The following is a 121,896-nucleotide window of genomic DNA, read 5'->3' as shown; positions in this document are numbered from 1 at the left end:
CTTTTCAAAAACTATCCAGCAAAACAGTGTAGTTTTGGACTAGACTAGGCCAAATAGGGTTTGGGGGATAAATCAGAAGCCAAAGACTTTTCCCCAGGGGAAGAATTATAAAGGCCTGGACACTGAGGAGGGCTCAGTGGGACTGCAAGGCTCAGCCAAACTCTCATATCGCCCTAAGCTCTATCACATGTGGTGACAGCATCGGCCCATTCTGCTGACAAAACATTTTCTGAAGTCAGCAAGGACATGGGGAAATGTCCAGTCCAGCATGCAACCCCTGCTGAAGAAGAGAGAGCTCTACCCAGGGAAAAGCAGCCCAAACTGCATCAAAAGCATGACAGAACTTTGTTTTGAGTGTGGAATAAATGGATTAGGAATTCATGAAGCAAATGGAAAAATAGAACTTTTATAATATATAAACAAGGATAAAAATATTGTAATTCCCCAACATTTATGCAGTTGTGGGGATTCATCGAATTGTGCAATTCATCAGCTGTTGTGGATATTACAGCAAGAGTGTTTTTTTTGTTTGTTTGTTTGTTTGTTTGTTTGTTTTTCCTAGTGTCTTTCACTGCTGTATCTCTCTCTAATCATGACCAAGATCTAAGCAGAACTTCAGAAGGCTATATCACTTGCTGTCTCCCACACAGGTGTGTTTTCTTGTGCTGCATTAAACAAGTGGTTTGCATTTGTTCCTTTTCACAGGAAGCCAAGATAGATCTGCAACTTCTGAATAGTCCTAAATTGAAATTATAGTGGAGAAAAGAAACCTAGACCCTCATGGCCAAAAAATAATTGAACAGTTGTATACGCTATTCAGTCACAGACTAAAATACTTATTTCTAATGATTAAGTAATAAATAATTAAAATATTTTAATAATTAAAATACTTTTACATATTTTAATTAAGTCCATGATGCAGAATACTACTAAATTCATTAAGATAAATGTGATAGGTTGGGATGAACATAGGCATCTTAAACAGCGGTTCACTTTGCTCACTTTGTGGTGCCAGCAGGCTTTATCCTGAGATTTGCTCAGAACGTATTTCATAGTCACTGGGAAGCTGCACACTTCAGTCCATCACGGGCAGTTTTTCTCTCCCCAGTCCCTCCCTAAATATGGTATCAGGATAGCTATACAGATTAAGATTTTGTCTTTAGTTTGAGGCAAATCTCCAAAAACTCATGATTACTAAACACCCTATAGAACTTTTCCACAAAGATAAGCATTTTTTAGCTATTGCTTTCCTACAGACCTCAATTCAAGTAATTTTCTTTTTATTATTATTTATTTACAGTTTCCCCTTCTCCTGATCCTAATCTATCACACAACATTGATACTATCTGTGTTTAACCAGATGTTGTGATTCATTCCAGAGGTGGAATGAATTAAATATTCTATTTAAATGTAAATTACTATTATTTTTATTATCATCCTCATCATCTAATGCTAGGAATGGATAATAAGGATTTATTTGTCCACATTTGGAATAGAAAGAAGCTCACAGAGGAATAGAGGAAAGGTATTTGTCTACCTAATGCTTAATGTGAACGGACTTGTAGCTTATTATCAGTGTTGTATTTTTTGTCTCGGCTTAGCTAGCACTAAATGTAATGAAAACAGTTTGGAGGTATTTGTCTGAATTCAGTAAACAAATTGTTTTAAACACCTTTGAACATGAATTTCACATTATGGCTTAATTTTCCTGGCAGGCTTTATCATTCAGTTGTAGGACATCCTCCTGTTGAAGCACTGAGAGAAATGGTTTACAGGTGCATCTCACCTGTTGCTCATTGTGAAAAGATTTATACCATTTAAAAATAGCTGCAAAATTATATACATGGAACTCTGCTGCCTGTTTATCAAAACATGGTGTATACAATTTATTCCTACTAAAATCTGGAGGAGTCTTCAGTAGCAGAGCCTCTTCCCCTGCAGTGGGGGAAAATGTGTCCTTCGTTCCTTTGAGCTGTACTGGCTGATGGCAGAAAAACATTCGGAAGCTCGCAAATACAAAACCCCAGATTTTAAGAAGATTCAAGTCCAGTGAAATTTTCGTCTATCGCCACAGTCTAGCATTTTACTATTCAATATATCAGTTCCCTGATCCTTGGTTGGTTGCCCACGCTCCATGAACAGCACATAGGGAATGTCAGATGCACAAGGACAGGGCATGGTGCCTCACTTCAAAGGACGTGGAGAAGTGGAAGCCAGGAGCCTGTCTGAAATCACATGCCTTCCCCTTCCCCAACATGGCTTTTAAATTTCTATGCCATCATGAGGATTTGTCCTTTTCCCTACCATCTGGACACTCTCTTGACGGTAGGTGCCTAAACCTTTTCTGTCAAAGGTGGAGTGGCTGTCAAGTCTCTGAAATCACAGTCCTGATGCAAATTACCATGGCTTTTCTCTGAAAAGGGATGGGAAAATCTCACACCAGCTTCCAGAGAAATGAAGCCTCCTGGCTAGAGTGTATTGCAAGAGGAATGAGCTCTGACCAGACAGAGTAATGCATTGAAGGTCTCTCTCATATCCTGTTCAAATATTGCAGTATTTGACTCCAGCATATTTCAAAGGAAATTTATAGCTGTCATTGTGTTTTATGTAAAATCCAATTTCAGAGCTGTTTGGTAGGAATTTTCAGAGGACTTGAAGCAGTCCTGAGGGAAGATAAGTGGAGGAACATATTTTTGGGGTCCCAACTAATCTGGTGCATGAACGGGATGTTGGGCAATTTGACCTTTTTAAGGTTGAGGAGCTTTTGGGTATCAGCAGGAATCAAGATGTCTAGGGATCTTCTGTACTGGCAGCTGAAGTGGGGGGGAGTTCAGAAACCTCCTGGATTAAACAACAAAATCTCTGTTTTGGATGTAGGCACATAAATTCAACCTCTGCGAGATTTTGAGTGCCGAAGTCATTTTCTGGGTGTGAAGACGTGACAGCTATATGGCCACCCTTTAATATGAATTCCAAGTGGCTTTTTCCTTTTTTATTCCACAAGTTAGGAAACTGTTATAACTTAATTTGTGCTCAAGGTATGTTGAACAGCACTTTTATCCTGAGTTTTCCTTCCAGCATTTCTTGCTAAACTAACAAGCAATGAGCATGAAAATGTGTAAGGGGTTTCTATAACAACACTGTGAAATAATAAATACCACAAAGAAACTCTGCAATCTCAAAAATAATGTAAATGTTTTTTACATTTAATTACTATCTGCATTTCTGACCAGCTTCAGAATAATACAGCCGCAAAAGTAATTAATTAATATAGGAATATAGTTTAATATCGGCACAAGGTTTCTGTGCTCACCCATTGGTTATGGGCACTAGCTAGCATGCAGATAACAGGTTGTTGCCATTGTTGTCACCTCATTAGAAAATTAGCATTTAATTAACTTAGGAAGATATGGAACAATTTCGATATGGGAAATATTTGTACACATTGTCTATTGGAATTAAAAGCTCCCATCCAGCAAAAAGCACAGCAGCCTCTACAGCTGGTGGCTGTTGGCCCACAGAAACTAAACAGACCCGCCGGGCTGTGCAGCTGCAGTCGCTGCCTTTGATTTGGAGGGGAAAGGGAAGCTGTGAGATGCACTCTTATCTGAGGCATCAGATGAAAGGAGTGATCCAGCAGCGGCATCAGAGCTCTCCTTGCAGGCAGAGGAGTAGCACGTTTTTCCCCCAAAAGTCTTCATGCACCACCAGTGCCAGCCTATGAGCTACCAAGTGAAAGTTTGGAAGGGATGGCTCTGCCTCAGCCAGGGTCTGATGAAACCTTCCCGGAAATCAGTGGGAGCCTTTCCACTGACGTCAGTGGGTTTTGGATGGGCCCGCTGGGGTGTCATGGCCTGACAGCCCCAGTGCTGCAGTGAGTCAGATGCAAGGAGAGGTGCGTCAGGCTGCCCAGGTGTCAAACACGGCCTGCCTGTGACAGAGGGGAACAGGACAGCGAGAGAGGGAAGGGGCTGCTAGAAGGCAGCTGGATTTGCCTGCTGTTGGTTTCTTGTGTTGATGCTGGCTGAATGGTCTGAGGTTTGATTTAAATGATCTTTGTGGCTAGAATGATCCTCTTTAAATTGCAATGTGGAAAAAGTTGCTTTCAGTCTCCTGCTAGCAAACACACACATACACACACACACACAAAATCCCTGATTCCCAGGGAAGATTGTTATTCTGACCGGATACTCTTATTTAGGTTGATGCAAAACCAGAGGCATAGTCAGATGGCGTTCAAGCTCGCTCCTACGGGGTGAGGAATTCACACCTGCGTGTGCCAGCGCAGCCACGTGCACACACAAGGGACTCCCCCAGGCAGGGGTGAACGGTTGTGTCACCTCTGTCATCCCACGGCTCGGGGGCAGACACTGCAAACCCTCTGCACGTGTTCAACGTTGCACATGCACGGCTGTGGAGCCGTGCCAGCATCCCACAAGTTTCTCTCACTGACGTCCCTGCAGCTGTGGCTGAATCCGTCCTAACCCCGGGCTGAACCAGCCCTCGGCAGCAGCCAGTGCTCCTCCAGTGTCTCCAGGTACTTCTGAGAGATATATCACTGCCCTTGCCAGCAAAAACAGGGTTTAAAGCTCTTTGCTCAACCCTCCCCAGCCTGAGGAGGAGATCGCCACCTGTGAGGAGCACTGCAGCAGGACATTAGGGTCTCACTGCAAAGGACGGGTGGGCTGCACAATGTAAGTCTGTCTCCCAGGGGTGTAGCTCACCCCTGTCAGTGCAATGAGGTGACAGGTAGGGACCGACAGCACCCATCAATCACACCTTTAGCAGCCTGCCACGCTGCCACTTCCCTTGCAGGGAGCAGCAGCCAAGCCGACAGGTTGCGCGGTGCTGTCAGAGCGGGGAAGGCCTGTCATGACAGAGCTTCTCCTGAGGGCATCTCCCACGGTCGTTCCTGTTTATCCAAAGCAACTGCCCCCTATTCTTCCTCCTGGCATGAGGCGAACAAATATCAGGGCCGGAGGGATTAAGAGTAATAGCGTTGTGATCAGCACAGATGCTTTTTCATGCGCACACTGAACTGCGTGACACTGCCGTTTGCTGTGTGTCAGGGAGATAAATAGAGTGGTATTCCTTCAAGCTGCAGCTGAAATGGAGGCCAAGCCCAGCACCACAGGGATGAAGTGTGTATGCCTGTGTTACATGTTTTTAATTGGCAGCAGCAATTAAAGGCTGCTTGTGTGTGTGAAACAACTGATGTAGATGAACATGAGCACTGAGGTTTTGCTGTTGCTTAAGACGGAAATGATCCTTTGCATGGGAACCAGAGCAGTGTTTTATTTTTCAAAAAACAAATTTGGAGTAAGACCAGCTCTGAAGGTCAAAGGTGGAAATAATGTAGCTGAAAGTCATTTTAGTAGCCAGTGGCAATGGTTAAATACCTGAATGAAGAGACAAAAGAAATGAGGAAGCAAAGAAAAAAAAAAAAAGGCAGCAAACAAACAATCAAACAAACAAAACCCCTCATTAAAATCTCACTCATTATGCTGGTCTTATATTTTCCTGCAACCGGTTCAGAAAGGCTGGGTGCTTCTAGCATCTGAATAATCCCACAAGCCCATTGAAACAAGCATGTTTTGGGCCCACATTAACAAATTACTCTCTTCTTGTGTTTGCAGTTCCACAGGAAGATGGAAGGACAGACATCTGTCTGACAGTGCCTGATGAGCAGCTGTATGACAGATTGACTTAGGCAAGGGCCTCCAGAAGAAAATGCCATGCACTCATACAGTTTTACACTGGCCTTTACATTTTCCTATGTTTATGCTTTGCTTTCACTGCCAGTAATTTATCTTTAGTGAGATTCAGACCACCTACTTTGGTGCTAAAGTCCAAGAATCAAATTTAGAAACCTACAGTCCATCACTGCTTAACCCTAGAAGCACCTATATCCATATTAGACCCCAGAGCTCACAGGAGCAAACATTTCCTGCTCTCAGAATCATTTGGGCATATAAAGGAGCAACAATCAGGTCACAAAGCCATCACCTTGTGCTTGTACACAGCAGCCAGGGGTCAACTGACTTGTGAATGACCCATGAGCCTGTGTTGGCTCGGGGCCCAGCACCAGCAGTAAGGTTGTTGTGTCCCTGCTCCTTGTACTGATCTCCCCCCAGGTTTTCCCTGGATGGGGACTTGTAGGCCGCCATGTCTGTGCTAACAAGTGAGACCAGGGCAGAACATGGTAGAACCTCACACAGTTGTCTGGACTGATTCCTCGGCAGGATCCTAAACCTCTGCAAGGTTTAGGCCCAAGCCCACCAGTTATGGCAGAACAAGGTCTGGTCAAGGCCTGGGAATGGCACAAGTCACATGCTATGTCCAGCGGATGCTGTGAGTGAAGCTGCTCTTTTGGTATAGGAAGAGGGCTGAGTTGAAATGGGCACAAGCTACACGGCAGTACTTGCTCTTAGGCCAAAACCCAAACCAAACCAAAAATGGCTTGATTCATTTAAGTAATCTTATGTAATCTTAAGTAATGCATCCTGATGTAAGCTTTCAGAGGAGGCTGAAAGTGCAGAGACATTCCTTCAACCTGCCCTCCCCATGGTTCAGGTGCATCCATCCCTTTTGCTGCCCATTGTCTGCTTTGGGGCTGCTTTCTGCTGTCTGTGGTGGTACTGTGGTGGGTTGGCCCTGGCTGGCAGACAAGCACCTACTCAGCTGCTCACCTACTCCTGCTTTCCCCATGGGACAGAGGAGAAAATAGGGACAATGAGAGTAAAAGAACTCATGAGCCAAAACAAAAACAAGGAAATTACCAATTACTGCTACAGGGAAAACAGACTTGACTTGGAGAATTTAATTTAATTCTAATATTCAATTACTGATTCAGACACTGGGAACCAGAGAAGAAAATATCTAAATACTTAGGGAAAACAGCTTTCCTCCTCTTTTCCAAGCTCAGCTAAACTCCAGACAGCTCTCCTCACCCCTTCCTACCCTCTATCCAACTTGTTACCACTGCAGGTTACACTCAGGCCCTCTGGTAAGGCAACAAGTAGTGCAAGAGGGGACCAGGGCATAGAGGACTCTTTCTGTTGGTCCTTATTTAGCATTCTTTTCTTCTGCTGCTCCTTCCTTCTTAGTTGTTTTCTCTTCTCCATCATGGGTCCATGCGTCACAGTCTCTTTTGGGATGTACCTACTCCATCATGGAGCATACAACCTACATACAACCTCTGCCTTGTTCCTTTTCTCTCTATGAATTTTACTTTTCTTTCAAATGGTTTCACAGAGGTATCACAAACTCCTCTGATGGACTCATCTGTGGAGGATCTATTGCAGAGCTGCCTAGAACTGGCTGTGTCTGTCACAAGGTAGCCCCTGGCCTCCTCTCACAGGGGTTCCCCATATAGCTCCCCCCCCGCCAATTAAAAATAATAATAATAACAGCAACAACAACAAAAAGAAAAACTTGCCATCTATACTGATTACAGGTGCTTATATGGGCCTGTTCAGGCCCAACTCTTGCTATTGGGCCTGAACAGCAGATTTGGGGATAGCAAGGAGAAGGCAGCTGCTTTTTAGATGCTATAACACCTAAATCAGGTGTCCAAAGTTGATCTGGAGATTTGGTCAGTTTGAACTTCTGCTCATCCTTTACATAGCAGCCACTTCCTTCCATCAGGCTTTGTACAGACATTTAGTAATTGAATCCTTACAGCTCATCCAGTCTCTGTTCTCAGAAAATGTTAGGAGAGTTACACTGTTGAATGCTGATGAAATTTCGGGTAGCGCTAAATTCCCCCCCACCTCCATGCTACCTACATTCTGGCATTTCACTAATTTGAATTGTTCATCTATTTAAAATGTAAATTGCTGATCTATTTAAAAGGCTACAGCAGGAGCACAGTTTACATGGAGATCCAGCTGGGATGGAGGGTCAACATTCAAGTTCAGTGTTTTCTTTCTAAATAACTTGGCTGCTAGAACAACACCTCAAGGATTTGAATTTAGTAGATCAAATTTTCTTCTCAGTACATCCCCACTGACACCACTTAGGTCAATGGACCAGCTTGTGATCTCAGTTAAATCAGCATGTATTGGGAGTAACATTACAGAGACTAGTGGAACTATTCCAGATTTATATTGGTGCTAATGAGACCAAAATCTGGTCCAATATACTGGCAGAGATAGAACTGAGAGCAAAGGCTTCATTTCATTCCTCGAGTAAAACATAACACCCTGCAGCCTTTTTTAAATCTTTGAACTTTGTCTGTGCATAACAATAAGAATAAACAAAAAGTACATTAAAAGAATTACAGATTAAAATTTATCCTCTAACCTATTCCAAAACTAGTAAATCCTGTGAATATTCCTAGGCAGATGCAAAAAATACTGATTATTTCAGATGAGCTACATGAATGCTCAAGTGATGAGTTAACAATTGTTTTTAAAATGTTATAGTTTAACACAATAATTTCAGATGAGAAGGATCATTCAAGGTCAGAGCCTTGCAAAAACTGGGGTATATTAACTTTTTTTTAGTGGTAGTGACACCCCATTTACTTTATTTGTGTTTCTAATCACCCATAAGAGTCTTTGTACTTGTATTCCCAAATACTTACCAATTCCTTTCTTTTTACTGTTTCAATCTTAGCTTCTTCATGGTTTGTCATTTTTTAAGATAATATTTCAGAAAGCTTTTTTTTCATTATATTTGTGAAAACATTATTGAAAGATATTATAGTTATGAGAATGATTACCAAAGTCAGAAAAGATTGGTTTGAGTTCTTGAATTCTTTTTATGATAGAAGAGCCCCCCCCCAACTTCCTGTTCATTGGAAACATTTGAATTGTTCCTGTTTGGATGGTGAAAAGTGGTAACTACCACTCTGATGGCCAACTCCTATTGCTAATTAATACATTTGCAATGTAGTTGTAGAAATGGACCATCAAAAACAGAAATACGAACTGAAGAACAACCAGAATAGCTCCAGCGTTAGCAAAACCTGGCAGTTTATAGCTCAAAATACTCTGCCCATTGGGGCAGGGGAACAGAAACCTCTATAAATTGCCCTCCACCAACTTAGCTCCTTTTTCCAGGTGTGCAGAATGCTAGTCTGGAAGTGTGGGAGAAGAAAGCAGCAGGATTTTTTTTTCATTAAATTAATAACAGAAGGAGAGCTGTAGTAAACATGTATACATGTAAGCTGTCCTGTCTCTTTCCTTTCAAATTAGATAGGAAAAGAAAAAAAAAAAAAAGAAAAAAGGTAGAAAGAGAAAGAGTAGGGCAGGGGAATAAGGAAAGGATATAAGTAAAGGAAGGCTTTAAACCCTTGGGGATACCTGCTGGGGGGGTGGGGAGGTTGTTCCAGTCTTCCTAACCGGGGAGTCACACTGGGGGGGATTGATTTATTTTTCTTCTTTTTTTTTTTTTTTATTTATTTATTATGTTTATGTTTATATCTACATGGACTGGGATTAAGTACAGCAGAATGTATATGCACACATGCTGGAGGGTTTGCTGGGTAAACCACTACAGCTTCATGCGATTCAGTGGAGCTGTGCTGGTTTGCATGACAAGAGGATCACACCTTCCTACCTAGTAGTTAAACTGAAATAGCAAGCTACTGGTGGCATAATTTGCACAGGGTTTTTATTCCTGTTTTAGCCCATGCCTGATATGGACAACGGAAAAAAGAAAAAAAAAAAGCAAAAAAAAAAGCATGCAGAGATCTTTATTATCATCTCTAATGAGAATCTGAGCTCCAAACTTCATAGTATGTGACTGTGCATAAAATTAACTAGATGTGTCTGTTAGCAGATCTGGCTGAAATTGTGCGTGATTATATTCTGCATGCATATTTGTTTTCAGTCATATTTACAGGGGTGCCTCTATCCTGATGCTTCAGTTAACTGTTACTTTGAGGAAATAAACAGAGGTGAGGGTCCAGTCACCTTCAGCTGTTGGAAGCTAATAAGGTGTTAATGAAACATTGGCAAATAGCAGCAGTTTAGCACTCGGTTGACACTTGATTTTTAAAAGAGACAGAGTGTAAATAAGCTGTGTTTGCAGTGAAAATTAAAAAAGTGGGAGGTGGGGGAACAAATAACACTCTCACAGCTCATTGGTTTTAAGCAGGAGACACTTGATAGACCACATCAGGGAGACTAACTCGCAAGTACAGTCACTGGCTGTCAATAAAATGTAGGATGGCAAAGGGCTCTGTTTTCATACATGTTTTCTAAGATACTCTTCTAATGCAAGACCAGCTGATGCACATACCCAGTGTAAGAGGAAACTTGGCACGCCCGCCTCCAACCCCTGGAAATGCTCTGTGTGAACATCTGGCCTGTTTCAGACCACAAGCCCTATGAGGTATGTGCAGTTCCTGACTGTAGGGCACCTAAAGCTATCAAGGAGCACTAGCTCTGTCATTCCTGTGGCATTATGGACAGCAAACCGCACCTTGAGAAATGGTAGGACTCTGAAGATTTATCAACTTGTGTCCCATGGCAGGGCTGTAGAGGTGATCTATGTGGTGCAGGGAACAAGTAATTTAGGTTTAATGCATATCAGGCAGCTCTGCATAAGGTAGAACAGCGTCATCCACAGTGAATTCTTTTTTTCATCACTCAGTATAGAAGTGTGTCTTGAAGATGGCACAGCCAAGCTATACCTGGGTGTCCCACTTCTAGCTGAAGGAAAAGGAGGATGGTAGCAGAGTAGGGGCTTCCTTGGTGAGAGAGTGGAATTACACAAAGGTAGCCTGGCAGGTCAGCACTTCTGAGATACCTGGGAAGACCATTTGCAGCTTTGTTTTGGGGTGGCTTCTTGGAACAGATAGCATTGACATTGACACCTAGAATAGACTTAGTCTGAGTAGGAAGGTGCACGTTTGTAACTAATGCACTGAGGATTTCGTTATGCAATATATCCCCAAAGAGTCCTAGATACAACAACCTACAACACAAGAGCTACAGCAAAGGCAATAAAAAAGGAGAGATACTATGTGAGCATGGCTTTTTCTGCATAGATGCAAAGGCATTGTTTGTTTTGCAAGCGAGTGGTGCGTGTGTGAGGTTTCCTTGCCAGGCTGGGGAGATTAGTGGGTTCTAGCAGATTATCAGCCACATCTGAAATTACTTTAGCAGCATGGAGTTGTTAAGAGTTAGTAACCTGAGTTACTTGTTTTATTTTATTTTTTTTCTTGTTCTCATGTGTCACATTCATTCACAGCAGCCCTTGCTATAGTGTACCTTACTAGCATAAGGCAGCTCCTTTGGCACACATACTGTATAATAATCTCTTACTGTACATTACAATTGCAAATTAGAGTTAGCTTTAATTTAAAATATAAAAATTTCATTTTCCTGAGGTAAGGATTGTCAGAGGAATAAACCTGTGGGTGTAATATACCCGTGGGTATTGGCAATTCTGAAGTGTTGAATAAACGAAAGACACAAAACCTATATTTTTGTGTAGGGTAAATAATGCTACACATAAATATTGAATTATTGAACATAAAACACTCTATGCAAAAATATAGACTTTGTTTGCTTGATTCTCCCCAATGTGTTGGAAAAGCTTTAACCCAAGGGGACTGTAAGTGCAGTCTTTAAAATGAATTCAAGTGTATGCTGTCTATAAATTTCTCTATTGAATTACTGTCTTATTTTCAGTTTGAGGCAATATATTGTTTTGTTTACGAAAACTATAGTGCAGTGGGTATCTTTTGGTATCAACACACTGTAAGATAAACATCTTGAAAAATGTTTGCTGAGATTTTGTAAATTCTCACTTCTCAAACAAGACAGAATCCCACATTCTTGAACACGCTTCCCGGCACTGCTGGAGTTTGGCAGCAGTCAGAGTCAGGATGTTGGGCTGGGCACAGGAGGTACCCAGCTGCTCACACGCTCAGGACTTGGGGTCAGGGTTTCCCTTGGTCAGGCTGGCAAAAAACATTGAGAGCCCTTTTTCTGCCTTTGTAGTATATGGTCAATTTCCTAGGATAATCCATTTCTTCACTAGCTGCTATTATGAGGACATAAGACACCAGGAGGTGCACTTTGACCTCTCCTGTTCTCTTCTGTCATACACAGAGTATTTGAAGCTTCTGGCCTTTTGTACTAAAGGTCCAGTTTTGTTGTAGGATGTCAAGGCTCCTTTTGTAAGGGGCACAGAGCATAATTCCTATGATGCTTTTGTCACAACAGTGTATTTGTTTTAATGACAACTAAGCCACCTTTAGCAAAAGCAATTGACCCTTAGTGATGGACTGACTTTCTTGCCATCAGAGCATGGAACATTTGTTTTGACATTAATGTGATATTGCTAGTACTACTATTTTAGTATTTTTCTCTTACTCCCATCCCTATGTAGCCAAAGGCCGTGCATTTAAAAAAATGTGAATGCATGTTCGGTAGTTAGAATACAGAAATCTGACTAAGGAATCTTCCTTAGAATTGGAATAGAAATAGAATTTTCTTCCTTAGAAATAGAATTTTCATCCTTTTTTTTTTTTTTTCATCCTTTCCTTGCTTAGCCTTTAAAATCAAGAGTGCAGTCTGTTTTCTTCACATCCAGGGCAATGTAGCAGGAGATTGTGTAACCACTCATAAAAGGAGTTATTTGAGGCTGTGAAACTAGGAGAGAAGATAAAGAAAAATGATATCATTTTCAGTATAGCAGAAAGTAAAGAGGGGACTGAAAAGAATGGAAAGAATGAAGGAAATAGCATTAATACTGCCAGAAATAAATTATTTCCTCTGGAAAAAACAAAACATATTAGGAGTTTAACACCTGAGGAAGATATATTACTGCACAGACTTCTGCTTGGTTGCAGATCTTGTGGAAGATTCTTCCCAGTGTAGCTTATCCTCAGCCCATGAAGACAATATTTTCCTAGGTGAGGCCAGAAGTTCAGGGCAGGATTCAGTCTGAGATATATACATGCACATTTAGGTGCCTAAATGCAAGTGTCTTAATCTAAAACAAGTCTAAAAGAGTCAGCCACTCCATGGCTGTTCCAAACTAATGTTTAATTTCCATTTATGCTCATTGAACAGCAAGTCATCTCCAGAGGAACTGCCATCCCAGCCTGTGGTCAGGACTCCAAACTATGGGATAAACATCTTTGATACGTCCAGAAGACTAATTTGGATTAGATACCTAATTAAAATCCTGCCTATAGCCATTAAACTTCATTTTTCAGGTATTCCAGACTCCTGTTAGTCTTTGGATGAGCACTTGTTAAAAGAGGTCGCCCTTTATTGGTGTACATGTTTCTCATACCACAAAGACACTGATGGTTTACAGCACTATTTGATAGCACATTGTCCTGTGGACAGATTTGGCTTGTGCCAAATGTGAACGATAGTATGCTGGATATGCCAGAATTGCAGCTTCTGGTCTGCACAGCTCTGGAAGAGGTTATTGCCTCACCTTGCCGAACTGCTACCAGATGGTTTGCAGGATGCGATGGAGAATGGCTATTTTATACGCTTTGAGGCAGGATTCTTTTAGAAACAGTATCCAGAAGGCGCTGCATATTTTCCTGCCCTTCTACACTCTTTGCAGAACTAACTTTTGAGCATTGTTATGGATGAGGTGTTTGTACATCAGCATCCCGTTTAGCTGTGGTACGTTGATTGCAAATATAGCTTGCATACAGGTTTCAAAGTGCCAAGTATTAACTGTAGGCTACTGGTCTCTTTGGGTAGCTTGCTTTAGGTTTATAAATGTCTCACACAGGTTCAGCATGCCCATGCCTCATCACAAACAAGGAGAGGAAGGAAGGCCAATATGGACAACTGGTACAAGTCTCTCATCTGTCAGTAAAGCAAATGATGTTGAGAACTTTCTACAACGTGTAAAAATACTTTGTCATTTCTCTCACCGTAGTCACTTTGAAGTTTATACAGGTTAAATCCTGATGGATAACTGATCAGGTGCTCCAATCCCAAGCAGCTGGACCACTGAATTTGGAAGCGCTGTTTAACTCTGCATTCTCCGTGGTCAGATCAGTAGTCAGTCTGTTATGAGGCAAGCAGCATGACCACATACAAAGAATCGAGTCCTTTTTAATTAGGTCTTCCCATGATGATTATTTTCCTGGCTTACAAAAAGGGAAAATTAACCTATGCATAGTTTGTCTCCAAGCATTGTTCAGGGAGTTCATTTAATTTGTCAGTGATAGAGAAAGAGGAGTATTTTCTTAGTAGATATTTATCTGAAGAGAAGAAGGTGGTAAACAGTTAGCCAGGCCTGTGAAGTGCAGGTGTTCATTAAGTCTATCCTGACATAAATCTCTTACTTTTTTTCTTTCGTTTCTTCTGTTTGTTTGCTCTCTCCTGTCTTATTCAGGAGCAGCCGAGTGTTACCCAGCAGAGATATCCACCTGTGGTCACTGGGGTAGATATGTCATAAATGTTCCTGGAAGCTCATTAAAATAAATCCAACTTCCAAGCAACTTTTGTTTGGTTTTGAGCATTCTCTTAAGAACCCTGCAGCCATCATTTTATTACATCAAAATATTTTTTTTTCATGGACTTGTCTTTTATATCACTTTAAAAAGAACTAATTGTGCACTTTTTTAGATGAAACAGTTAGAATTTCATCTATAATTACAGCAAGCCTATGCTTCCTGAATAGGCTGCAACTGGAGCCTTAAAAAAATGTTTCAGAAAGCTGGAAACTTTGTTTTACAGTTTGCATTACCAACTGTTTGTTAGCTTGAAATACTGGTCATATAAAGCACCTGTTTTTCACTTTTTTTTTTCACCATTAGCCTGACAGTCTGTTTTTTTTTTGGGGGGGGGACAAATTCTGCACGTAGATACCTCTGAAATCATTAAGAAAGGGTCGAGAATAAACAGGCTCAAGTCAAAAATGCCTTGAATATGTAGTCATATTCAAAAATGGTTACACTTTACATTTTTTATAACCTGTTTCTAAAATTCGGTTCCACAACTTCCTCCTCCTCACTTTGAATACATTTCACCTCCAAATTTCACAAGCCTTCATTATGGCAACATCCATTTACAGTGAGCTTTAACACGTGGAAGTGCAGCTACTTTGGTAGCAATTATCAGTATGGCAATGACTTATCTGTTGTCTTCTTTGAAGGTTAGAATCAAGGCACTGACTTCATGAAGTTTGATTGGGAATTAGATATAAGTTTGGAGCACAGAAAGCTCCTCCCTCTTTCCCTTCCAGCATTTATATTACCCTTCTCTTGGTCAAAGCTACAATTTCTGCATTTTATATGTAACTCAAAGTATATGTTAGGATTTCTGATAGATGTATGATGATTAACCAATGAGGATTAGATTTGTTAAAAATCAAAGATATTATGTAATGAAAAATTGTTTTCCTATTTCATTCAGATTGTTGTCATATATAGCAGAGTAATAAAACCCTAGCAATTCAAACTGAAAGCTCGAAGTGTTTCTTTGGCACATTCAAGTTTGCAGAAAGGTGTTATCTGAAAGGTGTGACTGAATGCCATTAATTTTACAGCTTTGTGGAACTTGTTCAGAAGAGAATAATGATGATGTTATTTAAACGTAGAAGGTCGTGTCTGTATTTCATTGGAAAATAATACCAAACAGAAGAATAAAAGTAGTAGGCACTAAAACTCAGGGCATAGTTGTGACCAGCACGGAGAGAAATTGCTCAAGGTGGCTCTCAAAGGTAAGAAAAGAAGTCCACAGAGACCTAAAGGGTGGTAGCAGTTAAGGCTTGAGCATGACAGACATTATCAAACACTCCTTGGAGGTAGGATCCTGAAAGGTCCAATGATGGACATTGCCTTTCCAGCTGGAGAACCCCAGGCATTGATGTCAAGTGGAAATCAGCTGCTGTTGCACATGTATAGTCTGAAGGGTTTTTGTACCCAAGCCATGCCATAGTAAGCAACATGCAGTGCAGATCTGTCAGTAGGACCAGTTCATATAAATTAGTTTCATCTGTGCTATGTCATTGCTCTTTTTTTTCTTATAATAGACAACTCTTCTACTCATGCTTAATTCATAATGAAAACTTTGGTCAACAAACAGATATTGGAAAAGAATATTTGTCATTTAGTTTTCAAATAATTAATTTTCAGCATATGTTATATTCCAGTGGGGAATAACAGGCTGGTGTGTTTGGGGATGAATGCATAAACCATTCAGGAACTGTTTGAAAATAATTAAGGAAATAAGATTCCTACTGTATATAAAGTGGGCTTTTAATTGTAATAGAAAAGAAATTCTTCAGAAATCATTTGTAAGATAACTTACTTCTCAAGTGTGTTTTGGCAAGATTTCAAATAATTTATCAGATAGTGATCGCAGGGTGTGTGACAGGATTATAACTAACCCAACGCATTACACAGGCCTAGCTACTGCAGCTCAGCTCCTCCAAATTGAAGGATGTGCTGAGAAGGTATTGGAAAAGTTGAATCTGCATTCAGGTGCTTTCATTTTCAATATGTTCTGATATTGCAGCACAGGTGGAGAAGTGTACAGCCACGCTGAACCAAAAAACTGTCCAAAGCAGGTTGATAAGATGGCCTCCACTGGGAATGTGAGAAATGCCTACTCCCCTCTGCAGTAAAATGGTGGCTGCATGGTAGGTGATCTAATCTGTTAAAACTTGATTTAATCTGGGTAAAAAATGAGGATGTGAACATTTCTGCTAAACTAGACAAAGCTTGCAATACAGAGTTTAGACTTAATGTTTTACGCTGGCTTTATGCTTCCTCTTGCAGGACAAAGAATATGGTGCTGATGTCGTCAGAAATTTTGAGTGATCTTGAACTGGGGAATTAAAATAGTAGCTAGATTATCTCTTTGTAGCGTATGGAGACTGCAGTTTTTGTCCCACCAGGATTTACAGAAAAAGGTTTGTCCAGCTCTGACCTGATGGGAAAGCTAATACTGACACCGATGCTCATGTTTGTGGGGATAGCTGGTGCTGTATTCCTTACTCAGGGTGTCAGCAAGTGGATTTGGGTTTAACTTCCTCCTTGTTCATTTGTGGGGATATGATACTCCACCAGCAAACTCCCAGGAGACAGCTCTAAGTGCCAGGCCATAGGGGATTTGGAAATGCTGCCAGTGACTGGGCTGAAAGAACAAGGATGATCAGTGCTCACAGCATCACTCAGGGAAGAAATACAAAATTCCCTGAGTTCCAAAGCATGTTACAGTGCATATTTTGGTGTTTCATATGATATCATAATTGTAGCAAAGGCTAACATTTCTGTGCCTGTATTTATGTTCTCTCACTTATGAATATTGCATTAATTTTAACAAAGAAGATAGGAGGAATTCAGAAGATGTTGCCTTAGATTGTAATCTGCTGATTAAAATATTTTCTCAGAAAGATGAAGATGAAAGGGAAGATACATTGGATTTAGTGTGTCTGCTACCATTCACATAACTGTGAGAATGTGCATGGTTCTATACCACAGCTGGTTGTATATCATAACTGCATTCCCACTACCTAGATGGCTAACCCTATATATTATAGAATCACAGAACAGCTGAGGTTGGAAGGTGTCTCTGGAGATCATCTTGTCCACCCTGCCCCCAACTCCAGTTTGAGGAATATTTTTACGAAGGTGGGAGTCAGTAGCATAAAGAGTCTTAGCATAAAGAGATTATGCCTTTCAAATCTCCGAACCTACTTTTGACAGTATGACTTCCTCATATAATAAATTGAAAGTAATTACACAAAATTTTTCCTCTTGAAACACTTTTTTTTTTTTTTTTTGCCTAGCTTAGAAACTAATCTAATATTTGGGGTTTCTGCAAAGTGCCCTTTGTAAACAGCTTCTTTTCTTCAACTGTGAATCCTAAACTGTATACAAAGCCAAGGGTATAGCCCACAGTTTGCATTAAGTAGCATTTGATTAGGTGGTAATAACATTAATTGACACCCAGAATCAGTTGGCTGTAGGTGATCTGAAGCGATAATGCACTAGAGCTAAACATTCTGTTTTAAGTCAAAATGCTCCCTCAGCCTGGGGAAAGATGCAGGTGTTTGGGATAAAAGAGTGTTTTGTAAATGAAGGACTTGAACACTGTGATTCCACTTCATTACTCCTCTGCTGTTAATATAAAATGATTACTCTATTGCCACTTTTCTTTCATGTTTTATAAGTATTATAAAATTAAACAGCAAACTGTAAAGAAAAAATATGAGCCAAATATTTTTAATATTAAAAAAAAAACTCATATCAAAGCAAAGAAGAAGCAAGATATTAAATGGCAATGAAATAATTTAGAATCATTTTGAATTACTAAAAGCTCTGGCTATTAATGACCAGTTCTTGATTTTCTTGCTTGGCTTTGTTACGATGAAACCCTCAAAATATTGGCCTTCCTGGAAAGATTGTTTCTGCTTTGTGGATTAGGGTCTTCACAGAGATAGAATATATGCATGCAGCTGGAAAAGCAAGTGTTTTAGTGAAGAGTAATTGTTCCCCAATTCCCAAAAAATCCTTTCATAAAATACAGGCCTCATTTATTTATTTATTTTAAGTACCTTTCTTACATTTCATTAACAAATGAGCCATTGTAGGGGGCCTACAAGAAAGCAGGAGAGGCACTCTTTGTCAGGGAGTGTAGTGATAAGACAAGGAGTAATGGTTTTAAACTAAAAAAGGGGAGATTTAGATCAGGTATTAGGAAGAAATTCTTTACTTTGAGGGTGGTGAGGCACTGGCACAGGCTGCCCAGAGAAGCTGTGGATGCCCCATCCCTGGAGGTGCTCAAGGCCAGGTTGGATGGGGCTTTGGGCAACCTGGTCTGGTGGGAGGTGTCCCTGGCCATGGCAGGGATTTAGATGATCTTTAAGGTCTCTTCCAACCCAAACCGTGATTCTATGATTCTATAAACTGCACTTGATATGCTCAGGAATAAGGCTTTAGCAAAAATTCTACTCAGCAATGCCAGCTGAGGGAGTATTAGTGTTCTGGTAATTTTGCATTTTGTCCCTGCTCCAGGAGCCTGTCTTTTGTCTTCAGGCAGAGCACAGCATGGGATGGTCAGGCAGTAAAGCAAGGGACTTGACTGTAGTGTCTCGGACCAGCTTGTGCATGAGTGTAGTCTGCAGCTTGTTTTGCACTGAGGGATGATGCTCCTCCATAGGATGGAGGCAGGTTTTATGTTCTATGTGAATAAATGCAGCCCTCCTATTTTATGAAAGCCCTCCTATTTTTACTCCTTTTTATGAAATAAGCCCTGTATTTGTTTATGATCAAAATGACAGTGCATCTTCAGGATAATTCTGAGCAAGCCTTTGGTGTCCATAGTTGTAGTCAAAACCAAAAAAAATATATTTTTTTTCTTTATTTTTTAAATAACAAGGAAGAACAAACATAATTAATGAAGACATATAATGAGCAGAGCTGTGTGCTGAATAAAACAGCATTTAGACATGTAGATCAATATTTCTTATGTCATGCTGTTGGAATGTCCATGTGGTTTCTATGGGCAAATCATTTGTATAAAACATGGAAGAGAAATGTGTAGCATAAACACAACAAAGATCCGATTCTTTTCTTAAAGACTATTATGCAGTTTACATAGCTTGTGATTCCCAAACAAAGAAGGGTTTTGTCAGATAGGGAACAATGTGCATTGCTGCAGGCATGAGAAAGGAGGGCTGCATTTGGAAAGTATTACAATTATAATGGGAGTAGATTACGAAGCAGATAATTAATGGTAGGGATACAGGATCTTCCCTTCCCACTGGGATTCATTCTCACTCTGTTGGTGTAACTTATAGCCCTGAGGAACACTCTTTTTAGTTTCAAGGCTCTCCTTTCTAATCTCTAGGTCTTTTAGTGTTTTATTGCATTGGTCACAAAGGTTCAAGGAGGTCATTCCAGAAGATATTCTCTCCAAGGGATTAAATTGACTCAGAGGAACAAAGTAATTTGGAAGACTTTTCGCAGAAGCCTTCTTCCACCTTCAAACTACAAAAAGTCTCCTCTTCCACTCCTACAAGGCCATTTCTGAAGTGTTTCACTCTTCTGATTTGTATTCTTCCTTCTGGAAGATCAAAAAGGAGTATGTAGACTTCATAGTTATATCTAAACTATGGAAAGAGTATATTAAAAATGTATGTGCTTGGAAGATTATTCTGAATGTTGAAATCATTTCTATTTTTATTGATTAATGTAACGTTATTTATTTTCAATTACATTAAATTATATTATTTATCTTCTGAAGTATTTTTGCTATTGAAAAATAAGATTTTGGATGGGGAAAACTAATCTGCTAAGGATGATGCTTCTGCTAATGCCTTTTTAAGGTTATTCCCATAGAATAAAATAGATTGGAGGTTAGGTGAGTTTTATTCCTGAAACACTTTGAAAGGTTTTTGGGCATAATTATTAAAAAAAAAAAAAAAGTTAGAAAGTAATATGAACAATGTAACTAGAGCAATTAATCTTAAATTTTGAATCACTAAGCTGGCTGGGCAACTAAATGAACAAGAAACATAGGTTAGTACACTTATTAGATTATCTGATACAAAATGTTCACTGAATTTCTGATCTGTAAATAGAAACCCTCCAATCTGTATGCTAAGCACATGTATAAGAACAAGCGATGACTTGTAAGTGGAACACAGCATCACCTTCAAGTGCTTCAAAGTTATCCAGAATCATCAAAACAGTAACTCAAAGCAGCAAGCATCATAGCCTCCATAAAGCAACACGTAAATAATTAGAGGAGAGCCATCTGTAATGCATCATGAACAAGTGTGTTCTGGATATTGATCTATTAACACACACATATATTAACGTATTTAATGTGTTGAGATAAGCAATGATGTACTTGCTGCTAAAATAAAGGAAAACTATTTTTAAAGCATTTTTAATTTGTATTATTGTGTATATGTGTAGATAAAGCATTACTATATTTTGTCTTAAATAATAATACTAATAATACTAAATTCAGCTTTTATTGATTATATTTATGTGAAGAAAAATAAGCTTTTCATTAGAGCAAAAATAGATAAAAAAGGTTTTTATCTAGTCACTCAACCCCTTCCAGTCTAACATAAATGCATATTATCCATCCAATTAAAGTCTTTCAGTGTACAGTAAAAAAATCTGGAAAAGTTTTATAATTGCTGAGGTTGCTAGAAGAAAAGCTATATATATTCATGAAACGGGCCCTGTAGTTTGATGTTTTGCATAATATAAGCCCTAGAACATCACCAAAAGGCAGCTCTGCTTAGAGAAAAATGCTGACTTTATTGTTTAATAGAAAAATAGAAAATATTATTGATTTTATAGTAAAATTATATATGCAGACTTATTTAAGCTTGAATCATGTTTAATTCATATCTGGTTTTATGTATTTTGCGGAAGGTTTTGTGCAGTTAAATATTACTGAAAAAATAGTACTTCTACAAAGTCAACCTTAAGGCTTGTAGTGTGGCAAGGTTGAGTAGTGTTGAAATATATAGTTAATATCTTAATGTGCATACCATTTTATGGTTTTATGATTAGCAGAAAGTTATACTGAGCAGATAGCTTTTATTGAATGTTCAGATAGTGTTTTTCTTTAGCAATCTAGTAGATATTTTGAAACAATATTATTGTAAAATTTTGGGTATTTGTTTTCTTCAATGAATAATGAGATCATTATTTTTCTTTATGAAAATGAAATATAAACCTATTTTGATAATATTAGAGCTAGAAAATCCCCAGTGAGACAGAAATGCTATGTAACAGGCATTTAGGAAATCAGCAGCCTCTGTTCCTGTGCTTTGGTGGATGGTGGTGAGGAAAGAGGCCAGAAGGACGGGAAGAGACATGAGTATTCCTATCATGATATCATGTATGAGAGAATGACATGGAAGAGAATCTGGCTATTAACAAAGTTATTCAGGCAGGCTTTAACATCGTCAAGGAGCAAATCATGTGTTTTGTCCCAACTCCTACCTTAACAGGATCTTAACCACAAGGCTAGTTTTTCTTCTTCAGTTCCAAATTAATAATAGCATTCTGAAATTATAACTTCACTCAGCTTCATTTCCTGTTGTGCTGTCTGGTGGTTTTCAGTGTATCTGGTATCTTACCTCTTATTTTTTATTAATTGGTTAACATTTGATTAGCCACCAGTCTGCTGAACAAGAGGGAAATTTGTGTTTGAGCAAGCTGAGGTGAAAATTGATTCCAATATAAGTCATTTGAGTGCAGCTGAGCTGGAGATTCAAGGTGTTAAGTACTTACTGAAGACTGTTCTTATAAATCAGGCCAGTATGTGCATATACAACTGTGTAATCTGAATTAGTGCACTTATGTATGTTCTATATTTTAATAGAGCTGGACAAAGAAGGTATAGTAAGGAACTAAATGACTCAGTGAACACCTAACTTCTTTAATGTCAATGGGACAAAAATATCTGTATTCTACCTACAGTGTAGCCAGATTGCCTTTTTTTTTTTCCGTTGTATATTTGTCTACACTGAATATGAAAATGGAAAAATGAACTAATATGGGATATTTGGTTTGTTACTGTCCTTGCTTCTGTACAGCAGCTCTTCTGTATTGCTCTTCTTGTCTCAAGCAGCCAAAATAGTGTTGAGGATATCTTGCTAGAAAAGACATTTTAGAAATGCCTGTCCTGTTCCCTAATGAAATGTTTTTGGAAAGATTTTTCTTTATATATAGTAGAGCAGTGCTCCAGTTCAGTTCTGGCTAGTGATGAAAAGGGCTTGTTACAGTCTGTCTCTTTTTTATGTTTTGTACCCTCTGAACCTTTGTACCCTCTGAACCCTTTGTACCTTTTACCACCCGAAAATTTACTGCATGGCAGAGGAACACAAATTCTGCAAAAGTAAAACACAGAGTATGCAATGTTTTGGCATCAAAATACTTTAGCACAAAAGCTTCCTGTTTTTCTAGCATTATAGGAATGAGAAGGGTCCATAAATTTGTAAAGCAAGTCATTAGCTTAAATGTCGTATGTGCCGTACTTGTCATGCAAATTTAAATCCTGATTTACAGACTTAAAATGTTATCAGTTGAGCTAGAGTATTATATAATACCTGAAGTAACTGTTCACCCTGAATTATTCAGAAGCACATATTTATTAAATAAAAACAAATTGTGCTCAAGTTTTGTGTTAAATTTATAAAGGGGAGCAAACTGACAACTAATCAGCCGTAGCTTGTAAAAATGATTTGTGACTATAAAAGGAAAGGAAAGGAAAAAAAGAAGAGGGGGTGAGAGGTAAACATTGTACTGAGCAGATTGGTTGTGCTTCACTCTGGAGCAAATTTGTCCAAATAAATTATAAATGTAGTAGCTCAATAATAAATGGGGAGCAGGAGGGTACAAGCAATAAAATTAGGTGAATGCAGAGAGTGCTCGGTTTTTTAGTTAAGTGGGTGGTGTGATGTGGTAATAGAAATCTGTTACCTATATACTCTGTTTTAATGAGCAGTGCTTCATTATAGTGCTGTAGTGAATGTTTCTCATTTTCAAGAAGATAAGAGGGTATTTTTGTGTATGTTACAATGGGAAAAAGATACACCTATTAAACTGCAAAGTTGCCAACATGCCATTCTTGATATATACTCATACACATGCACGCACAAACACATACATACTATATACGTATATAAAGCATAAAATGATTAAAATGTTCCTGAACCCATGCATGCAATTTCATTTTTGCTATATTCATTTTGTCCTATTGCAGAGAAATGCTGTTTAATTTGAATGAGACTGTGAATTTTGCAAAATGAGGATGTAATAGCATTTTACTTAAACTTATGGCATCTCTGTTCATATTGTGTGGTTCAGGAACAGTTTCTTCATAATTAAAGTGTCAAAAAATACATTTGTATCAAGAATGATGAAATTCATTTAGGATGATTTGCCAGAGAATAATAACTTTAAACTTTCTTCCTTTAAACAGAATTGTTTAGGGCTTCTTCATCAGTTGTCCAGGGTCCTCTTATTTCCTTTGCATGTTACCCACGGAAATGAACACTTTTTCTTACAGCATTTCCTTTATGTTCCTGTGCTGTGATATTTTATATGTTTTATGGGTCAATTATTGGGAACTGCTTTACTGGAGCTTTATATGATTATTGGTCAATAGTTTTTGAAACTTTGCTTCACTGAGTCAGTAAGATTTAACATATCGCAAAGTGAATAATCTGTGGAAATCCAAATTTTTGCAGTAACTTGGAGACTTTGGAGAATCCAAGCAAAGAAATCTGAATTTGCCAGTGTGTAGAACTTGACCCCATAGTATTTGGCTTATTAGTTCACCGTTGAACACAGCATGGTACCTCTGGCCTTGATTCAGCAGAGTCTTTAAATACGTGGATAATTGCTCTCCTGAATCGGGGCCAGATGAGTGCAATACTTGTACAGGACAAGGTGGGTAAAAGAAAATACTGATCACTCAGGTTTAATTTCTTCTTCCTAATAGGGGTGCAAATCTGAAATAAATCAGGAGAATTACCTGCACACAAAAACAATGTCGAGAAAGAAGATGAACCAAAAAGTCTTATCTGAAAGTAATCATAAGTTGCTCATTTAGAATAATAGTGTTTATTCTGTCAGATGGAAAAGATTTGCTTGATCTTGGTAATTTTTCTGTCTCTTTTTTATTTTTAGACTACTCACTGGGGTTACTTATAGTAAGGGTGATTTTTGCTGTATCTTGATGGCTATCTGAAAATTTTCTAGTATGAACTTCTTTATGTGGAAAGAGACAGACCCTCTCTGGGACCTGATTTATGCCATCCTGGGGTATGTGCATTGGTGAGATGCCGCTGTGTTGAGGGAGACTAGAGGACTATCTTTGATCAGTAGGTAGGATGTAAATGATACTACCTGACCAAGTATAATACATGCTTATTATACAGGTGTCTTTCTTGCTTTTTGCCCAGCAGAATTAAGACGCAAGATGAAGAGAAAAAAATGAAGTTTATGGTTTACCCCTGTGTCTGTGTAAAGCAGGTGTCTGAACGCTAGCCAAATAGCCAGCCCTTAGATGCAGTTTAGTTTTTGGAGAATAACTGCTGTAGGAAGAGCTCTCAGTGTTCCCTACACTGACCTAGTTTTCAGTGTTGTCTAGTGACTTTGTGCTAATGTGACCCAGCATTGCTTTGCTGTTAGCTGCCTGCTTCATTCAGAATTTTTCCTTTTTGTTTACCACTGTCAACTATACTCACCAGGCACCTAATCCTGCAAAGTGCCAAGTCCTGTCCGGGAGGTATGGGCTGTTCTCTTTTCCCAGTTAGCAGGAGTCAGGCTGCCCCATTTCTCACAAGATTTAACTGGATAAGAGACAGGTAACCATAAACAGCACTGTAGCTGGTTTTAGGCTTGTACCCCAGCAAAGGTCAAGCATAACAATGCAGTGGAAATAAAGCATTTTGAGTCATTTATTCCTTTAAAAAGGTTTGTATCATCCATGCAGCTGCAAAGCCATAATGCTTTCATTAAAAGTCACATCTGTGCTGAATTAAAACAGGAGCCTTTTCCAGCCAAGGAGTATTTGTCAGGTTGAAATTTTTTCTCTTAGCTCCCGAAGCTTTTTTCCAAAATCCAAGGGCTAAGACAGAGAGCAGACCTTGTCACGAGCTGGTACCGAGGTTTAAGTACATTCCTGCTACGTTATTCACCGTCTGGCTCCAATTTGGAGGTACATCTCCCTTGCGTTCACTTTATTAACCTACATATGACTGGCTCTTTTGTTTAATATGGAAATGAAAAAATAGATGGTGGGCCCAAGAAAAGTAGTCTGAAAACATCTTTTTCCAGATTTTTTGCTCCTTGTGGCATATTAACCGCTTGCATGGAAAATCTGGGGGATAAAAAAAATATATTTTAAAAGCTGTTTTTGAGGGTAGGCATTTTTAACTTTATGTAAAAAGGCTAAGGCGAGTGTGAAATGTTAGTCCTTCTCCTCTTCCCCCCACAACTTTTTGAGCCCACTAACCAATTTCTACCAAAAATGACTTCAGAGATAGGACTGTACCAAGTACATGAAAGTCACAAAGCAGAAGATGGCCAAATTTAATACGTCCCCTGAAAGAGTGCCTGGAACATGAGCCTAGCAGCTGCATACTCTGTAGCTGACCAGCCAAATAACAGATGTGTATTTGTCAACTAATCACTGGATGTATATTTCATAAAAAGCCATCACATAGGCTACTTCTTGTTCATCCATATGATAAGTATGGGAACTGGTAGGAAGTGGGAGGACTTGAACAAGGAACTGGAGTTATTGTGGGAAGGTCTGTGGTGGATATGAATGTAAGTGTGGGCTGCTGGGCATGTATGTTTAGGACAAAAGGCTTTGCATTTTCTGCTGCTCACGAGCCACCTCACTTAGAGAAATGTTTACTTCAGAAGGGGTGGAAAGACTCAACACTTGTGTTTGTCATCTTTTCAGTTTGACCACTTCACTTAGAAAAGGACAGCAAGAAACTGTCTGCATGACAGCCATAAGCAGAGAACCCAGTGGAGCTGGGTTTCTATATCACTGCCATTTGTTTTCATGAGTTGAATGATTTACTTATTTATTTATCTAATTTAATTTAAGTGCAAGAGCAGCAAAGTATTGAGAAGTTACTACGAAGAAAAGGATGGACAGGCCTTTACCAACACAAGTGACCAGAAAAAGTGCAGTGTGACAATAAGAGTAAGCTGCTGTTTATACCAATGTGCTGCCCAGAAGTCTCTGGTATTATTCAGGACTCCTTATGCTAAACTTTGTATGACTGAAGAAGAAAAGTCCCTGCCCTCAAGGATCTTAGCCTATTTTTTGGGGGGTAAAATAAACAATCTTCCACAATTATTTAGTCTTTTAACACCTACCACACATAACGTGTATCTCTATCTGTACATATATACATAAAAAAAAATTTAAAAAACCTGAGTGTTTCTGCAGCTATTTAAAAAAAGGCAAGCAAGCAAAGAGACCAGTTTTTATTTTAGAAACAATGGTATTTCAACTGAGTGTTTCCCTTTCCCACTCTGACATCACACATCACTGATGTCAAGGTCTTTCCCAGTCAATCCCAGTCAAGAGGCATGCTCTCATATTTTTCCCAGTAAGGACTGTCATCTCAGAGGGAAAGTTGTACCAAGGTTTACTCTTTTTTTTTTTTTTTTTGGCTGAGATGTTTCACAAGGGACATGTTTTCTCTGAATAAGATATTTGGATGTATTACAAACAGTGCAAACAGCTTCCTGATGCTTTGGAGGTGATGGGGGTGGGTAGGTCGGGGGAAACCACCTCAATTCTTTACATGAGAAGTGGCGGATTTTCAGGATGTTTTTAGCAGTGCCTTACTGGATCTCATATCCCAGGGAAAAAATCTGGCTCTGCAGAAGCCCACAGCAAAGCTCCTGCCAGCTCCCATGAAGTTGAGCAGAGGCAGGACTCCTTGGTGATCCTCCTCAGAGCTCTGGGGTGAAGTTTGTGTGGGGGTTCCTCCCAGAGCCTGCATTGTGCCAGGTCTCTGAGCTCATGCAGCCCTGGCTCTCCTTTCCTCTGCTGAATCTTGTTCCTGTTATATATTTTTAATGGAAATAAATTTAAGGAAAATATCCCTGAAGGTAAACTTTGATTTAGGCATTCCCTCAGGGTTGATTTCTTAACCTTCTCCTTCCTGCAATTATTTGAAAGGAGAGGAAAATGGAATAAATGTGAGAGAGAGCACTATTTTTCTGAGCAAACCCAAATATATTGGAAAAAATGATGTTGAAAGAGAATTTCGCACACAGCCCAAGCTGTCTCTGCAATTCTGTGTTTTCTCTTACTCTGTCAGGTTTCACTGCCCTGTATAACTGAGGAGCAGGAGAGGAGACGTACAGACCTTGCCTGTGTTTTCCCCAATAGATATTCTTGGGGTTGTGCTGGCGATCAATATTCAAGCACTCTTTGATATTACCAGGTTCCAGACATTGAAAGTTTCTGAATTTCACTGTCAGGTGCAAACAGTGAAGAGGATGAAGGGATTTCGTTATTGCCGTGTTATAATATTGTTCAAAGCCTGCTGTCTCTTGAGGATGCCTCTGGGCTCTTGTTCCTGGTTCCTCGCAAATTAAAGGAAGAGGGTTGCAGCAGTGTTTCCCACTACCTGAATTTCACAAGATAGAAAATTAAAGAGAAGTAACATGGACTAAGCACTCTGACTTATATAAACTCTTGGCAGATGAGATTTCTATTAAATTAATCTGGTTAACTTAGTGTTGGTATTATATTTATGTTTACTTGTCTTATATTAATGTTTTTTAATTTTCAATATATTTAAACTTCTAAGCCCGTTGACCGAGGAAGAGGTCATTATTTCTTTACGAAGAAAATTACTCTGTTTATGGCAATCTTTCACCTTGTGCCTCTTATCACACAAAAGGGTTGTGTGTGAGGCATGGGTGTATCACCATAACCCTTGATTCACTGAAGAGGAAATTCAGATAATCTCCTGGATTTGGAGCTATTCATCATTACTCATTGTCTTGATGTATTTTCCATTCAATATAGATGCAAGGTCCACTGTCAGGCACCTCCTAGTGGACAGGGAAGGGCCAATGCCAGGCTGGGACATGGGCCTGCAGGTGGGCCTAGCTCAGCAGGGCATGCGCCTGGGCAGGGCAGTGCTGGAGCCGGGCCATGCCATGGCCACCACTGGGCCTGAATGACAGCCCCAGGGCTGACATGGGGTCCTGGGACCTGGGAAAGGTTAGGGGAGCCCTGGAGTCGGGCAAGGACAGGCAGGGCTGCTGGTGCCCTAGGGCACTAGCAGTGTGTTTTGGTTAGCTAGCCAGGATGTTGAGCAGAAAGAGGAACCCATGTGCTTGAACCCCAATTTTCCTTCAGGTGGGGATGTTAGTTCAGATCTCTTTCCACTATAAAGTCGTCAACTTAAAGCTAGAACTTCAGATGTTTGAGACTGTTGGCTGCTGGTTAAAACCAGTTGAAATTACTTGGGTTGAAACATTTGGCAGAAAAGGTGGAGAGATGCTTCTGGGCTGGAGGTTAGTTGCCTCTAGGTGCTGCTGATGGGTTTATGGTTTTGCTACTTTGAGTAAAAGTATCTTGACTTATCTAGCTGGTAACTTTGAGGCTTGAATCTGACTAGAAAGGCACTTGTTTTTCAAAATAGTACCTGTTTTCCCTGCATCTCCAAGTACTATCTACAGGCATAGATTCCTCTCCTCACATGGAAATGCAATGATGCAGCCTTGTGCTTTATAGTTTTCTGAGTTGTCATCTTCTAAAAATGGCCCTGGCTGTTTTTAAACCTGTGGGACAGCTGCCTTGCATGATCAGGGTTAACATTTCTAGAGAGTATTCAGGATGCAGAGAGGTGATGTTCCCTGTATGTTTCTCTATCTGTAGGTTGTACTTTTCCACTGGCTTTCTCATAAGAATGTTTTGCCCCCCATTTACCTTTTCTCACAATGAATTTATATCTCAAATTACTGCATAACTAAGAATTTCCGGTAGCATGACTAGGAAAAAAAAAAGAAAAAAAGAAAAAAGGAAAAAAGAAAAAAGAGAAATCCACAAAGTAACGATAATAATAAAATACCCTGTTCTTACCAGGTTGCAATCTCAAACCAATCCACTTTGACTGTAGCCGTGGCAAATTGCTGTCTGAAAACGACTGCCCTATTCATCTGTTAATATTGTTAGAAAGAAAGCTACAACTGTACCTATCAGTGTAACTAAATTAGAGCAGGTTCACATAAGGCAGGCACACATAAAAATGTACTTATGAAACAGATGTATCCCTCAACAGGAAAATGACAGCAATTCTGATAAAATGCTTTTATTATTTACTTTCAACAAGTATCTATAGCTGCAGCTTGACTATTGTTGAATCATTTCAATAACCTTGTTACAGGCCTGGCAATAAAAGGAAAAGCACTTCAGTGGAGTGAAATGGCCCAGCTCCTGACATGTTCAGTGGCATGTCAGTGATACGTTGATATTTTTTTTAAGTCATCAAAACACACAATAGCATTGTTTGTACAAGTGGGGAACTGCTTTGAAACAGAGCACATCCCTTGCATGGAAAGTGGCAGCTGGTGCAGGTTAAGCCCTGCTGGTAGGTGCTGCAGGTTGTGTGGTGCTGATGGCTGCAAGATGGATGGCCCCAGCACAAGGCAAGCCCAGTTCTGCTGGGTGCAGGGGTTGCACTTGTATCTCATTGAGATAAACATGGCAGTGTGAAGGATTACAGTTGGAAATTAAAAAATAATTTTGACCTTAAACTGAGCAAGCACGGGTATCTCCGGACTTATGCTTATTATACACCATAATGTTTACGGTCCACTTATAAGTTCAACTCCAAAACTAGTGCCCAGAGTATCACTTATTTCAGACTTTTTTTTTTTTTTTTTTTTTTTTTTTTTGTCATATAATCACAGAATAACCCGAGTTGGAAGGGACCCAAAAGGACCATTGAGTCCAACTTCCGTCAGACCTAAAGTTTTTTCATCATGGATTGTGAGCATTTTGAAAATGGATGCAAAAGGAAATTTGTAGTTAACACTTCTGCATTCACTGTCTTTTCAGGTTTTCATAGATTTTGGAAGAACTGTGATGATAACTAACTATATGCTCAAAATATTGCAATTGGCTAATATAGGAGTATCTTTTGCCATCTATAGGAACACCAAAAAAATAGTGACTTGAATAGTCACATAGGATGTTTGTGGCAAAGCAAGCAATATCTTTGGAGTATTTAATTTTAATCTGTTACAAAATATCATTGCTTCCACTTCAAAAGTGTGGAATAACTTATTTTTGTTTGTTCTCAGACTTCCATAAATATCCGTATCTGAGCAGGGATTGAAGCTTGGAGCATTTCAGAACAGGAGCTGAAATTGCCTATAAATAGTGGACAGTGTCTATGAAAAGCGTCATGCAATGCAAAATCTGACAAAACTGGACTGATTCTTCTAGTAATTGCTCTAGGTGAATACAAAAATTTATTCTTTAGCAGAAGAAGTTAAATTACAACTTCTGGTAATAAAAGCATTAAGGTTTCTGTAGCAACAGTGCTTTTCTCTTATATCACTTTAAGGATTATTTTACATAGTATATATAGAACACATATTTATGTTTCTGTATAGTAAAAAGTTTATTTTAAAATTTCTGAATGTTCAGTGTAAGAAAGCTAAAGCTGTGACTGAACTGTTAAACTTTTTATTCGTTACCATGTTTTCAGGATCTGTCCATGGAATTGGCTACTTAACTTTTGCTTTTTATAATTGCTTTACATTTATAATATTTTCAATTTTATGTTCATATCTTTACATATATATATATATATATATATACATCTTTTTACACATTGTTTTAGCAACTATTAATTGAAAAGCCAATAACTACACTATCAAAGTATTTCAGTTTAGAGTCCCTAAGTTTCTGAAATTTTCTCCTGTTGCTCTGGAACATGCTGTGATTAGATTCTGCCTGAACGATAATAAGTCTTTTGAAAATTAGAAATAAACCCTGTACTTCTTTTCTTTTTGTTTTCTTTTGATTTGAGACATTGGGAAGTGAAAAAATACCCCATATGTTAAAAATGTAAAATTTTGACCAACACTCTTGCAAGATAAATTGTTGAATTTTGAACTCTTGCCTTAAATGAGGACCACATACCTGGGCAATTTGGGAAGAAGTTAACAATAGCAAACATCTTAGGCAGTTGACTAATCTCTTCCCAAGCATGCTTGATGAGTTTCTGCCAAAATATTTCAGGCAGCAAATGAAATTGCTTCCCTTTTGAAAACTCTCATTGCCTGGTTGCCCTGCACAGCCTGAGAGCCCCAAAGGGGTGGTTTGAATGGGAAGATTATAAATATCTCTGTAGAACAGACATAGCACTTACAGTGAAAAAAGATGGGGGAAGAAGGAAGGTGGGAGACAGGAAATTGGGGATTTTGCAGGGAAAGGTGTTTTTTGTATAGGGAATTTACTTTTAGCAGGTGCCTGACAGATCCTGACTCAGTTTAACTAAGGCTCCATCTAGATCTCTTTTTCCAAAACACATGTAAACTTCATCTTCAATTTTACCTGATTGATAGTTTGAAATACTTTGAGTGCTATAAAGATGTTTTCTTTAAGTGACATGAAAATTGATTTCTGGTCAAGCCAAATACTCTGAAATGCCTGTCCAAGGTCCATAAATGGAGAAGCCGATATTGTATCAGTGAAGGCTGGCAAGTGTGGGGAAAAAAAGGTTTATTCATTCTGCCTAGAAGAGCTATGTAAACAAAAACAAAACATTCTTTCAGGAGAGAACATGAAGAACTGGCAAGAAAACAAAAGTGTAATGGAGATTTCTAGGCCACCCAGCTGCCTAATTACTGGCAGCATCTCTGGATTTTTGCAGCATGTCTCTCTAACACAGTCCTTTGGAAAACAAAATGCCATGTTATTACAAAATAGTTACAAATTTAAAGCATTTTGTATCCTGTAGACTTCAGCTTTTACCTACGGGGGATTTTTTAAAAATTTGTGCTCTATATTGAACTAAGTAGAGCAACCTCCTGCTATCTTTTTGTAACATATTCAAATTTAATTTACCAAGATGAGGGAATTGAATGTCTAGATTCATATTCCAACTTGATCTGGAGGACAGTGGTGGCATTATTCACAGTTTCATTGGGACAGTAATGAAAATGCTAGGTTTTGTATAGTCTTGCTTTTACAGTGTCCATACTGTGTTGTGGAATTAGTTAACCATTCCTGTGAGTATTCCCAGCAATGTTTTGTACCTGATTCTTTAACGATGTTATTAAGACTTGATGGGCTAGAACTAGGCTATTTTTGAGCTTTTTTAGGAAACTCTTTTAAGATGAAATACCAGCATTAAAAAATAATAAAAAAAAAATGCAGAGACAGCAAGTAGATTTTACTCTTTCCTGAAGCTGTAGCCCTGCTTGCTTGTAGATAGAAGACACCTTTGCTTGTTCTAATAATGCATTGCTAATTGTAAACATCTGTATAAAATAATGCAGATGTATGTAATTATAAAAGTATTTAAGGCTTATTTAAAATTTCTGGTTTTGAATCTTTGCAGTCCTTCTGGGTTTAGAAAACAATGTTGAAAATACATTTCTTTATTAGGAAAAGTCTTTTCTTTCCAGATCTGAACAAGAAAACGTGACTTTATTTTTCCTCAAGTTGCAGCTCTCCCATGATGCATCGTTGATGCTGTTAATACTTTTTCTATGTATTAAACTTTGTTATCACAGTATTACTGAGGGAGTAATTGCAATCCATTTAGCACAAGCAGGGAAAAAAAAAAAAAGAGGTGAGTTACTTACTGCTGTCTCCAGTGACTAGTGTTAATTAACTCTGGCTTCATCTGCACTATAAAAATGAGCACTTTTTAAACGGTTATGAAGTAATCTCATGGCTCTACTATATTTATAAAATGTATTTCCATTTTTTAATCCAGGAAACTATCCAGCACTTTGGACGTCCTGCAGATTACTCCAGTAAGTAAAAAAGTCACATTAGTCAGGAATGTTACATGTAATTCTGTTTACAGGAATGTATCAATATCTCATGCTGCAGACACAGGAGGATCAAGTGACTCCAGAACAGGTGGTTTAATTTGTCTTCTCTTGCATCTTTAAACCCATCTCAGACAGCACCTTCTGCCCTAGAGGGGCTTTTCCTCAGAGCTACCCTATAGTCCTAATTCTATCTCTAACTAGAGCTGTCTGCTCTGCCTCTGAGCATTTTCTTTCTCTCATTGTCATCCACTCCTACACACAGGGGTCAGTGAATCCTTGGCATCCGTGTAAGTTAGATTCCTGAGGAGATCTGTATATTTCTGTATTTTGGGCTGGGAAGCTATTTCAGTCATTACCTGTTTACCCAAACAGACTTTTTCCCTTCTCCCAAACATCTGAACATCAGGTTAGTAGTTACATATATCACCCCTAACGATGCATAACCCAAACTTTCTATTATTTTCTCTGATCATTGACAGGTAAGATCACTTTTATTATTGCTTATAAAACCATATTTAAATCCTTTTAGATGCCTAGTTTCTGTGCACAGTAACTATAAATCAGGGTTTGCAAAACGGTTGTCATCTAGTCCCCATCCAATGCAACTCAGTTAGCTCAGCATAGGACACAAAGCAAAAAGGCTCTTATAAAGAAGGAAAAAAAGAATGTAGTCATACTGGTGCAAAATGTCCTACCATGGAGTGTATCCTGCTAGTGTGAACTGTCTTGTTGAATCTAGTTTTTAGATACAAGTGTTAAAAACAAACCTCTACAAATAAGCATACTGTGGCCAATGGCCCAAGATACTCACAAGCTGATCTCTGCTGCTGACAAGTTCTGCTGTCCCCAGAGGATCGGAGAGATCTCAGGACACAAGCTAATTCCAGCAGGAAGAAGTTTGGTATGTTGGCTGATGACACTGTTGTTTTTTTTCTGTGCCCGATTGCTTAAATACATTATTCCAGCGAGATCGTGGCATAGCAATCACTGCATATTTCCAAGAAGGCATTCTGAGCTCTGTCTCAGGTGACTAAAAATGTCATTATACTCCACATGCATGTATTGATTAGTTTTTGTCACCAACTCCAATTACAAATGGAACTGCTGTGGTGGACACTAGATAAACATATCCTAAGGTGATCCTTAGCCTTTAGCCTATTAATCCAAGACCTGACCCAGCTCAGATGTGATAGATACATCATTGTTGCCCAGACTTCTCACATGTATGTCTGATTAGATCAAATGTGAATAAGTGTATGGTGACATACACCAAACCTGTGCACTACACTGCTCTGTGTACCGCTCATACCTTTGCGATGCTGTAACTGTAGCCTTTAGTTATTTTAAACCTTTGGAATGTAATAGAGAAAAATGCTTGCTGGGCAATAAGTAATGTTGGTGTGTTAATTGCTACTCATTGTGTTAAATCTTTGGTATATGTGGATTGCTTACATAGAGTGGGTAGCTGTATTCTGTCTCATTTAAAAACAAAAAACAGAAAATATTACATTGTTGCCCTACAGTACTTGTATTATCCTGGGTTGCTATGACATTGCCACACATAATACAACATAATGGCAACAGCAAGCGAAAACGCATTCTGGTCTGTGAGAGTGTTGATGTAAATAGATAATGAAGCTTTCCATTGTATACCATGATAATAGCCTTGGAACAGAAACAGATAGCAGTTTTGATTTATATATTTACTTGGATTTAAATAAGGCATTCATCGTGATTCTGTACTCCTGCACAAATAATTACATATAAATTCCTCATGCCAAGATATCAGAGCCAGTATCCTCAGCAAGATCTTTTTTCACTTGTCCAACCCATTTAGCCACTGAATAGGATAAAACCTTTTTAACCCCAAGCCTCCTCACCGTATGAGACCTTTTGAAATGCTGACTTTTGGACTTTTTTTTTTTTTTTTTTTAATCAAGCGAGGGGATGATTTCTTTCAGGCTTGTTGCATCACAAGTACTTTCTCTCTTTTCATGTGTAAACAACTGAGGATCAGCATCCTAGAAGTGGCATGCTTTGTGGCAGACTTGCTACCGCAGTGTGACACCAGGAGAGAGCTACTTTCAATTGGGACTCAAGTTTGGGTCAATTTAAGAACATTTTTAGCCCATACCAACCAACCAAACCAACAACAGTCAGTTGGCATGAGCTCTGGTTGCAGCATCAACCACATAGTGGAGGCCCCATGGGTTATATGAGTGTACTGAGAGATAGATTATTTATTTATTTATTTATTTATTTATGTTCTGTAGAATATTCAGAACTGACATGATCCTCTGGTCTCAGAAATGCAAGAGCAATACTGCAAGTATTCCTGACTTCTGGCAGCTCTGCATCTGCCACCTCTGTCTTTCTACTATCTGAGAGTGAGCGACGTGCAGATTGATTCCTAGAAGCTTCCTGTGGCATGAAGGAACCTGAGATATACTTCAGGGTTACCTCTGAGAGTTCAGAATTGCAATGTAGGCAAACTTGCTGAAGGCTATAGGGCATGATATAGATGGAGTTCTATGTTAAGGGAGCTGTAAGGTTAAACCTATATATCGGAGTAGAAACTAAGTCTGCCATCAACTGAAGTCAGAGGGGCTTGACAGCAAGTTAAATCTCCAGGGGGAATAACAGGGTTGAAATAATTTGTATTGGGAACCCTTCCCCTCCCCAACCAGTTGCAATCTGAAATAGTTTGAGGCTCAACAGAGCAATAGCAATGCTTTGCCCTGGCCTCCAAAACAAACTGCAAGCTGGTGCAACCTGAGAACCTCTGCTGGAAGTATATTCCCTGGCTGTTACAGCAAATAGGTACATGCGTGTTCTGCTCCCAAAATGGGAGTTTCAAATTTAGTAAGGGTTACCCACACTACACACACAGACACACACACACTGTAGACAAGGAGAAGAACCCCGCTCAATCATTCTGAAATTATTTTTTCTGCAAACATCCCCTTCTGTTCCACTCAGCTACTGGTCTGAAAATCCATTGTTTGATAAATTTGGGTTAGCAGCAAAGAGAAAGGCATCAATCATATCAGTTGTCTGGTTCATGGGACTTTGGAGGTGCTGTGTTATTGGGAAACAGCTTATTTCTCTCTAGACAAATCTGCAGCTGTACTACACATTTCCATATACATTTTATATGTTAGATTGAGAAAATATAGGAAAGAAAAGAAACTGGTGCTTTAAGAGGTCTTCTTGATTCATTTGACATAGGACATCCAAAAAATAAGGTGACTCAGGAACATGGTATGAAAAAGGGAGGAAAAGAAGGCAATTGCTGGTGATAAAAGTACTCAGGAGCCAAAGCTCTTGGTAATGTACAGCAAGAGCTTGGCAGTGCCCTGGTACTCTCTCTTATGTACTCTGAACTTGATGGGCACCTCTAATCTCCTGCACCACAAAGGGAAAAAAAAAAAAAAAACAAATGGGTTCACCAGGAGCTGCAAGGACAGTTTTACTACATCACTCTTGACAGTCTTTAATTGTATAGACTAAGAAAAAATGCAGAAAGTAAAGGAAATTAGAAAGAACATATATTTTCAGCCCTCATAAGCAGTCCGTATATTATGCATGTTAATATGTATCTTTGAGTGATATTAAAAATAGCATTCTGATCATATGACAGACCAGTTGCTATAGTAACTACATTTTTGCTGTAGAACAGCAAAGTAATAATGTGTAAAATGTGTAAATTATCAGTGTGTAAGAGCAACTGGTGCGTCTTCGCTCTGCTATTCTGCTTTAAAATGAATCTTTCCATGAATATACATATCTCATTCATGTATTCTCATGACACTCCTGTTGCTGGCTCCATCTCTTCAGTTGGCCACCCTTGTAGTGCTTAAGTAAGACGTGACATTTCAGCCAAAAGAAAGAGCAGGAGAGGCAGAGATAATGGACTCAGTCCAAAGTAAAAAGGCTTATACTGATTTCAATGGACTTTGCCTCAGGCCTTATGCAAACAAAGGTGATTTATGAGGGGTAGCGTAAAAAGGCAGAGTTCACTCATTTTTGCGTGCCTGTTACCACATTCTCCTGCTGAAATCTGAAGAGATGTTGCACTTGACATTGGGGAGAGGTAAGATCAAGCAGTAACATGTTGGAGATTTCTATAGCAGCCTGAGAATCTGTGAATGTGGAACTAATTTTCCAGACCTCATCTCCCATCACCCCAAATTCCAAGCTCCTAGATTTACATGCCTGACAAATGTGGTTTATTTTTGCCATTTAAATTTCTTAGGATAGATAAGATAAGTGTTACTAAAATTTAAGAGTGGGTGAAACACATGGAATGAAGTCCTGGCTTAGCTGAAATCAATAGCAAAACTCTCATTGACAGTACTTCACCTTTTCTGTTTAGTGTCACACTGAAGAGGGCAGTGACTTGCTGACCTGCAGGAGATTTTTAACCCCCCAAAAGCAAGAGATATTTGTTTTAAACTCCAGAGAGAGCAACAGTGTTTGTAGCAGTGCTGGCTACAGATCAGACACGTTCCCATCTAGGGGGAATAACACAGTTAACAAGTAAATCGTTTGGCTCGCTCACTTTAATTATACTAGGTGACTGTGATTTATATAATTATTTATTTATTAACCAGGCTTTCTAGTTTTGCTGTAGTCCACATTTTAAAACAAGTTAGTTGAGTCTGAAGTCATTCCTAATCTTAAGGTTTTGAGGTATTGTGTTTTTCTAGTTACAACCTCAATGTAGATGTAATCTGCCTTGTAACAGCACCTGCCTAAGTGGAATACTTAGTTAATTACCAAGATTTCAGGACGAACTCCAGATTGAAGGAGATCAGCTGTGTCTCTGAGCTCATGGGTAGATGAGTACTAAAACATCCATCCAGATTTGCTGTGGCTGAACTTCATGATACAGCCCACCCCCTGTTCTGTATAACAAGCTGAAGACTTTGTTCAAATAAGCCAAAACCAATTTTTGAAGCAAATTCAAATTCCAAAATAGACAGCAAGAGTTTCAAATCAGAAATTATTTATTAAGTCATTATCAAAGAGTAATGGCTTTAAACAAAGAGAGGGTAGATTTAGATTAGATTTAAGGAAGAAATTCTTCACTCAAAGGGTGGTGAGGCACTGGCACAGGTTGTCCAGAGAAGCTGTGGATGCCGCATCTCTGGGAGTGTTCAAAGCCGGGTTGGATGGGCCTGTGAGCAACCTGGTCTGGTGGGAGGTGTCCCTGGACATGGCAGGAACTGGGTGATCTTTAAGGTCTCTTTGAACCCAAACCAGGCTATGATTCTATGAAATAAGAATTCTGCTGGAGATTCTGTTTCCTTCTGGTAGAAAGTTTCAACTTTTGGCATATGTCAGAAACTATTTGGTTGGAAATTATGCTTTGGTACCTTCTGCTTGCTTCTTACTCTATTGACTCAGCATTTCATGGACTCTCATGATGCACACAAGGGGTAGCAAGAGCTATCTGAGGTGTGGTCCATGCTCCAGAAAATGTGGGACTCCATCTGGATAATAGGGCGCCAAACAGCTTCATTCACACATCTGTTAATCTTGTTCATGTATTTTTATGCTGCCCTACAATCTATGCCTGCATTCTTACCCACAGCGTAGTGCAGGCAACTCTAGTGGTAGAGATTCCAGCCCAAACAAAACAGTGGCAGCATGAGGTCTCTGACTTACAGTTCTTGTAATGTGTTGCAATGGTATTTCCAAAGAGAAGACCAGTCACTTTTTAGTTTTAAGAAAAAGCCTCAGGATAGGGGTGGTTGTGTTTACCTACATCACTTTTCCCTTGAAACTTGAGATCTCTAGGTGCAAATATAGGGTTTTCAAATCAAAGAGAAATCCTTCTTTCTCTCTTGCTTTTTAAACAAGAATGACATAAAAATAGACTAACGTAAAGGAAATATTTTATGAGAAGCAGTGTGGGCAAAACAATAATAAATAATCAACAAAATAAATACGTTATAAATGATTTGTGGCAGGAAATAGTTAGGAAAGGTAAACTCTGCAAAATGGTGTCTGAGTGTATCATTGTTCTCATTCCCACATTTTTGTCATTTCCTCAGAGACTTCTTTTCAACTGACAAAAAAAGATTAAATAAAAATTTCTTTGTCTTTTTTAAGCTGAATGGTAAAGTGTATTCTGCTATATGTCTTCCTACACTTCCTTGATATTGAAATTATAACCCTCATTAGCAAGTCACCTTTAACTTGATGGAGTCTTATGGAGTTAGAATTGAGTCATTTAAAACACTTGTCCTTCTAGCAGTATCATCTTTACTGATGGTTATTAAATAAAGCTCGTAATTAGGAGCTGGTCAGGAATTTCCTGACAAAATAATTTTGCTAGAAAACAATTAATTGACCTTGAATGTATGAACTTCCCCATGCTGGAGCAGGCGAAGAGAGTGATCGTGAAGGGTGGCAGAGGCAAAGCACGATAGACTGCAGCCCTCATGCCCCCTTCCCCTGCTCCGCTGTGGTGGTGGTTTTACTCTGTTGGGCAGCTGAGCTCCACCACAGCCACGCTCTTACTGCCCCTTATCAAAGGGAATGGGGAGAAAATATAACAAAAAGGGTTCAAGGGTTGAGACAAGGACAGAGAGACCACTTAACAATTATTGGCACGGGCAAAACAGACAGCATAGGGAGATTAGTAAAATTTATTGCCTATTACTAACAAGCTAGAGAAGTGAGAAACAAAGGAAAGAAACTAAAACCACCTTCCCCCCATCCACCCTCTCCCACCTCCTCCCCCCGAGAGGCTCCTTCACGGTCCCTCTCTGCCCCTGTTCCACGTGGGGTCCATGCCACGGGATGCCATCCTTCCCAAACTGAGCCTGCAGGGGCTGCCCACAGGCAGCAGCTCTTCAAGAACTGCCCCAATATGGGTCCGTACCACAGGATCCATCCAAACTGCTCCAGCACAAGTCCCCCACGGGCGGCAGCTCCCCCCAGACCCCTGCTCCTGCGTGGGCTCCTCTCCACGGGCTGCAGCTCCGGCCCGGGGCCTGCTCCTGCGGGGGCTCTCCATGGGCCGCAGCCTCCTCCAGGCCACATCCACCTGCTCCACCGGGGGCTCCTCCACGGGCTGCAGCGTGGAGATCTGCTCCGTGTGGGACCCATGGGCTGCAGGGGGACAGCCTGCTCCACCAGGGGCCTCTCCACAGGCTGCAGGGGAACTGCTGCTGCGTGCCTGGAGCACCTCCTGCCCTCCTGCTGCACTGACCTGGGGGTCTGCAGGGCTGCTTCTCACTCCTCATTCTCCCAGCTGTTGATACCCACCAGATTTTTTTTCCCCTTCCTTAAATATGCTCTCACAGAGGCACAAAGAACTTAACTTATGGCTCAGCTCTGGCCAGCAGCAGGTCCCTTTGGAGCCAGCTGAAACTCACCCTTATCTAACATGGGGCCAGCTGCAGGTTTCTTCTCACAGAAGCTGCCCCTGCTGCTGCCCCCTGCTACCAAAATCTTGCCATATAAACCCACTACAGCTGCTCGGGGGGAGGAGGTGGAAGAGGGTGGATGGGGGGAAGGTGTTTTTAGTTCATTTTCTTTGTTTCTCACTTCTCTAGTTTGTTTGTAATAGGTAAGAAATTTCTCAAATCTTTCTATGCTGGGTCTGTTTTGCCCATGACGATAATTGTTGAGTGATCTCCCTGTCCTTAATCTCAACCTTTGAGCCCTTTATTGATCATATTTTCTCCCTTGTTCCCTTTAAGGATGGGGAGTGAGAGAGCAGTTGTGGTGGAGCTCAGCTGCCCAGCTGGATAAAACCACCACAGTCCCAACGTGGGGCACAAACCCACAACCATGAGATTAAGAAGAGTCTTATGCTTTACTGACTGAGCTAGCCAGGCAGCAGTGTCCTTTTTCTATGAGGGAATGCAGTTTTACTCAGTGGTTAAGGTTTTCTTTCCCGCTCCTTGGGCTACTTTAAGTACACCAGGATTTTTCTTTTCTTCCCCTTTGCCATTTCTTCCCCAAAGCCACTGATTTTGAGCCATCATGGATTCATACCAGTATAGAATGGATTATTTATTTATTTATTTATTTTATTGGAGACAATCTTTCTATGTTTGGAAGAATAATAAATACCAGCCTGGCTTTGATCCCAGCGTATAACCATCCACATCAGTTTTGCAGCTATGGGACACTTTCTTTTCAAATGGGGAGTAGACACCAGATGCGCCCATTTTGTTATGAAACCCACCATTTTCACAACAGGGTAGCTTAAATTCTGTAAGGTGTAGAAATCTATAGGAATATTCAGAGAATAGTGTACAACTCAATGTAGGTAAAGACAGCAGAATCTAGCTTTCAATTTGCCAGATATTCTGGACAGAAGCCAAAAGTCCATTTACATATAAATATATAATTTATAATGTGGAAATGCTTCAAGGCCTTGAATGCAAATGCTTTGGATTTTTCAGAAAAAAAAAAAAAATCTTTTCATCCTCTTGTCTTTTGTTTCAATTAAATCATGTTTCATTGTTGCATGCATTACAATAAATTAAGAGGGCAACCTCTTCTCTCTTTGCATACAACTGGCATATAAATGACACTTCCTGCATGACATAAAAACTCAGATAATTGTTTTATAATTAATTTACTGGAATTAATTTAAAACAGGAAAAAAATGCATGATTTTAGTATAAATGTGTCCAATTCATTCAGAGAAAAGACAGAATATAGTTTCTAACTCTACTCGCTTTCTTCAAAACGCCATTCCTCCTAAACAGTTGTTGGCTGGATCAAAAGAAATAAATATAAAAATAAACATCTGAGAAAATACTTCTGAAAAGATTTTCTATATTTTAAATGTTTTAACTAAAACTTTGTTTCATGTTTATGTTCAGCTGCTGTTGTAGTGAATTTAGTTGATTTGCCATTAGTAACACCATGAATTAATTTATCCCAGGAAAACAAATTCTGGCTTTGGAGCAAGAGCTTCTGATCACAGGAACTTGTTTTTAGACTATAGAACTGAATATCAAATATGGATAGGTTTTGCAATAAATTGTGTTGCAGTCATTTTTTCAAAACCTAAAGTCATTCATCAAATATCTGATGAATGGATACATGAGAAAATTGTTTTGCTGATGGATTGATCCCAACAAGGAAAAAACCCCAACAGATTCCTTCCATTGCTAAAAATTCCAGAATAAAAGTCCTTCTCATGGGGATATAGGTCTCTTGAATGTACAGATAAAGAAATACCAGAGTTTAGAAGAATGGACACTACAGAGAGAAGGAGGATTAATGTTGATGAATTAGCTGGGGGGCAATACACTGCTGTCTATTTAACTAGGAAAATGCGTGAAGTTTATGAGAAATAAGTATTTGACCATAAATTCAGGTAACTGGGTAGGAACCCTGAAAAATACATTTTCCTGGCATAGACTGTGAAAGCAGACATTAGGGAGATAAAAGAAAGCTGGTCCAAGAGAACCTGGACTTGGAACGTGATAATACACGGAGGTGGAGGGAAAATTGGTCAAGGAAAATTAAAAATAAAAAAAAAAAAGATAAAGGTAGTACAAAGCTTTGGATACTAACAATGTGTTAAACTGTTAGGAAAGACTAGTGTGCAGAAAATAACACATTTGGAATAAATACGTTTTTGAGAAGGCTAATAAACACATTATTTTCCACATGGTAGTAATAGTAGAGGCAGTAATCAACACAATTAGGTTCAGACTGGACAAACATTTATTGAATAGTGCAAATGTTGCCAGGAACCGTAACACTGTGCCATTAAAGGAGATTTCAGCAGCAGCTGAAGGAGCCAGCCTAACAAGCGCAGTTTGCCTGGTGCAGCTCTTTCTGGATGTGGTAGCCACCTGACTGCCACACAGTCACTGGACCGACAAGAAGTTATGAATTGGTGTGAGTAGCAAGAGCATTACTGAAAAAGATAGTTTCAGAGAATAATCTTCTTGATCAGGAATGGTTTCATGTTAAATTAAATGGAAAGCTAAGTAAAAGCAGGTGCTTAAGTAAGGTTTCTTTACTGTTTAAGACATTAAGGAACCCAATTAGTGGAGTCAGATGGATTGAAAAGTTCAGTGTCTTGAATATGGATGAGTTCTGAATATTTTAAAGTCAAAATAGCAAAATCTCTCTAAATTTTTGAAGGGGAGAAATGTAGAAAGGATGTCAGGTCCAAATACACTTAAAGCAAGACAGACGCAAAAAGGACATAAGGAATGGACAGAGAACCCACAGGGAATGGAAAAAAGTATTGATCAAGAAAGAAAGTTACTTGAAAGGAGAAAAGCTGTTGGGTAAGAGAGAGAACTACCTTAAGTCAGACTGAATTAGGCGTTGCAGAGGGTATTAAAACAAATGGCAGGAGGTTTATTCGTAGTAAAGCTATCAAAAGAACAATGAGGAAAGCCATATTCATATGCAGGGGAAGTGAGTTAAGATTTAAGATTTAGATAAGATTTAGCAATATGATCTTTTTCTTTCTTTCTTTCTTTCTTTCTTTCTTTCTTTCTTTCTTTCTTTCTTTTTCTTTCTTTTTCTTTTTCTTTTTTTTTTCTTTCTTGGGTGAAGATGTTCAACAATGAGTCTTGATGAACAGATCAAGATATTCAAGGGAAAAGAAGTGCTTAATCTGAAGTAGAATCACAGAAGAGTTGGAAGGGTCAAGGATAAGGATCATCGAGTCCAACCCCTGGCACCACACAGGTCTACCCAAAAATTCAGACCGTATGACTAAGAGCACAGTCCATGGTTCTTAAACTCTGACAGGCTTGGTGCCATGACTATGTCCCTGGCGAGCCTGTTCCAGTGCACGACTACCCTCTCAGTGAAGAAACTCTTCCTGATATCCAGCCTGAACCTTCCCTGTCGCAGCTTGACACCATTCCCTCGGGTCCTGTCACTGGTCACTAAAGAGAATATCTCCACAGTTGAGATAGAATCAAAATCCAGAAAGTCTATATCATCAAGCATATGGAGAAAACACGTATGTAATCATCAATGACGTATGAAATAATAAGAGTTTATTAGCTATTATTTTAACCCATCAATTTAAAAGGTGAAAAGTGTGACTGGAGAATAAGAAGTATAAACTTATATGACTATGCTAGGAGAAAATGTGTTCTGAACTATTACATGTTCATGAGCTTAAGCTCAACAGTGCATATAGTTTGGAATAAATTTGAAAGGAATGTATAATCAAAGATATGAAGCTCAGTGAGCTAAAAATGCAACTTGTATGTACTAGAACTAACCTGACATCATTATTCAGTAAAATAACTTACTTATTCAACTTGGAAATAAGGTAGGTTAAATCTGCTTGGACTTCAGTAGGGCATCTAATGTAGTGCTCCACTGGATTTTACTAATTGCACTAGAGAGTATGGGGATTAGCAGGGAACTTATAAAATAGGTAAAGAGCTGACTGAGGGCAAGGTAATTACGCAATGGCTTGTGCTTAAAGGGGATCATCAGGCTGGAAGGAGGTTCCCTGAAGTCTTGAGGGATCATTAGGGACCAATTGTGGAGACTTAATCAATTGTCATGACTGTCATGGGCATGAGTTTACAGCTTATGTGGAGTAACTGTTTCTCTGCATATTCTTGCCCCTTAGTACCCCATGATAAATATGAGGCAGCTCCTCCCTTTCACTGAATGTAGGAAGGTGCACATGGGCAGTTACTGCACAGTAAATGATGTGTTCTGGCTTTCCCTCCAGTAACCAGTTCCTCTGCCCATACCTTTACTTAATAGCTCTGGTAATGACAAAGACATAAAAAGTGGCAGTGTGGTAATGAGACAAAATTGGAGGTTTTGTCAATATGGAGAGGATCGAAGTATAACGCAGGAAGATCTGTGTTACCTAAAGGACTGAAATAGTAAAAAAGAGCTGCAACTCGATAGCAGAATGTGCAAGGTCAGTCACTTAGAGGGGCAGCTAGAAATAACTTTGATCAGCTGAGATCACCAGGGCAGGAAATGGCAGAGGAGAAGAGGAATCGGAACACATCAGTCTCAGGATATGTCTGAGCCGTCCAAGGGCTGCTTCCGAGAAGGTGACAAGCAGTCCTCAGATACACCAGCTGATCCTCACCTCTCAGTCTACAGATATTAATAAGAGCTTACCGAAAGTTTTTTGCAGTTCACATAATCAATCTTAACAAACGTGTGTTCAAACTAGAATATTGGTTGTAGAGGAAAGGATTGATTGTTTTTGTGAGAAGAGATTAGAACTTTTTAGTTTGTTTGCCTCATGGGGAAAAAAGGACTGGGAGGTAATATGTTACTGCCTAGCAGGGTAATATAAAAAAAAAAGCATGTGATAGGTCTTTTTGGGAACAGGACAGAACTGATTAAAGGCTAATAGTTATGAGCAGGCCAGGATGTACCTGAGGGTAGAACTGGGAATGAAAAGGTGTCTGATAATTATAGAATAAATTCTTGAAAATCCCTGAAACTTAGGAGTCCTCATAACAGCATAAGCAGTACAGGAGTATATTTGTTTTTATTTAATAATTAAGTTTTAAAGATTTTTTAAATCTTTTGGAGGTTTAAAAAATCACTTAATATCACATTATTCTCTGTCCTAACAGGGACTAGACCTGGTGAGTTGGTAAGATGCCTTACATACTTAAAGGGCTTTTAATGCTGGCTAAATGTAGAGGAGAGGACGATGTGGCTAGATATTCCCAAAGTCTTGTGCAGAGTATTTGTTAGTTTATTTTTGTTCTGTTTTGTTGGACCCTGATTTCTATTTCTGTCCACTGAAGTATTTGGCAATGACCTATAGTTAGTAGTATGCTACATTGTAGTTCTTAGTGTAGAAGGGCTTAAGAACATGCTGAAATAGTTTGCAGAATTAGGACAAAAGAGATGTCTGGGGCTGCTAGTTAAGTTTTGCTTATCTACTTGTTGGGGTGATTTTGTTCTGCCCTGTCATTTTAAGATGCATAGCAGAATATTTTATTGCTGTATTTTTATATAGTACTTTTTTTTTTTTTTCTGTTTACAGAATTCAGCATAAAAGTCAGGAAGATATAAGTCCTCTTTGCATTGTGGCCATTGCTCTTAAAGTTTCTGGCAGCAGTGGAAGTTCACTTGTAAATCTGCTTCTTTAATTATGATTGGAAAAAGTATGTTGGACCTCTATCTTCAAGTGGTAATATATAGGTATTTTTGCCATGTAATTACCATAGGTAAATCTTTGTCCACCTCGACTAGGTATATTACTCAATGGAAGTTATTATTCTGAATTTTTTAATATTTCCAGCCTTACAGTATGTGAAAGGTATATGGATTTCCAGATGTAACCAGATGTAAAAAAAAATATTAAAAATCAAGTGATAGAGGAGTAGATCCATAGTCCACTTGAACCTATTAATGACTTGTAATCTTTAATGTTTAGAAATATAGTTATTTCCTTTAATCTCAAGGTTAGTGCCAAAAAATCCGTGATGACTTCAGGTGAAGGTTGCACAGCTGCAGTGAGAAGCTAAATGAGACATTTGAAGAAAACAAAACCAAAATGCATTTGCATGGTTACTAGCTATGAAATACAGTCAAGATCTCATAAGATCCCTTATGAGATCTTAGAGATCCCCTTATGAGATCTTATAAGAGAGTGGGAGTCGTGTGCTGAAAGGCAATTGCAGTGGAAGAGAATGCATGTAGTTGAATAGCTGAGGACTTCAAGATGTTTTTTATCCTGTAGAACACAAAGGTAAGTTTTGAATATTGGAACAATGGTGTGTGAAGATACCAAAACAAAAACATCAGAAACACCGGTAATTGCGTATGAACCATAGGTTTCATTATATAGGGACTGAGAATGTAGTTTCCAACAAACAATAACAAGGTTAAAATGATGCAGTGATCTCTAGGTAAAATTATACAGTGGCCTTCCAGGTGAATCAGTCTGAAGGTACAGTGCTGCCCTCACAACTTAGGTATGTGTAGTATAAACTAAGAGGTTAAGGGACAGCAGGAACTGCAGGAAAGGCAGAGTTTACAATAATAACTCATTTGACAGAATGGAATGCTGGTAAGCGATAGTAGGAATTAGGTTTGTTGCTGTAGGAAATGAGTTATTTAGAATGATATCTTAACTGGAAAAAGTTGCTTTTTGACGAAAACTTGAGAAGTTAAAAATTTGCAGTTAAACTATTTCAGGCTTTTTGGTACTGATTTTTTTTTTTTTTTTTTTGGGGGGGGGGCAGGGGGGAGAGATTGAGGGCGGGGTAATTCACTAATTCATTCTTCAGATGTCTAAGTTGGTGTCCAGTCTGCTGAACTTAGTTATACAAATGGTGCTGCACATGAATCCAAAATTTAGGCACAACTTTTAAAATCCACACCTAAATTACTGCTAAAGTACAGCTACTGTATTTAGGACAGGAAGGATACAGTGGACATCAGAAAACACTACAAACAAAAAGAACTGGGTTCATTTCAATGTTGCTAGAGATGTTTTACTGGCCTGTCTCATCGAGAGGGTTGCGAAGGTTGAGCTTTTGAAGGAGACCTGAGCTGAAGAGCTCTGGGAAAAAGAAGAGGTAGAAGGTAAAGAAAGGCAGTTCTGGTGTGAGGCCATTTTGAGAAGGAAGGAAATGGTGATGGGCTGGGCTGGAGAGCTCTGGTGCGGAATGGATGCACGGCACAGATCTTAGACACTGCAGAGAACTGTTTTCACCCACCCATCTAGGCAGGCCTACTTCTCTCAGCCACTCAGAATTCCTGCTTACACTTTACTCTCTCTGCTGTCAGAGATGCAGTAGCTGTTCTCTCATCCGTCTGTAAGAAGAATTGCACTATGCAGCCTATGGGAATGTCTGCCAACTAGAAGCCGGTGAAATTCATTGACCCCAAGTAAACTTTTTCTGACAAAGTGAGTATTTACATTTGTTGCCCTTAACACAAGAAACTATTTTAGACTTCGATGTGAATAAAGTTATTTTTGCTAGATGCATGGAGTGTTTGCCATTGTTCTGTGTACCTCATCACATTTTGTGTGTAAAAATACTCTCAATGGAAATACCTGGATCAAAACCAATGAAGAAGCTGCACACATACTCCAAACACCTGCATATCACAAAAATTTAACAGCGCCAGCACCAAATAGTTCTGGTTTATCTCAGAAGAATGTTTGCAGCTAATCCTCTCTTGTGGACATAGATAAACATACTGCAGCTAATACATACTTATCATAATTCAGCCGAGACATTTCAGAGTGCACCACTTAACTGCTTTTCAATTTCGTTTCCTCTTTTGTCATTATCATTCTTTCTCAAAAAAAAAAAAAATCATTTACAGGTGATTGTTTGGCCGTGTCTTGGAACTATACCCACAGTGTACTTCAACTTTGTTTTCCTCTCACTGCTGCTTCTCTTTGGGTAGAATTATACAGGGCTGTGGAAGAAGTTCTCATTGAGCACCTAACTACACTGCAGGTTCTTCAGGCCCTGTGCTGGCAATGTTAATTGCTTTCCTGCCCCTGTGTTCCTGCTGTAACAGCAACCATATATTTCATCAATTCTCCCTCTTAAGATGGTATTCTTCTGTATGGTTCTTGCCTCATACATCTTCCTCAGCAGCATATCATAAGAGATTTGCTGCAGGCCTTCAGGTAGGTAGGTAGGACAGGGTGAATTTTGATGCCATTCCCCTAATGGGTCAAGGAGTGAAATTTGCAGAGGTGGATAAGGGAGAATACACTTACCAACAAGTTTAGCCTGCCTGAGTTTCCTCGTTGTCTGGAGAATTCTCTGAGACATTTTTCTGCTATGCTTCCACATCATCACTCCTTGCAGTGAACCAGCTCTGTACTGCTTATGTGCAATGCAAAGAGTTTTTCTTTTTTTGTTTGTTCTTTGAGAATATCATGGAGTTCCAAAGTTGGGAAAGACAAAAATAAATAAATAAGTAGATAGAAAGGTAGGTAGATAAAATAGAAACTGTTGAGTGTAGCAAACTTCTGGCTCTGAGGAATAAAAAAGCCATACCACTTCTATAATGTAAAGATTTCTGGTCTGTCTCCACTGCCATGGTTTATCTCACGTGCTTTGGGATGCATGCAGAATGGATGTCTTTCATCTCTCATTCCATGGCTTTTTGAGCTCAGAGCATGTTTGCAGCATGTACAGGGTATAAGAGCCACTCTTCCTTGCTACCTTGTGAATGTTACTACTACACAGTAAGGGCTTTAAGGTGGCAGTAGGGCAGAGTTTCCTTTTACTTGATTCACCAAAGGTCATGAAGACATAGCTTGAAGGAAAAGAGGGAGAGTGTTAGTTGGTCACATTAGTTCATCCATCTCCCACGGAACTGTATCTCACTGTTTCCTCATCCCAACTCTTCCTCTGTTTATACAAACAATAAATCAGTGGTTTACCTCCATGTAAACTCCTTCTGATTGGCCCAGTCTTTGCATATCTACTTATGTCTCCATATTCAGAGTTTGCTGCACAACCTCACCCAAATAGTGCTACATCTGAGAATATATATATATATATATTCTTCTTTGAAAAATTTTCATTTGAGAGAATGGGAATCTATTTACCTTCTATATAAACATGTTCAGTCTGCATTTTTCAGATATTTACTGTAGTAGTTTAGCAGCACAATTGCACTTCAGAAACTCCTCTTTCTTTGTGAGATGCATTCCACACACACAATAAATATTTTTATGCTGATATTTTGGTGCCCAAGGTGGTTTGATAGCCATTATTTTTTTTTTGAGTAGGGATAGAAAGCATGCCAGTGTAAGGCATGGTATGAACTGAATAAGTTGGGATTGGTTTTGTCAGCTAGGAATGATGTGACAGTGTACCCACACACTATGATAAGATCAATGTTGTCTAAAAGTCAACAGTAGTTAAACATCAGTGGCAGGACACTACAGCCTCTCCTGGTTTTCTGCTGCCCTTGTTTATTGGCTCTATCTTCGTTATGCCATTTGATTTACAATCCTAGTATAAATTCTTTGAGAACAGTGATTATGTGTTTCTACAGTGGTTGACAACTGATCCAATTCAGAGCTATTCAATAAAAATAAAGACTGTGCTTTAGATGCTGGTGGGTATTTCTTCTTACAGATATGCATAGCATGTAATATCTGGGAGAGGGCATGTATATATGATTTTGCATATAAAGTGGGTTTGAATCATTCATAGGCTTTAGGGAAGTGCCTGTAAGCCTATTTCACCACTGTGGTAGCCCTGGAGCAAATGCAATGCTAATACTCCTGCTTAGTGATTTTAAATAGTTTGTAAGCTGCTGTAAAAAATGCGTTGTCAAACTCTGCAACTAATTTACTTCTTCCAGTCTATAAAACAAGGAAAGGAAACATCTGTTTAAATGGGAATGTAATGGCAGTGGGGATTATACTTCTCCTGTCTCCGTTGTTGTTCGTTGTGTTTAATTGGTTTAAATATACAAAAATGAATGTCACTGATTAATAAGTAGTAATATTTATTAGAGCTTGAGACACCCTGTGCAAACCTATGTAGATGAACATTTTTGTGACACTGCTGGCATTTCTGAAATAAATTAAGCAGATGTGGGAACATTCCAGACATTGCTGAAGACATAGTTCGCTCCACATGGATGAAGTCATGGCAGAGTTAGCACAGATGACTGGAGATATCAACACAACTACTTTGTCCATAAATTCTCTGTGGAAAGGGTTAACATGTTGCAAAAGACGTATTCTGGGTGGGAATTTTCATATTCCTCTGTGTGATTCATTTATTTATATGTGTCCTATGTCTGTCTCTCAGATTATTCAGCCCCTGGTACAACAAGAATAAATGTTTTGGAAAGGTCAACTCTGCTTACAGTGAGCCAGCCTTGTCGTCTTCAAGACTCGCAAAACCCAGAGACTGTTTCTTGTGTTCTCTTTATAATGCCTCTGAAGAAAATGCACTAGAACAGCATTCAGCGGAGTGTGAAAAACACTAAAGGGTTTTACCCTTGCCATTGTTTACTGTGAAATGTCAGTCTAGTGCTCTAGCACAGCTTGGGCCGAGGGGCCTTTCCTTGTCTGCTCTATTCTACTTGGTTTTTGCTTTTCTTGGTCTCACAATAGTGTGTTTTTTCATCTATAAACTGAGAAGACAATCCAAGGTTAAGCTGTTGCTGACAGAAAATAAATAAATAATTTGATATGAATGTTTTGACATAATCAAGTGAGATGAACAAAAATACTGGGGGCATGTTCTACTGATCATTTCTTACTCCAGAGTGTATGGCGCTCAGTTACTGAGCCATGAGGAAACAACCTGGCCAAGCCATGGTTGTTACAGATTTAGATATTGATTAGTATTCAGATGGTGTAGATGTGTATGAATAAAATAGTGTAAGAAAGCTTTTTATTGATTCAAGCACTTCAGCAGCATGTGTGAGAACATCCAGGAGAAAATTTAGGAACAATTGCAGGAGAACAAAAAGCAGAGGAAAAAAGCAGATGATTGTGGGAATCCAAGCTAAAATACAGTGGAGAGCAAAGAGAGCAGGAGTGTGCTCTTAAACCAAAACAACAAATAAAAATATCTTGGGGAAAAAAAAAAAAAAAAGTGTTTGAGGAGATGTCCAGTAAATAGCAATGAAGAATTCAATATGATGACTTGGCAGCAGTCTGTGTTGGAGCTCTTTAAAGTTACGCACAAACAAACTTTTGCAGGATCTAGGCTTTAGAGTGACATGTAGGGCTGGGCTTCTCCAAAGGGATGGTCTGTTGTGGCTAGGGCTAAAGGCTCTCTACTCACTGTGCAGATACATTACATATGGTCATCATGTAGAAATTTGTAAGTGTTCATGGGTTCTTTCAATTTGCCTCAGGCAGCTGGAGATGGCAACCAAAGCTCTGTAAAGCTGCGTGAATGGCTCAAGGTGTGGGTGTTCTTATTTCTTATTTCCTAAACTAATTTCTGTCTCTAAGCACTGTTTTCTCTTCATCAAATCTATGTGCTCTGCAATAATAATGCTTGGTTTGCAAAGAGTTATTCCTCTTCCACAATGACTGACAGAACAAAATCAATGTTGGAGCATGTCTGGTGGGCAGAGAGGTAAACGAGTGATACACTAATTGTAAGCTCTTGCTGAAAGGTCAAGACATTAAACATAAGCCTTAAATCTGAACGAAGCACTTGTAGGAGCCTAATTAGATTTTTTTTTTTTTTTTTTTTTGTAAAATGGGTACCAACTTTCCCAAACTTGTTTTTTCTGAATGAGTACTCAAGCAGCCTTTCTTGGGTTTAAAATGGATTTTCTAAGGCCAGCATCTCTTTTTGGCTAACTGGAAAATAGCAGCTCAACTGTACTCTAAAACATGGATTATGTATTTTGTTTTTATTGTTTTCACATTTATATCTGTTTTAATCAGTCATCTGTAAGCAAGCAAATCAGTTGTCTGCAAGTCTAAAGCAGATGCTGCATTGTTAACCTCATAACACCCATCAGCTGCTCTTAGCCAGTTGGTGAAATTCAAGGTCGAAGAGATTTATATCAAAAGTAACATTTTTCTTTTCTTTTCTTTCTTTCTTTCTCTCTCTCTCTCTCTCTTTTTTTTTTTTATTCAGTGAAGACACTAAGATGAAAAAAAAAAAGGAACTTATTTTTACTTTTTGCTTTAAATGCTGCTTTATTTCCTTGAAGACCCATCAACCTTGAAGACCCATCAACCAATTTTAAAGTATTGTCTTACCAATAAGGAAAGAAGAAATGAATAAGTGCTTTTAAATATGTCCTCTTCACATGAGATATGAAATGAAATATGAAGTTCAGCATATGTAATGCTTTATCAGGAGACAAATGAGCCTTTTTTAAACGTCTCGGAAAGGCAACCATCACTTTTACAAGACCAAAGAATGGAAGGGCTTAAAAATACTTTACACAGGCTATTTGTAACACTTGAATAATGTCAGTCAGAAAGATTTGAACCAGTGGGAAGTGATTCCATTGGTTTTCTAGCTTTGATCACAAGAGGGAGTATTTGCAAGTAATCTTTCCTTGTAAAAACAAAAATGCTGCTTAGCAGTACAAGCAGTAGATTTGGACAATTAACTATTTGCTTCGATGCATCAGCATCATCCATATCAAACTTGCAACAAGTGCAAATTCAGAGAGTATTCTTTCCTGTTTCTATGTTTGTGGAAGTGCATACAATGAGGACACCTTCAGAAATTTCATACAGAGTGTATACCAAACATGATGAACTGTTTTACGGAACAAATTGTAGTCTAATGGTGCCATAAATTCCTTGTATCAAAGAAAGAAATAAGTCTTTATTTTACTTGTATCTTTCTGTGCAGAAGTGAGTGGCCTTGCCATAAAGAAGGTTTCAATTTTTATTAGCTATAATCTTTTTTACAAGATTTTTTTTAATTGTAATTTTTGAGAAGATAGCATGTCATGGAAAGGAACATGTAGACTGTAAAATAAAAGAAGGCAGTTTTGGACTAGTGTGATTTAAAGGTCACAGTTTAAGCTATCTGCAAGTTCATAACAGCAACATAAAAGTCCTCATTCATTACTAGTGACATGACTTGAAGCTGTGTTTGGTGTTGATCAGTTGTCTTACACTAAATAAAGGGAAGACAGCCCAGTTGGTAGAATTAAAATAAAATAATAATTAAAAAAGCTAACATTGCCATAGTGTGTGACATGTATAATGCAAACATCTTGAAACTATGACATGCATTAGTAAAGCTTCATAACTTTTCTGCAAAATAAGGAATAATTTTTGCCCCCTCTTTGACTAACAGGCAGAATTTGATCCAGAGAGAGCCATGCAGTGGGAGGGCAGTGATGCAGAGAGGAGAAGGTGGTGAGTCAGTGTTATTGTACACATAGAGAATTTCTTGAGGTTTCAAAGGAAAACTTGCCACAGGTTTCATGACTCCCAAATTGTTAGGTTAACCTTTTCCTCAATTAAAATGTTACAGAACTACTTGGGGATCAGAGGAACATGGAGCAGGGGAAGAAAGATATGCTTTAAAGTTACATTGTCAGGTAGAGTTATGCTCTATATAAATGTGTTTTTTTTATTTTTATTTTTAACTACAAGATCAATAGAAAATTTCCATGAAATTAAATGTTGAAAATTATTTCACTAAAAAAAAAAAAAAGAAAAAAGTTTGTATTTAGCCACTTCACTGCAGCATCTGTGATCCAAAGAAAGCAGCATTGTTTGAACTCTTCCGTGCAAATTTTTCTGGCCTTCTGTGAGAGCAATTAATCATTTCATAGCAAGGAGAGCTGCTTTTTGTTGTCAACATGTAGTTTTCCTGACTGCATGGAGGTGTTTTGATGATGGTCGGCAGAGCAGCGTGTTAGGATCTTGCTTAGTGATGCTGGTGATAGGTGGTAACATACCAGAGCCAGTGGGAATGTCTGAGCAGCCAAATTGTGAAGGACTGGAAAATGCCAAGCCAATGCTCAGAGATGTGAACACGAATAATGCCTCTTTGCCCTTCCCTTCTAAACTGTCACACACACCTGCTGGCTCTGCAAAGCATGTGTAAAGGCTGCACACTTGAGGATGGCACGTGTCGGCAGGCAGACAAGAAGAAAGGAGGAAGCGTAGGCTAGCCGTTCCTCCATGCACTTACATCTTCACATTTGGAGGGATATGTTGCTTTTTAGCAAAAATAAATTTAAATTGGAGAGCTTGAAGTGAGTTTTAATAGCACTGGGTTTATTCATCATAGTACTTAGGTTTATCATAGAATTATAGACTGGTTTGGGTTGGAAGGGACCTTAAAGACCATTTAACTACAATCCCACCACCATGGGCAGGGACGCCTTTCACCAGATCAGGTTGCAACAAGGTCCCATCCAACCTGACTCAGCACTTCCAAAGATGGAGCATTCATAACTTTTCTGGGCAACCTGTTACATTGTCTAACCCTCTTCATCATTCCCTACTCCATGTCAGTTGTCACTCTCCTTAATGCTTGGAATAAGCACCAAAATAGCTGTGCTGGAGCCAACCTCTATCTAATCTGCCGCTCTGAGCAGCACGCTTCTTGATGATACCACTTCGTGGAGAAGAGGCAATAGGATGGCATCCATTCCTGCCAACTTGAAGTGTCCATGTCTTGGGGAGACTACTAGGAAATGAACCTGTTTCATAACCCCAAAAGCCAAAAGACAGTGATTTGCTGGCTTTAAATACAATGGGAAAGCTTTCAAGCAATGAGTTAAGAGGGTTCCCACAAAATCATTATTTTTTTTCCCAAATGTTACTCAGTTTGCTCTAGTTCCCATGCCTGATTTCTAAAGTGCTTTCTCTTTAAAAGCTGCATGTTCCCTTTGTCACAGAGTTGCCCTTAAAAACACGGTCCTAGAGAAAGAGAACATCCGTTCAGCTTGAAGTGAATTGCAAAGCAGAGCTCTCTCCTTCCATTCTTAAACACGAAGGGTGGTATGAGTAGCAATGCTGACAGTGTACATTTGCAGATGCCACCATATGGGTCTTGAAAAACTAGTTGCACCGATGATTCCCTGCACATGTAGGAGACAGTTTGCATTGTTGGCATCGTCCCTGCACAGAAACAAGCACAGCTTAGCAAAGCTAAGCAGATGGCACTAGATCTGGTGCCAGGGAAGCACTGAATTAAAGGTTATACCCACCAGGTTTGATGTGGTGCCAGTTTGAATTGGTACAGAAGCTTCGGCCCACCTGCTTATTGGCCCTGTGACATCTGGCATCTTTTTTTTTTTTTTTTTTTTTTTTCCCCTTGGACTAAGCTAAATGCAGCAAGGAAAAATGTCATTTTAAAAGCTAGTTACCAATAAATGGGATTAAGATTCTCTAAGAAAAAAGGAAGCTTTGCAAATAGATTGTGTTTAATACCGCTAAATTAGAGATTTTGGGACAGCTTTGGGAAGATTATATGGTGGAAAATAAGGGTCTGGGTAAAACCACATTTTACAGAACCACTTAATGGTCAGGATGGCATACCAGTGAACACACATAGCTGTTAGGAGTTTATGGCTATCAGCAGCCTGCACATAACAGCTCACTGTCTCAGACTGTCACCATACATAGGTTGTCACTCAGAGCAGCAGAGAGATTTTATGCTGTGCCACCTGAGTGTGGCCAGTGTAGGTGCCTAAAGAACAGCAATGCACCCCACTAAACTTATTGCTCTGATCCACTTAGGTTCCTGCCTCACTCATTTCTGTTGTCCTACAGGTTGCACCATTCACTTTGCAAAGATGATTATTATATTTTTAAACCAGTCCCTTCTTCCTCTCCACACGTTCACATGCTGTATACACAAATATGCTGCCATGGGGACTGTGCTTGTTGCAGAGACTAAAACTGTTTATATGTCTTCTCCATTAGGGATTTAATCCTTGCTCCCTTGGTGTGAAATGAAAGCATGCAGCTGTATGGCACTCTGGAGATGATTACCATTAGAGCTAAGCCTGAGTTTATACACACCATGAGCCAGATTAATCAACAATTTATTGACTCAAAATTGAATCCATACAGCATTGTTTTTGACTTCTCTCTCTCTCTCTCTTTAAGGGAGGGACTCAGGCTGCCTGAATAATTTTGGTGGAGAATTGTCAGAAAATCATTGAACCAGATTTATTAAATATCTAAAAAATAGTGACAGGCATTGTGTGATTTCTAAGGCTCCATCACAGAATGGCAGGGAAGTCGATTTGCTTATAAACTGTAGACATACATTTTTAAATCATCAGTCCTGGTTTGGAGTTCTCATCGCAAAAAGAAAGAAAAAATGATCAGCTTTGGAAACTGCCTTGAATTTTCTTGGCTTCTCTATAGTCAGCACCAATGTTTAGAAAAAACAAATGAAAAGCTGATAGGAATAGATAAATAAGGCAATATATAGCAGAAGAGATAAATGTACTGAGGAACCAGTTATAACACAAGTGTGTTTTGCAGTGAAAGGCTGTTGGTCTCTATACAGCAACAACAAAAGCACTGTATACCTGGCAGTCTTTAGCTCAAGAACGCTTAAAACAAAGCAAAACCAAAAATTGCTGAGGATAATATTAAACATCTAAATTTTCTACTTCTGACCTTTGAGATAGAAATTATTATTAAGGAATCCAATCCAAAACCCACTGAAGTCAGTGGAAAGATTTTGTTGGCTCATGCATGTCTTTTCTTGACTTTGAAGCTGGTTATCCCTGCCTCTTACTTTCTCCAGGGGAAACAGAGGCATGGTGCTTTCTGCTGCAGGAGGCTGCCTTGCAAGTCCTTTCCCAGCCCAGATATGCATTGAGTGTCAAGTTGGCCACTGACTATTTAAACTTTCCTGCAGAAGAGCTTTGGGATGTGCCTTGGCTGTTGATTTTCAGTGGCAGAAGCTCATGGCTTTCAGCTCTAGCTTTCAGAATTTGCTGCTAGTGGACAACAGCCTCATCACAGTCAGCAAATATGCAGGAGCTAGAACTCTTGCGAGGCACTGGTGAGGATCAGAGCCTTGGAGGTAACTTCATTCTCCAGCACACTCTGATGCTGCCTGATCTGTGAACATCTGTGATTCTCCAGATTGTCAGACTTTGAGATGGAGGTGTGCAAGGACAACTCTGTTTTAAGGTTGGGTGGGGACAGCCATGTTGGCCTAGCTTTTTATGTCTTACTCTAAGTGTTGCCAAAACAGTATTTGGGCTATACTCTTGGGTTTTACTGAATATCTACACTGAAATAAAATCAATGGGTCAGACTTTGAACCTTTATTCGCAGCAGATCTTCCTCCTTGTCTTCTCTGAGGTTGGGAAATTTATCATTCAGTCCAGTAGCAGTATCAATTGAAAAGTGTTTTGTTTGTTGTTGGCTTTTTTTTTTTTTTTAAATTTGCCAAGTGCTCTATTTACATAACAGATTGATAAATAGTTTGGAGAAAAAATGCTTTCACTAGCTCCTCAAATTTCCTCATTTAGTGTTGCTTTCTCAGAATATAGTCTATTTTTTTTTTCTGTCATATTTTTAAGTTATGGACAATATCTCATCTTACCTGGGAAAAAGATGCTGAATTTAAGATAACATCCCTAAAGAAAAAGGTTATAAACAAAAAGTTTGTTACATATCTTTAACCAACATACAATATTGATATAAACTGTTCACTAACTATTTGCCTGAATTCAGTCTATTTTCTTCTCTCATGGTTTATTACTACTGCAGTTTAATTTTTTCATCTGGCATCTCTTCAGCATTTCCATCACCATCACTCTGTTCACCATCTTCAACTTCTCCACTTCTAGTATCTTCACAATTCTCAGCTTCTTCTTTGAACTCAAATCTTCATCATTTCCTCCCACAGAATTTGAAATATGGTATTTCCTAAACCCTTCATTGACAACTTCTAGCTTTATCTGATCCCACGCAGCCTTAATCCAATGACAAAGCAATGCTGCTCTAGGACTTCTTTATCTTCCCTGTAGGGCTTACAGCAGGATCTGCTGCCAAGAACCATAAGGGCTACAAATGCTTCTTAAAGGGTTTGTTCTCTATTACATCAGGAATCTGCAGTTGTGACATTCCTCCCGGTACGATTGTAAGAGCAGCATTTATTTATCCAACTATATTCTTCATTGCTGGTGTTAGATACCCTTTGAAAGTACCTAGGACAAGCATTCTCCCTTTGAATACCAACACACCTGGTCTCCTGTTCCAAATGATGTTCAGCCAATCCTTCATTAAGCCTGTAGACATCCATCCTTGGTTTTGACACCTAACAATTATTCCAGTAGGCAGCTGGTCCTTCAGCATTGTTTTACGCTTCAAGATCACATACGGTGGCAATTTTATACCATCTGCTAACACTGCCAGCATTACTATAATGCACATTTTTTTCATTCCCCAAAGTTTTGATGATGAAGGATTTTGTGCCTATTTCTTCGATGATGATATTGGATGGTTTGTCGAAGGAATCTGGTGTCTCAGCTGCATTTCCCATTTGGCTCAACAGATAATCGTGACCTTTATGCAATCCAATCACTGATGGAATGCAAGGAATTTTTTGGGTGAATTCAGAAGGTAGATGTTGGCAGAGCAAAGTCCTCCTCTGTAGGCAAAAACCATTATGACACATCATCTGTACGCACCAGCCATTAGTGGCCTTGAATTTTTGCCATGGAATGCTTGTGTTATTTCTTGAGAATTCAGTTTAACGATTTCCTATGTGAGTTTTTTTTTTCTGTTGTTTTGCTTTGAGTACGCACATTCTGACACTTATCATTCTACTTGAGCAAGAGGGCTGAACTAGAAGATCTCCAGAGGTCCCTTCCAGCCTTGACTGTTCTGTGGTTCTTTGCGTTTGTGATACTCCATGGAAGTGTCCTTTTTCAGGCACTGAATGATTTCTGCATTGAGTTAGTGCATAACAGCTTCTGTTTTGATTGTTTCCATCTTGGCACATTTGCCTCAGTAACATTATATTTCCTCTTGGATTCACAATTGTTAGTTTTTTTTTTTTTTTTTTTTTTTCTGCATACAGTACCACTGTGAGTTTAAAAATTGCATTGTAACTACTGCTTATATCTTTTTATGTTCCCTTTTGCACTTGTCCCTCTCATCCCCAGATGTTTTCCTATTTTACAATTCACCTAATACCCGACCCCCCCACCCCCCAAAAAAATAAAAAAAGTCACAGGGGAATTCTCTCATCCACCTTTCATTTCTCATGTAGTGACTGAGAAAACCATCAGTAAATCACTGTGTTGCCCTATTCAAACTTGGGGCTGCTTTGCATATAGCTGGGCACATAACTAAAGAGCCTCCCATAGTGCACTGTCATAGTGTCATATAATGCAAAGGGAAGACAACCTTCAAATTTTAAGTTAAACCTTTGGAAAACCATCCTAATCTTGCTTCTGTGTAAATGTCATATTGTTTGGTGTTGCCACAATTTTAGTTAGATTTAGTCAGTGGTTTTTGGTAGTCGGGAAACCATCAACACGTTCAGTTTGCATGTTACTCAAGGATAGTTAATATAATTTATTCAACTATTTATTAAACCAGGTTGGTAGAGCACATAGACCTGTGAAATATATATATATATATTTTGACCAGCCAGTCCCATAGACACTGTATATGTTCCCTACTGTCAGGTATATGACAATTATACTGGCCCTCTACATAGACATTTCACCTGAACACACAATAAATATACTGCATAGATGAATCATGACATGTTAAATGGTAAGTAAAATATGATTATAATAGCCCAAATACAACATATTTTCAATGCATAAAGGAAACTATTATGAAATAATATTTTAAGAATGAACGCATTCTGTCTTTAAATATTTTACCATCTTTTTATATTTTGAAATGCATAGAAAAAATACAACAAAATGATCTGCATTAACAAAAGAAACCTCCAAGCAAACAACCCCTTGACTATGCATATAATTGTTTGAAACTAATCACTAACACTGTTTAAAAATAACAAAATAAACTGGCAGCATCCGACACTTCTACTACCTTAATCCATAACAATAAGATTTTTATTTTTTTTTCAGCCAGTGACTAATTCCAGATAATAAATTGTGTGTTGCTGTGAAGTGCCTCATAGCAAAGGAATGTATTTAACTTCTTTAATTAAGCTACAACCGGATCCATTTTTAAAAGAGGTTGTTTCTTCATTATTTTGGCGGGTTGGATTTAACTTCACAAGTTACAGAGTAGAGCTATTTTATAGACTCTCTTTATTATTTGAACAGTAGACAAATAAAAGTGGACATAAAAAAGGTCGTTTGTTTTTGAAAGTTTTATTGCTACAGTTGCAGATAGTACTTATAAGTGTAAAAAGACTGGGGCCCATATTAGTTCCGCTATATATTTCTGGTTTTACTCTTTAAATTAAAAAAGTGTGATGGCATGAAAAACAGATGCTTTCAATCCATTTTCCTCCAAAGTGAGAAAAATTATATGTTCATTCTGAAACACTAGAAAAATTGTATATAGGGGTGGATCATTATGAAAAGATTCTCTACTTCCCAAATAATTTATTTGGAGTTGGCATAGACCACATTACAATTCACAGACTTAGGTCTAAATTTTGGAGCTGAGTGCTTGATGCCTAAGAGAACATAGGTTTTGTTTCATGCAAACTATGCCCCACAATGTAAAGCCTCAAAACAAGACTGTATGTACATCTGTTGTGTCTTACTTTCTGGGAAAAAATTTGAAGCTGGAGGCCACTGAATGGCTGCAGATCTGCTCCATGCTGAGTACTTCTGCAGTGTAAGAATTCAATGTGCTGTGAAGAGGGAAATGACTGGAAGCCTTCACTTGGCAGGTCTGCATAATCTGGCTGCTTATGATTTTAGTCATATAGCACTACAAGTAGATTTTTCAATTTTTGCATTCTTTTTTTTATCAGATATTCTTGTATATTCATAATAATGAAATAAACCTAGGACAGCTTGCAAACTCCTCTGTGGGTGTTTTCCACAGATTTCTCATCTTGATTAGCTTCTTATTCACTTGTATTAATATCATCCCTTTTCTAGGGGATAATATACTATTTTTCCCCCTAAAATGTTAATGTTTATTGATTTTTTTTCTAATTTGGCTTTGCATTAAGGTTATTAAATTTTCAATTTTATTTCAAGAGACTTTAGCAATGCCATGCTGAAAATGAGTATAAATTTAAGGGTATTAACCAGAGTAAATGTTAGATTATCAGCAGAACATCAGGCTTCTTGTTTAATGTGGTTTTGCACTGGCACATCATGTACTTATGTCACTTTTAAGCACTGGCACTAGTAGACAGTCTATAAACTATCTAGATAAAAAACCTGCTCAGTTCATGCTGGATTTGCATGTCAAAATAAGAATTTGCTGGTAAAAATGCTCTAGTTTTCATGTAGATGACATTGTCATACTCAAGGCTGATCCCTGTGAAAATTAGAGGAATCATCATTTCAAAATTTGGGTCTCAAGCTCAAAGTCCGTATTACCACCGTTGATTTCAGTAGTGGTGTTTTCGAGGGCATTCTTTGTCTTTGCATTTTATAAAGATTTAATGCAATTTGCATCATGCTCTTCATTTTGAAAACAAGAACATTTCAGTAGGAGAGAAATATGGAGAAAGAACTTGAAGAACTGTATCTTAAATACATCAAATAGGTAATTATAGGATAATAACACAATACGGTATGCAGGAAAGAGAGTGCGTATAGCAGCCTGTACTCAAAACTAAGTCTTCCTCCCAGCCCTGTCTATTGTATGACATCCACTGTGGTGAGCATCTGTTCAGAGTATGTAGAAACACCTCTTGGGCAGGAGTAGCATGTGTCTTTGAAATGATTTAAAGCAAGCTAATAGCTATTTGAGAAATCAAGATTAAAAAATGTTGAAAGTAGCAAAATTTAAATAAAGGACTATATAGCTATGGTTATATTTTATACAAAAGCTGTAGAAAAAAAAAAAGACCTAAAATCAGGTTTTTCTTCACGTACCTTATGTTTCAGAAAGAAACATAAAATTATCTTAAGCAAAGATTTCCTGCAGGTAAGAAGAATGCAAGAGCTTGTGCCATTCTCAGACATCAAAATTCAGAATCAAAAATATTAGTGAGCATACCCACATAGTTCTCTGACATAATTGCTCTGCTACGTCTGACATGGTACTTGAAGGGAACTACCAGTCCTAGAAAGAATATGATCAGTTATGAAGTCTAAATGTAGTGCTGGAACTTGGGACAAGGGTCAGTCCTCATACAAACAGTCCCAGGATTATTTGGACAGGAATATGGAACCCTTACTCACAGAACTGATTCCATTGCAGTACGAAAGACAAAGAAAAAAAAATTTTTGGAGGGTAGTGCTAATGATTTTTATTTTTATTTTTATGTTATTATTTTTTGTTTTAATTTATTTCTCCTGCACTGGGAAATATATTGTTTATATAACTAGAGAAAGGAGTTGCATTGATTGTCATTATGTTATGCATTATTAGTCATGGGGTGAAATCTCTTCAAAGTGATGAGTTTTGTTATGCAATATTCAGATAAATGCACAGCAATGACAATACTAAAAAATCTCCATTATTACAAATGTTTACACTCTTAGTGTACATATATATAGTGTATGTATATATATATGTACATATACATATGTATATATAAAAGAAGATATATATATATATATCTTCCTTCCTTCTGTAAATATCCTTCAGATATAATAGATAGGAAAAGAAGTACTTTTTAAAGGTGTATTTCTTAAAAGAATTTTCAGTTTACAGTGTTATATTTTGTTAAAAAAAAAAAAAAAAAAGAAGGAACATAAACTGCAGTGGTGGTTTTTCCTTGGACTCAATGGCCAGTGAGTGAGAAGAAATATACCATTTGAAGTATATCTTTAGATACACAACTTCAAAGTTGCTCATTAAATTCGTGCAACGCAGTGGCTACAAAGAGATACAACATTATAATGAGAAATGTGACAAATGCTTTGGAAAAAACGATCCTTTGTAAAAACATGCAAACAGTATTATATGTTTATTCGTACAGCTTTAATAAGGATAACAATTCAAAGTCCAGAGGAAAAGCCTGCAGTATTTGAACAGTAAAATTAAGAAGCATCTATAAAATACAGAATTGGCTGTAAATATAACTAGGTCCTACTTTAATTTGACATTAAAGTGGATCTCAAGACCCAGGATTAGGTCTGTATCAAGCAATGGTGACTTTTCTGTGGTTCTTTGTGTCACAGGCAAAGCACCTAGTGGAAGTGACCACTGCAAAATGTTTTTCTCATACCTACAGGTAATAGATAACTAAGTAGTGACTGTTGTTATCAGAATTTTCCATGCAAAAGATTCAGTGTACTCTAAAAAAGTATCTGTCGTGCGACTACAATGTCGCTAAGTTGTGACAAGGAAATACCTGTGATATGACAGTGGCATCGTACAACTGTCAATATAAAGTAAGTGCGATGGGATTGCTCTGTACTCTAAAGCAACTGTCATGTAATGGGGGCTGTGACTAGGCTGTAATAGCAACGTGACTGCAATGTGCCAGCAGAGTGACTGATAAGTAACTCCTAGAAGAGAGAGAGGACTCTCAAGTAAAATCAGCTCTAATAGTTTTAAAGTGCTGCAGACCCTATCTGCAGTGACAGCAGTGCCCATCAACCTCAATGGGCTTTCAGTCGGCACCTCGCCAGAGGCCAGGCCAGCCTATTGCTTGTGGCTGCCATCCTGGATAAAACATCCTGGATACCTGATCAGGCTCCTGGGGAGGTCCCAGCTGTTTCTGAATGGTTTGGACCAAACCTCTGTCAATGGGTTCGCAGCCTCTCCACGGGTCAGGTGCTTCAACTATCTGGAATTAGTCCTAAGCCATGAATGCTGTGGGCAGTTGGCAAATGAGGAGAGAGAATATTACAAATTAATTAAGAAAAAGAGAAGAATTATTATATTCATATCACAGATGGAGATATTGATGTTCAGATTAATTGATTTGCCCTGAAGCTATGCAGTATGTCATTAGCAGCCTTGTGATTACAGTCTCTTTGCTTGAAAAAATGTGTTTCATGGATTGTCTTTAATTTTTCAATATATCAATGGATCAATGGAGAAAGCTAATTCCCTGAAAGAAAAACATATATATATATATATATATATGTATTGTAAAAGAAAAACTGTTGGGTATTTCCTCTTTTTTTTTGTCTTTTTTTTTTTTTAATTTTTTATTTTTTTACAGCTTTTGAAATTCCATCTCTTCTCTTCTCCCCTCTCTCAGATTTCCTTATCTTTCAGTCTGCATCAAGTAATATTTGGAACATTACAACTGAGATGAAGAAAAACAGAAGAAGGAAAGCTAAGAGTACTTTGCATTTTCCTTTATCTTTTGGAAGTGCAATGGCCATCTTTACTTTGGAAGGAGTTCCAGATGGAAAATTAAAAGCTGCTTTAGAGTGCCAAGTTTGCATTATTTAAGATGAAGGCATGGACATGTTTACATCAGTGAGACTGAAGAAAAAGTCAATGATGCCATGAGAATTCAGATGACTAATTTGAATTCTCCTCTTACTAGTTATTGTTTAGCATATAGAGATCAAACTTGTTTTATATTGTAATAATTAAGAAAAGAAAAATAAACTACAATAAAAGTGTTAAACCTTACCCCAAAATAATCTTTTGATGTGAATTATAGTCTATAGTCTGTGTCTTTTTCCTCAGGTTTGGCCAATACCTCAAACAAATACTTCTGTTATCTTTCCATACCGCTATATTTAGTGTTCTGACCATGCATTTTGAAGGCTATTGTTCTCTGCCTTCTCTTCTACATTCTGTGTATATTCTGTTTTGTCTAATAGTTATTGGATAGACCCAAACAGCTCTGCTGGAGTGTGGTTTGTAGCTTAGTAGGTATTTTAGAAAACATGTTAATTTGGAGAACATTCTTTGCTTGGGAGATTGTGCAAAGTGGTCTTTGGACCCAGCAGACTGTAAAGGATCAGGAGGAACTATTACAGTGTGTCATACTAATCCTTCTTGCAGCCTTTTGGGTCAATAATCTGAGCAGTAATGTTTCCTTAGATCTATTGTGTCAGTCCAGCCACCTTGCCTTCATATTAAATTTATGTGCTTAATATCTTCATGAGATTTTAGTGGGGGGAAAAAAAAAAAAGATGTACAATATATCCAGAAATTCAAAGAAATAATGTAGTCAGATTGCTGTCCCCTTGCACTCCAACTTACAAGAATCCCAAATATGTTAGTTCATGTAATGGATCATTGGTATGTATGTCATTGTATTCAGGTCACAAATCAAACCAACTGTGTTGGAAAGGAATGCAAACATCACTCAAGTGGAGAATAATATTTCATACTAAACAAAGGAGGATGGGAATAGAAGTTTATCCTATCTGAAAATGGTTCTGTTTCTGTATACCGATGCCTTCTATCAGCAGAAACACCTGCAGCCACCATAAGGTCCGCCTCTCAAAGGCGACATTTTCATTTATTTTTTTTTCTTTTTTGATATAGAGGAGCAAAATATGTATACCGATGTGCAATTAATTGTAAAGGCTCACTGCTGAAAAGATTTACTTGTGGTTCAGCAGTGTAATCATCTGTTGGGCATTTGCTATAAATCATGGGTGTCTGCTGTTGTCTCCGCTAATTAGTACACTAACTTATTATTAAGTCCCTTAAACATTATACAAGATCTGGGCTGTGCACAGAATTACTGAGAGAAGGAAAACACTTGAAGTTTATTGCACAGCTACAAAGCGTACAGTAAATGTCTGGGTGGTGGACAGTTGTAATGCATAAGACTAGATGGAATATATATCCTTTAGCAACAGCTCTACCCATCCATAATTATAAAAGACCTTTATTGTGCAGGCTTCAGTGTGCCAGTTCAGTCACTCAGGCACCAAATAAAGGTCTCCAGCACAATAATTCAAAGCAACTGGTACAGTAGTAAGTGAAGTTTTAAACAACAGTAGACAAGTTGATTAGAGCCTTTGGAGATGCATGCCCTGAATAAAGGTTAACCTTTGTGAACTTTGAATACAAAGCTTTCAGATGAATTTTATATGAAATCTAGTGACAAAGAAAAGCACTATTCAGCCAGGGTTGATTAATTGAGTTACACTTCATTGTAAACCCCTGACAATGATGGAAAATAAATTTAGCAATGTGCTTTGTAGCCATGCAACTTGACGGGATCTCACTAAAAAGCAAGAATCAGACCACATAAAGGCCCTGTTGAATACCTCTGAAGATAGTCTGGTGAGTGAAACGTAAAGCCAGGATTTACAAATATTACATAAGTGAACACTGTTATTGCACTCAGGCTGAAAAATCCTGTTCAAATCCAATAAGTGGTTTAAGATGTGCAAATAGAGGTTTCTGCAGGGAGTCAGGCATTAGAAGCCACCTGGAGCATGTGGTAAAGATTGTATCCATCAATACAGCAGCTGGGCTGAAATTATAAAGAGAGCTGCTTTCCATCACGCTTGTTTTAATGCATACATTTCTCCTGTCACTAGCACCCCAGGAAAACTACTAACTACAAAAATGAATGGTACCCATTACCTGATATTCATACTTGTGACAACAGAGACAACAATCACAACACAACAGTAAGCAAAAAAACTGATATCCAAATTATTTTTAAGTTGTTGCAGTAGAAAGATCTTGAGAACCAGTTGGTAATATTTTAATAACACTGTAGGTTAGAGGAATGAAGCAGGCATCTGGCATTCAATCCAAAGTTTCCTTCTGCTCCACACATTCCATCAAATCATGCACCAAAGCAGTTTAAACAAAGCAAGATCAGTAAAAAATTGTTCCAAGAGGGGGAACCCTATGTAAAGTTCATCTGCATGCCAGCACCAAGGAAAATGTGACAGTAGTTTTCATTGTGATTGTTTCAAAATAGCATGGATTTACCATAAATGTGCTCCCTATGCACAGAGAGTGGGTTTTAGTCAGACACTAGCGTGCACTGACTGCAGAGGCAGGTAAAGTAGGCAGCTGCTTGCCCCAGGTAGTAGCTCAGCGCAGCAAAAATATCAGCTGTAGTTTCCTCCCCAAACTGGCAAGGTTGATGGGTCAGAGAAATGTGGGCCTCAAATTACAAAAAGCTCCTGTGGGGAAAAAAAAAATGCGAGTGCCACTCAGAAACAGGAAAGGAAACTGTTAAATTGCTCATTGTAAAGTCGTGTTAAAAAATAATAACAAAAAATCAAGCAAGCCATATTGCATGTGCAGGGACAGACTGTGCCACTAAGCCACAGGCCCAAGCCGTGGGTGGTGTGGAGCAGCATTGTTCCCCAGCAATTAAAATGAACATGCTCTCCACACAAAAATGCAATGTGTTCTTCCTTTGCGAGTTGTGCCCTCCTTCTGCCTGCGATCTGCTCGCTGACACAACCAACGATCGTGGCAAGCAGCAGCACGCTCTGGTGTTTCAGAGGATCTGAAGGGTTTGCAAGTGTCATGGATGTCTCTTTGAAAAGAAAGCAGCTGGACTGGCTTCCTTGAGTGCCTTCCCTCTCTTTTCTGGTGTGTCAATTCTAGCATCAGGAGCTTCCAGTCCTGCATTTGGATCGCTATCTTATTCCACACTGGTTTTGAATGCATGCACTAATACTGATGCTGTGTTTAGCAACAAGCTGGTTGTGCAGTCAGGTGGATGAGATGTTATTGTGCAGACATCTCTAGGCAAACCCGATGCACAGAGTGGTACCCACCATCCTGAATCTCACTAAGGTGAGCACCAGATCAACTCCCTATAATTTTTCTTTTCTGAGTTCTGAATATTTATATTTTCCTTTAATTGTCTACAAAAAGAACAGCAGGTCTGTATTTAAACTTGACCAGAGTGCTACTATTCTATCAATTAATAATTTTAATTTCTATCAGTTAATAATTGCATGTGAGGAGAGCTGATAACAACCCAAACTCTTCCATTGTTTTTGCTGTGGAGCTTAACTCCTCAGTAGCTGGCCTGATTTAAAAGTGTTAATGTGGGTGTCACAATGTTGACCTGTGCCATTAATGGACCAAACCCATTGAGACTCTTTCTCTGTTCTCCAACATACCTGAGCTTGCAGCAGCAATAGGGATGTCAGGCTGTATGTAGCTAGGTGGGAAATCCCCCACCGTGTCCTGGGTGCGTGCATGGACCCGATTAACCTATGGTGGGCATCCTCTGTGCCCAGCTCCTTTGTTCCATGGCTCTCGCTTACCCAACTGAAACGATACAATTTTCAGTCCACCGTTATTTTCGAGGGCTGTTTTCTGAAGTATTGACAGAGGAGGGGAGGGAAGAGGGGTTTCTCGGTGTCCTTGCCTCCAATCTGTAGATCCTTTTCACTCAGCGGAAATCTGTATCTCTTTCTGCTACCATGGTGATTCAATGAGTTTGATATTATTTTGCTAAACCTGCCTCTCCCAAGAGACGGCAGTTTGATTCTCGCCATTCTTAGACAGGTCAAGAATCGCATTAGCTTTGGTCAAAAATGCTCCCACTACAAGAGGTGAGTTTCAGGATCTTAGCAGAGCAGAAAAAAGGACTTGCTCTTGGTTCTTGTGATAGACATGATGCTGCTGCCAAATAAAAGCAGTTTTGCAGGAATAAAACTCACAGTGGTACTGCTGCAGTCAGAGACAGACCAGAAGTAGGGTAAACAGTCCATCCACAGAAGAATATTAAACATACATGATGGTAGCATTGGCTATCATAAAGGAAGAGATGACAGGTGATTGACATCCTTATTTTACATCTTTAAAGCCATTTAATCTGAAACAAATTGTGCTATAGCTACTTAGAAGCCCAAAGGTAGAATCACATTTATGCTTTGCATATCTGTGGCTTGTGTTGCACAAGCAGCAGTAAAAAAGACCACTCTTCTGGGTGTGTGTGTGTACACAATCACAAATCCACTTTCATTCAGCACTGATATTTATGTATACACCAGCCAGCGACACAATGCAGCACGTGGCTCTGTCTGAGCATGCAGCTGGAAAGTTAACCTGCTTATCTTGAAACAGAACTGGGTAAAAAGCAGAACTTTTAAACCCCTTGTCAAAGATAATACTAAAATAAATGCTCTATATTGAAATGTAAGTGACCAGAAAAACAACATACACTAAATTACTTTCCTAAAAATGATTAATGGGGACTTTGTCTTGATTATGTATGACAGTGGAAATAATCTATTTGTATTTTCAAGATGATGATTTATTTCCTGTTAGGACAAGTATTCTGAGTGAAAGACTCCACCAATCTGATGCTTGTGAAACTTCATTTCTCACCATCAAAAGTTCAGTAAAAATTGTTCCACCCATATCTACCTTGAAATTCTCTCAACATGCAGACTTCAAGTTGTGGCTTATTTATCTTACACATCAAGTTTCATGTAAAAACTTCAAAGCACTTCACAAGGAAAGGATTTTGCTACAGTCTAGTAGTAATTATTATATCAATTTTATGGAGATTTGGGAGAATGCATGTAATATCAACTGCTTTCTAAGTCACTCCTCCCTCTCACTCTGAACACTTAATAAATCTGGGCTCATTATGAAGCTCATTGGGTTGATTTCATTCATGGCTGTGTTTTTCCACCATTTTAGCAATATCTTCAAATTCTGACACCAGTCCAGTATAAATACAGGATTCCCTTGCCTCAACCAGTGGCACAGCTCAGGATACATCAACATGTGTTCAGATGATCAGCTTCTTGATGTTACTTATATTGTCATACTTACATACTGCTTTAAAAAGAACATTTTGGGGGTAGGCTGCATTTCAATTTATAGCAATAGTGAGTGTACTGCACTAGATGTGTACAGGTTTTTTCCTCCAAGACCATGAACTTTAACTTTTTCTTTATGAGTGCAGAATATTGCAAGGAATTTTATTTCTTAATGTTTGTGTCATGCCCTGACTTGTTCCCCATGACTTCTTTCTTCAAGAGTTATTTTTAGCTGGCAGCCTTGTAAATGCAGACTTGCCAGTAAGTGGAGTTCAAGTTCAGTCAAAAAAAAAAAAAAAAAGACTTTTAAAAATAAATATGTTGTCTAAATATTCCTAAATATTCGAGGAAAGTAAGCATTCTTGCATGAGGCAATATCAGAACTTTTGATTTTTGTGCTTTAGAAGAAGCAGAGGAAGGAGAGAAATCAGTTAAATTTCTTCCATGGAAATATGCAATTTTGTTAAAACACCAACAGTTAAAGTCATTAATTTGTGACTCATTCAGAGCTGTAAACCAGATTTACCTATATATGACAATACATAACTGAACTCTCGAAGGCAACAGTGCTGTGGGTTGTTTGTCTTGGAAAGACATTTTTTGTCATAATTTTTACTACGTACATATATTTTTACAGGAAATTTTCTCTGTTTCTGCTATTCTCAAGGAAAGCTAACAGGGAAAAACTGACACTGCTCTCTAGCCCTGGGAAAGTTATTAAGGGATTTGATTCCCTTGTCTAAAAGCATGGACCAATGTTCACTCTGCAGCCAGGACTGGGGTGGTGTGTCCTGCTGCAGAGGGGTAACGTCATGGGTATACTCTCCTGCAAATCTTCCACTTCACAGTACTAACTGCAGTAAGATATCAACTGCAACACAGCTTCTCATTCAGCTGGGATGGAGGAAAAACACAGTTGCACTTCACAGTGGAGAAGACAATTCAGAGATCCATAAAATGTGCATGAAGGCTCCAGCTTACTCACAGGAAGTACCCCAAGCAACCAGACTCAGATGTAAATGTTTAGGTTCACAATCCCAGAGTCCAGAAAACCTGTCAAAGAGAAGGAAAATATGAAAAGGTAAAGTGTTAGACTAAAAATTGAGGTTTCTGGGTAGAATTTTGTACTATAATTACAAATCAGCTTTCATTGCACAAATTATACTAATTTTAAATGCCAAGAGACAATCTTTATTTTCCAGTACAAGAATATCCCTTTGGCTGAAAATTGAATGCAACCACCCATTTCCTTTCCTTATCCACTTTACACTGTTCTTTTTCCTCCCTTCCTCATGTAAGTGCCTAGATAAGACCACATGTGAGCAATTGATGGATGTCTCAAAAGCTTCACCAGAAATAAGTCTTTTCTATGCACTTTTTGCTATCCTTTCACTGTGTCTCCACTTTAGGAAGCCATTTGAAAAAAAAAAAAAAGTAGAAAATGGACTTCCTAAATTCAGAGTCATCCCTCTTAGAATGGTCCAGTTCTCCTACTTTGCTAGAATGGAATTGACCTAAATTCTTATTGTTATTCCATAAAATATTGAAGCTGGTTAAACATAACCTTCTGTAAAGTAGGGGAATTTGTATAAAATTTGCTGTTCCTGGACCAGTTCCAAAGTTACTGTATGTGGATTAATGGTCCCACCTGACCTGAGCACAATGCTTAAAATGCCAGTGACATGGGAGCTGAATCAGCTTGAACTATAGCACCTACAGTCCACCATCACCAACTCTGAATATACTAGGAGACACCTTAACACTTGTGCCTTTACGTTTTAATTGTAGTACTCCTTGACAAAGTGCATCATCAGCTTGAGGTACATTTTAATTCAGAAGGCATTCCTTAAACAAGGGCTTGATTCTGCTCAGATAAAAAAAAAAAAAAAAAAGACAAAAAAAAGAAAAGTGAGCCTTCTTACTGACTTTGGTAACAGATGAATTATTTTTTCAGTCTTTATTTTTCAACCAATTTCAAAGTGAACATAGAAAATGTGGATATGCATATTCTAAAATCAGTAGCCTATAGAAAGAGGGATATTATTATGTGTCAGGGATCCTGGTTTTGTTGCCGACCATTATGTCAAATTATCTTCCATTAAAAAGTTCAAATTCAGTTTGGATACTGGTGTTGAAAGTGAAAAAACATATTTGAGCTGTACTTAGATTGATAGAATTCTGATGTTTCAAAAGTAGTATTTTATCTTACTCTGTGAATGTTTTGCCATGCCAGAAAAAGTCTCTAGGTGTGGACTTTCAATGAGGATCATTCTGAAATTAAAAATCTGTTGGATTATTCTTTGTCTACTTCAGGATTTTACACATGCTTTTATATGGTGAATTGACTAGAAATGTAAGTAAATCTACCTGCTTTTTTATGTATGTTTCAAATGAACAAATATCCTCTCTGCGTCTCAAAGCTCAAGATATTTATAAGCTGTGTAGTTTCCTATGTTAGTGAAAACTTTCCCTTCTCCCTCATCTCTGTAGTCACTCATAAATAACACAAACCATAGTGCATTCCTGTTTTTCCAACAATATTTCTTTTTTCCATTTTTCTATTTTATTTTTAGCAGTCAGAGTGAATCAGTAAAAGTTAAAACCAAAATAAATATTTATATTAACAAGGAGCGCAATTTTTTAGGAAAAGGAGGAAGTAGGATTGACTAATTTCAGTTAAGTTTGTGAATTTGATCCATACGATTTGGTTCTATATTAAAGTGACAGCTTAATTGGCGGTTGTGGTTAGATCTAATTAAATCTAATAAGGATGATGAGCCTTTTCAGGTTGGCACGTAGATACCAGCAAGTTACATGTGTATGTTGCTGTATTATGTATTAGATATCTTGAAGCACAGGAAGTATAAACATGTCTTTACTCTGCATCTGGTACTAATGTAGGAAAGCAATATCCTAAAACATAACAAACAAAGAGAAAAAATTAAAACTTTTAGTAATATTTATATTAGCATAAATTAGCATAAATATCAACTTCTGATTTTCAAATGAGGCTTGGCCAATTTTACATATTTTGAATAAAAACTAGTCCAAAGAGAAGAGGAAGATGCACTTTAAATTTTTTAATTAAAACAACGTTTTACCTCCAACAAGGAAGATTCTATCAGGGTTACTCCTGGAAGCCCCTGAAATAACACATTGTCTGTAGCACTGAATCCATGGAGATTCTCCATGTATTTACATTGCTTTTTTGTTTGCTTATTTGTCTGGGAAAGATGCAGACCTTATTCACTGATGCGAAGTACTGTAAAGTGCTTGTTCCTATCGCTGAATTTGCTTCTTCCTCCATCTAGGTGTAATCTTTTTGTTCATTTATGTATTCATGAGTCATAAATGCCTCAAGGAGGACAAAATCAGTTGAAAAAAATAAGGGCTATGTTCCAAGAAAGCAATACTGGTGTGTTAAAAGAAACAAACTGAGAATCAGAGAAAAACTTTATAATTGAAAATTAGCCCAAAGCAAGAGTAAGTTATGCCAAGTATTATGTGGCTTTAAAGTTGTAAATCCTTGTCATCCTCATTTTCTATTATTCTGTACTTGTTACCTTTAATAACAGTGTAATTGATATATTTTCTTGTAAAAATAAATTTGATAAATAAAATTAATGTGTGCATACATTTGTGTGTGTATATATATGTGTATATCAATGTATTAGTATCTACATACCTATATAACAAAAGATTTTATTCTTGTATCTGTAACTCATCCCCAGGTGATCCTGAACAAGATATGCTAAGTACAGCTCTGACACTAATTTGCATTTTAACTGGTTTGATCTGAGACAGATTTTTCATGCATGTTCAGAACTCATTGTTCCAATTGACATCAATAATAGTTTTGTTTTGAAGATACTAAGAGCAAGATAATGCTAATTAATAAAAAAAATGGTATCTCACAGGTCTCAGATTGGGTACCCAGCATCAGTGGAGACTTTTAGCATTACTATCTATGCCTCATGTCCCCAGTCAAAACATAAAGAGTAGCCGCTTCGTCATTTCACCAGGTTGTTATGAAGATAAGAGTGATTAAACAAGATTTGGATAACATTGTGATGAGCACTGGAGAAACATTAATCATTCTGATTTTAGAGGGTTGTTTGAATAGTATGCATCAGAGAGCTGCATATGGGACAGGAAAAAGAAGAATGGATAGTTGCTCATTAACTGAGTAAGCACGGTCTACTTTAAACCCTAAATGAAATCAGAATGCCATACAAAAATGGCTTGTGATGAGGTTGTATTACTAAACTTTTGTACAAAGAATTGAATTTTCTAACTTTTGAGTGCTCTGCTTCCTAATCAAAATTTTGGTCTTCAACTTTTTTGTTTGTTTGTTTGTTTTAATTATTTTTTATTTTTAATATTTTGCTTGTAATAGACAATTAAATTGCAATTTCATTTTTGCAGTTTTTTTGACTTGTACATGAGTCATTTAACATTACTATAAGTATCTGGTCACCTACACTTGACAGTTTTGCTCCACACCAGCTGAGCACATTGTATTTACTAAGATATCCTAGTCAGGTTTTTCTTGCCTCATATATTAATATGATTAGGTTACCACCAGGGCAATTTTTCTCAACATGTTCTTGAGGTTTACTCCATTTTGTTTCAAGACTAAGACTGAAGAAATGTTTCTTTCCAGAAAGTTCGTCTCTCTTTCCTAAGTATCAGCAAGGCTACTAGTAGCGATGCACTCTCACTGCAAATCTTACGCCACCACTGCTATGGCACTACTGCTCCCGTTACTCATCATTTGATGCACCCCTGCTGCTCTGGGCTGTGACTTCACATGCACACCTTCTCTCCTACAGTTTATGTTGGATTTGAAAAGAGAATAGTATGCCCTGATGAAATTATTTGGCTTATTTTCTTCCTGATCCAGCTGGAAATTGAAGAAAAGGCTAAAAAGCTACCTGCCTATACTTTACAGAGTACAGAGAACAAGCTGTTTCTGTTTCCAGGACATTTCATGCAAATCAGCAAGGGAAAACAAGATCTTTCAGAGCTTTATCACTAGGTAGAAATGTATCCAATGCGACTTAAGCTACATTTCAGCCTGGGGTGTTTTTTACGACCCTGTTTTACCAGCACTGCACTTGGAGTTGTTACAGGCAGCAACTGGTGCACTCTGCAGACTGCAGCTCTTTGAGCACGTTTAGTAATGTGCACACCACCACAGAAGAAAACTGGGCCAGAAATCATAGTCTGGAGGCAAAGAGATTTCCCTTTCATTAAACTAACAGCAGAAGCTCTACTGAGCTTTTCTCTGCAAGCTGTCACTCTTGGATGTTTCTATAGACTTTCCAAACTGCTAAGTTGCAGTAAATAGCAAATAAAATAATTTGGCCCAGTCATCATTTGGATCTATGAAGTTTTACATCTCAGAAAGCTCCTAACAATCAGGCAAGCTCAACAGATTTTTAAGAAAGTGTAATCAAAAGCCTGGAGGATGTGTTAGAAGTATGAGTTCTGCCTGACTCTGCTAGTGAAGATGAAGCCAACTGACAGTGCATTATAAAGAATATATATCTCTGTAGCAATGCCTTTCATGGAAGAGCACTTGATACTTTCTGATGATGAGCAAAGGGATTGAACAGTGTGGTTGTAGTACTGCAGTCATGCACTCCCAGCTATGTGAACTGAACTCAGAGATGTAATGGACAGCTGAAATGTTTGACTGATATTTGATGGTCGCTGTTAGCCAAAGATCAGTAATTTTTTGACATTAGTAGGTAATATGTTCTTTTTCTGTAATAGGTGGTTCATTAAAATAGGTGAACCATTTGTTAATCAGTTTTATTCTCTAGAAATATGTTTGTCACTATATATTTATTATTAATAATAATCATTAATTATTATTATTTCATTTATTTTTTGTTAAGCATGATATAAAGCAGTAGTATGGATTTGCACTTTACATGATGGGCTTATTCCAGGGATGAATCTGTATGAGTCCGTGCTGATCCTGTAAAGCATGTTTTAAAACCATTCACTTGGACTTACCATCAGAGAAGACAGAGTTGCTGTATGGCAAGGGTGTCTTTGCTGTGTTGCATGTATAGTTCCAAAATCACAGCTTGCTCTTTGAATCATCCAGAAAGACAGAGGGAGAGAAACTGCTGGGTATATAGACTGTGATTGCTTATTTTAACTCAATATAAAACATAAGAATACAAGACTTCTGACAGCTTTAAAGCTCAGCAATCTCCAATATGTTGATTCTGCTATTCTATACATTTAATTTTCTTTTTAAAATGTATCATATTTCTCCAAGCAGTGATTTGCTTTTCAAATTATCGTTGCCTAGCTAAGGCTTGTGTACCAGGTGCCATGTAAAAGCATGTTAAAAGTAGATAAAAGCAATTTATCCTGCCCTCTAATTAGAGATGTCTTGTCTTACCACTGACAATAGCAGTATGCAGCTGTGGCAGAGGAGAGATAATAGCACCAGAGCAGAGAGAAATTAAAGATAGGTTATCATATGTTGGCTGATGTAGAGTGTCATCTCTCCATTGCATAGCTAAGATGGTCCTTAGGAAGAATACTAACTTAGCTTTTGGCCTGACTCAAGCAGATTTATTTTAGTTATTAAATCCAAGGTAGGATTTTATTATAATGAGGCAAAGGGGGCAGAATAATAATGTCTCCATTAAATACACAGAAAGAGAATGTGACTTGCTGTGATTACTGTATCAATAAATACATGCACACCACATCCCAGGACGTGCCGGATCTTTATGAGGGTGGGACTAAGATTAATTTTTGCCCTGCACAGAGTTCCTCTTCAGATGAACTGAATGAGTGTCGGGGGGGTCATATAATGGGATAAATGACTCAGTGGCATGTCTCCTGGATGATATAAAGTGCACCTTTAGTTCAGAAATTAATGGGAAATGGGTGGCATAAGCCTTTGCTGAAAATCTCTTTCTAAATTCTGGAACCTCAATATCTGATATACAGTGAGTCTACTTAGCAGTGTCTCAAGGGCTAGAAACAGGCTTGGTGTGGGGAACCCTGTAAGGAGAAACTGAGAGAGGAGCTGGAAAGATGATCTGTGTTGGCTTTTTAAACCTGATTTCCTCACTTTGTAGCAATACAACTGGGGTAAGACCCCTAAATCATCACCACAAAAACATGGCTGCCAAACTGTTCAGGAGTTACAAAGGACTTGTTTCAAAGACCTTGTCTTTAGGAAGGTGCTAACAGGGGAGTCCACTCTGAGATCTAAGACCAAGGCCAAAGCTCATTTCCAAGGGAAAATGTGCTGGTAGGGAAAGATTGTGTTCAGGGCAATGGTGGGGAATGAGATGATGAGTAGGAAATGGGCTAGATCATACCACAATGCTCTGTATTCATGCAGCCATTGACATACATCTGTGCTTTGGAGTTCACCTGTGGTCAGGTCTCCTGAACTGTACACCGTGGAACATTGCACTGAACAAACCTTTTGGGTCCAAGATTCTGACAGCATGAGATGGCACATTACACATCTTTCCAGAGTTCTACTTATATGTGTAGACATAATAAAGCAGAAAGAATACAGATCAAGACACAGAAAGAAAATCAATATTAGCATGTAGAATTCAGAATCAACAATAACTTCTGCAAATCTAAACAGACTTCCAGAATAAGCAACATCTGCATTAACATTACCTAAGTTGGGAAATATAATACTTGTTTAGAACATCATACCAGGGGTCCCCCTCTATTGCTTTTGCAGAGTGGTGCCTGAGAACAGTACTCACCTCCTCATGCTGCAGTATTGCAGGTAGTTCTCACTGTTTGAAAAACAGAATTTTTTTTATTTATTTTATTTTGTTTTGTTTTGTTTTGTTTTGACTCTGACCTCTCTAGCTCCTGATATAAAGGGAAAGAGATCAAAATATGTCCTGGTGCTTCTCTTGTTATATCAAATACAGACATAATATAAAGTTTGGATAAGAATTCAAATTCTGCATGTGGCATTACCAAAATGTGTTAAGAGAACTTAAGAAGTCCACAAAGATATAATGAGTAGTATTTTAGTACTATTGGGCAGAGTTGGAGGGGAAGGTGCAGACAAAAAACAGTGTAATTAATTAAAATAAATTGATTTGAAATAAGTAGACTGGTATGTTCATCCAGATTTTTCACCTGACTAGGTCCCATCAGGGACTGAGAGAGATGAGGCTCATTCTATACTAAATAAAATGCTGATGTTACCTCTGAGTGTAAGCAATGTCTGTAGCTCCAACAGAGATATTGTCAGTGAAGAGGACTGGAGATAGCAATATGGACTCTGAACTGTAGTACCCACAGTGACAGAGAATGATCTCCCTAGATTAAATCTTAGCTTTCTTTTCTGTTTTCAGAGAATGTGTATTTAAGCACCAAATTCAACAAGTTCACCTATTTCTATATTGTCAGTGCAACTCAGAGAATAAGTTCAAAGGTCTAAAAATTGTATTTATGTAGTATCTGAAATCTTGCAAAATTTCACCCTGTAATTTTAGATTTATATCCTGTGGTTCTAAGCTTTTCAAATCCTTTTCTGACTTTATAAAAATAATTTTATGTGATGCCTGGTGGGATTACAATGTGTACTGCAGGACCATATAGCTAGGCTTTCAATTAATGGCCTCATGCTGCTGCTCACTGTTGCTGGGGAATTGTTCAGTTTCTCCAGAACCACAGCATCTTCATTGTTTAAATAGCAGAGTTAGGTCACTGATACTGCCATACCTGTTAGGTTACATTGCTTAATAGATACTTTTTTGTTGTTGTTTTCATTGCTGTTTTTTTCTGCTGTTTGCTGAGTAAATCTGTGTTTGTAAAAGTTTATGACGCTGGCTGTTCTGGGAATAAAAGTCCCAAATGTTTCTAAGTCACTAACACTTTGAATTGCTGTGACCTTCCGAGACATCATACTTTCCATAGGATCGCAGCCTCCTAAAATTTGTTAAGCACACGAGATAATTGCAATTCATGCTCTTGTGCAACTAATTAAATGACTGCTGGTATTGCTGTGTTTCCCCTTGTAGCCAACATGTCTCTGTAATGCAGGTCAAATGCTGCTGTAGCTGGGGAAGGAGGAAAGAGGTGGGGTATGTATCACATGGACTAAGTGAATGGCAATGCATACAGTTGCCTCTAACATGGATATGGCTTATGGAAAAAGTTTCTTTGGCACTGAGCTTTTAGGAAGAATTTAAAGGAAGGGGGAAGAGGGAACCACAAGGCAGAAAAAGCCAAATAAACAAAGTCTGCAATATGCTCAGTGCTCACCACCTGGGGCTTGAAGTCCCATGAAGCAGACGGGGAGTGGATGAGCAGGCTCCCAGGGCACTGGTGGCAAGCGGGCAGTGGCAGGGAGGTGATGGAGCGAAAGAGGAAACAGAGAAGTGGAGAAGGAGAAGAGAGAAAAGTGGACTTGTGGTGGAGTGGTGACGTGACAGCACAGCAAAGACAGAAATCTAGAAACAGGGAGGAAAGGGAGGAAAGTATCCAGCATATTCTGTGGCTGAGAAAGGAAAAGGAGGCTATATTTTTGGGTTGGGACAAACCATCTTTGATGCATGACAGAAGCAGTGATAGCTTTATGATACTTTAACAATTCTTTAATTCCTGAACTGTCAGTATATTACTGGAATGCAAATGGTCTTCCAAAGACGAGGTCAGCAGCTGTCCATATGAGGCTGTATTGACCTTCTGTTCACATCAAACTTGCCAAAGGAATATGGTAGGTGAGTGCCTACAGTAATTCATTGCTGAGGCAGTAAAATAGTTGTACCTTTCCTGACTCCTTTTCTAGACATGCCACTGGTGCTCCCACGAGGAAAGGGACTGGATGTCTGGGACTGTGGTAACTACTGAGGGGCAGAAGGTGCATGGACCCTCCTGGTAGTACCAGTCCCTGCCCCTACCTTTCCCATGCTCATAGTAGCAGTAGGAATGGCAAATTTTCTTCCTTGTTAGCCCTACTCTGCTGCTTTCCAGTCCTAGGATCCTTGGTTAGCCCCAGATTATCATCTGAACAGCAAAATCCAATTTTTCCTGCACTCTGAGAAGACGTAAGACAATTTCTGTCCATTTCAGTGGACAATTTCATAGTGGGGGATAAACCTCCCCTGAGCAGTGAAGCTGCCTTTGCAGTTACTTCATGTCCCAATGTGGCACAAATAGGAGGAGCTGAGCTACTTCAAAGGGGCTCTAGAGGTTTGAAATTGCCAGCAATTTCCATTCATCCTTCTAGAACTCACAGGCAGGTAATTTTGGATGTGAGAGAAGATGCTGCTGCCAGTATCATATATATATATTTACACTTTAATGTGTATGTGGAATCTGGCAATGAAGATTCCAATGCTGTGACTGCAGCTCCAGCCTTGGCTTATGTTGTGAGTTTACTCTAATCCCTGAAGTCAGGTCTTTTAGAATTGAGCATGTGCAAATTGCAGACACCTTGCAGGGCTAATTGGGCATACAAATGGGATCACAGCTAACCGGAGACGTCTTGGAGCTGGCTGGCTTCATGCACAGTGTATTTGTGATTGCAGTAACTGCAAACATATCAAGATTAAGACTTCATTTTTCATAGGTGGGAGGCTTGACTTTCAAAACTGGATGCTTAATACCATGGATTAGAAGCACTGAGAAAATACGGTAGCAACTAATTTGCTTCTGTGGTGGGCTTTGAGGTTAAATTCATTCATATTCATAAAATATTTTAGACCTTTGCATAGACTTGAAAATTTTACAGAGCAAAGATATATATGGAATTGGTAAAGTGCAGTATTTTTGTGCACAGAATATTTTATGGAGCTCTCTAATGGACTAGGTAAATGGATTGCCCCATAAAAATTTTACCAAGGCAATAAAAAGATCAAAGACATTTTTCACATTGCATCTCAAAACATCTAAACCACTGAAGTTTAAGAGTTGTAATGTGACCTTCCAGCCTTGGAAAACTTGTTACAATGACTAATTGTCCTGCTTTGCACTTTCAAAAGGTGATGACTGCATAGAAGATGAGATCTAAAGAAGAATAGGAGTGAGTGCATGTGTGTGAGAGAGACAGAAAACCAATTCTGTAAACAGCCACAGGCAGAAAGTTAGAGACACGGGCTATAATTAAGGCCTAATGAAAGAAGAATGGGCATGAAATAAACAAAGGGCAGAAGACCTGATTATAAAAGGAGGGTGGAGAGTATAACAATGAAAGGCAATGTCCCAATACAAATAGAATAAAGAGCACATGCAGAACAGTGAAAGAGGTACAATATTGTAAAGAAAGCAAAATAGGTGTGTAGCTCATATACATTTTGGGAACTCTAATCAGCACTTGCTTGGGATCACATATATATTTCACTCATGGCTTCATCATTTAGGAGATAAACAGGCATTCCAATTGATAGCTAATAAAGTTTTTGTAATATACATCAGAGCATTATTTTGTCATCCCAACGCTGCTAGATGTCCATATAAAGTGAGTATATGAGCTGGTGTTAGATGCAGTGAAGGACAGGACCACGCAGTCACACGGAGGTACAGATCTTTAGGCTGGGACAGCTCAGGGGTCAGTGGTTTTCCTCTGCCGTGTCTCAGGAGGGAAGACACTCAAGTCAAGATGAGGCTCCTCAGCCCATGCTCCCATGTCTTCCTGCTGTGTAGTGGATGTGTTTGCCCATGGGAAGCTGAGAGAAGCCATGGGGCTGGCTGCTCGAAGTAGATTCTGACAGACCAAGCTGATGGGCTGGGATGTGGTGGCAGAGCAGAGCAGTGCATTGGGCATGACCCAATGCTTGGTCCTCAGATCCAAGAGCTGTTAACTGCTGAGCATCTCCTGCAACGCCCTGCACATCTGCAATGCTCTGAGTCTCCTTGGCTTCCTGGGGCTTTACTGATAGCCCAGGGTGCTCAGCACTTCACACAACATGTCCTGAAAAGTCAGACCGCTGGACATAGTAATGCAGTAAGTGCCTCTCTGGCAGTCATAGGTCTCTGCTCAAGCATGCTTTTGTGTTCAACAAATCATATATAATCATGTCAAATTATTAGTATCTCATGAAATTCTGGAGTGCTTTGGGAATATTTTCCTAATGTTTTATGCAAATTACTTTGCTTGGTTCTTTGAGAGCCTTTATTTGCTTATTGAACCACTGATCATTTTCAGGACAAAATTAACCTATTTAATATATAAAATCTATTAGTTCATGAAATAGGAGTTGTATTTTATTTTATTTTTTCCAGAAAAATAGAGTGTATTTCTTTTTCCTGGAGGGAAGACCACACAGGCTTTAACCAAGTGAAAACAGCTGTGTACAGTCTCTGGTACTTGCTTTGCAGGATCACATCTGTGTGGTCAGCATGTGCTGCAATCCTGTGAGCAGACTATTTATAGATCAGCTACTTAGATGTGTTGATCTGTCTGGAAATGTCAGTAGCTGCTCTGTTCACTTGATCATCATATTATATTTGGTCAAATCATTAAAAAATAGCTTGAAATGCAGATATGTTTTCTTTGTTTGTTTATTCTCTGTCTCTCGGTGTTCACTAACTGTAGAATATTTTCCAACTTTCCAGTCCTCCTGTAAGAATGATGTGAATGGTGAGCACTCTGCTTTGCTTGTGAAATTCAGTATACCAGAAGGGCTGTATGATGCCCGCTTCCTACTTAATTTTCATTCAGATTGTAAGTGTCAGGAGTTTTGCATTGCACAGGCTCTGTGCTCCTGCAGAGGATAATGTACCTGCGTGTGTATCCAAGGTGAGTTTCCGTTGTAGTCTATTGGATTGCATCAGACTTTCAAACAAATTCAGTCATGGGACTGAGTATTTCCAGAGCTTTGGCTGCCTACTTGTATCTAATGAGAATACCTCATGTACTTTAGCAGATACCTGCCTTGAGAGATATATAATTTTGCAGGATCTCATTTTTGAATAGACATTGTACTGCTGAGGTTGAGTGATAAAATATTTTAAATGGATAATGTGTAGCATAGAATTGTAAAAATGCCCCTGAAAAAGTGGAGTTTTTCTTTTGTGTGTTTTTATTTATTTATTTATTTATTTATTTTTAAAGTCCATTCAGCAGAGAAATATTGGATGTAAAGACAGCTGGATTTCTGTCCTCATTTTCACAAAGGCGAGAAAAGGCCAAGTGGGAGAGCTGTACCACTGCCACAGTTTGCAAACTGATGTGGTCACTTCTTTCCTGTGCTGTGGTTCAAAGGTGAGTGCAGAGACAGGCAGCACAAGGGGAGAGGAGTCGTATGTTCAGAACATGCATAGATGTGCTGAGAAGTAGCTCAGAAGTTTCTTCATTAATTGATAGACCAGTGTAATGTGAGGATGAAATAACGAAGGTAACCTAGCAACTATATTTTCATAACCACCGTGGCCTGTAATATTGCAATGAATGCCAGCTACATTTTATGAATTCAAGAGGGTGAGCAAACTCCAAATGCAGAAATTTGATAAGCCCTATGCTGTGGATATCATTGAGATAGATTTTCAGAGCTTTTGGTGTTTCCTCAGTTTGAAATTGTGAATTAGCCTGGGGTATTGTTAAGACGATTCTTATGTTGCTCTTAATTTGTAACACAAAAATGTTTTGAGACCTGAACCTCCTGTCCTTACTACTAATTACAGGGGGAAAAAAAATAATGCTGGGGTAAATGTTTCCTGTTCAGGGGGTGTCTTCACTGGCAACTGTCCCTGCTACTTCCTAGGTGTCCCCCAGCCCTGATCCCTGCAAGCAAGGAGAGCAAGGTGCCAAGGCAGGGCGATGTGAAGCTGGGGATTTCTGCTGTTTTGCCAGCAGCACACACGCGTGTTGCACAGTGGCAGTCTAGCTTGTTCCTGGGCCAAGCAGCTGTCACTTAAAGAGCAGCAAATGGTTTGCTGTAGAGCAGATGGAATGGAGAATTGACCCTTTAATTTATTTGCACATTTGTGTATATAAAGACAAGAGTTGTACAAAAATAAAAAGTGAAGAAAAAAAAGGCTTGAGATACACAGGTTACTTCATGTGCAGAATAGCAGAAAAAAAATAAACTGAGTTTTCCAGCTGGCGTAATTCAGCTTAGCTTTGCAAAACTTATGTTGCTACAGTGGATTTCTGCCAACTTATACCAGCTGATGATCTGGCTGATTATGTTTGTTAATTTGTTTGTGACGTCTTTAATGCCTTCTTAGACATGTTAACCCTGGAGATGATTTGTTGGATTCTGCATGATCTGGGCTGATTATTAATTTTTACATTCTGAGTGAGCCAGGTGAAACCACCACTGCAGGCTTTCCCCATCACTGTGTTCAATCCAGACATTTCCATTTGTAGTTCAGCTGGGCTGTCCTGGCACGCAAGTGCCAGTCACATTGCGAGGAGGCACATCCCTTGGGTCTCTGGAAAGGATATTCCAGGGATGACACCAAGAATTGCATCCTGGTGTGGATCCTTTGGATCCATTCATCAGCATAGGCAGCAGGACTGCTTTTGAGAGCAAGTGATGAGGCAGCCCAAACCCATCCCAACAGAAGATCTTTTCCACAGACCATCATGAATGCTTATAACCATTTTTTTTTAAAGAAAAAAAAATCATGACAAAAGTAGCATTACTCTGTGGACCAAATGCAGTTCACACATTCATGTGGCTCTGGTTGTGTACCACAATTTAGAAACTGCTCTTTTTGAACCAGTGGAAAGTTGGGCAGTAGTCACCGGGGCATGCTTACGTGTATGTGTGTGTGTGTGTGGTGTTTTCTTTCAGGCTTTTCTCTCAGGGAGGAAGAAACACTGGGGAGAACAGCTGATCTGTCCTTGTCTTCATAAAGCAGACTTTTGGACCCCTTGGCCCCAAATTAAATATAATTTTTTTAAATTTGTTGTATTGGGGTGATAGACAAACATGTATTTTTAATACCAAAAATTGGAAACACAAGAGATCCCGACTCAAAATGCTATTCAAATTACGTAACCCTACAGTTAGTTTCAGTTAGTTTTAATGTCAGAGAGATTCCAGTCTAAATGGTGTGAATAAAATCTGAACCCTCCTTCTCCCTCTAGTATTCATGATACCTTAGTTTGTTAAAGAATATGTTTTATTATTTTTTTTTTGTTATGTACAAATAAAACAACGTTTTATTTGGAAATTAATTATGGTAGAAATATGTAACACTTCTGCTTAATTCTTACAAGGTTGTGTTTTGTGGCTGCTAAACTGTTCCCTAAACATAATTGTTAATGCTAGATCAACCGACCAAATGTGTTGTTTTTTTTTTTTTTTGTGAGGCTGAGCATCCTTATCTCTTAATCTGAAAGATTCTATAAGCCATTTTTATTTTGTTGAATTGCAAAATGGAAAAAGGTTATTAACACTTAAAAATGTGAGTAGAATAATAATGTTGATCTGTTTACAATACATTTCATTACAAAGTGATTAACAGAGAGAAAAAAAAAGTTAGAGAAAAAGATTGTGAAAAACAAATTCTAATAAGAATAGATTCCTTCTCATTTTATCCAATCTGTTTTTAAAATCCCCACATATTTTAGTATTTATTAATGTGATTTAAATGCCTAAGAGGCTCGTTCCCAAAGTAATGTATAGCTTTTGGGGTGAAATTCTAGCCAATGATGATTTTTGCTAAAACTATAATCAGTGAAGATTCTGAACTTGCAGAAAGACATTGTCTCCCTGAAAAACAGTCTAAAAAATGCTTGAAATGAAATTGAAAGCACAGATATTAAGTGATTTGCTCACAGCTATGAAGGCATCAGCAGAGTTAAAAAGAAAAAGCTGATCTGCCCCCTGCACTTTATCCCTCCGTCCTATGCAATTTTGCTCCCTACAACTTCTTTAGAGGGACCCTTGGCACCCAATTAGGGATGGATGAGGATCTGAAGGGGTAATTCCTGCAAGGAAACTGTGAATGAAGCAGTCTTACTTCAGAAGTCTTTTACAGGTTGCCAAAAGACTGATACATGTAGCCTCTTTTGAGCAAAACCATGTATGGGCATGAGCTTGTTTTTTTGTTGAATTGTGGCTAAACTGAAGAACTGGAAAAAATACTTCTATAGGTGGCAGTGGTTTCTCAGCTCTGCCTGTGTCCACTTTGAAAACAATACCAAATAATAATCTGACCAGAGCAAACCTAGAAGCTGGAGAGACCATGAGATGACCACACTCAGAAAGAGGCACTAGCTATAAGAACTTTGTATATTAGCCAGTGATATGGAAAACAATTTCATGCAAAATGAAATTGTGCCAATAGCCAGGAGTGAAGCATTTTGCTTTTGGATCGTTGCAGATTAATACAGAGGGACTTCTCCTGGAACTGGTGGTGAGTGGTGGGACTGGCCCAAGGAAGGATAGGGAACTGAACCTGACTGAACCCTGCATCATGTTGAGCCATCAGGCTCAAATGTAATTGCCCAGAGAAAACATACCAGAGCTGCTACTGACCACTCCAGTGCTGATAAAGCTCCTGGAAAATGGGCAATCATTTTTAGTGATAAAACAGTCAGAGAACAAAACAAAACACTGGTATGTTTCACCTACTCCCCAAACCTCCCACACTTCTACTTCTGTTTGGTTTAGATTGTACGCTTGTTTTTTAAGTTCCAGAAAGGCACCTGGCTTTTTTGGACACTGGAAGTGAAATAATTATGACATGAAGTCTTGACATCCCTGTATTCCTCAGCTGCTGGTGGATATCCCTTTGTAAACAGTCGAAATCACAAGGCCTTGAAATTAAATTAGATCGTGAACTGTAACTGCTGTGTAACTGATACATTTCAGCTGGCAGATGCAGAAGATGCTGATGTACCTCTAAGAGCGGTATCTGAATACGCAAAGAAAGCCCCAGTCAGGTTGTCATCCTTCCGATGTTTGTGAGTTTTAAGAGGACTTCAGCTTTTTAATGTTACTTTTAATGACACAAGGTATGTGTCTCAGAGCTATGCTTCTCTTCCCCTCCTACTGTGCTGTTCTTATGAGATCTAAGGTGTGTTTCTAAGGGTGGTTAGGACTGTATTTCCTTCACTTCATTCTTTACAGTTGCAATGTTTTGCAATGTCTTCTGATGAGAGGAGGGGGGGGGGAAGAAAAAAGAGCAAAACTGGAAATGACTGATCAGTTTCCAAAATGGGAAATGATCTGGCAGCTGGTCAATTTTTTTTTTTTTCTCACACTTTTCTATAGTCTTGACTCTAGGTAGAATATTAATAATAGAAATAATAATAGCAAATCAACTCTGGAGCTTTTGATTGTGTTTATGTTTTTTTGTTTGTTTGTTTTTCTCAGTGCCCACTGGTGCTATAAACATCTTTTGACTTCTGGCTAGGGAACAAGCTTTCTAGAATATAATATCTTTGCCATTCTCTATTTGAATCTACAGCATATTATACAGGTTTTCAAAAGGCACCAAGGTTTGGTGGATTGATTGGTGATTTTTTTTTTTTTCTTTTCTTTTTTTTTTTTTCCAGCTGTTTATGATATTGCAAAAGCCAGTGTGCTATCTGAATGTTCACATTGGGAATAAACATTTGAGTAAGTGGAGCATTTTTTTTCAAAATACTAAGACCACATGTTGCTAATGAAAAGAATATTGCCTAAGATTCCAAACAGTTTGGGCAACCAAATCACATTAAAGGCAATTCACCTTAAAAACTTCTCTTATTGTGTCCCACCTTATTGCTTGTGGCAGCATTGTGGTAGACTGAAAGGAAAAAATGAAACTTCCTGAAACAATCTTGGAAGAATTCTGAGATTTTTGATGCTAGTACCAAACAAATGTTTAATACTCAACTTACTGTTTTCTCTCACTGCTCTATTAGATGCTAAATACAGCAGTGCAAGAATTTGCTTTACCCTGAAATTCCATCAGTATATTTCTGCTCTCTGTGGACTTCAATACATACTTTTTCTTAAACCCTAATTTTTGAACAATGTTGCAGTGGCAAAAGAGACATGGATGAGTTTCCTGCTGAGCCCAGCAGTTCCTGGGTAAGAATCTGGTGAAATCCTTGAGAGACATTTCTGTCTCAAAGCTCTGAGAACTTTTGCTTGTGAATTGGCAAAACATGAGAACAGTTACTAAGTCTGTGCTGTGATATCTTTACTTGGTATTAATACCTCTCCAAATTTATCTGACTCTGCAATCTCTACCAAAACACTTCTCCATCAATAAAATAAGGAAACTTTTGACCCAGAACACTTGGTTTTACACTGCATCTCAGAGGCTCTTTTGTCTGTCACTGTGTGAGTGCTACATTGTCCTTGAAGATTTTTCTCTGGTGGCATGAAATAGGAACACATTTTAGAAACGTGAATGGAAAAAAAAGGAGGAGATGTAAGAAAAATAGGACACTTTCTAGAGAAATGCTATGTGCACTTATGCAAGGACGAATCCCAACCTCATGGTCAGCAAAAAGACATACTGGTTACTGGGCATAAAACCCAACACCAACGTAAAACCTATCAAAAGCTCTGCCAGTTTAAAGATTGAAAGGTATTGCATAAAAACTTTCAAAGATACAGTAAAAGATAGATACGTAGCATAATTTGCCAAATGTTCTGCTGCTGTACATTAGAGTTTTGGTTTGTTTTGCAGAAAATGTGATTTGTACAATTTTGAAGAGCACCTAATCAAGAAATCTGCCTCCTCATTTTCTTATGGATACATTTATCAGGCACCAAAGTCAGGATCATAATCACAAGTTCTTGCTTTATACAAAATATAAACATTGCTAAAGGAAGTATGTTAGCAGTCACAGTTAGGATTCTGGAATAATTGTTTTTGGCTCAGTGGCTTAATTTAAATGATTGTTGTAAATTGTATCATCCTGTTAATTAAATTATTACTTTTTTTTGGCAAGCAACTTCCATCCCCCAAATCATCAAAAACCTTAGCAAGTCCTAGCTATTCACAGATTTTTTTATTTTTTTTTTTTGTTCCAGAGGACAGTAGCTTTCTCTTTAAGACAACTTCTGTTTCACAGAGAATGCAGACAACTGCCTTTCTCTTTGAGACAACTATAACTGTCTGCTAAACAGATAGCTTCAGTCATTCCTTTATAAATAAAATTAACACTTTGAACATGAAAAATGCTATAGAAATGCCAAGTATTAAAAAAAAAAAATTAAAAAAAATAATAAATGTGCAATGCAAAGGTGTGGAGAGATTATAAACAATAGCAGCAGCTGAACCCACATAAGAGAATGTTTCAATGACATTTTATTATTATATGTTAATACATTACTTAGTAAAATCTCATTTTTATCCCTTGCTAAAAGTGCCTGCAGCGGGACTCATGTAGCTTTGTCATTTAATTCAGCATTTTCCATCTGCTTGAAGTGCTATGGTAAATTGCCATCACAGGACACAAGCATGATGAAGTGGCTGGCATTCAGCTCACTGTGCTGTGAAAAGACGGCTAGTGACAGTGGACCTAGCTGGCTGAGAACTACCTCAAGATTCGCTACATCAAGCTGCAACCACCGCCAAAGAAAGTCTGTGTACAAGCTTAGCTGTGTTTGTGTACTCTACGTAGTAATGCAGAGACCTTCAAATCCTCCAACTTCAGTGAGACCTCTCCCACCTGGGATTCTTTGACTAAATCTATGAAGATGTATTGGAAGTGACTGAGCAAAAAGAAGTAAAGCATTAACATGAAGTCTAATCATGGAAGTGTGCCTCCTAAAATCTATTGAAGGCAATGGAAAAAACTTTGCATTTCCTACAGTCTACTTTTTTTCCAAGGTTCTTAGTTTTTTTTCTCTAGATTGTGTTTTAAAACTTAGTAAGAAAACTCAGTGACTAACTCAAAGAAATTATAATAGGTTTTCTTGCATTATAAGAATGTAGCACAATACCAATACTGACAAACAACTTTATATTTGTACAAGATTTTTTTAGAGTCTCTCAGGAGGAAATGAAACAATACTAATTATGATTTTACATGGTAATGAAAGTATTTTATTTGAATAATTTTTTTTTTTGTTCTTCTATCACTTACAATAGTGTTGTTCACAAGTTATCCTGTTCATCTGTTCTCTTTGCTGTCTTTAAACCAATAAACCCAAGAAGGAATATATTTACTGTTATTCCATCAGATGGGTGCTTATGATAGTGTTGGAATAAATCACCCTATACCTATAACCATTTCCTATGAAACTATCAGACAGTTACAAAGTACATAGTTACAAAGAGTTATGACACTCTTGAGGGACTCGGTGATCCTCACAAGAATGCAGAGAACCAAAAGGAGTCAAGGATGACTGTCCTGGTTTGATGATGAAGCATAAACAAATTTCTTGATGCTGTAGCCTCATTATCATAGAATTGTGGAATCATTTAGGTTGGAAAAGACCTTCCAGATCATCAAGTCCAACCATCAACCGAACACTACCAAGTCCCATCACTAGACCACGCCTCTTAGAGTCATGTCCACATGTCTCTTAAATATCTCTAGGGATGGTGACTCTACTTCTTCCCTGGGCAACCTGTTCCAATGCCTAACAACCCTTTCCATAAGGAAATTCTTCCTAATATCTATGAATCACAAACAAAACTTCTTATATAGCTTTTTTTTTGTTTTTTAATGCTGAAAAAAAAAATGCTGCAAACAATTTATTTATCTGAAGGTGCCTAGCACACCCGAATAGTATTATTTAATAAAAATAAAGAAATGTTGAATGTTCTTTTGTGTACTGTAGTTGAGTTGTAAGTCCTGTCCAAGTAACACAAACATATCAAGTAAAGATCATTTTTTCCCAAATACTATCAGACTCATCTTCTGATGAGAAATATATTTAAAGAACATGGATGTTAAATGTATGCTATGTTCTAAATCTACTTAAATAATACATATACTCTAATATATGTACACACATTAAATTTTTCACAATAGCAACAAAGATAAATAAAAATGCAAATCTTATTTTTAATTCTACACGAAATAAAATAGTACTAAAGTAGCATAATAAGGTGTATAGTAGCTAATAAGATCAAACATCTTATTATAATGATAATTTCACAGATCTCCTAAATATAAATCAATTCATCTTGTCTTAATCCAATATCTTTCCCTATCTTGTGTGTTTAGTTTCTTTTATTTGTTTTTTTTTTATTTCCAGATAACTGGGGGATAAAAAAAGTAAAAACATGACCAGGAAGATTTATATCTTGGCAGCCCTGTTTAAATCAAGACAAAAAGGAAAGAAACCATAATGGAATAATTCGTGTCTTTCAGCAAGGTTTCAGTGAAAATAGATCTGACACTTTTTTTTTTTTTTTTTGACAAATTCACAAATTGGATTGATGAGGAGAGTTTGCCGAAATAATAAACACCTATAAAGAATCTAGCTTAGTATCCCATAATATTTTGGTCTAATACAGTATATGAAATAAATATAGCCAGTATTAAATGGATAAAATGTAGTTACCAGTGGAATGCAAAATGCAATTGTAAATCAAAATCATTGTTTGACAAGAGGTTTCTAGTGGGTCGCTCTGGGATCTATTCTCTGCCTACATTACACCACCTGTGGTGGCGGCAGGAAAAGTAATATAAAATAATTTCTGGCAACATTAGCAAATGATTAAAAAGAATCAGAGTCATAGAATATCACGAGTTGGAAGGGACCCACAAGGATCATCAATTCCAACTCCTGGCTCCACACAGGACTGCCTCCAAATCAAACTCTATGTCTGAGAACATTGTCCAAATGCTTCTTGAACTCCAGCAGGCTCGGTGCTGTGACCACTACCCTGGGGAACCCGACCACCCTCTGGGTGAAGAACCTTTTCCTAACACGCCGCCTGACCCTCCCCTGTCCCAGCTCCATGCCATTCCCTCAAGTCCTGTCGCTGTCACCAGAAAGAAGAGATCAGGGCCTGCCCCTCTGCTCCCATAGAAGAAGATAAATAGGAAATAATGACGGGGACCAATAAGATATGCCAGGTTGAACTGCTTGATAAAATTAGTTCACTGTAAAACAGTTGAATTTCAGGTTGTGCTTTGAAGAAAAAAGAAACTAATCTTCAAGTGGGTCTTTCTCCAGCAAACCTGTGACAGTGGGAGAAATTAGTATAAGTAGCCAGCTCTACATGAACTACCAGCATGATATAACACCACTTTTGAATATATGATGGGAGAGATTGTTACCATATTCATGTCTGTATTGAAATTAATGCTAAATATGTTGTTCCATTATTGTTGACTGTAGAAAAAAAAAAAAAAAAGCAAACAGGCAAATTTGAAAAGATCCAGAGAATTTGTACAAAATTAACCTGATAGCTGGAAAACTTGTGTCCTACAGTGACTCTCAGGGAAACTAGAACTAGTTAGCATATCCAAAGCAAGTTTAAGGAATCTTAAATTAACAATGAGAAATATGAGTGAATATAAAAGCTAGTGCAATTATTGCAACTAACTGTACACTGGCTAAATCAGAAGTACAACTTTTAGGTAAGAAAACACCTTATAGAATTCAAAGTGTTTTTTATCATCAAATTTTTCTTTACACACATGGTTTTAAACCTGCTTTCACAAACATGTTTATCAATGTACCAAACAAAAGGGGAGAGCTGACCCAAGAGTTCAAGAGTAGGATGGTTTACCTCCTACTAGGATACCTCTGGCTGCAGAATCAATAGCCATTTGCTCAAGCAAGGCACCTGGGAGCAGGGCTGTAGGAATGCAGTGCTCCTGCACTTCTTCCCAGCTCCCTGGTCTTGTTTACACATTAAGACTCAGCTCTTTGGTTTTGCTTCCTTAGCTCCTTGGAGCCTACACCACATTGCTGGGTCCAGTGTCTGCCTTACATGAGACAGAAATTCAAATTCATCCCTGTCTTAAAGCTCTGGTAATTAATGAATTATAAAAGGAATACATTTTGTACACAATTAAAAAAAAAATCTATATCATAAGTCTTTGTCCTTTGATCTGGTTATGGTTTTTTTTAATGTTCTGTGAGATTGATAAAAGCCTAATTCATTTTCATGCCATATGGAACATATACTTTGAAGACCCCAAAATAGTAAAAGCTTAGGACAGCAGTGACAGGAAAGAGCACTTTTTGACTGGTAAACTGACTGTACATGAAGTCATGGAAATAAAAACAAGAAACACATGTATGCATGTGCTGAAGTCCCTAAGGTATTTTCACAACAGGAACATTCTATAAAAGCCTTTTCAATATGTTTCTTCATGATTCTGTCTTCAAATGCCATCTGACCTTAATAAAACTTCCCTGGCTGCTTTACAGGGCATAACACACAGTTCCTAGTGGTCTCTTACAAGCAGCAGTATTTTTATAGTCTTCTCTGATAATCTTTCAGAGCGCAGCCCAGTTCCTGATAAATTGGGGTTTTTCTCCCAGGTTGATTGTGAATGGTTATTAAATATGTAACACGGTGTAAAACATGACCGGGAGTTTATGTGTGGAAAATTTTACACAAAGTGTGAAAGTATGAGTAAAGAAAATTTTTTCTTCCTTCACACACACGCATATATATATTTAATAAAAGCCACTAATCATAAGGTGGACAAAAGTTGTATGTATTCTAATTTTTTTTGCTCTTATAAATGCACTGATTTCATTCAAATTTTTGCAATAGTCATGATTATAGGTTTGGTGTCATCAGTTAAAAGAGGATTTTGCAGTATTTTTCTCATTTTCCTGGAATTTTCTACCAGTTTCTTTCTTCTGTTTTGTGGTGTTTCTTTCAGAAGGTGTTACAGTTTATGTAATAAGATGTTGTATAAAATAAAGTGGCATTAGATTGTTCCATATTTTCCCAAGATGTTGCATTAAATAGGATATTCAAATTCCACTTCCAAATATCTGCATTTTGGCAGTGTTCACCTCTAACAATATTTTAGCCCAAAGCAGATGTTCAAATTGAAATTGGTAGTGTAAAAGCCCATGCAACATTCACATAACAAAGGAACAGTATTTGTGTCTTTATTATTCAAGAACAGTCTGGTACTCTTCTCTCCTATTTTTGCTGTGGGTTTAACTCTGTAGTGAAGGAGAGAGGGGGTTGTGCAAAAATATAAGCCCAAATTCTCAGTTCCTACTGCATAAGTTTTACAAATGTGCTTGCAAAGTGATTTAAGGCATGGCTTGTGTAGGTAGCCAGAAATCTTTCTGCCAAGATGATGTTGAACCTACTAACAGCAACCCTTGACTTACTTACACTTCGGCAAACTGCTCACACACTTCACAGATCAACTCTTTTCTGTAAAGGCCTTTTTGCTACCAGTTCTTATGGAAGGGGTTCCTAATTCTACAGTTCATGAGGTAAGGCCTTAGAATGTATACCACATAATTTGTTTGTTTCTTTTTTTTTTTTTTTCTTGTCTTTTCCTATTGCAAGTGCATAATCTAATATTTTGTTCAGCCATACTCCTATCATCTTACGGCTTTTTTCCTCCCACTAAATATCTGCCTTAGAATGTGTTCTCACAAGTATATCTTGCTTTTTTTTTTTTCATTTCCAGTTTTAATCTTATTTTCTTGCTCTTCTTCCTAACCACTTGATGTCATTTTATACATTTTTCTGTACTAATATTAGTGTTTCCTCCCACCTTCTTATAATCTTTGATTTTCAATTATATGCTACATCATGAATGATAACATCAAATATGCCTAGACTGAGTACTTACCCCTGCAGTACCCCAGATGAAACCTCTCCCTCCCCTAAACTGATACATGGCCATTTATCATTCCCCTTTGTAATTCTCCTGGAAAGGTTAGATCTAATGGGTTTCTAAGCAAACACATAAAATCTTAACTTCCCTATCAGAAGTGAAGTGGTGGAAGACAGAGTTAGGACTGTCTTTCATCAACATAATATTTATAGCCAAGCAAATGAACACTTCAGCTCTGCAAATCCTAAATTTGTTGCCAGACAGTATCTGGAGATTGTTTTGCATGTTTTGATTAAATGCAGATTCCTTAAACATTTTTTTTTTTTTTTTTTTTAACAAAGCCAGAGTCCTGTTTTAGTTCTTGTTCTTTGTTTTCTATGGTAAGGGTCTATGATGAATGAGATGTCCAATTAATGACCCACGTCACTGAGTGTAAAAAGTTTCTTTGTTCATGAATATAGCAGTTCACTTTAACTTTTTACAACAGTTCTGAGACAAAATTTAAACCTCTGCTCAAACCAGGCACCTGGGGAGACATGTAAAAATAATAATTCTCAAGCTTTAAAGCAATTTGGCTTATTTATACATGAGAAAATTTTTGAATGTTTTAGTTTTGCCAAATGCTGGACCTAAGGAAAGAGGTAATCTACTTAAGTAAATAAAATGTACCATTTAATATATCCAGATTCATTTGCTGATGATGTCCCTTTCCATGCTTCTTAAAAATAATACTCTTGATTCATAACTGTGAAAAAGGCAAAGCTGGACATTTGCAATATCAATGCAAATGTATTATCAAATTATCAATTGAAAATTAGTTCCCATTATGATTAATGTTTTTGAAAAAGTGGCAGTTCTGGTTTCACTACTATCAGAAACGTTTTTCTCATAGTCTGTGTGACAGACATATGGAAAAAGGAAACCTTCATCAAGAAAATGGGTAAAACTCAAATGACTTCATTTTTCTCACTGAGCTGAAACATCTGACAGAGCTGCAGTCACACTTTGGTCCTCTTGGTGGCCCATGGGGCAGGTTCCTCGTGTTCCCCTAAAGCAGCATGTGGCCTGTGCAAGGGAGCCAGCAGTGAAACATTGCGTGAAACCATAAGTTGTATGAAAAAAAGCAGAAATAATTACAGAATTCAATAGCACTCATCACTGTAGCTGTTGAATTTCCAGTCACCCTTTCATATGACTCTTGCAATCAAAAAGCTGGATATTGGTGAAGATATTTGCCCTGTCACTGTGGAGTTTTATGAACTCCATTGATGTTTCTTGGTGTTGCAGTGTTTAGTGAAAAGCATATTGCCAACAATTTTTGGTTGTGACTTGCTACAGAAAAGAACTTGCAGTAAAGAAAAAAATGTGCATTTTATTTTTTTCTGGAGTGTCTCACTGACTAAGTTAGTGCTGGAGAACATACCTGCTCAGCTGCCTCTAGGAGAGATTTTGTGCATGCCAGTCATGTTCAGCCATGAAGGATTTTGCTTGTTTGTGCCTAAATTTGACCTCCCCATGTCTAAATTGCATGCCCCTGCCACAGGAGGTGTTTCATGAAATGCCTCCCCACCCTGCAAGGTTTCCCCTGATTTGGCCTCTGTGCTCCAGCCAAAAAGTGGTACCTGGCCCCATTCAGCTCCCTTGGTGGGATGCATGGTGGGCACCTCCATCCACACCAGATGGGTAAGCTGAGGCCACGTTAAGATGCTGATGATGCTCAGAGGAGTTCCCCTTTTGTAAAGCAGCACAGTGGTCACAGACCAGAACATAGAAGAAAATGCACATCTTACCCTTAGAATAAGACTAAAGTCAGGTATGTCATCAAATTTGAAAGGGTTTAATGATTGATTTGGATACTTAGAAAGGAACACCTGAACCTTATCCCTGATTGATAATTTCATTTTCCCAAATGCGTACACATACTTACTACCTATTTCAAATAATAGGTATTAATTATACCATATGATAATACCTTAATAATTACTTAATATCTATTACATTTTTAAACATTAATTAGAGCAGGGACTGGACCACAGCTATCCTTCTTGCAGTGGAGTGCTGTAACCAGTATGGCAGAGGCATCTTCATTCTCTCTTCTTCAGTTAAAAGTGTTCTGAAATGGAGAAACTTTACCAGTCACCCATAAAAAGATCATGCAGTAGCACACTCTTTAAGGGTGAAATACAATCCTTTATGAAAAGCATGGGCTTAGCCTGCATTTTCCACATCATATTCCATGTCTTACTCTTTTCAGACCAGACTGAATCCTTTTTTCTAGCTAACAAAACAATTAAAAGTCAGGTGCCACCATGCTGAGTGATGGTGCCTAAATAATTGTTTTAGTCTTCCTTATTTCCTCCTACAAATCTGAAGAACATTCTGAAAACCTTTTACAGGTTTTATAAACCTGTATTTTTTCTGTGCTGCACGTTTTGGTTTTGGAATTGTAATAGCAGGAGATGCGCCACTGTGAGAATTGTTACATGTTGCTTGTTAAGCTTAAGCAAAAGGTGAGAAGCAATATACAAAACAACAAAACAGGAATATCTGTGTGGTTGCGCTGCCTCAAACAGCAGTACAGACAGGGGAGGGTCTTGTTTAATAATAGTATACAAGCTAGAGTAGGAGATGGCTGGACTGAAGAACAAATATTTATATTTCCAATATTGGTCTTGCCATACACTCTGTTACTATTCCAAAGACCATGCTGCAGAACAACAGATGAACACAAAGAAGAAATAGATGGTGAATGGAGATGGCTCAGAGGGGACTATTGTAAGAGTATCTACACAGTGCTGTCACCAGAAATGACAGTACGAGCCATCTTGCCACCTCACCTGAGCTCCATTTCTGGATGGTTGGTTGTTTGTATCTTTCTTTATAAGACTTTTTTTTTTTTTTTTTTAAATCCATTGTCCAGGTTGTGAGCAGCAGAACAGTATCTAAATATGAACCTCACTACCAAACTGCTGAGCATAGTTTTCTAGTTCATGTAGGTAGGCATGGACAGTGTTATAAAGCATTCTTGACAAATAATATAATACTTCACTAATAGGCTCTATATTAGCCAGAGGAAAGTTTTTAGTAACTTGAGAATCCTGTTAGCTAGCACTGCTTGAAATATGATGACGATTGCTCTAAAAGTTGCTTTATTCTGCTTCCCATAAGACATTTCCTGCCCATAGGAGTCACTGGTAGGGTGAAATATCAAAATATTCATAAGATCTTTCATCAAATATCAAAAGCTCTGTATTTCCCCAGAGAGGCCATTTCCCCTATCAAAGGATATGAGAAATTGTCCAGAATCAGTGTTGCAAGAGCAGCCACTCCTGCTCCCTCCTCTCTCCCCCCTCTCCTCCTTCCAGCTCCCTCCGAGGCTGCTGCACTCTCTTTCTGCATCTAACTACAATAGTTGGGGTGAATAACAAGAGGTCATCGTAACCCAGTCAGCATGTCCCCACCATCACCTTTAAAACCTTGCTGCTGACCTGCTTACTCTGCCCTTTACCTTAATTCCTTTCTCTAAGGGTGAAGTTGGGGTGATTTAACTCTGCCCAGAGGGAGGTCATGCTCTTTCTTGCCTACTCCCCTCTTGGCCAACCAGTCCCTCATCCTTCTTTTGGGCTGGCTCTGGTGCTCTTCAGGTCTTTCACTGAGCAGGATCAGCTTCTGAAGCCAGCAGGAAAATTATCAAAACTTTGCCACCTTAGCTGTCTTCAGGCCAGTGATCTGGCCTGGCCCACCACAGGGCTGACCTTCAGAGCTGGGGGAAGGAAAAGGGCAGGAGGGAAGGAGAGGGAAAGCAGGAAATGACCATTCATCTCTGGTCTGCCGTTAGTTTAAGTGGTGAAGTGTAATTTTACCCTAAAATTCTCTATTAACTTGACTGAAATTAAAATTGATATGACTAAGATAAAATATGGCGTAAGAATAAAAGAGCCACATGCTGCTTTGCTGTCCATGCACTGAGCTAGTCGTCATAATAAACACGCAGGGTTTTGTGCATAAAGTCAAGCACTAAGAAACTGAGTTTTGAGGTAGACGCACTTGTGCTGTGACTTCATTAGGCTCCCGAAAAATCCACTACCTTCCATTCTATTTTTGATATGACCATCAACATTGCCATTTATTTTGCCTTAGATGCCTGAGGCCACAGGAAAAGAAAGTTCTGAACTTTCACTGTTTACCTGTTAATGATAATGTACAACATCTTAATAGCGTAATACAGGCTTTGGAGCCATAAAATCCTAATCCTTTTGTTCGTTTTTGAAAATTTTCTCTTTTCTCACCACCTTTCCACTGCCTTATGGAACAGTATAAGTTGGTGTAACCTTACGTACAATCACATTAGAAATGATGTGTCTGAGAGAGGAATTTTCTCCTGTAAAGGTGTGTGGCAAGATTAGTTTTGCCTGTCTAGAGAAATCAGAGGGCTAAGCTGTGCTGCAGAGGTGCTGGTTTGTGTTTTGAGTTGTATGATTATTAATTCCTGAGGAAAAATGGCAGTCCTTGACAATCAGTCTCTGGGAGATGTATCATTTACTAGAAATAATCTAGTAATCTGCTAGAAATCTACTGAGAAAACGTTTTAATTGTTGAATGTCAGGCACCATCATTTCTATACAGCACACTTGTTACCATTACAATAAAAAAAATCCCTCCTTTCTTCCTCCCTTTTAATAATAATACTGCTTTTTTCAAAGACTGGCATACTTTTCAAACTATACCATAGAAGGTGTCTTTTTCTAGATGCTTTACTCAAAAATGCAGCTCAACACATTCCCTTACAAAACCACCCCAAAATCTTGGGTTTTACTTTTTCTCATTTCTAGATTATGTATGTGTGGATCCTCCAGCTCTCACATTGTTCAGATAGATTCCATTTTTCCTACTATAAACTTGCTCAGCCTTGATGCCTGTTGGCATGAGAGCTGACTGTGGCAGAGGAGGACACTGCACTATGAGCTGAAGTATTTAACCTAGCTAATGGGGCCTGCAGCTACCCCACAGCCCCACAGAGCTGACTTTAACTCAATGAGACAATTAGAAGATGGTTTCCATTGTTCATATAATAGAAATAGGAAAAGAGTAAAGCAAAAAATTGGAGGTATCACTATTGCTGTTTTGAAGCCCTAAAACCATACGGATAGTATTGAAAAACACCTGGAAATCTGTTGGCCACGATTAGCACAATCCTCTCTTTCTGAATAACATGCAGCCACCCAAAACCAAGAGCAAGAATACTGGTCTTGGTTTTCAAACCAACTTTAAAAGAGAGGCCCAAACTCAGACAATGTCTTAGCTGATGAGCTGCAAAAAATTCCATGTTCACTTGTGTTGTAGGGAATCTGCTAATCAGGAGTGTCATACACAGGGAGAGGCCTGTATGTTTGTTCAAAGTGGTGGATAGGCTCTGCCTTTCCTTCCAGCTTATGTTGCAGGATCTTAGAGTGTAGGGAACAGCTGTGAAATGAGCACACAAAATGCTTGTTTGCTGCTTTTGAACAAGTACAAATCTCTGTTCCGCTCCTCATATGGGGCTGAGCAGTGTGCCAGAAAGTGAGATAATACTGACCTTCTTGTTCCTGAGAGGTACTGGGGTCATGGGTGCTCCACACCACAAATCAGAGAAGCCTTAGGGTGGCTTCTTTTTGCACTGGCTTCTCCTGATAGACCTTCAGCTTCCAGGATTCGTATCCTGAAACCAAAGATCCTACTGAGACTAGGCAAAAAAGAAAGAAAATCAACAGGTAACCACTAAACTCAGTTTTGAATAGACTGACTTGGAGAGATGAGCAATAAGCAGCTTTGGCTTACAGCAGGGCCTAGCACAGACAAATGATTTGCATCTAAGTAGGAGAAGTCTTTACATATCCATCTGTATAAAGAGCAAAGCTATCTACAGCCCATGGGCATTCCAGCAGATGAAGTCTCTGTAAATTGTGCTCCTGGGGACAGGTCCAGGTTCACAGTGCCATTCTAGAGAAAGTGAAAGGCACGTTCTCAAGCTATTGACTACTATGGCCTGTTAGCTGTCATTTCTCCCTTGAATAAATGACTTTTCACTCTCATAGAAAAAAATTCTCAACTAAAAATCCTTAGGCAAAGGGTCTGGGATGATGGATAGTAGCAGGGCTGTCACTTGGTGACATGTTGGTAGGCACAGAAGACACTTCATCTGCTCCCCTGTCTTTGCCTTCCATGAGCATTTTCTATTTCAGGACAGGAAGAAGTTACTCCAGAAAGAATGGTTTGGGTACCAGACAGTTCAGTCATATCTGAAATGCTGTTAAAAGTGATGTGGGAAACCAGAAGAGCTCCTCACTGGGATCTGAGATACTTGTCCCCTCTGAGAGCCCGTCCCTGGGGCTGTGTGCATCTCAGAGATGTGCAGTACCAGCCTCATTTGCAATTTAGCTTCAAGCCCTCCTGCAGAGAAAGCATTTGGCCTCCCTCCCAAGGAAGATGGTCCCTGTGTGGGGAAATGTGGCCAGAGCAGCTGGAAGGAAGGGCTGATTTTTACATTGCAGGTGGGGCACAGCTTTGGGGAAGGAGGCACTATTTCCACAGCTGCCGCTATAAATGTTTTTAGGGAAAGCTAAATAACATTTCAGGTGGCCAGTGAAATGAATGGACATTTTCATGTTTGGTTTGCAGAGCTAGCTTGAGAGGATGTTAAATAACACTAGCTTTCTTTAGATTCATGCAGAGAAGATCTTTAGTTCTGCTTTCTTTAGCTCTATTTTAGTGTATCATTCTCAGTTCTGGCTTAGCGGAACTTTGGAAATATGCTGTATTTATGCTGCTTTTCTTTTGTGTTGCTTTGATACAAATATTTTCTTAAGCTGTGAAAAAGCCTGTAATTCACAGTAGCGCTTAAGCGGGAGATAAAGGCAGCTCTGCCCTGAGATGTCAGTATCTAGATGGGATGGAGTATTAATTTTCTGTACCCTGTTTCATCCTTAGAGACCAAATATGTCTATAAAACATTAGAAAACTGTTAAAGCAATGTGAACTCCTCGGGCTGATAACGCTATATAAAGTAAACAGGATGAAAGAGGTACTGGTAAGTATACAGGCTTGGTGGTATCAGTTACAATGATACAGATATAATTGCTTACAGTTCTAGTCTAAAACATGAAAAAGGCCTGCCATTTGGTCAGTCCACATTAAATAAACTAGAGATAGTGCTTTGATGTACTGATCTTCTTTTCCTTTGAGGGTACCTATTTAAATCTGGCAACACCTTGCCTGTAATGATGAACAGTGAGGGTCTGAGCCTGCTTTCATACTGGCAAGCAAGGTCAGATCACAATCCCAACGCTAATGAAGTTACATGAAGTCTGTAAGTCTCAGTGCTCCTGGCATCAGAGAGGAAAAACATGCAGCTCTGCCTAGCACAGGCTCACAGCTCTTCACGTCTGCTTTGTTTCACCTGAAGTTATCTCAAAGAACTTCTCCTGCCCCTCCCCAAATTATCCTGTGCTCTGCTTAAGCCAGATGTGCTCTTAACAACTTTTGTTAATACAGTAGTGTGAGCTTGCTGTGTAATTTATTTTTATGGTACTTTTACAAGGACAGATTCCCTAACATACTCTTAGTTGAAACATCAAATTCTTTTGCCAGCATAATTTCTTTCATCCAAGGGATGCATGAGACGTACTTGTCAATATGCATTGCTTCTGCACCAGAAGGATTGCTAATAGAGCTTCACCAGGAAATCTTTTTATTTCCTAAGGAGAACAGGTCTTCAGCTAGGTTTGTATTTAGATGCTTGTCAGGATAGCAAGCTCTGTTGACAACTCAAGAGATGCATTACATACCTGTTAAACTGAGCTTTCTAGCTGGTAGAAATCCTTTAGCTGAAAGTGACTGTCCATAAAGTGAACTTCTACTGTTCACAATTTTGGGTATCGCTCCACAAAGGTAGCTTCGAAAAATTTAGTTTTAAGGGCTCGCTTCAGATAAAACATTGTCAGGACAGCATTTCTATGGGATACCTTAGGAGTGAAGTCTTCAAATCTGTGAACAATGTTTTTCGTAGTGTCTGAGTACTTTGGAAAACTGAGTGTTGGCACTCTCCCTCTATATACATTATTAACTAGGGATAAGAAATAGTGTGGTTGTTTTTTAGTGCTTTGGGTTTTGATTTGGTATTAGAATTGAGAACCTGGGAACAGACCTTCAGTATAAATCAAGCCAAAGAAAACCTTAAGCATTTTGGCAAATAAAAATGATTATACTAGTAAAACCTATTACTCATAAAATAATGTTGGCAACATTCTTTCTGATTTAACATGAATTTAGAGAAGGAGAGGCTTGGGAATTAAATTGTTACTGTTTTTGCTAGAAGAAAGGTTTGTTGTTTTTTGTTATTGTTTGTTTTTTAATTGGAAAATTGGAAATACTTTTCTGTTTATGCTTTTTTTTTTTTTTTAATGTGAAGGATGCAAAGGGAGATGAACAGTTGTTTTTTGAATAGCTATTTCAAAATACTAGCCAAACCCCGAGAATAGTCATTTTCTAAAGTTTCAATTCATCTTTTTTAACACTTTTTTTTTTTTTAGAATGACATTTAAATTTACAAATAACGACAGTCCCTTATATTTTTTTTATGGTGAATACATTACCTATCAATAAATTTGTTCAGTTAATGCTACCCCATTTTTGTTTTTTTCATGTTTTTCATGACAGAAATTGAATTAAAGTAATGAAACCAGAAATACTGCTAATTTAGTTTGGTTTGGTTGTTTGTTTTTGTGTGTGTTTGTTTTTAATAAATTTATTTTAATGTTAATGTGTATCTAACTAACAAAAGAGAACAAATGTAATAACATTTTCATTCTTTTGACCTTAAAAGGCCTCACACAGAAATTTTTTACTGTTAATTTTTCTTCCAGCAAAGCAGCCACATAGCTAGAATTCCCATTTTATTCCCCCGCATAAGAAAGCTGTGTTGTTCTTTGGTGTGGATATTAATGTTAATAATGTTTAATTTTGACATGGCAGTAATATGATTTATTTTTATCCATGTGCCTAGCACTAAGCTGTCAGATACTTTATTTCTTCCTAGTTCATACATGAATATTCCAAGTACATCTAAAAGACAGATAGCAGTGAAAGTCTGTATTATTTTATGTAACAGTCACTGGCATAAGGAGCTTGGCTCAGGGCTTATATCTATTGCACTTAACCATCAGAAAGGCTGCTTGCCCCTGTGAAGTAACATTTCAGTATTGACTAGGTATTGATTTCAGTGGGACTGACTTCAGTTCCATTGATTTCAGTGGGATTTGGGCATTTCTGAAAATCCTACTTGACATCTAGCTATGATGTTAGATGCCAAATTGTCTTAGGAAAGCCCTGCCTCTTGCATGCTAACATCACATTTTAAAAATGCAGTGTAAGTTCCTGTGTGCTTTAGGCAGCTTTCAACGTTCTGTCTGCTTGACAGCTCATTTTGGGGAAGGGCATATATTGCCAGATTTTCTAGACCTTGAGCCTATGTAGGCACCACAGAAATTATCTGGTATAGATCTTGTTCTTTGATTTCTTTCCTTATCTGTATACATTGCTTAAAAATCAGACTTGTAGAATAGAGTGGTTACCACAGCACAAGTACATACAAGTGAGTGGAAATGGATCAATTATCCATGTACGTGCTCTTAGGCCACAGAAAGTGCAAGTTTATAGGGATTATTTTAAACCCCTTCCCTTTCAGAGGGAAGGGATCTCAAACTATCTCACATTTGGTGAAAAATGAAAGCACACATAGAAATTAGCTTAGCTAGCACGTGGTGATTTGGTAACTCACTGTAAACGTGAGGATGTCTCAGCTCTTCAAGTGCACAGTTTAAACTTATATCTGGATTCCAAATGCCATCAAATGATGTGCTTTGATCAAGTATTTGACCTAATAATGATTTATGGGTATTTGGGAAAGTTCAGAACAACTGCTCCAAGTTCTAATATATCCTAGAATCTGAGAGTGTTTAAATGTTTTGTCTGTATCCATTTTTTAATTGTTTGCAGACTCTCCTTTTAAGCCACATTATTTATTTATTTATGGCACATAAATCCAGCATTCTGAAGAAGAATGGAACAGAGCTGTGATAGCTGATTACTTTTTGTATTCTTTTATTGGCAAGATAATTAATGTCAGAACAATAAAATTTGCATGCGGTTGTTTTGGGATGTTAGGCATGTCTGTGTGCTAACATGCAACGAAGATGTTTTTATTGCTTTTCACAGCTCTTGGTGTGTACAAATTGCAGCTCAACTTTGACAGATCAGCTAGTGGTCGATCTAGACTGCACATCAGTTCAATAGTGAGGATGAGAAGACACCAGTGCTCCATCTGGATTGGATTCTGCTCTTTTTAAATATTCCTATTGATTAGACACTGTGGAAGAAAGCATATCATATATACACAATGTATTCCTGAGGTATCTCAAAAAGAAATTTCTGTTAGTCTTTTCATTCTTGAGAAGTGAATTATAAGGGTCCAATACGCACATTTTTTCCTAGCAGGAGAGGAAGAGAGAGAGGGAACAAGAGTGAGCCTGCAAGCTGGTAAAACCATTAGAAGAAAATAAGGTGGGGACGGGGAAGGAGTTCATCTCCGTGTTTCCTTTAGTAACGCATGATAGCAATCATTCCACCTGTGTTGTCCTGACTGCTTTTCATGACCACAGAAGCCACTGCTTAAAAAAACAACCAAATAAAAAAAAAATCATATGAAGAAATTAACACATCTATTTATTTTTTTTCCTCTTCTTTTGCTGCCACTCAAGCCAACTTTCCTTTCCACTTGCCTGGAAGCAGCTGCGCTTCCACTTTTTAATTGGAGAAGCAGTGCTGCTTCATATGAGTAGCATTGGCTTTTGGCAGCTTGAGATGTGTTAAATTCAATCAAAATACCCATGAGCAGCAGAGAAATCAGACATTTTTTTCTTCCCACTCATTACTTGTGAAACCTGAATCTTTTCCCAGGTAGCAAGCACTTCAACTTTTAATTCATTTTTTAATATTTTCTGCATTTAACCAGGTTAAGTTGAAGAAAGACGACATTTTATATATAAGGTGAGTTTGTGCAGATGAATGAAATTATTTTGAGAAAACTGCTTATTTCCCACCTATCATTTCTCAGGCTGGTATGTCATTGTTATGAAATGTCATGTCTCTTTACAGACTGCCTGAAACTGATTGACATAACTGGAGAGGATGCCTTGGAACTATTTCATGGGAGTTGAGGGCATTTGGAAAAAAAACTCACTTGTCTAAAAAATCACAGTTTGAAGGTGGGGGGGGGAGGATTAAATGTCTCGGCACAAAAAAATTATGTTTTGAGGCATGTTATTTTTTTTAAACTGTTTCATTTCCAATTCAAGATGATATTTCTAATTAGGGGAGGAAGCAGAATGCCCTTATTTCTCATTTTGACACTGTTTTCATGAATAAAATAGTGGATAAGTCTAGTCATTGGCTAAATTGGAAAATATTTAAACTGTCAGGAGAAAACAGGTTGCATGATTTTGTCAAGGCCTTGTGCATGCTTTTATGAGCAACATCTCTATACGTCAATCTTTAAATATCCTATTCTGCACCCATTTAAGTTAACAAGTCTCTCTAACTAATGTTGAATAATGGAGAAGGGACTGGCAGAAATAAACGAAATCTGTGTCATGGAATTGGATTAAAAAAAAAAAAGTTGGAAAAGCAAAGCTAAATCATAAAACCTGTCTAATTCATCTGATGTCAGAGGAGCATGAGGCTGGAATGGATCACAGAAGGGATGTAGTTGAAAGAGACATGGCTTATTAATGATTTTTTAACTGCTATCAGCTGCAACATCCTGCATTCAGCTTAGCTAGTTCTCCTGTAATCTATATCATATCTATACCATCTTCCCTGTGCAATGCATTTACACCCTGAATAGCCTACCTCTCAGAAAAATTATCAGTACTAATACTGGGGAGAGCTGGGGGCACACAAGGGGAAGAGGACGCTTAAGTACCTCCAAGCACAATGAGAAAATATGATAGTGCAGGCAACTGAGCAAGGAAGATGTAAACAGATGCCCTGGCACAAAGGGGAGGAGAAAGGGTGATAGAGACCGTGGTCAGCAGAGAGTGTCCAGGAATCCTCAATTGTTCAGTAGCTTTGAAGCTATATATCCTTGGGAGAAGATGTAACATGGTAGAGCTTGAATCCCTAGTCTATTAAAATACTGCTCAGCAAAATCTCCATTACTGTCTTCTCCAGAATTGGACATCCATCCAAGCAACAGAAAAGTAGTCTTAGTGCTGTTCAGATCCTCTACATAAATACAGTTAAATATTTTATCGAAAAATATTTTACTTAGCTGTTATACAGGAACACTTTGGTGTGTCATTGAATATGTATAAGGCAAACATTTTCCCTGAAATGATAGCCTGTGGATCTGTTTGGGTTTGTTGTACTAATTTGTATTTAGGACATGTTCTCCATGAGAAAAAATATCCAACTATAAACATATGTCTATTTATATATATATGGAAATGTATAGGAAAAAGAGAGTAATTTCCTTGTACAATACAGATTTCTACTTGTTTTTTGTTTGTTTTAATTTACAATGATAAAATTAATTGGATGAACAGAACAACCCCCAGACAATTTTCATACACATATATTTAAAGCATCTCAAAGCAGAATAGAGGGATAAGATGGAAGAGAGGGAAGGCGAAAGGAAAGGGGTATAGATGTGGTCTTTATGATTTAATATTTTATTTAGTTTTCTATTATTGCTGCAAAATCTTATGGGACTTACTGTGTCTGCCAAGGGTATAAAAGAGGGAAGAACTTGCCCCACATACTTTTTAAAGTAATGAAGGGAGCTTTTTGAACTGTGTACATCAGTGTGTCTACTCTAGAGGACAATGATCGATTTAGATTTCTTTCCTAGACTAACAGATCTTGGTTCCCTCTAGAATCAATAGAAGTAGTAAGACTGCCATTATAAGTATTTAACTTAAATGTTGTGTCTACCTCTCTCTGAGTGTTTAAGGGGTCATAGGCTAACTGGTCCGGCAGACCTTGAATTAATTGGTCTGACTCATTCAATGCTTTCTTGAATTTCAATTTAAGTACCTACAATTCATTCATCTTAGATGTCACAGATGTCACAGTAGATAATCTCTCTACATATTTGTTCAGTCCCTTTCAGCATATTCTTTAAAAGGAAGAGCATTCACCTACAAGACAAGACAGCTTGGAGAGAGGTTGGACAGCTTGGACGTATTTGTTCCTGGTATAGCTTTGTCTTCAGTAAATCTGTAAAACTCACTTTTGCTTCAATGGGAATAGAGGCTGCCAAGCCAGAATGCTTGCTTGAAAATTGTTCTGTATGTCCGCTTTCAAGCGTCTCAGTTGAACTGTAAAACAAAAACGCCCGTGATGCCCAACAGGCACTGTTATAAAATGAGCAGAATAAATCTGTGAGCCAGGATCTGGTATTTGTGAAGATGTTTTTGATCAGAACAACATATGGTAAAGGGAAATGAATTGAGGCTGATGGTGAACTAAGTCTGATGAAGACTCTTGCACTGATTTTCCCACCCAAAGTAGAAACTGCTGGGTGAGGAGCAACTTCATAAAGTAAGGCCAGCACATCAGGCTCTGCAGATCTGATACAAATGAAGAAATAGCTTCAACAAGTGTCACAGTAGTTTCTCAGGCACAATACTTTAAAATTCTGGCAAGTACATCTCCACTCAAAAATTCATTGGCAGTCAGTGTATATGTTACTGGATATCTATCTATAACTTCCTCAGTATCTGAAGTCCCCCTGAAGCACAGGGTGGTGGGTTAAGAATTGGGTGGCTGCTCTGCTCAGGTATTCAGGTGGTTCATAACTGCCATCACACAGAGGACTTAGCTACTCTCAGTACTGCAGAGAGGAAATGGGTCCTAGTGAAAATATGGGGCCACAAAACAGAGAACAGGATGAAACTTCTTGCGAACAGGGGAGGCCTCTAGAAACATCAGTCCACCACTTGCCTACAGAACAAGAAAATAAGTAGGTGTGATAGATTTGATGGCTGTTCTGCAACTGGCACCTCCACCATTTTCCACCAGGTGAAAAACCTGACTGTGAGACATTTCTCAGGTGTCCAATAAAACCTTTAAGAATCTTGTTTTGGAAGAATCTAAGCAGGGGTGAACTTGATTTTTTCCAGATGCTTGTCCAGCTCTTTTCCCTGTTCTTTTGATATATCCATATGCAGTTCAATTTCTCAGTTTAATCTCAGAGGTTAATTTTTTTTTTTACTCAGAAACAGTCCAAGAGAGAAAAAATTCTTTCGTGGTGGTGATGCTTATAAAGTAGACTTAATTTAATAGTGTTGTTTTCTCAGACTGATAGTATTCATTATATTGTCATGGTGTGGGTGGGGTGTTAGTGAATGCCTTAAACACTGTACTCTAGACCAGCGGCATGAATTCACACCTTACTCCAGATCTGTGCTGAAGGTTGTTCTCAGTTGATAGAGCTATAAGCAGCATTTCACTTCATTGTTCAGGCTGAGAACTGCAGGCCATCAGATATTAACACTCATTCATTGCTCTCTTCTTTGTTTTTAGTTAGAGAAGTTAACATGCCTTAACTACACTGGTGGACAAACTGCATTCACACTAGCCATGTGCTGTATCAGACTTGGAACAGTCTTTTTTTTTTTTCTTTTTTTTTTGTCTTTTTTTCTAGCAGGTATTTGGCTTTCAAAGAACTCATTTTTGTAGTTTAATTATATGTGAGTAAAATGTATATGTATCTAAAAGGAGAACGTGGACATACCAGGGAGAGATCATTCAATAAAAAGGTAAGATTTTTCCTGGCATGAGAGATAATATGACAAAAGCATTTAAAATAGCCAGGTAAGGATCTGACCATACTCTTCCTAAGTAGGACTTCATATGCATATATAACCTCGTGGGACTGTGAGGACAGAAAATTAAGCTTCAGCTCTACACGCAGCCTAGATATTCTAGGAATGATGCCACAGGCAAGAGGAGGGAAGCTGAGGGGAAGAAAGAAAATATTTCTAAAATTCCATAATCCTTGTTATCGTCTATATTAAAGTGAACTCTTACCTGTCCACAGGAGATAAGACTCCTTTTTTTTCTCTTTTGTTATAAGAATTCATCCATCCAGAAGAGGAAGGGATTAATTCCCTCAAAATTCATTCCAAATGAATAGTGATTAGAGGAAAAAAAATAATATTATTATTAAATATTATTACTTAATATCTTTATCAATGACAGAGACAGTGGGATTGAGTGCACCCTCAGCAAGTTAACAGATGACACCAAGCTAAGTGGTGCAGTTGATGCAATGGAAGGAAGGAAGGGACCTGGACAAGCTTGTAAAGTGGACCCATGTGAACCGAATGAAGTTCAACAAGACCAAGTGCAAGGTGCTGCACCTGGGTTGGGGAAACCACAGAGTACAGACTGGGAGAAAAACTCATTGAGAGCAGCTCTGCAGAGAAAGACTTGGGGGTTCTGGTGGATGAAAAGCTCAACATGAGCCAGCAGTGCATGCTTGCAGCCAACTGCATCCTGGGCTGCATCAGCAGAGGAGTGGCCAGCAGATGGAGGGAGGAGATTGTCCCCCTCCGCTCTATGCTTGTGAAGCCCCACCTGGAGTGCTGCGTCCAGGTCAGGTCTGGGGCCCCCAGCACAAGAAGGATGTGGGGCTGTTAGAGCAGGTCTAGGGGAGGGCCACGAAGATGATCAAGGGGCTGGAGCACCTCTCGTACAAAGAAAGGCTGAGAGAGTTGGGGCTGTTCAGCTTAAAGAAGAGAAGGTTTTAGGGTGAACTCACTGCAGCTTTTCAATATTTATAGGGAGGTTATAAAAAAGATGGAGAGCAACTCTGCTCAGTCAGATAATGACAGGAAAAGGAGGAATGGTTTTAAACTAAAAGAGTGGAGATTCAGATTAGAAGTTAGGAGGACATTCTTCTCTCACAGGGTGGTGAGGCACTGGCACAGGTTGCCCAGAGAAGCTGTGGGTGCCCCATCCCTAGAGGTGTTCAAGACCAGGCTGGATGAGGCCCTGGGCAGCATAGTCTGGTGGGAGGTGTCCCTGCCTATGGCAGGGGGTTGGAACTGGATGGGCTTTAAGGGCCCTTCCAACCCAAGCCATTCTATTCTATGATTCTATTTTTTTCAAGAAGCTTTTCATTATAAATCCACATACCAGGGAGACAAATGAATCTTTTCATTGACAGCTGGTAAATATAATTGTCATAATCATAAACGAGGGTGTCAGTTCATACTGGTGGAACATCTTCAGGAAGAAACAATAAGATAAGGCCAGCAAATATTTGTTTAAGCTAAAATATGGTGCAAGCAAGGAATCGAGGCAATACTTAGGAACTAGAAGGGCTTCAGAAGCAATTCTTCAGTTAGTTTCACTATGGAGCAAATAGAGATCTTAACTCTGTAAGAGTGGCTACTGAATTGAGCCTCAGGAGTGCAGCTACTCCCTGACAGGGTAGTTGAAGATTTGAAGTAACTTTAAACAGGAGTAAATATAATATTTGTTGTTTAAATATACTTGGGGGGGGGGGGGGGGGAAGAGGAGAGGGGAAGGGAAGGGAAAGGGAAGGGAAGGAAGAAAAAAGAAAAGAAAAAGTTTAATGTGATGATACTAGAACACTCTGGTGTAGTTATATTACATGTGCTGAAAGTACTGCTGATCAGACTCCTGACTGGAAGCTGATGGTAGGTCTGCCTGGCTATTAGATGTGCCCCCCACAGCTCAGCTTACCTTCTTTGATGTCAAGAAACCCTGAAAGCTTGGGCTAAGGCATAGCTATTCCGATGAGACCACAGGCAGTGAAGCCCTTTACATGAGTAAGCCCAGGACTTTCCCAGAGGCGATGAACACTGCCAGTTGATGGTGAGTGGAAAGCAGAGCAGGACACATTTGGAGCCAGACTTCTAGTCAAGTAGACCTACCTGGATGTTGTTGAAAATCTGTCTTGGCATTTTAGCCTTTGTACAGGAGCCAGCAGCAGCCCATGTTGTGGTTTGAAAGTTTTCCTGACATCCCAAGTGTCCTAAACAGCTCTCCCCTACACCCAGCAGAAGGCCTTTGGAGAACTCCTACAACAATGTGGTGCAAAAGCTTCAAAAGAAATACAGACTTATGTTCTGTCTACTTCCAAACTGCTAGGAAATAAGTTCACAGCTTCCTCTTGAGGTGTTTTTCCATGTCAAGATTTTCTATATCTGATCTCAATCTACAGCCACTCAGTAAGAAATGGAGGCTTAGATAACTAAAAGTGGCTTGCCCAAAGTTGCACAAGAAGTTCAAAGCAGCTCTTTGAACCAAACTCAAGTCTTGGGACTTTTATGCATTACTCGTTAGGTTTCCTTCCCTCCCCTTACCTTGGGGAATAGAAACAGACCACAAATCCCATACTTCTTAGAGCAAATTACCTGTTTTGTTATTCCATCTTTCAACCTTTGCCATAAATTCCACTTCATTAACATTGGCTGAAACACCTCAGCGAACTGCATTGCTTAGGCTGTAAAATGCGTCTGGTGAGTAGGCAGGAGAATCTCTTTAGCCACAACCGTGCAAGAGCAGGCTCAAGAGGCTCTGGGCATTCTGAAATGAGTCATCAGTGATTATTAATGAACACAGATTTATTTTATTTGATTTTATTTAGCTGTTTGCCACTGTGTTGAAGTGGCAGGGTCTCCCACCACACACTGTGGAAAAAGCTTTTTGCAGTCTGTGCTCATGGATGATGATTTTAAATGGACAGTCTGTGCAATGCTGCAGGTTAAATCCCATCCGGATTGTCTTTCCTCTCTGAGGCACACCTTGGAGCACTGAACTAGCCAGCAGCTCAGCCCATCTGCAGATCATTACTGGTACGTGTGACAAAGGAAACACCTGAGCAGGGAAGCAAGGCAGCATGCAGAGTTCACAAGCAGGTGTTGCTGTCTAGAGAGCAGGTTGAGTTCTAGAGGGCACCTGGAAAGACTCAGACCACCTAGGAGTTTAGTACAACTTGGCTGCTCACCTTCTGTGTGGTGATCTGATAAGCTAAGGGTCAGGTGCAGCAGTGGGGAGAGAAGTTGAACTTTTAATGAAGGATAAGAGTAAGACAATGGATGAATCTTCTTCCTGTTTTGAGGGGGTATCTAATAGTCACATCCTGAGGTACCTGGGTGGGAGCTCATCTGGAGAATGAATTTTCTCTCACTTTGATATCCCCAAAGTGCTAAGGAGAACACTTCAAAGCAGTGTTAAAGCAGTTATTGCTCTTTTCTGTTGGTGGGCCAGTCCCACAGAACTTGGCACAGAAGATTTCCACAGAAATGATCAACTGGTTTTCCATCAAATTCAAACAGAGTCTTTAACAGACCAAAATACCAAATGCACCAGGTTAAAATATATATTTTATTTATTTATTTATTTATTTTAAGAATAATTGCAGCTTTCCATGGTAATACATAGAAATTCTGGGAAATGAACATTCTACCACTTCCACACAGCTGTTATTTACAAAAATAGATAAACACCTTCCTTCATCAGGAGGTTGTATTTGCAGCTTTGTTTATAAAGGTAGTTTGTGGCTGACAGCATCAGAGAGAGATGAAAAAAATGGGTGAGGGAGCTGAAAGGATGGATTCTGAAGGAGGTGGGCAACTGTCATAGCTGGAGAACCAGCTTCTGCTTATGCCGAGAGGTGAGCCAAGCAGAGCCCTGGCAGGCTGTGTTTTCCCATTGTGCGTGGGTTCAGATATCTTGCACTGTTGTTGTTTCAGGGAAGTAGTCTCAGCTTCCCAGAAAACACTGTATAACACGATTGCAACAAGGTTCTGAGTCACAGCCTCTAAAGTATAAGGAGGAATGTGCCTTCAAACAAATGGAAAATTTAACCAGTAGCTTAGCTTCTTATTTTAAAATGCTATTTTATTTCTTGAAATTTTCAGGACAGAGAGTAATCTAATGTTAAAAAAATCATGTCCTCACAAAACAACATGGCTTTGTAGAGATCAGAAAAGGTCTCTAGTTTTTGCCTCTTCCATCTCTGTACACTCTAATAACAGCACATCTGTATTTTTATTCCTCTCTGAGTAAAGCATGGAAAATTAGGTGAGGAAAGGCATTACTAAGGGCAATAGACAATGGAAGATTTACCTAGGTATATGTTTGGCTAAATTAAGGAAAGGGAATGTGAGATAAACAAGCATCCAGGAAGACGGGGCACTGAATTTCCCCACCAGTAACGTCTCTTGAAAGCTGCTATCAGCAGTACTCAAACCTCTTTGATCAGGGAAAAGACAAGGCAGAGTGCACAGCGTCTTTGTGCTCCTAAGCACTTTTTCCCTCAGAGACTACTGTGTGATCTACTATTCATAAAGTTATTTGAATGAGAGAAGCAGGAATTGAGTGAATTAACCTTTATACTAAAGCACCTCAAATACCTTCATTTCAAAAGATTAAATTGCACTTGAACATTACTGAACCAGATTCCAATTAGCTGAGTCTGAAAAGGGATAGCAAGAGAGAACGGGCAGAGAAAATAGGCTGGAATGGAACAAGTACTGTGAGGAAGCTGATAAACAAATAAACTGTGACAAGAGACCTGAGGAGGTAAGAACAGGATCTTAACTTAATAAATAAATAAATACATAAAAAATAGGGATACAGTCTTCAAGGCCATAAGGAGCAAACTAGCTGTCATTTCAGAATATTCTGCTACTCCTACAAGTATTGTTTGGTAAATCACCACCACCTTTAAAAATAAAACAAGAAAGGTGGATTTATAGAATTTTTTAAAAGGCAAATTCACTTCCTCTGCACAAAAAAATACAGACATCCAACAGACTCCTGTGAGCATCTGCAAGATATAAGAATAATAAATAACTGAGTGAGCAAGATATAAGAGTAATAAATAACTGAGCACAAAACACACCAGGTAGCCCACTACAGAAAGAAGTAAATTAGGGTTAGTTTGCCTTCTGAATAGAACAAAGAAGTAGGTGTCATACACCTTGACTTCAGTAGGCTTTTTAACATTGTCTTGCACAATATTCAACAAAAATAAATGAGGGATACATTGCTGATTAGTAACTGCTTGGGAAATTGTACCACGATGGGAGTTAATGCCAGATCACTATCTGACCAGGAGGATGTACTCTCCAAGCTATGTCTTGAGGCCAATTAGTCTAATTAAGGTCCTAGATGGTAGAATACTTAATACCTAGATGATACTAAGCCAAGCGGGCCTGTGAAGTCTTTGAAGGATCAGAATTCAGGATGATGTTCACAAAATGGAGAAATGGCCTAAAGCAAGAATGGCACAATTTGGTGAGGAGATGTGGGCTTCAAGAGAGGGGGGTGTATGGAAAACCAGCCATTCTTCAGAGAATGAGCTGGGGGCCAAAGCAAACACAAAATGAACATGAATCAGTAAGGTCAAGCTGTTGCCAAAAACCCAAACATCATCATGGGATGTATAAATAGTGCTGGCATATGTAAGAAACATGAACTAGTTCTTCTGGTCTCACACCAGAGCACTGCTGGAGCACGGCGTCCAGTTTGGGGCACTGCATTTCAAGAAAGATATGAATTGGTTGGAAAGAATCCAAGGAGAGGACCAAGAGCAACCAAGGGTCTGGAAAACATGACCTGTGAAGGAAGACTGAAGGCAGTGGGGTTGTTTAGTCTAGACAGAGGCAAACTGGATGAATGTATGATAAGTGCTCAAAGGTAGCTGCAAAGAGGAAAGTAATAAACTGTTGTCAATGTCCAAAAGAAGTAGGGAGCCTAATTTTCAGGAAAAGAGATTAAGGGTAGACACTAGGAAATGTTTTCTGTGCTAGAAACAGAATGGGTTGGCTACAAAATCTATACAGACTCTGCCATACAAGGTTTGATAAACAAGTTGGACAAACATCTGTCAAGAATAATTGAGGAATAGCTGATCCTGTCTCGGTGGAGAGGGTGGCCTAAAAGACCCCTTAAGATGCCTTCTAGGCCTATTTCTACAACGTTATAAGGAGCGGGTGGAAGAAAGCTATGGGTTTAAATGAATGAGTGGAGCTGATACAGAAAAAGACTAGGGAACTGAAACATTCATTCAGAGAGTTTACAGAATTCCAGTCTACATGTTCATGGCCTTCCCTTCCCTAAAATAAAATGTTCTCCTAAGGATATAGCCAGTCCTCAGACCCAATTAACATTTTAAACACAGTAAAACCTGGGGAAGTATCTCCTGTTTTTCACTGTACCAGCTAACTACTCTGCAAAGTTAGGTCTCAGGTCTTCTAATAGGATGCTGATGGTCTATTCATTTTTATTTGTTTATTTATTTATTTATTTATTTTCTTGGCAGTGATATAGTAGTGTTTAATCAAATATGCTTCTAGAAATGTCAGAAACGTTATGAGTGAGGTTAACTACTAGAATATATTTCTTCAAAATTTGACTAGAAAGAAGAAGTCATTTTCAATTATCTAGTCTAAACATATTTGGGACCATTTTCTCATCATTTTTTCTAATAGGCTTTTTTTTTTTTTTTAAAGATATTAATATATACGTGACCATTTCATCTTAAGTAAAAGATTTTGCAATAGTTACATTTTCAAAAATCTGCCTGACATGGGAATATCCTTCTGTGTATTTACCCATCTTTCTGATTCTTCTTTTTCTTGGAGTGTCCTGAAAACTCAGAAGTAATCTCTACAGTTTGCATGGTGTTTTTCATCTAACCAATGAAAACTGGGGTCTGCAAAAATTGTTTAAACTTTTGCAGGGTTTTTATAGGTCTACTTGTTGGCTTTGACTCAAAGTTAGTTGATGTTTAGAAAAATTTCTGGCTACAGAAATTCCCTGAAATTTGTTAGAAGTACCCTATATGTAAGTCCTGCAAATTGAGATTCCTGAAAATGACTGCATGCTACAGATCTCACCGTATGGCTCATGCTGGGAGCTTGCAAAATGCATCTATCAGCAACAGACAGTTACCTTAAAAGAGATCTGCATCCAGGTAGATGGTTTATAGACTGTCAGGCCACACTGCTGGTTTAGATTTGAGGAATTACTTTGGAAGAACAAGGCGGGTTCTATTTTTGACATTTCAGCAATGAGACCACTTGTACATTATGACCCAATTTGATTTACTGTAAGAAAATAAGAGTGCTGTAATTTGTAAAAGACATTTATTACATGAGTCAAAAAAAGAGAAAAAGGGGAGGGAAGGGGGAGAGAAAGCAGCTTAACGTCTCTGTCCATCCCCATCTGTTTTTATTTTAATCTCGCTCTAGTCACATATGAAATTTTGCTTAGCTGTCTTCATTTTCTTAGTCAATCTTGATTAATGGCCTTCAAAGTAAAAATAATTGGCCTGCATCAGGCTTGTTTTATAACTCTTGTTCACAAAGAATGTGAAAGGCTGGAAAATGAGCCTAAACAGAAGGAATGCATTACGTTAGCCTTTGAGAAAGAGCAGTCCTCCAGTTGTGTTTCACTGTGTATTTTTATAACAGGCGCCTCCTTGACTGTCCATGATATTGCAGATATGCAGTGCCAAAAGCTTTTGTATACTTCATCAAACTGACCGTGTCACCTCGGGATCTCCACGCAGCCACATGTGCTCTGGCAGCGCGGGCAGAGCCAGCCGGCGCTTTGAAATGTGCACTGCGGGGCCAGTGTGGGGCATGCAGTGTGGAGTGGGTGCTCTGAGAAGCTGAAGGGATGCTTTCATGCAAGCGGTCTCCCATGGCTCCACTCCTGCTCTTAAACTTCAAGAAAGTCACCGTGCAATTAAGGGAGTGTGGATTTTGCTTGAACACAGGAGAGCAAAGTCACATGTTGATTTTAGTAGGGGTAAATGTGGCCCCATGAGTTTGTAACTGCCTTTATTCCCCTCCAAGGAGTGCAGACCTGAGAGAGCAATCCAACACACAGATTATAAATCTTTTTTTTTTTTTTTTTCCCATTTATTTCTGTTATAAACTTTGCATCAGTTTACTGAGTTCAACTTTTCAGATAAAAAGCCAGAATATATGCTCATCTTTAAGGCAAAGATCTTTATGTTGGCATATCAGGAAAGGATCCAATATGGGAAGGTTGTTTCTGTTGGGACAAGCACTGTTTCCAGCTTATTTTCATGCTGTCAGAAAGTTAGAGGATTCAGTATAGTCTTTCCTTGGTGTAACACACAGAACATATTATTTTATTTGCATGCTTGTGGAAAGATTCTATATTGTGTCCTAATAACCAAAAAGGCAGTCAGCTCTCTGTAATACATTTTAGGGACAAAAGCATTAATTAGATATTGACAAAAGAGAAAGAAATGATCATGTGAATTTTATATCTTCATTTAGAGATATCTAATCAACTCATGACAGTCCTGTGTCATTATTATACTGTATACTAATTTCCCTGTGTGATTTCAAAATAAGAACAGTTTATGCTTTTCCTGATGCTTTTCATGTAACAGCCTCAACATATGATCTGAACTTCCATTAAGCTTCCTAAGATTTCTCTGGAGTATGCATGTGATATACTTATGATACTTTTGCCAGATATGGCTGGATCCAAACTTGGTCTGGAGACAAACACTTTTCCCGGAGTAGCTGAGACCAGCTGCTGAGCCCTGTATCTTCTTTTCTCCCTGCAAGGCAAGCCGGGTTACACAGATGGTATTTTCATGTCAGTGCAGATCAAGCCGAGCATTAACCTCATGGCATGGACCAAAATCAATCTGCAGGGCTGCCTGTATTCAGTGGGAGAGGAATGCCTATTTTCTTCTTTTCAGAAAGTGACATGCAAAATACAGATTACAAGAGATCCCATTCCCCACACTCCAGTGTTTTCTGTGCTATTCTTTTAAATAGTTAATGGTATATTGCAACCCAGACATCTCACCATGTACGAAGTGCAGCCTCACCATGACACACCTCTTCTTTGATGCCTAACCAACTTTTGGAAAGTTGGTTTTACTGCAGCTCCTTTTAGATCCAGGGCAGGAAGCCAATGGTGATGTAAGGTCCGTGAAGATCAGAAAGAACACCCTCCCTTCCCATGTTCCTCCTCCCTACTAGAATGTGTCTGGTTCTTCACAGGCAAAGTCTTCCCAATCCCTAACATCTTTCCTTAAGTGGCTTGTGGAAGTACCTGAGAACTCAACAGAGGAGAGAGAGAGGCCTTTGCCAGACATACACTTGAGGAAATGTTATCAGCTGGAGAAACAGTAGCATCTACTTCATAATGTTTAAGGCCTTGAAATGATTACAGTGCCCTCTTATTCCATGAACATGTTTTTCAAGGATTAGACATTCCCATCATGAAAACTTTTGGCCTGTACCTTGTTCAGGTTTGCCTTGGGTTACATTATGCCTTTGTTACCGTAGAGAGCTATATACGTGAGTATATATATGAATCTTCAGTGGTAAGCTGTTATGGCAGTTGCGCTTTGCATGTGAGAGAGATGAGAAGCTGCAAACCTAAGACAGGTACAACTCCCCCCTACAGTGGCAGTCTGTAACTGATCCCTTACCTGCACCCAGTTTAGTTTTCTTGGGGTCCACCATGGTAACTCTGTTCATTCTTTGAATTGGAAAGATGTGGCCACAAGAAAGGATGACAATGTGTTTGATGATTTTGCTGGTGCCCAAGTATTACCTTTAAATCTTTGGGGTATAAGAAATGGGCCGAGCTCAAACAGCACATCATTGTGCCAGTGGCACAATCCTGGTTTTACTAACAAAAGATTAGTGCTAAATGTCAGTGCAGGTCTGCCAGGTACATGTTCTAGTCAACTGCATCAAAACAATAAGAATAACAATTATAGAGATAGTGGTTCATAAACTAGGGAGGAAAACCTTGGTCTAGTACGACTCCTGCTTGTATGCAGTTCCTTTTATTGTTCTTTCTTTTTGTGATTCACAACAACCACCTGTTTTGCCTTAAATTTCAAAAAGTGAGATCTTCGGGGCAACCTTTCCCTAAGTTTCCTTTAAAAATCGCTGGAGTCCTTAGAATAAAATAAAATTATTTGTTTTACATCTTACCTAGAAATAACCATTTTTTTCCTTTTATTTTTATTTTTTAACTAGTTTATTTAATTTGTATAAATTAACAATTTTTGTTTTGTTTGCTTTCACTTGAAGTGAATTTATTTATTTTTTTATTACATATTTCCATTTGTCAAGCAACTCTTTCAGTCAATTATTTGTGTGGTTCAATCTGTGACTAGCTCTATGAAGCTATCCAAGTTCTCTGTTAGAGTGCTCCTGCAAGGTACTGGAAAATGACTGAAAACATCATTGCATTATCATATGTTTACATTACCAGTGGTAACTTTATGTCTGGAATACTGTGTGCAGAAGGTATAGTTGAACTAGGAAAAGTACCCTTGGCAAGGGTAACAAAGACATCCATAGGTATGGACTGGCTTCAAAGACACTAAACAGCCTAAGGGTTTTCAGTTTAAGAGGGAAAGCTTGCTGAGGATATGAGAGAGGTACACAAAGTCATGAATGCTACACAGAACGTAAATTGGGAATAATTACTCACTGGTTCTCACAGGAGAAGAATGAGAGGAATCCAGCGGTGCTATTGAGCATCAGGTTTAAAAGAAAGGGAAATATTTCTTCTGTACAAGCCACAGTCCCATTTTATAATCCAGTACACTGTGGAGGCCAGAAGTAGGAAGAGGTTTGGTAAGAAATTAGTATTTTTCTGAGATTGGATCAGTTTCAGCCTGGAGAACAGGAGGCTGATGGGGGACCTCATCGCAGTCTACAACTTCCTCGCGAGGGGGAGTGGAGAGGCAGGTGACCTATTCTCCGTTATCACCAGTGACAGGACCCGTGGGAACAGTGTTAAGCTGAGGCAGGGGAAGTTTAGGCTGGACATCAGGAAGAGGTTCTTCACCGAGAGGGTGGTTGCACACTGGAACAGGCTCCCCAGTGAAGTAGTCACTGCACCAAGCCTGTCTGAATTTAAGAGATTGGACTGTGCACTTATTCACATGGTGTAAACTTTTGGGTAGACCTGTGCGGTGCCAGGAGTTGGACTTGATGATCCTTATGGGTCCCTTCCAACTCACGATATTCTATGATTCTAAGATTCTATTAAATGAAAACATTAATCAAAAGGATATGGGCACCTCTCCCCTGCTGCTGCTTTCCCCCAGGAGGTTTGGTTTCATGGTCAGGACCTGACTGGGTGAAAATGTAAAATAAATATCTAACAGGTGGTGTGGGAAAGGAGGAATAGCCATGCACAATCTCTGTGAGAGTGCTCAAAGATATGTCCAGCTTCTTTATTTTCATTCTTTCAATGTGAGCTTCCACAGGAAAAGACTATCTAAAGGGAGCTGAAGCACAGTGGGAACTGATGAGGCTGGTATGAATATTTTCACGCAAGATTTTCACATTTCAAATGTGGTATATAAATCTGTAATAGAAGTGAGCAGCAGAACAGTGAGAATCTGGCCATTTTGTATTTTATAGCTTATAAATTCATTTTGTTTCTTTTTTTGTTTTGTTTT

At 38.6% G+C, this 121,896-nt stretch overlaps 1 long non-coding RNA gene across 1 annotated transcript; it reads left to right on the top strand.

The window, feature by feature from the left end:
* The first annotated feature begins 16,555 nt into the window (after nucleotides 1-16,555).
* Nucleotides 16,556-65,574, top strand: LOC126913195 (uncharacterized). The gene is made up of 3 exons (XR_007707872.1): nucleotides 16,556-16,581; nucleotides 33,430-33,469; nucleotides 65,206-65,574. It is a non-coding gene; the product is annotated as an uncharacterized LOC126913195 (long non-coding RNA).
* Nucleotides 65,575-121,896: the final 56,322 nt, after the last annotated feature.

This window comes from Cygnus atratus, chromosome 2, assembly GCF_013377495.2.
Source record: "Cygnus atratus isolate AKBS03 ecotype Queensland, Australia chromosome 2, CAtr_DNAZoo_HiC_assembly, whole genome shotgun sequence".
NCBI classification, from domain to species: domain Eukaryota; kingdom Metazoa; phylum Chordata; class Aves; order Anseriformes; family Anatidae; genus Cygnus; species Cygnus atratus.
The sequence above is the reverse complement of the archived record's forward strand: the minus strand, read 5'-3'. Positions and strand labels throughout refer to the sequence as shown.